Genomic DNA, 144,179 nt, shown 5'->3' with positions numbered 1-144,179 from the left:
TCATAATTCAGCTGCTATATTTAGAATTCAAGTTTCCCAAGACCCTCTGTTTCACCAATTCGACTTAAAAACCCCAGTTTCCTATCTGAATCCACAAAAAAGAATGGAAACACCCGTAACCCTCAATGTAGCACCTATCACTACCCCTCACTGTGATTTGGATTATTTTCCCTTAGCAGATAAAGATTTTCAAATAAAAGACCTTGATACCAACAAAGACCACTTGAAAGTATCTTGCCAATGAAGGAATCAAATCTCCCAATGTACTTTCTCCCCTCTGTGCACATTTTCCTTGAAATTATCTACCAGTGTCACGCCAATTATGATCCCAACCTCAGAGTAGTAATGTCCCCCAATCAAACTATTCTCTTCACAATTACTGCAGACTCAATCAATGAGATGCTTCAGTTTCAACCCATTCAAGACCTCACCCCCATTTTGCTAGGAGATTTGCTAGAAAAATCATCTAAATTGTGTCAGTCTGAACTCAATCACCTTTGCAAGACTTTTGTGGATAAGCAGCATCAACCAAAAAATCCCCCTCCTTATTTGTCAGTTTTCTTCACAGATACAGGTAAGAATATAATTGATATGATAGTTGAAGTCATGGGTTTCAATACTAGTGAGTATGTGGATGAATTTACCCTAGTTTTAATGTCCATTTTTACCCTTGGTCAGCCTCCTATTGTCAAGTATAACTATGCTGCATTCATTGCTGAGAAAATTCATGACCAGTTTATGAGGCTAGGAAATGAAAAAGTGTTCAAATACTCTACATTCATATGTCACCTTCTCCTTTACTATTAGTTTGACAAGTTCCCATTCTCTGTAAATAAACTTGATACAAAGGGTAATCCCAGATTAGTCATTTTTTGGACTTCTATCTTCCACCATTCATTTGCTTGTCCTTATTCATACAATGAATTCATTGACCAGTTTGTCCACCTAGTGACCACCATGCTGACAGGAAATCCTCCTCCTAGGATTAGTGATGAAATCAAAAGAATCCTTTAGCTATCCAAGCAGTACAAAATAGGTGACTGGTACTTGTACCAGAATCACACAGAGATCAGAATATATGGTTGTGAACTTCCTCCATTCAAACTACCAAAATATGTTCCTATGAGGTTGTTTGCATTGGAATATTATAGGCAAATGATAAACTCTGATCAGATTCACTTTACCAGGGCCAAGAAGAAAGCACAGTTGAGAATTAAAGATCATTTAGGCCTATTTGTTTGCAACAATAGAGAATCATGCAAAGAAGCAAAAGAAATCCTAGAAAAAATGAAATTAAATAAAAGTTTTGGTAGGAGATATGATCCACATAGTTTCATTTGTGATAGGAGAATGAAACATAAGTTATCACCATATTTTCATCACAAAATCCCTGAAATAGAGAAATATGCAAATATGGATGAATGGAGGGAAGGAACTCTAGTTGAGATGGATAGTGATCAGGTCAATGTAGAGAATGTGATGAAAGACCTAGAAAAGAGACTTGACCTGGACTCTTGTGAATAGGTACCAGTTGGAACTGCTCAGAAGCCAACACCAGGAACTAGTGCCTCTACAGCAGAGACCTCTCAAAGGCACTCCCAGGAAACTAGTGCACCCTTTGCAGAACCACCACAGGGAAAAGGACAGGGAACCAGTACTCCAGCATCAGGACAATCAGACATGTCAAAATAGCCTAAAATCTAAGAAGAATAGGCTCCACCACAGTCCCATCCAGCTCAGGTTAATATGGGAGACCCCCTAGTTTTGCAGACTCCTTTGAATGAGGAAAAAAGCTTAAAAAGAGACAGGGAAGTAGCTACCTCTACCGGTGGTCCTTCAGACCAGCCTGGTGCTAAGAGGCACATGCTAAATCCACATTCAGAAGAAGAATTTTTTGAAGAAATAACAGGGAGTTTGAGGAAAGAAGGTGGAGACAGTCTACACACATTCCCAGTAGGTGGGACACCTTCTAGTTCACAAAGGCAAGAGCTTGAATGACAACAGAGTGTCAAAGTTTCATCTTTCAGGTCTTCATTTGACAAGAACTTATACATCAAAGGAAAATTTAAGGATATAAAGGCCAAAAATGAATAGCTGAAGGCCCAAGCCTACACTCAATACTTGAAGATGGTCCCTACTATTCAAACCAAGTTGATGTCAGCTTATGACATCAAAGAAGGAAAAATGCAAATGAGCTTTCTAAAGCCTATAGTACAACAAACCAAATCAATTGCAGACTACTCAAAAATTATTTTGAGGTCTTGGCCAAAGATATCCACCCCATAGATCAAATAAAATTGCATAAACAAACAGGGGAAATGGTTTATTCCACATTGACAAGCAAGGCCATGATGGCACACAGATTGGAGAATTCACTGAACAACACCACTGCTCAATTATAGCTAGAAAGAGCCTCCTCACAGGCAAAGGATAATAGAATCAAATGATTGGAGGATTTGATTATTGGACTGGGTCATAACCCAAAGGATGTCAAAGCTACAAAGGCCCTAATAAAGAAAAAGAATGAAGATATAGTTGCCCTAATAAAGCAGTTGAAACTGCCACCACTTATGCATCCACAAATTGTTGAAGTAATTGAAAAGAAGAATGAAGAAGAGCTTATGGATTTAGTCCTCAAGCTAAATGAGCAATTAAAGGAGACAGAGTAGGAATTAGAGAAAACACTACAAAGTAGGTAGAGTGAGTCGACCTCTTAGCCTCAAAATGTAGTACCAGTGGTTTCTACAACAGTCCCCTCTACACTGGCAACTTCTCTAACACCAAATTTCCCTCCGGCAACAACTGAAACTATTGGAGTGACAGGTACAGGTACAAGTACAACACAGGTAGGAACCTCAAGTCAGAGCACTGAAGAATTGATCAAGTCCATGGAGGAAATGAAGCTCCAAGTTTCTGAATTGCAAAAGGTAAAGGAGAAATTCATAACTTTAGAGCAGAAGTATGAAAAGCCTTTAACTAACATTAGAAAAATATTATGGACCAACATCACTCAATCAATCAATGATGTTTGGTTATCAATTCAAATAATTTTTGAACAGATTGATTTGGTGAAAGTTGCTCTTCAAGAGATTGAGAAAACCAAGGAAGAGCTAGGAGGAAATCCTGAAGAAGCTATCAGGTTAATAAAATTTCTAAACAACAGAAACAATCATCAATTGGAACAGCTACATATTGAGGATAGGACTGGAACCGTCCTCAAAATCAAGAAAGTATTAACCAAAATGACTCTAATGCAAAACCTGGAACGAAAATGTCAAAATATGCAAGAAGACATAGATGAATTTATGGAAAAATTTGGCAACTTACAGAGTAAAGGACTTCCAAGTCCTTTAGTCATCAATGATAAGTTAATGAAGCAGGATGATTATGTCAAAAAATTACATTAGTATGCAAATAACCAAGCCAGTTCATCTACACCTAAAGCATTACCCACAGGCAGAGTTCTCTATGATAGTTTGGAGAACCTTTTTTATGTTGAGCATGAATTGAAACACTTGTTCCAAGTACAACCAAATTTTGTAAAATACACAGAAGCTGATGAAATCTTTAGAAATATAACAAGGACCAAGATACTAAGGGATTATTGGTGGACCGATATGACAAACATCTTATAATTTACCACGGTAAGAAGTAAATTGAAGTATTTACCATAGTCAATTTGGGTAAAAAGGGATAAATTATGGTAAAACAGGTAAAGAGTATCAGTCAAAGGTAAAAGAGTATCAGTGAAAAGATGAAAAGAATCAGCCAACATAAAATTACGAGCAAGATAGCAAGATGCACAATCATAGGGCCTGTCTCCAGCTCTTTCAACAAAAACAGGGACAACAACCCAGCGGTTCACATTCAGTTTCTACTTTCAAGACCATTTGTTTCTACATTCATGTAAAATATATTTAGTTTTCCTAGAATATATCTCTCTCAGTTAGGAGATATTTTGTTGTAAATTTTGTACAAGTACTCCCTCATTTGAAGTATTGAGGGTGGATTTTTAGACATTTCTGTAAACTCTTTATTTTGGAATAAAAGTGTTGTTGAACAACTTTTGTATGGCTGGCTGGACAAAGTAATAAAGCAAAGGAATTTTACAGGATTCCTGTGTCAAACGAGAAACAAATAAGTATTCTATATCTTATGTTTTTATAGTTTTCTTATTTAAATATTTCACATGTGTTTCATATCTGAATGATAAATGAAAAAGTATATTTCAGAAAGTGATTTACTGCATTCTGTCTTTAAAATCGTTTATATTCTTAATGTTTTCTTACAAGCTATCATAGGTAGGGAATTCTTAACTGCTCCCTACTTTTTAGTTTATCATTGTGGCCATTTAACAAAGAATTCTTAATTGCTTTTTGTTAGTGATCACCCACTTTCCCTCATCTTGAGGCTTTGTTGAAGGAATCTTAATTGCCCTTCTTCCCTTTCAAGACCATTTCATCCTTTGAAGTTATCATTTGTATCTTGTTTAACTATCTTGCCCTGTGAAGCCCTCCTTTGTTGAATCATTCTGATCGAGTTAAGCCATCTTCAGTTGACACCATAGCCCAATGGCCTAAAATACCTTGTTTTATCCATCTGCTCCTAAATTCCACCACCAAACAAAATCAAAACCCCTTAAGCTTTCATAAATAGCCTAATATCCCATAAAAAAAGCTAAATCATAAAGAGAGAGAACTCTTTGAGTACATATTGGCTAGATTTTGTACTTAAAAGTTGGTTTTTGGTTACCTCGGACCCCTTTCCTTCTTCTGACAACTTCAAGAAAAATCTGAGTGATAACACTATCAGTTGTATAATCATTTGAATTGTACAGTTGGTGCATGAAATCAGAGTAATGCCTATAAGGATTACACAATTAATAATTGAGGAATTTCCCAATTAAATATGGGATAATTCCCAAGGAAACTATGCAAGAAATAGGAGCTTGTCAAGCAGCATAATTGGATAAGTATTGGCTTGAACTTGTCTGGGAAACAGTGAGATAGGTAGTGCAGCGGTTGCTCGGGCTTGAGCAAAGCATTGTAATATTATCATATTTTATTATTAATGCAATATACAGATAGTAGGGGGTTTTAACCGTGGTTTTCCCCAGAAAATTATTTTGTTATGTGTAATTGAATTCTTTCTCTTTTATTCTTTGTGATTTCACCAATTGTTTATTGTTTCCGCTAATGATTAGACTATATTCAAGTCGCTTTTTTTAGCATATTACAATCTACAGTTTGAATCTAAAAGGAATATCTACATGGTATCAAAGCTTAAATCACTATAAAAGAGGAGAATATGAGTTTGCCTTTTGCAGGAGAAATCGAATTTGCAGTATCATACTTCACAGCTAGCAGGATGTCATTCTATGAATTGAGACTTGAATATGTGCAGGATCTAGCAAAGTGGAGAAAGTGTTTGGCAAAGAAGAGAAGGATTATCCTAGAAGGAGTTTGATATCATATTGTCTCGAACCTCCACTGTAAAGAAACTCCATTTGCAATGTGGAAGGCCTTGAAATACTTGTTTCAAAATGGAAGTGACCACAGGAAGTTAAAACTAAAAGAAAAGCTCAGAAAGATTAATATGGAGAAGGGTGACACAACACCGAATTACTTAACCAAGTTCACCCAGTGTCGGGTTGAATTTGGAAGTGTCGGTGTTATAGTTGCTAAAGATGATATGGTGATCCTAGCACTTCTAGGCCTTCCCAAGAGTTGGAACAACTACCAGGACTCAGGTAATGGGAGGGATAAGCTACCAGAGTGGGAGTGATTTGGGTCTGACTTGGTATAAGAAGAGATTCAACAAAACACGAGAGATGGGACCTAATCCAAAGAAGTGGAAGAGGACTTTGCATTAGTAAGCAAATAAAAGAAATCCAAGGGAAATAAGTCCTAAGGTAAGGAGGGTGGCAAGAAGAAGGACTTGTTGAACATGAGGTGTTTTCACTGTCATGAGTTCAGGCACTATGCCACGAAATTCCCATAGAAGAAAGCAAGCAATAAGGAGCCTGCAGTAGCATCAACGGATGAAGCTCTAACTTCACAATTACAACTTGATTTCACCCTCATTGCATGCATGGAAAGCTCTGTGATGGGAAGCATGTGGTATCTCGACAGTGGTGCCTCATTCCATATGACAGGCAATAGAGATCTCTTCAGTGACTTGGAGGAGAAAGACCTCAAGTAGAACATAGAGTTAGGAGATGATGGGAGGTATAACACGACCAACATCGTAATTGTTAATTTTTAGGGAGAGTCTGGCTCCCCTCTTAGATTCACAAATGTGATGTGTGTTCCAGGACTAAAGAAGAATCTTGTTTCCATCGCGGTATTAGAAGATTATGGCTATGATGTAATATTTAGCAAAGGAAAGATTTTCCTTAAACACATCACCACGAGACAAGTGAAATATATCGGTGTGCGAGTCAAGAACCTGTATGCACTTGAGGTAAAAGATGCATGAAAAACCTTAAGGAGTAATGAAAAGGTTAGGAACTTGTTGGTTAAGAGGGAGCATGAATTACCCCTCAACATGTAGCCTCAGATGCAACCTCAGAAGCAGCCTCAGAAAGTTTTGGGGTAGCCACAATTGGAGAAGCAGAGAGGAGATCGAGTGGAGACATCCACTCGAGTAGAGACCTCTAGTAGGGGGGGATTTTGATCCAAGTGGGTATAGGGAGCACATGTAGCCATACATGCTGGTGTGAGGTGGGGTGATGTGAAGCAATAGTCCCAAGAGTTGTGGAAATTTGGGCAGCATCCATTCAGGTGTGTTTATCTCATGGATCATTACCTTGCTACGGGGGCCCACAATATTTGGATTAGTTTCAGTCAGATACTAAGGAGTGTAGAGCAGTGTTGATAATAGAGCAGGATGCTCAGTATGAGAGTTAGTAACAACACAATCTTCTCCGTAGACATTTCAAGACACAATTGATTTAGTTTTGTTTGGATGTTTTTTGGTTTCAAATGTTGCAGTAACAACAACAGTGACATGAGTTGCATGTAGAACATTCCAAAGGTACGGATCAGGATAGAGTTGAATTCATTTCTTGTTGAGAGGGGGTGTTGAAAATGGAAACAAGAAATGTTAAAAATAACATCAACAAAAAAAATCCTAATTTAGTTTGTCCTTGAATTAAATTGTGAACTAAATTGTGGTTCCACATCTCATGACAACTTGTAATAGTTAACTAAGTTAATTTGAATTAGTTGGCTTAGTTAATTCGATTTGAGGGTATAACTAGAGTCATGTAGAGTGTATCCTACATTTTAAGAGCCTTGGTTGAGTTTATTTTGAGTTGTAATTATTTAATTCAATTTAACTGAGTTAAAGTCTTTTAAACTAGTTCCAACTAATGGAGGAATTAGTGGGAGATACAGTAGTGGGGTGTAAACATAAGTGATCAACTAGTAATATGAAGATTCACTCATAATTAACTCGTGCATGTCAGATCATAGAAATACCTAGTTCAGATTGGAGTTCAGGGATAATGTACTATCCATTTTATAATTATTTGAATTGTATAGGTGGTGCATGCAATTATAGGAAGGCCTATGAGGATTGCACAATTCATAATTTAGGACTTTCCTAATTAAATATGGGTTAATTCCTAAGGAAATTGCACAAGGAAATATGATCTTAGCACGCAACATAATTGGCTAACTATTGGCTTGAGCTTGTCTGGGAAGTAGTGAGATAGATAGAGATAGTGTTGAGGTTGCTCGGGCTTGAGAAAAGCATTGTAATATTCTCATATTTTATGATTAATGCAATATACAAATAGTAGGGGTTTTTAGCTGTGACTTTCCCCTAAAAATTATTGTGTTATGTGTGATTGAATTATTTCTCTTTTATGCTTTGTGATTTCATCGATCGTTTATTGTTTCCGTTGATGAGTAGAGTAGATTCAAGCCAATTGTTTTAGCATATTACAATCTGCAGTTTGAGTCTACAAGGAATTTCTATAAATATCAACCCCCATGTTTTCCTTAAGGCCAACCACTTGTTGTGTTCATTGATACTAGGCTTAGTGATAAATTGAAATAGTTCTAGTAAGGATGATTTATGTTCAAAATTCTAATAGTTCTGGTAAGGATCATTTATGTTCAAAATTCTAGCCAACATTTTTCTTATTACATATATTCTATATGCCTTGGATTAAATAACAAATATTTTCCTAATTATAATAAAATAGGGAAAGTAAGAAGTTTTCCTAGCCCCTAAAGCTAATACAAGGATGCTTAGAGATAGTGTTCGAACATGTTGGATTACATTTCACTACTTGTGCACACATCAATGGATCAATTTATGCCTTGAAGTTCACGTTAAGGCCAACCATTTCCCTTTTTCCATTGAGCTTTCTTCCAATGACAATTGAGCAATTTTTCTAGGGATAACCCAAGTTCAAATCCCAATGGGCTTGGGCCTTACAAATTATGGTTTAACATTTGGGATAAATAATTAAAAAATTTCCTAATATGGGGGAAAGTAACAAGTGTCTCATCAACTTAATGTACCAGGAGGGCACTGGAATGTAGTGTTTGAGCATGTGAAGTGTTGGGAACGGGTCCCCTAGGGTCAATTTTGGGGTTAAAATCCCAAGTTTTGGGGCTAAAGGCCCAAGTTTTGTATAAAGAATGTAAAGTATCCGCATTTTGTGGTCACGGAGCGTGAAGATGTAAACAGTCAAAAAGGGTTTCCGCCCTTAGTTTATATAGCTTGTGTCGGCTTCATGAGATCCGCCCTTGGTCTGCGGGCCATGGGAATGTATAAAAAGGGAGTCTTAGAAGAGTCTAAGGTAGAGTTTTTGGGAGAGTTCTAAGTAAGTTTTGGGAAATTGGGGGCTAAGAGAGAAGAGTGTTAGCGTAGGAAGAGGCTCTGCAGCTGAGTGCGCAGAGGCCTAGGGTAGAAGTCCGCAGCTGAGTGCATGAACCCCTACAGCTGTGTGCACAGGGAAGTTAGAGTCTGTACTAAAGATCTGAACCATCAATGAAGAGAATTATTTTGGAGATATCTATGTATGAGTTATTTTAATTTTGCTATGAATATTTGTGGTTATGTTATGTTGAATACTGGATTTATGATTTAATGTTATGTTAATGCACAATTATATGTATTTTACTTTGTCATATAAATGCACGTAAGAATATCTGTTTATGTGAAGATAATCATAGCATGTTGAACTTAACCAATACTTAAGCTAATTTAGATATACACAGAAGTAAGGGTAATTACAGAGGCACGTAAGTTTCTGAATTGACTATTTAGGGTCTGCGAAGGACGATCAAAAACTTTCATGAGGGTTTCAAAGACGAATAAGAGAAGTATATTGATAAGCCCTCAAGGGCTTATAGGTCTGTGCGAAGGAAGGGTTAGGATATAAAACAACATCACAACTATCTCAGGGTGCGGAAACTTGGTTCTTGCATCCCCCCATACTACTTCAGGTGAGACTTCCGTCTGTGCTTCGTGGATTGTTGTCGAAAGGTCCAGTAGTGTAGGGATTTTCTTAGCTAATTAATGCTAAACCTGGGTCAAGGCCCATCAAGCAGGGAAAATTTTAAGAACCCCCCTTATAAATATAATAAATGGGCGAATCTCCATGGTATATAGGAAAAATGGAAGGCGATTTTATCAATAATATAATATGTATATATAATTTTTTGGCGAATCTCTCACCAGGCATGGCGAATATTTTACTCAATTATAAAATCTTGTAAGATCTTGGCGAGTCTTTCACTAAATAATAAAACTTTGTAAAGTCCTAGTGAATCTTAGCATATGCTACATGCTGGTTTAATTCCCCCATTTAAATAGGCTACATTCCAAGTGAATACCATGGGTTAATACCATGTGCCATTTTGGTGAATACCATGGGTCAATACCATGTGCCATTTTTATTTTTATTAATTCTAATATTAGGGTTAATAATGGTTTTTTGCATGGTATTAATAACAATCTAGTCCATGGTATTTGTCCCATAGTATTTTGGCCATAGGTTTCACCTAAATATAACCCATTTTTTGAGTGTTCGTAAATATAAGGTGACTTATGGAGTAAATATAAAAAAATGTTTTATTTGTTTACCATACCTCTCGTTTATTTATATTTTTATTAATTTACCAGACCTCTTTTACAAATATGGTATTTGGTCCATAGGATTCACTTAAATAAAACCTCTTTCTTGAGCCTTCATAAATAGAACGAGGGTTATGGACTAAATATAAAAAGAGGTTTTATTTATTTACGATACGTCTAATTTATTATATTTTTATTTATTTACCATACCGTTTGAGTAAGTATAAAAAGACGTTTTATTTATTTACCATACCTCCACTTTACTTATATTTTTATTTGTTTACACCGTTACATGTATATAAGGTGACTTATGGAGTAAATATAAAAAATGTTTTATTTATTTACCATACCTCTCATTTATTTATATTTTTATTAATTTACCATACCTCTTTTATAAATATGGTATTTGGCCCATAGGATTCATTTAAATAAAATCTATTCTTGAAAATGGGCGAATGGATTCACTTCAATAAAACCTATTCTTGAAAATGGGCAAATGGAAGGTTGTAAGTCCTAATTTCAAGGGCTAAATTTACCTTTTTTACCCTCTCCCTTAAAATAAGGTGGGCTATTTGAGGTGATTTGTAAAAATGTACTATGATACAAAATATTCGCCCACTAAAAATTTAAAACCCCTTAATTTCGCCAAAGGGTGAACATTCGCCCCTAAAATTATCCTTGCCATCAAGCCAACAATGGTTTCGTTGCCAGGACCTGCATAACGAGATGTGTGATGTTGCATCATTGAAATTCAACTAAGAAAGAGATCGAACATTGGTTGGATAGAAAAATCCATGAATTCACAGCGCAAGAGAACAATAATCAGTGATTGACGAAAGAATAGTGGTTGGACAGATACATGTACACATAAATACACAAGATCTTCTTTTGTTCCTTCCCAGTTGAGTTGTACGAGTGGATCGCTAAATTGGTAGATGGTCAAGGAAGGTTGAGGCTTGATGGTCCAATAGTCTGGACCTTGGAATTAGTGCGGATATTAGAAGCCTCTAAAGATAAGATCGCACGCACTGTCGATCATTGGCTCAATATTATCATAGGAGGGTTCGTGACAGAGTTGGTGGTTGATACCTCGGTTAGTTATAGCGAAGCAGAGCACTACTTCTTCAAGGGGCCACGAGGTAAGTATTTAAAATCGTTAAATGCTTGGATTAAGATGCTCTTGTGTGAAAAGTGGGTTATGCAACTACCTTGATGTTTGGGGCTACACGAAGTGGAAGGACATTCAGAAACAAGGGAAGAACAGGCCCTGAATATAGTCCGCTAATTGAACCCCCTCTAAGTGATGACGAGGAAGTAGCATAGGTATCTCCGCAGGTGCTGTTCAGTTAATAAAGTAAGGGTTCCCACAAATACCCCATCCACCCACACCACCTCCATCTTCACCTCCCCCACATACACCTTCGCCTACACCACTGCCATCTCTGCCACCATTCAGTATGGAAAACTCCGTAAAGCTACCTGTGTTCAAGGGTGTGTGAAATGAAGATCCGTACCAGTTTTAGTTCATCGCAAAAGTTGTATGGGAAGCTCAGGGTATGTTGGATAGGTAAATCCCCTCTGTGGACAGAGGCGATCCCACTAGCCTAAAACAGAACTAGCCACAATCAAATCACGCTGCCACGCAAGTTCCTAGTTGTACATTAAAGGTGAATTAAGAAGACCAACCTGGAATCCAACGCTATAGTCGAAGCAGAGTTGGTATTCCCGCTTCCTCGCTCCGGCAGGTCACAATCCTTGCGATCCTTGCAAACGGACACCTGCACATGCAAAGGAAGAAACAAAGACAAGCATAAAATCCACCAAGGCACAACTATATTTCAGTCAGAAAGGAAATAAATCAAACATCACTATAATAGACAATGAGATTGGAACTATAACAACAGTCGTTCATTAATAAATAATAGACAGGAAAAGTTACAACCAAGGTTCTGACGTTGAACCTCTCCTCTGGCTGGGCGAGCAACTATATGTGTCTTGCAATGTACCTTCTCTCCGGCAGCATAACCTCTCTATGCTTCACTATCACTCACGACAAGCATAATCACAACTAGCATTCCTCCAAGAATTAAAAACTAGCTTGTCTAATGCATGAGGACAGATATTTATAGATGGAGAAGGGAGAAAGATTCGATGAACCAGGACACCCATTGTGGATTGGCATTATCTCTAAAAAGCCACTGTGGATAGATGTCGAGGATAGATGATGACTCTCGACCTCTATCAGATGGATTTTTCCCTCAAAAGACTTCGTGATACGAAAGGAAAAAAACAGACGGGCGTGCTTTTAGCAAAAATCATTACCAAACTGGGCTGGCGCGGGTATTGTTCTGTGACAGAGCACCAATGGTCGCGCCCTCTTTTGAGGATCTCAGTGATTGGCACGGGTAAGATACTTGTGGACCTGCGCCAATGGAAAAAGAGTACTTTTCAGGGAGAATTTGCAGAAGGTGTCTTCATGGAACATGAAGTACATACTCAGGGGAACATAATGCAAGTGTTTTTGGGTTATGTCACTGCTCACAGGTCTCGGAATTTGTCCTCCAATGTACGGGAATGGGGCGATAGGGACGGTGACCAATGGTGACAAATTACTGTGTAACAGATGCCCCCTAAAGCATGAAGTCCGAGAGGGAAAGAGGGGTGAAATGCTTTATAGGAACACACAAGAACACATATAGCTGCCGCCGAGGATCTGCATTGAGAGACACGACTGATAGTTCAATTACATGATGTACGTGGTATGGTCGCAGCCATCCATAAGAGAGTACATAAATAATCTAGATCCATAGTATGGACGCAACCATCTGGTTAGGATCAATGAATTGACTCAGGTATGGTCGCAGCCATCCAGTGAATGAGTCATGTATCAAGAATCACGCCTGGAATACAACAGACACAATCGAGGGTCTTGCGCTCCATCTCGACCCGAACACGAGTACAAGTTCAAGCATGCGAATATATGAGCTGAAGTCGAACATGCATGAACATCGTCTGATTACCAGTCAATAGTGGAAACTGTTAACAGACGCGAGAGGTACCACCAATAATGACAATGGCCCTCAAGGTACTATAGGTACAATCTACGGCGTGCGAATTAATGAGCTGGCGTCGAACACCTGTAGAATCATTCGATCGGAGGCCAATGATGAAAACCTCACGTCGAACACGAAGAACCTGCCATTGAGGCATGCAGGCTCCAAGGCACCGGAAGGGAGTCTCTAGATCAGCTTCCTGGATAATGAGCTGAAGTTGACAGGAAGTGACCTTGATCGAAGGTGGGCCATAATGTTTCCCACATCATCGACACGAGACAAAGATATAATATTGTGAATCAAGGTCATGTGAACTATCAGATGGAGGTTGTTTCTTTTCAGAGGTCAACTTCTCTTGAACATATCGGCGGCACGAAAGTGGAATTGGCAGTATTTGACATCGATGGATCAAAGGTCATGATGACGAGGCAATGAGTAGATGAGAGGTCAAATAGGGTACCCAAGTCCATGGAAGCAAGTGAAAAATATGAGATGAGATATCCCCACCCTGGACACGAAAGCAGAGAAATGCCATGTTCAAGAGCGACATACTACCGACACGATGGTAACTATGGTTCCTTTTTCCCCCGCCATTTCTGGCGAGTACCCCAATTATTTTTAACAAGCTTGATGGGGATAGCATATGCTTGTGGTACGTCATTTCGACAAAATCCGATGTCATCCGGTTTTAACGAGTCTGACAAAGGAAGAACTCGGCGTCTTTTCATGTTTAGAGAGTTTGAAAAGACAGCAGAAAAGGAAACTCCAGGGGTGTCCTTTTTCGTAAAGTTGTGTCTCTCGGGCCCGAAAAAGTATAAAATAATGCCCGAAAGAATCGCCCGACCATTACGATCGAGGAGTACTTTTCATAAATAGTGATTCCGACCTGAAAAAGTAAAAAAGCAGTTGAAATCACGTCGTTTCAGGACCATTAACGAGTTTGAAACGAAAAAACCCGGTAATCTTTTTATGTTTTAACGGTCGACAAAAAGAACTTAAAACGACCGCCCCTTATTAACGTTTAACGAGTCAAGAGGAGTAACTCGGCAATCTTTTCCTTTTTAAATGGTCAGAAAAAGAGCTGAAAGCAGACCTTAGAGTAACCCTTTCTTATGTTTTACTGAGCCTGAAAAAGTGGGAAAATGAGCTCATTACGTTGCTTGAGTTGCACCAAACCCTGTCATCATTCAAAAAACAGCGTAAAACCCACTTTGACATAAAAATACCCACAAAAACATCATTTTAATGTATTTTTAGGCCAAAAGAAGCTATAAATAGTGAAATGGTAAAAAAACAAAATTACTTTTCACTTTTTACCTTGTGAGTTCACCATTGGAGGGTTTTGGGTGCAAAGTTCGGCTGCTGATTGCGATCAATCCAGGAGACCATTCGAGCCGCCGTCTGAAACAGGTAAGAGGCCTCATCTTAAGCTTCATTTTTATTCCATTTCTTTATCTTTTCACCCACAGAATGATCCTCTGTAAGGGGGATTGTAAAAATTAGGGTTGCGCCCATTGGCGCGAGTTCCCCGCGTGGGTTCACGCCAATGGGCTATTTTCCTAAAAGGAGTCGCGCCATTTTCGCGATTGTTTTGAAAACAGTCGCGCCAATTGCGCGAACCCTATTTTCACAAGATTTTGACTGTTTAACCTGCAACTTTTGTTGATTTTTGGCTCCACCATTGATCTAATGATGACATTTTCAACTCTTTGGTTGCAGAGTTTGGTCAAAATGGCGATAGAATGGAGAGAAAGGGAACATGAGGCCATAGATGCCATGGCAATGGAAGATGATGCATGCATGGATGCTTTGTGAGATTGCGGCTTGAAAAAATTCTTTCTTACCTCATACTTACGTGCACAGCCTGAGTTATTAAGGTTCATTGTGGATGCTTGGGATATTGAGGATCAGGTATTCTGCCTGAAGGACCAGACATTGGAGCTAGATGTCTCTGATGTCTATTTTATTACTAGACTATCTTGGCGGGGTGCACGGCCCATCTTGACCGGTAGCAGGCCTTCCGGGGAAAAGATGGGTGAAGTAATGGAAAGGGTTTGTCCTGGGGCCCATTTTGGATCCAACAGCGCCAAGGTAGACATCGTCACTGTCCCAGATCTGGTGCTACGAGTGGTACTATTCACTATCACCCGGACGGCTGGGGTACAGGCACCCCACGAGGCCAGCAAGAATCACTTGTTGCTGGCGACTGAGTGTCTGCAGCCGACACTGTTTGATTGGGCAACGGCAGTGACAGTAAATATAAAGAGGCAGCTTACCAAGTGTAAGCGTGATGGCAATAAGCAGTTTGGATATGGATCCATCATAGTATCGTTTTTCCTGGAGCGGCTACCGATATTCCGGATCTCGGGAGGTATTGTGGCAGATCCAGTGCCACGGGAGCCGAGGTTGGCTCGATGGGCACCACTTATGCCCAGAGGAGGTGGGGGTCAGCAGATGGCCTGGAGGCCCGAGTTCTTCATTTGGCTCCAACACCAGATGATCGTCGTGGAGGACTGGCCCTATGCGGGCACTGATTTTACTGGAGATCCAGACCTCCCATTGCCTGAGGGAGAGGACTGGGACGAGGAGCTAGGTAAGAACTCTTTGTGTTTTTACTATCTTTACATATTCAAGTTTTTGCAATACATGTCTGTCTCTGACAACCTCTATACATATGTATGCAGATGTTGGTGCAGAGCGACCAGCTGACTTGCCTCATAACGTACGGAGGGCACAACCTGCAGCAGACCCTCAGGAAAGGATAAACAACCAAGTGAAAGCATATGGTCGGCCAAAGAGATGGTGGCGATGGAATGAAACAACCAAGGCTCATCTAGCAGAATTTAGCAGATAAAAGGCAATCACGGGATGTAAATCAGGTATGGGTTCATTTTTACACAAGCTTGAACCATGGAGAACTTTGCTTGGATTCGGTTTCATGTTTACACAAGCTTGAAACGAAAAAACTATGCTTGCTAAAATTTGCATGCCCCCAGCATGATAATGCCCCCCAAGCTTCATGGCATTCACGGAGTGGATGGAATGAAGGTTCATTTGGAAAGACTCAATTTTGAAAAGGAGGATGCATGCCCCCCAGGCTTCAGTCACGCGCCCGGGTCAGCTGCCGTCATCAGGAGGACGGACTGGATGTTGAGGCATTTCCTATGGAAATAAGACCATTTAGGAATGGTAGATGACTATATGTGAAGTGTGAACCGGGGAACGAAAGTTGGTCTACGACCTTGATCGTCCTTCCTTCGTGCGGAAAACACATCACTCTGAAGAGTGAGGACACAATTGCGCGTATGCGATAAATATAGTCTCGCCCAAGGAGTAAATTGTAATCTAACGGACCTTGGACTACCATGATGCCCATTTGAACGGTCTTCCCTTCTAATGTGATAGGTGCATTGGGAAGAATGCCTAAAGGTCGAATGGTTTCTCGATGAAAACCTGTAAGGTTTCTCATCTCAGGCAGAAGCAGTGGCGAACCAAGTGCTTCCCAAGTTGTTGAAGAAAGGATGCTCACAGGAGATCCCTCATCAATAATGGTACCGGCCATAACCATTCGGTAGACTTGAACTATAATTCGAAATGGTATGGAAGCTGGTAACTGGGGATTGCCTAGTTGATCCCAATTGAAGGAAACAACTAGGTTGCTTGGAGGTGGGACCGGATAAACGGCCGTATATGACTCTGATGAATTTCCTTCCTGCTGTGAAGGAATGAGAGGGATGCTCACTTGATCATAAGAGTCTGTGTTTATGAATAGAGTTTGGACGGTGTGGTCTTCATTCTTTACAGTGATAATATCATCTGAGGATGGAACTTCTGAAGGCAAAATTGGGTCACTTGTCATCTGGACCTCTTGAAAGACCGGGTCACTTGTCATCTGGACCTTTGGGCTTTCGTCTGGTTTGGATTCAGATTCTGAAGGCAAAACCGGGTCACTTGTCATCTGGACCTCTTGAAAGACCGGGTCACTTGTCATCTGGACCTTTGGAATTTCGTCTGGTTTGGATTCAGGTGGTTCATCCTTGATGAGAAACATTCCCGGAACAAAATGGTGCATGGACGATGAACGTAAATCAACACTCTTTCCGACCAGGGACTGGTCTGGGACCGGCTGAGCACAGCCAGGTTTGGGAAGAGAAGGCTGGACCAAAGAGGAATCATACTTGATCTCTTGGTTAGCGGAGAGATGATCTGCAGTAGCAAAAAGACGCTGATATCCAGCGGGTAGTTGAGGTAAGGGAGCTGACAGACTTTCCAAAAGACGGGAGGCTTCATCCATAAGTGGACAAAGGCGAAGGAGATGATTACCTTCACAAAGTCGACAAGGGAAACGAACCTTCCCTTTTCCCTTACCAGCTGATAAGGTATTGTCAATCTGCGACGATGAGGGGCGAGTCGGGTCACGGGACCATATATCTAGGATCCTGGGAATACCAGGACAATTAGTAAGAAAATGGTCCTCCTTGCATAATCGACAAGGAAACTTAGCCTTCCGCGGAGGAGCAGGAGGTGGCTTTACTTGAGGTATACTCGGGGTAGATGCGACCTTTCCCTTGGGAGACTTCTTCTTTTTGGTCTTCTTCTTCTTCTTCTTAGCCACCTGGTTACCTAAATCCAGAGTTTCACCAGGCGAAGTAGAAGATGAGGACGCAGCAATAGGTGAAGAAGGGAAGGGGTCCACCTTGGGATCAACATGATGTTGTTCGGGTGGAGGAGGTGGTGGTGGAATAGGAGTTATCACACTCGAGACCACCGAGTTTGAAAACAACCACACGGGCAAACCGATGGTTAACCCAGGGAAAGATAAAGTTGCGATATACTGCACACCGACATTTCCAACAGCAGGAAATGGACGAGGGTTTCCATCAGGGGGAACACCTTGGCCGGTGGGCTCAGGGAAGGATGCCATTGAACGAGAAATAATCCTACTCAAGCTAATCGCAAACAAAATCTAATTGGGTAAATGTTATCGTGGCCAATAAATTTTAAGACGCAAAGACACGACTTGACCTTTTCATGTTTTAAGAGTCGAGAAAAGGACAAAAGATGACTCTAGTCTCCTTCGAATATTTAATGAGCACGAAGCGACAAGACGCTCACAGGCACCTTTTCTTTTAGGGAGTCCGAAAAGGATCAAAAGTGACTGCTCTGGAAAACTAGGCAAGAGGTTTACCAAACAATTCGTAAAACTGCTTATACACCTCGGCAATTAGATGAAAACCAAGGACTTCCCGTACTGCAGTCAATCTTCCTGAATGCTGTGTTCAGTGCATTACGGCTTGTAAGGCGGTAGACTCGGCTTCCTATGGATAAAAGGTTTTAATCCTATAGAGGTCCCCCAATATATACGCGACGGTACGTGGGGGCACAGTCCGTATTGGCACCTATCATTTCACCGTGGAGGAATCACCCAACCACTCAACGGTAAGCTACCAGGTTTAAAGACGCCGGAACACGTCTCTAACCTAGACCTCTAGAATGTTTGCGTTAGGTTCCAATGCGTTGTTATGTTCATTGAGTTTATTTTAAAGTTTATCTTCAATTATGTTTCAGTTTTTTGGTCCTACCGCATGTGATATCTCAAAAGCTTCTTAGATGCAAACTACATGCCAAAACTATACCATTTCATTCGATGAATTCTATCTACAGGAGGGTTGAGATCTTTACACAAACAAAATGATCACTCAGCAAACAACAAAGATCCTGATGCAGCTAATAACAAGGAATGAATTTTTTTTTCTTTTTAATAGCAACGAATAACAATAAACGCTAACTAATATGATGCAAAAGATTTTTTGTTTTTCTTTCCTTTAAGATGGCATGATGCATGTAAACAAATCTTAAGATATATTCACAAGTATAAACAAACCAAGTTCACTCAGTGAAGTAGAACCAATCCTGAAACACCAAAATGAACTATCAAAGCAAGGAAAAACACAAAGACTTTCAATGAACCATGTAATCTAAGTTCAAATGAAGTCGAGAAAAATCCAGAGAAGCTAGAAGTGAATCACCCAAAGCATAGAAGACCAAGCTTTAACAATCACTAGATAGGTGCAGAACACAACCAACAAGTTGACTGGAAAATCAAAAGACCGAAACTTCCCACAGAAGGCTAGACATGCGAAGCCACTAGATGTTCTAGGGCTGAGACGAAAATCAATAGAAATAAGCAAACAACTGAAGGATAAAGGCTAAAACCAGTCAAACAGAGGTTCAACACACTTCCAGAGGCTGTAAGAGATATAAAAAGATAAAAATCTGGGCCGAAAGAGCTTCCAACCGACACACAGGCAAAATTCACAGGGCTGGCGCGATTGTCAGCCTGCAACTTGCGCTACCAAAAGATTGGCGCGAGTTGCTGTTGGGCAACATGCGCCAACTGGCGCGACTGTCAGAACAAAAACCGCACCAACTAAGCTTGCTGGCTAAAAAAAATAAACAACACGACCCCAGGTCAGGCCGACAGTGCTCAGATGGATCAAAGTAAATAACAATCTCAAAACTGACCCAGAAAGCTCATGCACTCAAGCAAGCAAGAGAAAATTAACATGCAAGACAAATTCGAAATAGCTTCTCCCCAGCGGAGTCGCCAAATTGTTGGATAGGTAAAACCCCTCTGCAGACAGAGGCGATCCCACTAGCCTAAAACAGAACTAGCCACAGTCAAATCACGCTGCCACGCAAGTTCCTAGTTGTACATTAAAGGTGAATTAAGAAGACCAACCTGGAATCCAACGCTATAGTCAAAGCAAAGTTGGTATTCCCGCTTCCTCGCTCCGGCAGGTCACAATCCTTGCGATCCTTGCAAATGGACACCTGCACATGCAAAGGGAGAAACAAAGACAAGCATAAAATCCACCAAGGCACAACTATATTTCAGTCAGAAAGGAAATAAATCAAACATCACTATAATAGACAATGAGATTGGAACTATAACAGCAGTCGTTCATTAATAAATAATAGACAGGAAAAGTTACAACCAAGGTTCTGACGTTGAACCTCTCCTCTGGCTGGGCGAGCAACTATATGTGTCTTGCAATGTACCTTCTCTCCGGCAGCATAACCTCTCTATGCTTCACTATCACTCACGACAAGCATAATCACAACTAGCATTCCTCCAAGAATTAAAAACTAGCTTGTCTAATGCATGGGGACAGATATTTATAGATGGAGAAGGGAGAAAGATTCGATGAACCAGGACACCCATTGTGGATTGACATTATCTCTAAAAAGCCACTGTGGATAGATGTCAAGGATAGATGATGACTCTCGACCTCTATCAGATGGATTTTTCCCTCAAAAGACTTCGTGATACGAAAGGAAAAAAACAGACGGGTGTGCTTTTAGCAAAAATCATTACCAAACTGGGCTGGCGCGGGTATTTTTCTGTGACAGAGCACCAATGGTCGCGCCCTCTTTTGAGGATCTCAGTGATTGCTGCAGGTAAGATACTTGTGGACCTGCGCCAATGGAAAAAGAGTACTTTTCAGGGAGAATTTGCAGAAGGTGTCTTCAGGGAACATGAAGTACATACTCAGGGGAACATAATGCAAGTGTTTTTGGGTTATGTCACTGCTCACAGGTCCCGGAATTCGTCCTCCAATGTACGGGAATGGGGCAATAGGGACGGTGACCAATGGTGACAAATTATTGTGTAACAGGGTATCACAGATGATCAAATGAAGAAAGCAACATTGGTTAGTCCTTTTCAGGATCGCGCGCTAACGTGGTACATTAAGTACTGCACTGATAATCCAATCTCCGCATTGGCAATCTCCGCATTGACAAATATCCAAACTGCACTGAATAAGGAAGTCAATAGACCTAAGTATGAAGCACAATCAATTGTGGGATTCAAAGAGATCATGATTAAGCTCGATGAGACACCCTGGGATCTAGATCAAAGATTGAAGTGTACGATCCGTGAGGCTAACATGAACCTGACTGATGGGCAGCAGCGCGAATGGTTTTTGGCTTCGCTCCTGCCTCATCTAAGGGTTGCACTATCACAACAGAAGATTAGGACCCAGGCGGAAGCTTTGCAAATTGCGATGAGATTGCATGAGACACCGATGCAAGATGCTAATTTATGGGTTCAGTAGATTCATGCTCAGTTGCAAAACCTTTGCCTAGAAATGTAGATTCTGAAGAAAGTTAGAACAGCTCGACCTGAGGTGCGTGAAGAAGTTTGGTGCCCAAAGTGCAAAATCCAGGGGCATGATAAAGATCACTGTCCAGTGTTCGCAAGTTATGTTGTAGCAAGGGGGCCAATACCTCTGTGGCTAGAAACTCTAGCAGGGCCAAGTACAGGGCCCACACTATGGTGTGCTATTTGTCAGCTAGCTGGAAAACATGCGACAGACAATTGCCATTTTCTACAGAAATTCGTACAGAAACCGCAACAACTCTTCTCTAACTTTTGTCAATCAGTAGGTCATGATGAGCACAATTGCCATAGTTACAAATTAATGATGGATAGAACACCTGCCTATAGGGTGCAGGTATAAACCCAGCCTCTAGACCGAGGCATTGGAGGAGCACGAGGCGAGTATCAGGGGCGCGGACGAGGCCGAGGTGGAGGACCTGGTAGAGGTCGAGGGCAGGTCATTTGTTACAACTTTTGGGGACCAGGAGACTATGCACAGGACTGCCTGAATCTGATTCATTTGTCATGCCACTATTGTACTCAGTTTGACCATGCGATGGAGGATTCCCCTATATTGTTAGCTAAGATACATGAAAAGGGGGCATAGCCTTAGCAACTGACTTAGAACCTACAGATGATGAGGGTTGAGCCTCGTGAGGAAGATACTAAGATAAATATTGTGCTGCGGAGCGAAGCGACGACTAGTGAAGATAAGGGGAAGTAGCCTGAAGAAGGTAAGTGGGTTTGCAAAGCACCAGAAAAGGAGATCAGATTTGATCTAAAACACACAAAAGAAACATTTATGGAAGTGAAGAAAAGCTTCGCTGAGGCCTCTACCTCAGGGAGTCAAGAGAAGTCGGCTGAAGAAATGGACCTGTACATGATTACCACGTTCTTGGAGACCTGCAAGAAAATGCTACGCGATAGTAAGGTTGTGAAGGGACTGTAGGAGCTGATCAATAGGTGTGTCAGGAAGGAAAATGTTATTGATAGACTACGTGTAGTTAGAAATATTGGCAGGAATAAGACGAGAACGAGGCGTGAGATGAGGCTTACTGCATAGATAGGAGAATATGAGATGGATCATGTTATTTTAGATTTGGGGTCAGACACGAATGTTTTTTCGAAACAGACATGGGAGAGAATGGGTAGACCTGTGCTATAGTGGTCTCCGATTCAGTTAAGGATGGAAAATTAGCAGAAAATCATCCCAATGGGGAGGTTGCAGGGGGTAACAGTTAATATTGAAGGTGCGAGCACACTAGGTGCCATTGGACCCTGTAGAAGGACCATGCTATACTGAACCGGTTCGCGATTATGAAAGTGATGACGATTTGGACCAAATTTACAAGATAATGGCATGAGATCAAGATTAGGTGAATCCGACAGTAGATGGATGTATTGCATGGGGCCGCGAAAGTTCCTGCACATCATATTCAAATGAAGAAGTGGAGAAATGGCAGAATCGACTGCATGAAGTATCTACACTGCACTATAATATGATGACCAATTCGTTGTGTTGTGTATCATTAGAGGTAAGAAATTTGCCTTACTATGATGGTTTAACTGATGTTGATCACATTTTGGATGCATTTGAGAGAGAATTTCTAGAGAAACATCACTTCCAAGCCCTTGACTAGGTGCTACGCGCTACGCCTGCGAGGTGGTGGGGCACACACAAGGACAATTTTGATGATTGGCGCGTATACAGAAAAATGATGAGAGTGCGGTTTGGTCACCCACAAGTGAGGCTAACAGAAAAGTATGATGGGAGGAATGATTTGTGTGACTAGTTGGCCAAATGGACCGAAGTATATGGAGTGAAGCCTCAAATGGAGTGGGTACATCTGTTTTGTCATACCTTGAATGTTATACCGATGAATTGACTTGGAGACAGAACTCCACCATGGCACTGAAGAGTGGGATGTTTTGCACCAAGGATTTTTGATGAAGTTCAAATTTGAGGATGGGTTTGAATGTATCGACGAAGTGTTGCACGAGGTTAAGGCAACGATCCTTAGGATACCGTAGGATCCTCTAGATTTGATTCAACTTGATTGGACTACCCAGCTAAACCACGCACTAGAGTTTGACAATGTAACAACAGAAGAAGAAGACGGAGACCCAAGGAAGATTAATATTCCAGAGACCAAAGGGCACCACGAAGTTGAAGGACTGCAACTAGAGAATCCAAACATCACCGAACCACTCAAAACTAGACAGGTGAACATTGGCACAGAGGCAGAGCCGAAGTCTGCAAAGATTGGGGACTACTGGAACGACGCGATAGTGGATAAGGTTGCCAAATTACTCCGCGAATATCAGGATCTGTTCCCCATGAATTTTTCAGATGTGAAAGGGATAATAGGGGACTTGGGTGTCATGAAGATCACTCTAAAACTGGACACAAAGCCAGCTAAGCAAAGACCTTACTGCCTCACTTCGAAGTATAAAGAAAGGGTCCGCTTGGAGTTGGATAAAATGCTTGCAGTAGGCATCATTGAACCAATTGAGGAGTCTGATTGGGTAAGCCCAATGGTAGTTTAGGACAAGAAACAAAAGGATGAGATACGGATATGTGTAGATCTCTAGAAGTTGAATGACGCTTGTGTGAAAGACCCCTTCCCAACTCCGTTCAACGATGAGGTGTTGGATAATGTTGGCGGCCATGAAGCCTATTCGTTTAATGATGGGTTCTCATAGTACCATCAGATCAAGATCGTGCCAGAGGATAGAAATAAGATTACCTTCACAACTGAATGGGGATGCTTTGAGTATAATGTGATGCCTTTTGGGCTGAAGAACGCATCGACGATCTTCTCGCATGTAGTCATCACAGTGTTCAAATATTTTATTCACAAATTTCTGGAAGTATACTTTGACGACTGGACAGTGTTTGGACTGGTTAAGCGCCACGTAGAAAGTTTGCGCTTGATGCTAGATACATGTCGGAGATAGCAGATCACCCTCAATCTGAAGAAATGTTTGTTCTGTGTCCCTTTTGAGATCATGCTAGGTCACGTAGTATGCAGACAAGGCTTGATGGTAGATCCTGCGAATATCACAATTATAATAAATTTGGAGGCACCAAGAAGTGTGAAATAGTTGCGCGCAACATTGGGGCATACAGGTTACTATAGAAATTTCATCAAAAGCTATGCCCAGATCATCGCACTGATGGAGAAATTGTTAAAAAAGGATGCTACCTTCTATTAGAATGAGGAATGTCAAAAGAGCTTGGATGTGCTCAAAGAGAAAATGGTCATCACGCCGATCCTAGTCTTCCTGGATTGGAAGAAGGAATTTCATGTGCATGTGGATGCGTCATGTCTTGCGTTGGGAGCAGTACTAACATAGGCATGTGAGGTAGAATTGGATCATCCCATAACATTCAAAAGTAGGAATTTATCTAAAACTGAGAAGAATGATTCAACGCAGAGCGCGAAGGTCTGGCCATGGTATACGTGCTCTAGAAGTTTAGGCACTATTTGCTACGCGTACACTTTAAGATGTATACAGACCATTCTGCATTGAAATACTTGGTGAAAAAGCTTGTGTTGGGGGTGGGAATATGCAGATGGTTGTTGTTGTTTCAAGAATATGATTTCAAAGTTATTGTGAAACCAGGGCAATTGAATGTTGGGCCGGATCATCTGTCGCGCATTGAAACAGGAGAGGAGCCTACTAATTTGGATGAAGGACTACCTGATGTGCAACTCTTTGCGGTGCGCGTCGTGGACAGTCACTTTGAAGATATTATACACTTCCTGACGACAAGAATGGCTCCAGAAGGATATACTAGCCAACAAAATAAGGAATTGGTGGTGTGCATGACAAACTTTTCTGTCATTGCAGGACACTTGTATAAAATGGGATCAGATGAAATACTGCGACGTTATGTGCCAGAATTTGAACGAAACAACATCCTCATTGAGGCTCATGGAGGAGTCGCGAGAGGACATTATGCGAGCAAAGCAACAGTGCAGAAGATTCTACGCACTGGGTTGTGGTGGCTGACACTGCATAAGGATTCAAAGGCATATTGTAGGGAATGTGATGCATGCCAAAGGACTAGCAGACCATTGTGGAGGGATGATTTGTCGTTGAATCCATAGATATCATTACAACCCTTCAAGAAGTGGGCGATTGACTTTGTGGGACCAATTCAGCCTCTAGGAAAGAAGACGGGTGTGCGGTACATCATCACCACAACTGAGTATTTAACCAAATGGGCAGAGGCGCAGCTTGTGATGGACTGCACAAGCGTGACAGTAGCAAAATTCATCTTTGAGTATGTGCTGACAATGTTTGGTTGTCCAAAACTTTTAATGAGAGATCATGGTACGCATTTTATTAATGAGACAATCAGCGCGATGGAAGAGGAATTTCAGGTTTACCATCAGAAGAGCATGCCATATCAACTGCATGCCAATGGAACAGTAGAAGCATTTAATAAGATTCTAGAGAGCACGCTGATGAAGGTTTTCAATACACAAATAAACGACTGGGATGTGCACGTGCACGTAGTGTTATGGGATTACAGAACAACTTGTAAGAAGTTGACTGGACAAACACCTTTCAGGCTGGTTTATGGTGTTGAAGCTGTGATGCCAATGGAATACATTGTACCTAGTTTGCGTATAACGGTGTTCACAGGAATGGAGGATCGTGGAGCCATGGAAGAAAGGCTCGTGTAGCTGGAAGAACTAGAAGAAGATAGGTTTCTGCCTGGATTCTATTAGCAAGTTCAAAAGGAACGCGAAAAGGCATGGCACGGTTGGCACATCAAACTGCGCACCTTCAAGGTAAATGATTTAGTGTTATTATATCATAGCTAGTTTGATAAATTCCCAAGAAAATTTCGGATGCATTGGCTAAGGCCCTATGTCATCAAGGAGATTACCGATGGTGGAGCAATTCAGTTGGTAAAGTTGAATGGAGAGCCATTCCCAGGAAGGGTGAATGGTAGCTGATTGAAGCCATACACCGAGGATCCCACCAGATGACTATCTAGTGGAAGCTTAGTCTTAGAGCTCCAGGTAGCTGAAAGGAGGAGTGGGACTATAAAATACACTGCCTGGGTTGTAGAGCTATGTGATTGGGGTACTGCGCGAAATGGAGGATTGTCACAGTGTCAACAAAAGCACGAGGGGAGCTGCGCTATTGAAGGAGAGACTGCGAAGGGCAGTTGGAAAGTGACCGTTATGGTCACTGTTCATGACTTGATCGTGGGAAAATGAATAAATGGAGTGGGGGGCTGACAATTAAGTCAGAATTTAAGAGAAATATCTTTGAAAATCTGCTTCCACTCTAGAATTTATGAACTGATTTTGGGGGGAACGATCAGATTCAAATTTGAAATTGCCTATAAATTACATATGGCTAACCAACGAAAAACACTTGACATTTTGAGAATTGAGGTGTTGAGCTATCACGGGTGCATGAAACTTGATTATTTCGTTGATTATTTCAAGGCTTTAGTAGTGAGTTCAGTGTTTGATAAATTGTTGAAGGAGACTCAGGAGCTTTTAATTGGCATTATGTCAGCACCCATGGAGACTGCAAGTGTTGGGGAAGCCATGGCAGCTAAAGGAACTACCCTGGAGGTAGCGAGTGCAAAGGTACCTGCAGAAGCACCCAAATCACCAAGGTCACCCAGGCTGAGGCCTATGCCACCATACAAAGGTCCTAAGATGAAGAAGGATAAGTAGAAAGCAACATAGTCAGTGTGTGAGTCGCCAAGGAAACACCAGAATAAAGAAAAGGCTACTACATAGGAGAAGGCCAAGGTAGTAGACTTGGAACCTGACGAGGAAATATAGGACGTCGGTGTGGGCATAGAAGATGTTGACATGGGGACAGAAGATGTTGACATTGATGGGGCAGACCCTATCTCCAAGCTACCACCATATATTTCTCCACGTCGAGGCAAGGTGAAGGTACCAAAGGACATCGACAAGAACAAAATCACACTTTTCACCCTGTTGCTACTAGACAAAATCACATTCAAAGGACCGCGCTTGGCACGTATCCCCGTTTTGAAGCTGGAGGACTGGGATTTAGTAGATACATAGCACTTTCCCCACTTGCCAACTGATACATTCTTGCACTACGTCTTCTATAAAGACTCTAGTGTCACCGAGTTGGAGCCAAGAAAGTTGATAAAAGGGGTGGAGAAGGTAGGATTGTTGAACCTGCTATAGGTGCTGCATTACAACCATGCGCCCATAACTTTGATAGTGATCAAGTAGCTATTATGCTTGGTGCATGATGGGTGCCTGTGGTTAGGAGATCTGATACCAATCACTGACATGTTGATCCACAGGATCACCTTACTCCCGCACTCAGGTTTGAATCCGGCCATGGAATTTGGCAGAAAGTTAGGTGAGCGTGACCTCTCTAAAAATATGAAGGACAAGTTCAAGCTTGCCAAGAAGCCGCGTGGCTACTCCATCTCCAACATAACTGATCCCTTGGTTAAAGTAGCCACTTAGATTTAAGTGTCACGTAGATGAAGTGTTGGCACCGGTGGTTTCCTTAGCAGCCCGGTGCGTGGAGGGCGTACAATTTAACTGGGCATGCTACCTCTGTAGTGGGTTCCTCATGAACTATAGAGAAGTGCAAGATCAAAGCAAGACTTTTCACTATGCCTGGTTACTGTTGTCAATTGCACTGGTTGTGTGGGACTTGTCAGATACAGTCAGTTTCTCCCGATTGCACCGGAGATGCCAGAAGTAGCGAAGTTCGCTTCGCTCTGGGAGACGAAGGACCCCCAAAGGATCGAGGACAACAAGATATTTTGGATTCTCATGGAATAAATCATCCGTGTCACCATCAACTGCAAGCCATAGCTCTCATCAACTGTTTTTGAGAAGTTGTCCGAGTATGTGGAGTTCAAGGCAAACTTTCACTGTGTGTCCATTAGAGCATGGAAGGACCCCGCACAGAAATGGTATGATATTCCATACCTGGTGACGGATGACGCAATCACTGTGGTTTTGGAGAGTTGGCCCACAGAGTGGTGCAAGGCCTTAGACTTGTCAGCTGGGACTAGTAAGTCTACCACGAAGCAGAAGAAGGAAGAGGCCAAGTTAAAAATGGAGCAGTTGGCCAAAAAACGCAAGAAGGAAGCTGAGGACAAAGTGAAAGTAGAGCGCGCGGCCAAAACACAGGGAGAAAGGGAGGAGGAAGAGGATGACCGTGACTCTAATAGGAGTTAGAAGTCACCTTCTCCACAAAAAAATAAGGAAGAGTATTGCTTAGAGCAGGGAGGAGTAGACTTGGAGACTACTCCATTTTTGGTTAAGCGTGCATGGGAGCAGGAGAAAGTAGGGCCGCGAAAGAATTCCAAGGCCAAAAAACCATCCCTGGACCCAATCACCTTGAAAGAGGGTGATTTGAATGATATTGGTGATATAGTGAGGGACGCGACCACAGAACTACTACAGTAGTTCGAGCAGCAGCAGAAACAGGTTTTGGTCACCATTCAAATGGGTTTGCGCGAGCAGCAGATCCAGGCTACTCAGGTACATACCATTGTAGGGTGGGGCAATGCGGCGTCAAGTAGTTTGGTATTGGGAACCTCAAAAGCAGCAGAGATGGTTTGTACAATGGATCCCTGGGCTGTTGTGCTGCCAGATGGAGCATTGATTGCAGAAGCAGAGGCTGATAGGCCCACTATCAATGCCATCAAGCAAGTCGGGTTAAACTTGGCCGCGCTTCCAAGTGAAACCCTTCACACCCTGCTGGATGGTGTGATCGCGAAAATACAGGCTCGGGAATAGCGTGCCTTGAACGTTATAAGCGAGTAGAAGGTGAACAATGGACAGATGTTTGCCAAAAAATCGTCCACAATTGATCTTCTTAATAAGATCACAGAAAAGAATGAGCACACACAGTTGTGGTGGTTGAGGCATGCTGTACTATTCTAGAGCTGAACATCCCCAAAGATGCGTCAATTGACTCAAGGATCCGGAAGCTTGTTGCAGGTGTGCACGAGGCACGAATAGAGTTGGCTAAGGTTCAGTTTGAACTAAACCTTAAGATCATGGAACTTGATTGAAGGCCCAACCTTCGACTCCACCAGAATTTAAAGAGCAATGCATGAGCATAGTAAAAGATTTCGTTGCATCTATTGACACCACTGTGAAGGATTTCACTGCGCTCTTCGAGCATGCGCTCGAAGTAGTGACCAATTTGCAAGAAGATCCCAACCTGCAAAGACTAGAAACTGAGGCACAAGAGCTACAGTAGAAGTATGATGAAGTCAAAGCGACGACGCGCACCGTTGTCGTCATGGAGAGGTTGGCAAAGCTGCAGGAACCAACATTAAAGGAATAGGTGGATGCAGCATAGCACAAGGAGGCGGTATTGAAGGCCAAATTATGGCCTTGGCTGGAGGAAGCCTATGTACTCACTGCCTCCATTGAAGGGAAATTAGCCAGTCTATAGGTGACACAACAGAAAATACAGGCATTCAATGCAGAACCAGCGACAGAGCAGCTGGTTTAGTAGGTTAAGCAGGTGGCGATGCATATACCGCTGAGATTGCAATGGTATAGGTGGAGCTGGGAGGCCTTCACGACAAGATCTTCGCACCAGCTGATTGACTCGAGGCAAGTCACCAGATTTGTGTTGGGGTCCTGTTGGGAATGGGTCCCCTAGGGTCAATTTGAGGGTTAAAAACCCAAGTTTTGGGCCTAAAGGCTCAAGTTTTGTATAAAGAATGTAAAGTCTCTGCATTTTGTGGTCATGGAGTGTGAATATGTAAACAATCAAAAAGGCTTTCCACTCTTAGTTTAGATAGCTTATGTCATCTTGATGAGATCCACCCTTGGTCCGCGGGCCATGGGAATGTATAAAAAGGGAGTCTTAGAAGAGTCAAAAGCAGAGTTTTTGGGAGATTTCTAAGTAAGTTTTGGGCAATTGGGAGCTAAGAGCAAAGAGTCTTAGCGTAGGAAGATGCTCTGTAGCTGAGTGCGCAGAGGCCTAGGGTAGAAGTCCTCAGCTGAGTGCGCGGACCCCTACAATTGTGTGCGTAGGGAAGGTAGAGGCTGTATTGAAGATCTGAACCATTAATAAAGAGAAATATTCTGGAGATATCTGTGTATGAGTTATTTTACTTCTGCTATGAATGTTTGTGGTTATGTTATGTTGAATACTGGATTTATGATTTAATTCTATGTTAATGCGCGATTATATGTATTTTACTTTGTCATATGAACGCAACTAAGAATATCTGTTTACGCGAAGATAATCATAATGCATGTTGAAGTTAACCAATACTTAAGCTAATCTACATAGACATAGAAGTAAGGGTAATTACAGAGGCACGTAAGTGTCTGAATCGACTATTTAGGGTCCACGAAGGACGATCGAAGACTTTCGCAAGGGTTTCAAAGATGAATAAGAGAAGTACATTGATAAGTGTTACACTAAAATTTGTCACCATGACTATTTGCAGTCAGTATGGCTCCATCAAGTGTCATACTGTCCTCCTTGGCAAGTCTTATACCCCTGCTCCTCATGTCAAACTCCAAGAAAGAGAGAAAGTCCTTAAAAATCAATATAACTCTGGTTACGCAGTTTCTCTTACCCTTACCTGCGTGTACGCACCTCAAGTTCATAATACCTGCGTACTTGTACGCTCTGTCTGTAATGGGGTGGGTGCGTACTCCTATAAAGGTCAAAAGGCGCAAATTTTACTTCAAAAAAGTTACTTGTGGTCGAATCTAGAGCATTCTAGAAGATGGTTTGACGTGGATTGAGCGCCTCCAGATGGTTCATGCATCCCAAAGAAAGAGGAACTTATCCTATCAAGAGGGGAGCTATCCCATTGAAAGAGGGGCTTATCCCATTGATGGTGGACCTGATTAACTTCCTCCAAAGCATTATAAATACAGGCATTGGGCCAGAGGGAGGGGAGGTTGAAAGCTGAACATTCCTAAGGGTAGACGCTGCTGAAATTAGGACTCCCTTATAGAGCTTGAGAGGAGAGATTCCCATCCTTTCTTAGCTTCATTTGGAAGTGGGTGAGCTGATCAAAGTAAAGGAGAACTCTTGCTGGACCCTGGGAGGGACCTGCACAACACCAAGGCACTGGTTGTAATGGTTTCTTTTGTTTCCAATTAATACAATTAAGTTCATTTTTCTCAACAAGTTGTTATATATAATTTGTTTCATATACTCCTTGGTCTTTATGATGAATATGTTTTATTATATGAGTTATTCAGGTGCTATGTAATCGTTTTCTTGTTAGTGAATGCAGGTTTCAAAGAGAAGGAGGAGCTCATCTGGATCAGAGAGGCTTGGCTGCTACAAACAGCGTTGGACTAAAGGTATGCTTTAAACACCTGGTTGCTTTTATTTTAAATGCATATTTAGGGAAAGATAGTGCTTGATTGTCTTGTTTGTCACTAGAAAGCCTTAGCTTCTAGGGAGGTCAGTTTTGTCCGCAAAATTGACTCTTTCCGCATGACAAAATGGCGACTCCACTGGGGAATCCATGGATTTGATTGATTTCTCTTTTGATTGATACCTTGATTTGAGAAAAGTTGATTTCTTTCTGGTTTTTGGCTGATTGATTGTGAATTTGGGTGCAATAGCTTAGGGTTGAGTTAGTTTTTATTTTTCTTGGTTTTGAGAGCAGTACGCACCCTCTGCGTTAAGCACAGTGCGTACCTGTACGCACTTCTGCTTTGTACACAGAGCGTGGCCGCACCTGTGCAAACAGGCTGCCTGCGTACCCTGTCAAAAGTTTATAAATTTTTCATTTTTTCCTTTTTACCTTTTAGATTTTGTTTATAGCTTGTTTCTTGCTGCCCAGATCCACTGGTTACCTGTCAAAAGTTTTCATCTAAGCTTGTTTCATTAGCATCAAGCGTTTTAGTGAAGTTCATAGAAGTTCTAGCCCTAGGTTTGATTTTTGTATTGGTCTTGTAGTGACTTTGGCTTTAGAAGTTGTAAAAACCTTGGATATCCCTGGTCTTTTCAGTCTTCTTAGGAGTCAGACCTTTCGTAAAATCCACCTTTGTGAGAAACCTACCTTTGTGTTGTCTCTTTGCAGAATTTCGAGAAGGCTTGTTGGTTAAAGCTGTGAATTTCATTCTTAAGAAAAAGAACAAAAGATTTTTATTTTTGTTTTTGACTAGTTTATGATTCTGCATGAATTAGTCCTTGGTTGAATTGTAACTGAGTAAAACATCCTGGAATTATATTTTGTAGGCTTTTACCTCATTAGATTTGCTTTTAGGTAAATTTCTCTTAGATTTGCTTTTAGGTAAATTTCTCTTAGATTTTCATAGATCTTAAAATTGTTTTTTGTTAAGTAGTTTTACATGCTTTGTTAAAATAGGAAAAATACAAAAAATCTCTTTTGAAAAAGTTTGTTTTAAGTAGCGTTTGAAGTCTTTGAAAAGAGAAAGGAAGTTTTCGTGCAAATAATTAGTGGTCATGTGTCGTGTGCTTTGGAAAAGATAAAGAGATTGTTTCTTTGATTTTCATTGCCAAGAAAGTTGTCTTTATGAATTTTGCATTCTCCAACTCTCTTAGCTAGGGAATTCATTGAAAAGGAAAGATAGTTTAAATCATCTTAGGTGCATCTTTTTAGTGGATTTGAGTCGAGTCTACACACCATCAGTTTCATCTCCACTACCTTTTGTCCTAAAGAAAAGCCATAAAAATTAACGCTTAAAGTAAAATTAACTTAGTAACTTTTTATTTACTAGGGCTCTGAAACACCATCATAGATCAGGGTAGTGTCTTGGAGTAGGAGAGTAATTAACTCTCCAAGACAGCAAAACCAAACAAGTAGCTCATCTTGTGGTAGGATAAATCCAATAGTTACATTTATGCTCTAGGAAAGCTCCTCTTAAAGGAGAAGCACGAGATCGTGTCCGAACCAGTGAGGGGATCAATCCTCCTTCATTGGGAACGACGCCAGATATGCACGTACTACAAACGGTAAACCTCGGATTGACCATTGTCGAGGAGCCTGGGGTCACTTGTCGGTAAACCTTGGATTATTATCAAGGAGCCGGCAAGGGGATTGAGCTTGTTACTCTGCCCTTGCGTGCTATCAGATCGTAGACTGTTCCCCCAGGTATATTTGTTGCTATTGGTAACCTTAATGACTATTATCTTTAGGATTCTACCCAAGGTGACGGTGGAGGGAAGATCCCACTGTACCTGGAGCAGACGTCGGCTAGACTCACTTGGATTTTCTGGGGGGTTCACTTCACTCGAGATGGTTAAAGTGGAGGAACTTGGTCCAATCTATTCATTAAGCAGGTTGCCGGGGTAACTGTTCCACCCGCCACTTCTGTACTGAATTCTATGATGTTGGATTTCATCACCAACTAGTGTTTTCGGTCCGGAAGGTTACTGTTTGTGTATGGTTTGACGCCCTAGATTCTTTAAGCGTGTGATTCGAATTTGTTTGGTTCTTTAGAGACTTTAGGCGATTTGCTTTGAGATTTTACTTTGTTTGCGTGTGCAGTAGTTAAAAGTTTTAACTGTGGCTAAATTACCGAAACAGTCCCATAGACTTCGGGGCCAGTCTCCTGAGGTTGTAACCGTGGCCGATTTGTTGAGGAAGTCCCGTAGACTTCGGGGCCAACCTCCTGAAGATGTCCCGGGTCATTACGAAGGTTTGAAAGTCCTCGTAACTCCTAGTGGCAGTAAAGTAGGTTCACCTGAAGAAGGAGAGTCTTCGTTGGTAGTTCATCTTGATTACCAAACTCTAGAAACAGGTTATAATCCTGAAGCTATTTCGGTTTCTGAACTTGCTGGTAGTTTTTCATCTACTAGTGATATAGGTAAAGAACCTGAGATATCTGAACCTGTTACTCCAACATCGGGGTTAGTCTCTCCAACTTCTAGTGCTCCTGATTCACCTAGGGTAGAAAGAGTCATCACCGAAAATCTTCCTTCTGGTTTGATAGCTATTGAAGAACTTGCTCCAGAAGAAGAAATAGGCATCCCTATCCCTGAAAATCAACCTACTATTGATCTAAGGGAGCGTGAATCCATTTTTTACAGTCCACCTAGAAGTACTACTTGGTATCTTTCTTTAACTAATTATTTGGACAACTCAGGGTTAAGTTTTTCTCCACCTCGTGCTCCTTATCCACCTGGAGGTCTTTATACTCCTGTAAATATGTCTGGTCAGTCGTCCATGTTTACTCAATCGCCCGAATCCTTTTTGTACGGTGGTCCTTCTGTTCCCTCTGGGTATCAGTCACTTTCTGGTACTTTTGCGGGAGCATCTCCTCAACCCATTGAACATGGGTTATTAACTGGAAACAATGGTAATAAACCGTTGAGCGTAGGAGACATTTACATGATGTCAGGTTCAATTCCCAGTTCTCAACCTCAAGGTGGCCAGTTACCGCCTGGGGGGCAGCCTCAATTAACGCCTAGGGGGCAACCTCAAGGTACACAAATTGTGTCTGGGGGGCAACCTCAAGGACAGTATGTACCCGTGGTGCAATACATTCCTAAAGGTCAACCCCAGCCTTAATATGTACCCCAAGGTCAACCCCAGTATCAATACCTACCTCAAGGGTATCTACCCCAAGGTCAGTACTCGAGTCAAGGTTACCAACCACCCCAAGGTCAATCTTATGTTCAAGGTATGGGAAATGTACCTTTCAATTATCAATCCTACTCTCAATCTGGTTATGGATCTCAGTATCCTCAACCTGTTATGGGTCAATACCCCAGAATGAACATAGTGTGGGATCCATCGCAAATTCAACAGGTATTGCAGCCAAGTGTACAGTTGTCATCTCAAGCTGGACAACCCTTAGTTTCTGGTTCACCCCGGCAACCAGTCCAGTTTAATATTCAAACTTCTGTACCTTCGGTAGTTTCTCAGTCTGGGCCTATTGCACCTAGTACTCCATCTCAAACGACTGCTGCAACTACCGCAACATCTGTTCAATCTACCCTACCTACTTCTGGAGTATCGACAGCTCTGGTTTCTACTGTCTCTGTAACTACTCCTCAGACATCTTTACCATCGTCTGGATCCACGATTCAAACTATGGTTTAGATGCCTGTAGGACAACCTGGTTTAAGTACGGTTGTCACAAGTCAACCACAATTCACTTATCAACCGTACCAGGGACAGTACCAATTCGGTCCTGTTGTCCAGCAGCCAGTTTACCAGTATCAACCATATCCTGGGAACACTTATCAACAATCAAAACAACCCCAGTACGGTCTGGTTAATCCTGGTTTTCTAGGAGGATACAATATCCCGAACGCGATTCCTATTCCAAGTTATCCTGGATATCCTCCTCCTGGGACTGGTCTCGTGACCCAGAGTTTTAGGGATCCTAATCAGCAGTTACTGTTTATCACAACTTTGGATTTACCAGACTTGTCGCGCCTAACGAACGATCCAATAAATTATCTGTCGTTTTGGCCGCCAATGCCAAATAAGTTGCCCAGTGACATTCCCAAGTTCGAAGGTAAGTCTGGAGAGGACCCGTCAAATCATGTGATGACTTACCACCTCTGGTGTGCCTCTAATTCCATCTCAGATGATTCGATCCGCTTACGTCTTTTCCAGCGTACTCTCATTGGTCTCGCGGCCAAGTGGTACATTGAGTTACCACGGGCCTCTTTTTATAATTTTAGCCAGTTAGCTACCTCGTTTTTAACTCATTTTCAGTTGTCGGTCAGATATGATAATGGCACGGAGTTACTAACTTCATTAAAAAAATCGACGTCCACATATATTTCCGATCATATTCATGAATGGAGACGTCGAAGGCGGTTAGTGAAAATTTTTATCCCGGACCAGATCTTAGCTGAATGGTTTGTTAAATCATTGTTACCGAAGATTACTGAAGACGTAGCTAAGGTCGGAGTAGTTACTGAGGAGCAAGTGATTGCTCAAGCGCAGTACCTTGACTTAGTTTATACTCAGTCAGGTACGTTACACGAAAAGATCCCAGATCTTCCTAAGTCAAATCAAATCGTTGCTGCTCCTTCGGGGTCTCATGCTGCTGATGGCATGATTGGTACGGTGAACACTAAAAGTAAGAAGAAGTCTTCCAAGAAGTCTTCTCCTATTATAACCCTGCCTGATTCCCCGACAGGAGATTCTTCTACTGAGGTTTCCGCCGATATTCACGCTGTAGAGTCATCTATGGCTAAATCAAAATCTGGTGGGAAAAAGAAAGGTAAGAAGAAGAATAAAGCAGACAAAACTCCAAAGGAGAAAACTGAAAAGTCGAAAACCAATGACGAAAAGCACAAACCTCGTTATCCTTGTCTTATTTGTGAAGAGGATCATTTTACAAGAGATTGCCCTCATCGGGCAGAGGTTGCGAAGATTGTTAAAAGTTCCCAAACTCCTGCTGTTTTGAAAGATCCATTTCCCAAGCAGGAGAGTAAGATGATAGGTTCTTCCTCGAGTGCCAGTGAAGAACCCATATTGATGATGTCTCATGTAAGGATTGCGACTCGATCGCAAGATTATGGTAGTAAAAGTCCTGTTGATGGCAAAGAAGCAGAATCTTCTCATTCTAATCCATCAACCTCAGCTCCCGGTTCCGATCCACTACAGATCGAGAAACCTAACCCGGACTTAGAATCAAACCGCCCGCCAAGGGTATACTTCGAAAGTCTGCTTTCAATCCACATGCGAGAGCGGCCCAGAATTATAACATTGTTGAGGACTTAGCTGTTTCACCCTCAGCAATGTCGGCTTTGGAAGTGCTGCAATCGTGTCCAGCACAACGCAAATTACTTTTGTCGGCTATAGGAGCTGTTGATGTTCAGGACCCGAACCTAATAATCTTTGATCTAGAAAATAGTATGCCATGTTTACCTCATCAAATGGCTTTCCAGATCCCAGTGATAGTAAAAAACAGGCCTATTCATCGGACTGTAATTTATGAGGGAGCTTACACGTGTATTATGTCGATACAGTGTTGGAGATCGCTTGGTTCTCCTTCACTAAATCAATCCCCGACAATTCTTAAGGCCTTTGATGGCCGTGGGTTCCATTCTTTTGGCATTCTACAGGATTTTCCTATAGGGGTTGAAGGAAAAACCGTTAGTCTAGATGTGGAGGTGGTTGATGCCCCTCTAGATTACAACCTTCTCTTGGGTCGAAGTTGGTCTTACGCTATGACAGCGGTCGTTTCATCGGTCTTTCGAGTAATAAAGTTTCCACATAATGGCAAGATCGTAACAATAGACCAGCTGGCTTATTTTTCATCCGACCCATCCTCTTCAGAGAGTATTCAGCATGTCGGTAAAACGACTATCCCATATAAGGATGTTGGAGTAGGATTAGTTAAAGATGCCGGTTTACTGGGAACTTTTCCTTTTCCTCCAATCAACGCATTGTCCTCGTTTGCATCCATTGATATGATTACATCAGACACCATTGTTTATGACGATCCTTGGATTGTTCCTTCTGAATCTGAGATAGACTCATTTGGTGATGCTATGCCGTTGAGTCCATATGAAATTGCCTATGAAGTTGTGCAGTCTTTGACCGACCCGCTTTCAACCAAAATCGACCAAATGAATGTGGTCCGTGAAGAATCAATTTTCACATCAACCTCGGAGTTAATAGCGTTTCCCGAAGTTGTGTCATCTGACGAGCAACTTCGTGAAGTCCTGTGTGTAGACGACTTACCATGGGAAGATATCCATCACAGATCTTCGTTTTTACCTGAGGACGATCCTTTTGAAAATGATTTCTCATCAATATTTACAGCTGAATATGTCAAAGAAGCTCAGAATCCAATGAAACATCCTGATTCAGAGCTGAATTTGGGAAACATTTCTCGAACTATTCCCATTGATATTTCAGTCAAGCCCGGAATTGATGAGAACATTCATATAGGTGCCTCGTGTACAGATGACGAAATTCAGACATACAAGGCCCTATTTCAAGAATTCTGTGACGTGTTTGCCTGGTCCTATGAGGAAATGCCAGGAATTGATCCCGCGATTGTTTTCCATGAGATCAAGACTTACTCGGACGCTAAACTCGTCCGCCAACGTTTGCGTCAGATTCACCCACGAAAAGCGGCTGCAATTAAAGCAGAAGTTGAGAAGCTGTTGAAAGCAGGTTTCATTTATCCGATTCCGTTAACGGATTGGGTATCGAATATTGTTCCGGTTAACAAAAAACAGGGAACAATAAGAATATGTATCGACTATAGGGACATTAATCGAGCTTGTCCAAAGGACAACTACCCAACACCCTATATCGATCAAATAATTTATGATTGTGCTGGCAGTGAAATATTTTCCTTTATGGACGGTTTTTCCGGTTACAATCAAATCAATATTCTACCTGCCGATCAACCAAAAACGGCTTTCATTTGTCCATGGGGGACATTTTCTCACTGCAAATTACCTTTTGGGCTTAAGAATGCCGGAGAAACTTTTCAAAGGGCGATGTCTTATGCATTTCATGACATCAAACACATTGTGCAACCATATCTCGATGATTTGCCCGCTCATTCATTACATCGAGCTGACCACCTTGTCCATTTACGAGCAATCTTCATGAGGTGTAGGCATTATCGTATTCGGTTGAACCCACACAAATGTGTCTTCTGTATAGAAGTGGGACGATTACTGGGGTTTGTAGTTTCGAAAGCCGGCATTCGCGTCGATCCCTCAAAGGTCGAAGCTATCATCAAATTGCCTCCTCCTTCGAGTCTTCACCAACTCCAAAGTTTGCAGGGGAAAGCAAACTTTTTACGACGATTCATTCCTAACTACGCCGAGGTTACAAAGGGTTTTACCCGGTTGTTGAAACAGAACGCTCAATTCACTTGGGATGAGATAGCTCAGAAATATTTTGATGCACTCAAGCACGCGTTGACCCATGCACTGTTGCTGCATCCTCCCAATTACAACCAGGATTACTTTTTGTATCTCGCCGCCTCCCATTCCACCATTGGGATGGTCTTAGTTCAGGAAGACGAATTCAGAACGAAACATGTGATATATTACCTTAGTCGGACGTTAAATCCAACTGAGCTCAAATACTCACATGTGGAGAAATTGGCATTGGCAGCCGTTCAAGCTGTCCATTGTTTTCGTCACTACATTCTACTCCGTAAAACTACAGTCATTTCAGATTGCAATCCTATGATCTACATTTTGACTAAACAATTGCTAGGGGGCAAGTACTCTAAATGGATCGTTATCCTGCAGGAGTTCGACTTGGAGTTTGAAAAATCTAAGTCTAAGAAATCTTTAGTTTTTGCAGAGTTAATGTGTGACTTCCTGCGTGCTGACACGGAAACAGTGGCAGAGGAACCCATTGCGGACGAATCTTTGCTTCTAATCAACACTTTAGATCCGTGGTATGGGGATATCATCGTCTATCTCCAGACCCAATCCTTTCGGCCCGAAGTTTCAAAGTCGGAACGTCGGAAAATTCGATTCCAGTCCCAACAGTACAAAATTATTGGAGATACTCTTTATTGCCGTGGGGCGGACTTGGTTTTTCGACGTTGCTTAACTCACGAAGAAGCTGAAAGGGTTCTGAATGACTGTCACTCTGGAGCGTGTGGCGGTCATATGTCTGGGTATGCCACAGCCTAAAAGATATTGCGCACTGGCTACTTCTCGCCGTCTTTATTTAAAGATTGTATTACTGAGGTCCGAAAATGCCACAACTGTCAAGTGTTTGATCGAAAGATGCGCGCTCCACCTGCTCCTCTCCACCCAATAATTTCCGTTGGTCCTTTTGCCAAATGGGGTATCGACTTTATTACATGTAACCCTCACTCGGCCGGGGGGCATGCGTATATCATCCTTGCGGTAGATTATTTTACTAAGTGGGCGAGGCGATGCCTACATTCGAGGCAGACGGCAAGACAGCTGCAATTTTTGTGTTCAATCACATAATTGCTAGGTTTGGTGTCCCACAAGCGATAATCACTGACCATGGATGCCATTTTCGAAACGTTATGATGACAGATCTTACAGGCCAGCTTGGTTTGCGTCACGATAGTTCAACTCCTTATTATCCACAAGCGAATGGTCTGGTTGAGTCCATCAACAAAGTTTTAGTTATCATGATCCGACGAATCATTGGTATTCATCGGTTGAATTGGCACAACATGTTATTTTCAGCGCTTTGGGCGTACCGAACCTCCGTGAAAACATCAACAGGGTTCACTCCTTTCCAACTAGTTTATGGTTTGGAAGCTGTGCTACCCATTGAATGCGAAATCCCGTCACTGCAAATGGCCATCGAGTTACTTCCAGCTACTTCCGAAGAGGAGAAGCGTTTATTATACTTAGCTCAATTAGATGAGACTCGACGTGATGCCGCATTGGCAATCGAGACTCACGCAAAACGTATGAAAGCTCAGTATGATCGAAATGTGACCCCTCGAAATTTTTCGGAAGGAGACCTAGTGTTATTATATGATCAAGCTAATGATAAATTAGGTGCTGGAAAATTCGTTCCTATGTGGCATGGGCCCTATATTGTCAAGCGAAAGCTAGCAAAAGGGGCCTATGAGCTGGTATACTTTGACGGGGACTCTTTGGGTAAACCCAGAAATGGACTTTACGTAAAGAGGTGTTATGCTTAAATGATAGGTATGGAGAATTTTTAGTTAGGTTAGTTTTTCTTTCTAGCTGGTGTGTTTGTTAGTTTAGACAGTGTGCTTAGCTTAGAGAGTGTGTTTTTCGTCGTTATTCTGGCTTATCTTGGTTTTACTCTTGATATTGCAGATGTCAATGCCTCTCCAAACATACATTGGATTTGCTGATGGTGCTTGTCGTAGTACACGGAATATCTCTTCCGCAGCTTGGGTTATCTATTCGCCCTCTGACGAGTTAGTTTCTATGCATGGGGTGAGCCTCGGTCAAACAACAAACAACATTTCCGAATATAGTGCAGTGATTGAGTTATTGTCTGAATCTATTTCATTTGGGATTCGGAGTTTGATAGTGAGGTTAGATTATGAACTCGTTGTATTACAGAGTGTATGCCATTAGAAATCCAGTGTTATTAAGGGTGCGTCTCTTGGAACGTGAATTTGATTACATTGAATATCAGCATATTCCAAGGTCTTTAAATACATTAGCAGATGCAATTGCTTCTCGAATGTTAAATAGAGATTTGCAATAAACATGCATGTAAATTTAAAAACATTTCATCACACATGTTGAACAAGATAAGCCGGTAATAATGATATATATATAGATAGGAGTGTGTCAAAAAATACATCGTCTTCGATCATAGGTTGAAAAACACCTTATGATCGGCAAAAATGATAAGTACAAAAAACCAAAATGTCACATGTGTCTACAAAATGACCATCCAATCACTGGTGATGATCTCTATATGACGCCACTGCACGGGCCACCCTACAAAAGAACCTCCTAAAAGGTCCTGGGACCCCAACTACATAGCGCTGAAGCCTGATAGGAATATCGTCTATAGTAGTCTCCGGTATATCTGCTGTAAGACGCTCTAGGTCATGTTCCAAGTCGGTCAAAGTCTCTGTGGCCTCGTCTTGTGGGGCCGGTGCCGCTGCAACTGGTAGTCTCCTCTCGAAAGGCCGGAGATTGGCTAGACGACGTGGGCCTACATCTGCATTTTGAAAATTATTACTATCAGTTTTGAGACGATATAAAAACAAACAAAAAAAAATAGATAGTCTAAAAAACTTGTGAAAATGAAGTTACCTGTATCATCCCATTGTTCTCCCGGTGGAAGAACCATGTCTGGATCTCCACGAAAATCAACTCCGGCATAAGGAAAATCCTGTATAGAAAAGACCTGGTCCTCTAACCAGTGAAAGTACTCTGGAGTAAATCGGACAACCTTCGTGCCCTCATCAGGATGACGGGCCATAACCGCAACCCATCACATCAATTTGGGCTCTCGAGGAAACCCAGCCTCAATAGTGAGCTGTTGTGGGATCAGCATCGGAACCCTCTCTAAGCCAAAACTCACAATTAAAGGGCCATAACCAAAAGTCTTTAGCTGTCCGTTTTTGGCTCTAGTCAGTTGGCCCTTTAAATTGGCCAACACAGCATCACACCAGTTGAAAATGGTACCTCGATAGCAATCAATCGCCATCTGCATCTGGGACCCAGTGGCAATGTGTAAAGCGGCAACCCCGCAAAGTCTGGTAACTGTAAAAACAATCACCATAAGTTTAGGGTGGGATATAGTTTTGATCTCTATCCCCTTCTCCTGAGTCTGAGTGTTACACCACTCTAGTCGGAGACTAGCAATGGACTGGCCACCCGGCCTAGTCCCGAACAGAGTCAAGTGTTCGCCTCTCTTGGGCAAACCAGTGAGAAAGTAGATATCTGAGGGCTCTATCTCGAGCTGGTGCCCTCCAATATAGAAAAACTGGTCCTGAATGTTCCATCTTTCTACCAGCCACTCTAGAAAGGGCACTTGGGCCCTCATGCCAGGTATGGCCCAGTATTTATAAAGGCCGCATGCCTTCAAAGCATCAATTGACGGTTGATGACTAATGGCGGCCAAATCAACATCTTCATGCTCTCTCTCGCGCCAATCAAGCATGGTGAACAATCTACACACCAGAAAACATCCATTAGAGTCCATGAAATCAAAAAATTTGGTCCAATTTAGAGAATTTGGGGTTTGAAAACTCTTTGCGCGGAGTACGCACCCCGCCTTTAGGAACAGAGCATGGGTACGCGGGTTCCCTTAAGGCAAGGTGCGTACGCCCGACATTTTCCCAACTGAGAAAATGTCGGGGTACGCGGGTCCCTAGTATGGCACCTGCGTACCCCGAAAGGCGGATCTTGAAACCCCAAAGCCTCCAAAAAATGAAATCTAGGGCCTAAAAACAAATTCTAAATGGATGAAAATGAAGAGGAGGATGTTGTAGAATACCTGAAAGAGACGGCGTTCGATTTCGACAGTCGGATTCTCCGCAATGTCCACAGGAAGTTTCTTGCCAAAAGCCCTTTTTCTCTCCTCAACAGTAAAATGGTAAAAATGAATTGGTAAAAGCCCTTTTTATAGGTTTTTTGGGTAAATAAATGATAAATTTGTTTATTTTTCACCATGAAAAGGTATTTTTCAAAGTATTTTTATCTATCTTTAAACAGGTATGAGTAATGTGTTGGTTTTTGTGCAGGATAAAAGATTTTCAGGGAAAATTGTCATTTTTTACAAACAAAAACATCAGAGTCATCTTTAAGCCCTTTTCTGACTCCTAAAACATGAAAAGATTGCCGAGCGTTTCTTTTACACTCGTTAAAACAGAATTAAAAGACGGTCCTCTTATAGCCCTTTTCTAACCGTAAAAACATGAAAATATTGCCGGATTTTTGTCGTTTCAAATTCGATATTGGAAATAAAACGACGTGTCCTTGATCGCTTTTTACTTTTCAGGTCAAAGACACTAATCATGAAAGTACTCCTTGGTCGTAAAGATCAAGCGGTTCTCTCAAGTATTATTTTATACTTTTTCGGGCTTGGGAGACACAAATTTACGAAAAAGGTCAACCCTGGAGTCTTCTTAAGTTTTTTTAGACTCTCTAAAATTGAAAAACACCGAGTTTCTCCTATACTGGACTCGTTAAAATTTCACAGTAAAGGACCTGTTCGATTACAAACAAGAACGGACCACTCCTTCTTAGGGTTTGAATCTAAACTAAGTTGGACTCATCCAAAGGATGAGCTTATAATCAAGCATATGTTATCCTCCTCAAGCTTGTAAAAAATAAAGAGGTACTTGCCAGAAATGGTGGGGGAAAAGAGAGAAAAATGAGCCTATTTGTTATCCTTTGTCTCAGAAAAACCTTATCACCACTCTTGAACACGACACTTTTCATTCACCTGGGTTGGGAAATCCTTTGCCTAACAGTTGATCAAACCACATTGAAAGTCTTCAGCCGGTTTCTGGGTATTAACTTTGGGTCAATTGTCACCAAGCCATCTGTCGTGTCGTTATGTGTTCAAGAGGTCACTGCAAATAAACCATTCATCTGCAAAATACCTATCATCCATCTTGACCATCCCTGAGTCAGTCCTTACAGCTAAATTTCTTCAACTTGATCTATGATTTCGTGTTGTGGGCTTGCCTACGACAGATCGCTTTCTATCGACATTAGCACATTATCTAGAAAGATGATCTAGAAATCGTCAGTACCTTGAAATCTGCATGCCTCAATGGCAGGTTTCTCGCCTTTGACGACAATTTACATCATTAACTTTTGATCGAAGGATTCCGTGACATGTTCGACATCAACACATCTATTCACATATCATGGATTGTATTGGGTACTTTGAGAACCATTGACATCACTGGTGGTCTCTCTCACACTTGTTAACAGTTTACATCATCGACTGGTAATCAATTGGTTTCTACCATGTTCGACATCAACTCATTTATTCGCATGGATAGAATCGTACTATTCCGGGAAGTAGAAATGAAGACCCTGGATCTAGTTTCCACCATCTAGGCTGCGAGGAATTTTGTATTCATTATACAGTAGACTAATCATAAACAGATGGCTGCATCCATACTGTGTCTACATGAGTCTATGATTATGATGTACTGCGAAATCATTCCTATATCAGAGCAGTAGTTAGTTTGTTAGTTAAAGTTTTCAATCTAAGTATGGGAATGCCTACCTCAGCGATGATATGATCTTATATATGTATTTTGTGTTGAATATTTGTAGGTTCCGACTGGGCTCTCCACAAGATAATCCTTGAAACGATAAAGTGCTTCACCCTTCCTAGATGATATGAAACCCTAATCTACTACAGCCTTCGCACTTTCGGGGGCAATCTGTTACACTAAAATTTGTCACCATGACTATTTGCAGTCAGTATGGCTCCATCAAGTGTCATATTGTCCTCCTTGGCAAGTCTTATACCTCTGCTCCTCATGTCAAACTCCAAGAAAGAGAGAAAGTCCTTAAAAATCAATATAACTCTGGCTACGCAGTTTCTCTTACCCTTACCTGCGTGTACGCACCTCAAGTTCATAATACCTGCGTACTTGTACGCTCTATCTGTAATGGGGTGGGTGCGTACTCCTGTAAAGGTCAAAAGGCGCAAGTTTTACTTCAAAAAAGTTACTTGTGGTCGAATCTAGAGCATTCTAGAAGATGGTTTGACGTGGATTGAGCGCCTCCAGATGGTTCATGCATCCCAAAGAAAGAGGAACTTATCCCATCAAGAGGGGAGCTATCCCATTGAAAGAAGGGCTTATCCCATTAATGGTGGACCTCATTAACTTCCTCCAAAGCATTATAAATACAGGCATTGGGCCAGAGGGAGGGGAGGTTGAAAGCTGAACATTCCTAAGGGTAGACGCTGTTGAAATTAGGACTCCCTTATAGAGCTTGAGAGGAGAGATTCCCATCCTTTCTTAGCTTCATTTGGAAGTGGGTGAGCTGATCAAAGTAAAGGAGAACTCTTGCTGGACCCTGGGAGGGACCTGCACAACACCAAGGCACTGGTTGTAATGGTTTCTTTTGTTTCCAATTAATACAATTAAGTTCATTTTTCTCAACAAGTTATTATATATAATTTGTTTCATATACTCCTTGGTCTTTATGATGAATATGTTTTATTATATGAGTTATTCAGGTGCTATGTAATCGTTTGCTTGTTAGTGAATGCAGGTTTCAAAGAGAAGGAGGAGCTCATCTGGATCAGAGAGGCTTGGCTGCTACAAACGGCGTTGGACTAAAGGTATGCTTTAAACACCTGGTTGCTTTTATTTTAAATGCATATTTAGGGAAAGATAGTGCTTGATTGTCTTGTTTGTCACTAGAAAGCATTAGCTTATAGGGAGGTCAGTTTTGTCCGCAAAATTGACTCTTTCCGCATGACAATAAGCCCTCAAGGGATTATAGGTCAACGTGAAGGAAGGATTATGATATAAAACGACAACACAACTATCTTAGGGTGCAAAAACTTGGTTCCTGCATCCCCCCCATACTGCTTCGAGTGAGACTTCAGTCCACGCTCAGCGGATTGATGCCGAAAGGGCCAGTAGTGTAGGGATTTGCTTAGCTAATTAACGTTGAACCTAGGTCAAGGCCTGTTACACAAAAATTTGTCACCATGACTATTTGCAGTTAGTATGGCTCCATCAACTGTCATACTATCCTCCTTGGCAAGCCTCATACCTCTGTTCTCCATGTCAAACTCCAAGAAAGAGAGAAAGTCATTAAAAATCTATATATCTCTGGGTACGCAGTTTCTCTTAGCCTTACCTGCGTGTACGCACCCCAAGTTCACAATACCTGCGTACTTGTACGCTCTGTCTGTAAAGGGGAGGGTGTGTACTCCTGTAAAGGTCAAAAGGCGCAAGTTTCACTCCAAAAAAGTTACTTGTGGTCATTTCTAGAGCATTCTAGAAGCTTGTTTGACGTGTATGGAGCGCCTCCAGATGGTTCATGTATCCCTATCAAAGAGGAACTTATCCCATCAAGAGGGGAGCTATCCCATCCAAAGAGGGGCTTATCCCATTGATGGTGGACCTGAATAACTTCCTCTAGAGCACTATAAATACAGGCATTGGGCCAGAGGGAGGGGAGGTTGAAAGCTGAACATTCCTAAGGGTAGATGTTGCTGGAATTAGGACTCCCTTGTAAAGCTTGAGAGGAGAGATTCCCATCCTTTCCTAGCCTTATTGGAGAGTGGGTGAGCTGATCAAAGTAAAGGAAAACTCTTGTTGGACCCTAGGAGGGACCTGCACAACACCAAGGTTCAAGTTGTAATGGTTTCTTTTGTTTCCACTTAATACAAATGAACTCATTTTTCTCAACAGATTGTTATTCATGATTTGTTTCATATACTCCTTGGTCTGTATGATGGATATGTATTGTTTTATGAGTTTATCATGTGCTATTTAATCTTTTGGCTTGTTAGTGAATGCAGGTTTCGAAGAGAAGGAGGAGCTCATCCGGATCGGTGAGGCTGGACTACTACAAAGCGTTGGACTAAAGGTATGTTAAAATCACCTGATTACTTGTATTCTCAATGCATGTTTAGAGAAAGGTAGTGTTTATTTGTCTTGTTTGTCACTAGAAAGCCTTTGCTTCTAGGGAGGTCGGTTTTGTCCACATTATCGACTCTTTCCACATGACAAAATGGCGACTCCGCTGGGGAATCCATTGATGTGAATGTTTTTTCCTTTGTATGAAATTTTGATCTGAGAAAAGTCGTTTGTTTTCTGGTTTTTGGCTGTCTGACTGTGTATTTGGGTGGGCTAGCTTAGAGTTAAATTAGATTTTAGTTTTTATTAGTTTTTCTAGAAGTACGCAGCCTCTGCGTTGAGCACAGTGCGTACCTGTACGCACTGCAGCTTTGTGCACAGAGCATACACGCACCTGTGCAAACAGGTCGCCTGCGTACCCTGTCAAAATTAAGAAAATTTCAATTTTCTTCTTTTTGCCTTTTAGATTTTGGTTTTAATTTGTTTTTTCTGCCCAGATCCACTGGTTTTCTGCCATCAATCTTCACCTAAGCTTGTTTCGTCAGTGTCGAGAGTTTTAGTGAAATTCATAGAGATTTTTCCCTAGGGTTTGATTTTTAACTGGTCCTGTAGTGACTTTGGCGTTAGAGGTTGTCAAACTTTGGATCTCCCTGGTTTTGTTCAGTCCTCTTAGGAGTCGGGCCTTTCATAGAATCCACCCTTGTGAGAAACCTACCTTTGTGTTCTCTCTTTGCCAAATCTCGAAAAAGTTTGTTGATTGAACTTTGAATTTTATCCTTGAGAAAAAGAACAAAAGATTTTGTTTTTTTGTTTTTGACTGGTTTTTGGTTCTGCATTAACTAGTCCTTAGTTACATTTTGACTAAGTAAAACATCCAGGAATCATCTTTAGTAGGCTTTTACCTCGTTAGATTTACTTTTAGGTGAATTTTCTCTTAGATTTGCTTTTGAGTGAAATTGAGTTGATTTGATTGCCATAGCTTTTTTAACTTTGATTTTTGTTAAAGTAAGTTTTACATGCTTTATTAATTAGGAAAAAACACAAAAAATATCTTTTGAAGGAAAGTTTGCTTTGGTAGCATTTGAGTTTTTGAAGGGAAAAGGAATTTTCGTGAAGTAATTAGTGGTCATGTGTTGTATGTTTTGGGAAAGATAAAGAGTTTGTTTCTTTGATTTTCATTGCCAAGAAAGTTGTCTTTTTATCAATTTTGCATTCTCCAACTCTCTTAGCTAGGGAATTCATTGAAAAAGAAAATTAGTATAAATCATCCTAAGTGCATCTTTTTAGTGGATTTCGGTCGAGTCTACACACCATCAGTTTCATCTCCACTAGCTTTTGTCTTAAAAGAAAAGCCATAAAATTAACGCTTAAAGTAAAATCGACTTAGTAACTTTTATTTACTAGGGCACTGAAACACCAATATAGATCAGGCTAGTGTCTTGGAGTAGGAGAGTAATTAACTCTCCAAGACAGTAAAACCAAACAAGTAGCTCATCTTGTGGTAGGATAAATCCAACTGTTTCATTTGTACTCTGGGAAGGCTCCTCTTAAAGGAGAAGCATGAGACCGTGTCCGAACCAGTGAGGGGATCAATCCTCCTTCATTGGGAAAGACGTCAGATACGCACGTACTACAAATGGTAAACCTCGGATTATTGTCGAGGAGCCTGGGGTCACTTGTCGGTAAACCTTGGATTATTGTCAAGGAGCCGGCAAGGGGATTGAGCTTGTTACTCTGCCCTTGCGTGCTATCGGGTCGTAGACTGTTCCCCCAGGTATATTTGTTGCTGTTGGGAACCTTAGTGACCATTATCTTTAGGTTCTACCGAGGTGACGGTGGAGGGAAGATCCCACTGTACCTGGAGTAGACTTCGGCTAGACTCACTTGGATTTTCCGGGGGGTTCACTTCACTCGAGACAGTTAAAGTGGAGGAACTTGTGCCGGTCTATTCATTAAGCAGGTTGTCGGGGTAACTGTTCTGCCCACCACTTCTGTACTGAATTCGGCGATGTTGGGTTTCATCTCCAACTAGTGTTTTCGGTCAGGAAGGCTACTGTTTGTGTATGGTTTGACGCCCTAGATTCTTTAGGTGTGTGATTCAAATTTGTTTGGTTCTTTAGAGACTTTAGGTGGTTTTCTTTGAGATTTTACTTTCTTTGCGTGTGCAGTAGTTAAAAGTTTTTAACTGTGGTTGAATTACCAAGACAGTCACGTAGACTTTGGGGCAAGTTTCCTGAGATTGTTACCGTGGCCGATTTGTTGAGGAAGTCCCGTAGACTTCAGGGCGAACCTCCTAAAGAGGTTCCGGGTCATTACGAAGGTTTGAAAGTCCTTGTAACTCCTAGTGGCAGTAAAGTAGGTTCACCTGAAGAAGGAGAATCGTCGTTGGTAGTCCATCCAGATTATCAAGGTCTAGAAACAGGTTATAATCCCGAAGCTGTTGCAGTTTCCGAACTTGCTGGTAGTTTTTCATCTACTAGTGATATAGGCGAAGAACCTGAAATATATGAACCTGTTACTCCAACTTCTAGTGCTCCTGATTCACCTAGGGTAGAAAGAGTCATCACCGAAAATCTTCCTGCTGGATTGATCGCTATTGAAGAACTTGCTCCAGAGGAAGAATTTGGCATTTCTATCCTTGAAGATCAACCTACTATTGATCTAAGGGAGCGTGAATCCATCTTTTACAGTCCTCCTAGAAGTACTACTTGGTACCTTTTGTTAACCAATTATTTAGACAACTCAGGGATAAGTTTTTCTCCACCTCGTACTCCTTTTCCACCTGGAGGTATTTATACTCCTGTAAATATGTCTGGTCAGTCGTCCGTGTTTACTCAAGCTCTTGAATCTTTTTTATACTGCGGTCCTTCTGTTCCCTCCGGGTATCAGTCACTTTCTGGTACTTTTGCGGGAGCATCTCCTCAACCCATTGAACATGGGTTATTAGCTGGAAACAATGGTAACAAACCGTTGGGTGTAGGGGACATTTACATGATGTCAGGTTCAGTTCCCGGTTCTCAACCTCAAGGTGGCCAATTACCGCCTAGGGGGCAGCCTCAATTAACGCCTGGGGGGCAACCTCAAGGTACACAAATTGCATCTGGGGGGCAACCTCAAGGACAGTATGTACCCATAGTACAATACGTTCCTCAAGGTCAACCCCAGCCTCAATATGTACCCCAAGGTCAACCTCAGTATCAATTCATAGCTCAAGGTCAACCCCAGTATCAGTATTTACCTCAAGGGTATCAACCTCAAGGTCAATACTCGAGTCAAGGTTATCAACCACCTCAAGGTCAATCTTATGTTCAAGGTATGGGAAATGTACCTTTCAATTATCAATCCTACCCTCAATCCGGTTATGGATCTCAATATCCTCAACCTGTCATGGGTCAATACCCCGGAATGAACATAGTGTGGGATCCATCGCAAGTTCAACAGGTATTGCAGCCAAGCGTACAGTTGTCATCTCAAGTTGGACAACCCTTAGTTGCTGGTCCATCCCAGCAACCAGTCCAGTCTAATGTTCAAACTTTTGTACCTTCGGTAGTTACTCAGTCGCCAATTGCACCTAGTACTCCATCTCAAACGACTGCTGCAACTACCGCAACATCTGCTCCTTCCACCACACTTACTTTTGGAGTATCGACAGCTCCGATTTCTACTGTCTCTACAACTACTCCTCAGACATCTTTACCATTGTCTGGATCTACGATTCAAACTACGGTTCAGATGCCTGTAGGACAACCTGGTTTAAGTACGGTTGTCACTAGTCAACCCCAATTCGCTTATCAACCGTACCAGGGACAGTACCAATACGGGCCTGCTGTCCAACAGCCGGTTTACTAGTATCAACCGTATCCTGGGTACACTTATCAACAACCTCAGCAACCCCAGTACGGTCCGGTTAATCCTAGTTTTCCAGGAGGATATAATATCCCGAATGCGATTCCTATTCCAAGTTATCCTGGATATCCTCCTCTTGGGACTGGTCTTGTGACCCAGAGTTTTAGGGATCCTAATCGGCAGTTACCGTTTATCGCAACTTTGAATTTACTAGACTTGTCGCGCCTAACGAACGATCCAATAAATTATCTTTCGTTCTGGCTGCCAATGCTAAATAAGTTGCCCAGTGATATACCCAAGTTCAAAGGTAAGTCTGGAGAGGATCCATCCAATCATTGATGACTTACCACCTCTAGTGTGCTTCAAATTCCATCTCGGATGATTCGATCCGCTTACGTCTTTTCTAGCGTACGCTCATTGGTCTTGCGGCAAGACAGCTGCGATTTCGTATTCAATCACATTATTGCTAGGTTTGGTGTCCCACAAGCGATAATAACTGACCATGGGCGCCATTTTTGAAACATTATGATGACAGAACTTACAGGCCAGCTTGGTTTGCGTCACGATAGATCAACTCCTTATTATCCACAAGCCAATGGCCTGGTTGAGTCTATTAACAAAGTTTTAGTTATCATGATCCGACGAATCATTGGTATTCATCGGTCGAATTGGCACAACATGTTATTTTCCACGCTTTGGGCGTACCGAACCTCAGTGAAAACATTAACAGGGTTCACTCCTTTCCAACTAGTTTATGGTTTGGAAGCAGTGTTGCCCATTGAATGCGAAATCCCGTCACTTCAAATGGCTGTCGAATTACTTCCAGCTACTTCCGAAGAGGAGAAGTGTCTATTATACTTAGCTCAATTAGATGAGACTCGACGTGATGCTACATTGGCAATCGAGACTCACACAAAACAGATGAAAGCTCAGTATGATCGCAACGTGACTCCTCGAAATTTTTCGGAAGGAGACCTAGTGCTATTATATGATCAAGCTAACGATAAATTAGGTGCTGGAAAATTCGTTCCTATGTGGCATGGGCCCTACATTGTCAAGAGAAAGCTAGCAAAAGGGGCCTATGAGCTGGTAGATTTTGATGGGGACTCTTTGGGTAAGCCCAGAAATGGACTTTACCTAAAGAGGTATTATGCTTAAATGATGGGTATGGAGATTTAGTTAGGTTAGTTTTTCTTTCTAGCTGGTGTGTTTGCTAGTATAGACAGTGTGCTTAGCTTAGAGAGTGTGTTTTTCGTCGTTATTCTGGCTTATCTTGGTTTTACTCTTGATATTGCAGATGTCGACGCCTCTCCAAACGTACATTGGATTCGCTGATGGTGCTTGTCGTAGTACACGGAATATCTCTTCCGCAGCTTGGGTTATCTATTCGCCCTCTGACAAGTTAGTTTCTATGCATGGGGTGAGCCTCGGTCAAACAACAAACAACATTGCAGAATACAGTGCAGTGATTGAGTTATTGTCTGAATCTATTTCGTTTGGGATTCGGAGTTTGATAGTGAGGTTAGATTCTGAACTCGTGGTATTACAGCTTAATAGAGTTTATGCCATTAGAAATCCAGTGTTATTAAGGTTATTTTTGAGAGTGCGCCTCTTGGAACGTGAATTTGATTACATTGAATATCAGCATATTCCAAGGTCATTAAATACATTAGCAGATGCAATTGCTTCTCGAATGTTAGACAGACATTTGCGATAATCATGCATGTAAATTTAAAAACATTTCATCACACATGTTTAACAGGATAAGCCGGTAATAATGATATATATAGATAGGAGTGTGTCAAAATATACATCGTCTTCGATCATAGGTTGAAAAACACCTTATGATCGGCAAAAATGATAAGTACAAAAACCAAAATGTCACTTGTGTCTACAAAAGTGACTAGCCAATAACTGGTGGTGCTCTCTATACGACACCACTGCACGCGCTACCCTACATAAGAACATCCTAAAGGGTCCTGGGACTGCGACCACATAGCGCTGAAGTCTGATAGGGATATCATCTATAGTCGTCTCTAGTATGTCCGCCGTAAGACGCTCTAGGTCCTGTTCCAACTCGGCTAAGGTCTCTGCGACCGCATCCTATGGGGCCGGTGCTGGTGCAACTGGTACTCTTCTCTCAAAAGGCCGGAGATTGGCTGGACGCTGTGGACCTACATCTGCATTTCGAAAATTGTCACTGTCAGTTTTGAGACGATATAAAAACAAAAAAAAAAGTAAATAATTTAAAAACTTGTGGAAAATGAAGTACCTGTGTCGTCCCACTGTTCTCCCGCTGGAAGAACCATGTCCGGATCTCCACGAAAATCAACTCCGGCATACGAAAAATCCTGAATTGAGAAGACCTGGTTCTCTAACCAGTGAAAATACTCCGGTCTAAATCGGACAACCTCCGTGCCCTCGTCAGGATGACGGGCCATCACCGCAACCCATCGCATCAACTTAGGCTCTCGGGGAGGCCCAACCTCAACAGTGAGATGCTGTGGGATCAGCATCGGAACCCTCTCTAGGGAAAAACTCACAACTAAAGGCCCATAACCAAAAGTCTTCAGCTGTCCATTTTTAGTCCTAGTCAGTTGGCCCTTTAAGTTGGCCAACACAGCATCGCACCAGTTGAAAATGGTGCCCCGATAGCAGTCAATCGCCATCCGCATTTGGGACCCGGTGGCAATGTGCAAAGCAGCAGCGCTGCAAAGTCTGGTAACTGTAAAGGCAATTACCATAAGTTCAGGCAGGGTTATGTTTTTGATTTCTATCCCCTTATCCTGGTTTTGGTTGTTACACCACTCTAGCCAGAGGCTAGCAATGGACTGGCCACCCGGCCTAGTCCCGGACAGAGTCAATTGTTCGCCCCTCTTGGGCAAACCAGTGAGGAAGTAAATATCAGAGGGCTCTATCTCGAGCTGGTGCCCTCCAATGTAAAAGCACTGATCCTGAACATTCCACCTTTCGACCAGCCACTCTAGAAAGCGCACCTGGGCCCTCATGCCAGGTATGGCCCAGTATTTGTAAAGACCGCATGCCTTCAAAGCATCAATGGAAGGTTGATGATTAATCGCAGCCAAATCAACATCTTCGTGCTCCCTCTCGCACCAATCAAGCATGGTGGGCAATCTACACACCATAAAACATCTGTTAGAGTCCATAAAAATGAAAATTTTTGATTCATTTTGGAGAATTTGGAGTTTCAAAATCCACTCCGCGGTGTACGCAGCCAGTCCTTTAGGGACAGGGCGTATGTACGCACCTTCTCTTATGGAAAGCTGCATACACCCGGCATTTTCCCAATGGAGAAAATGTCGGGGTACGCAGGTCACCCATGGGGCACCTGCGTACCCCGAAAAGCGGACCTTGAAACCCCCAAGGTCTCCAAAAAATAAATCTAAAGCCTAAAAATGAATTCTAAACGGATGGAAATGCAAGGGAGGATGTTGTAGAATACCTGATGAGACGGCGTTCGATTTCGACGGTCGGATTCTCCGCAACGACCACGGGAAGTTTCTTGCCAAAAGCCCTTTTTCTCTCCTCAACAGTGAAATGGTAAAATCCCTTTTTATAGGTTTTTTGAGTAAATGAATGTTAAATTTGTTTATTTTCCACCATGAAAAGGTATTTTCCAAAGTATTTTTATCTATATTAAACAGGTATGAGTAATGTGTTGGTTTTTGTGCAGGATAAAAGGATTTTCAGGGAAAATTGTCATTTTTCACATACAAAAACATCAGAGTCATCTTTTAAGCCCTTTTCTGACTCCTAAAACATGAAAAGATTGCCGAGCATTTCTTTTACACTCGTTAAAATGGAATTAAAAGACGGTCCCGTTATAGCCCTTTTTCTGACCGTAAAAACAGGAAAAGGTTGCCGGATTTTTGTCGTTTCAAATTCGATACTGGAAATAAAATGACTTGTCCTTGATCGCTTTTTACTTTTCAAGTCAAAGACACTAATCATGAAAGTACTCCTTGGTCGCAAGATCAAGCGGTTCTCTCAAGTATTATTTTATACTTTTTCGGGCTTGGGAGACACATCTTTACGAAAAAGTTCAACTTGGAGTCTTCTTAAGTTTTTTCAGACTCTCTAAAAATGAAAAACACCGAGTTTCTCCTATACTGGACTCATTAAAATTTCACAGTAAAGGACCTGTTCGATTACAAACAGGAACGGACCACTCCTTCTTAGGGTTCGAATCAAAACTAAGTTGGACTCATCTGAAGGATGAGCTTATAATCAAGCATATGTTATCCTCCTCAAGCTTGTAAAAAATAAAGAGGTACTTGCCAGAAATGGTGGGGGAAAAGAGAGAAAAATGAGCTTATTTGTTATCCTTTGTCTCAGAAGAAGCCTTATTACCACTCTTGAACACGACACTTTGCATTCACCTGGGTTGGGAAATCCTTTGCCTCACAGTTGATCAAACCACATTGAAAGTTTTCAGCCGGGTATTAACTTTGGGTCAAATGTCACCAAGCCATCTGTCGTGTCGTTATGTGTTCAAGAGGTCTCTGCATATAAACCATTCATCTTCAAAATACCCGTCATCCATCTCGACCATCCCTGAGTCAGTCCTTACAGTTACATTTCTTCAACTTGATCTATGATTTCGTGTTGTGGGCTTGCCTGCAACGGGTCACTTTCTATCGACGTCAGCACATTATCTAGAAAGATGACCTAGGAATCGTCAGTACCTTGAAGTCTGCATGCATCAATGGCAGGTTTCTCGCCTTTGACGACGATTTACATCATTGACTTTCGATCGAAGGATTCCGTGAAATGTTCGACATCAACTCATTCATTCACATCTCATGGATTGTACTGGGTACTTTGAGAACCATTGACATCACTGGTGGTCTCTCTCACACTTGTTAACAGTTTACATCACTGACTGGTAATCAAGTGGTTTCTACCATGTTCGACATCAACTCATTTATTCGCATGGATAGAATCGTACTATTTCGGGAAGTAGAAATGAAGACCCTGGATCTAGTTTCCACCATCCAGGTTGCGAGGAGTTTTGTATTCATTATATAGTAGACCAACTATAAATAGATGGCTGCGTCCATACTGTGTCTACAAAAAGTCTATGATTATGATGTACTGCAAAATCATTCCTGTATCAGAACAGTAGATAGTCAATTAGTTAAAGTTTTCAATCTGAGTATGGGAATGCCTACCTCAGCGATGATATGATATTATATATGTATTTTGTGTTGAATACTTGTAGGTTCCGACTGGGCTCTCCACAAGATAACCCTTGAAATGATAAAGTACTTCACCCTTCCTCGATGATATGAAACCCTTATCTACTACAGGCTTCGCACTTTAGGGGGCAATCTGTTACACAAAAAATTGTCACCATGACTATTTGCAGTTAGTATGGCTCCATCAACTGTCATACTATCCTCCTTGGCAAGCCTCATACCTCTGCTCTCCATGTCAAACTCCAAGAAAGAGAGAAAGTCATTAAAAATCTATATATCTCTGGGTACGCAGTTTCTCTTAGCCTTACCTGCGTGTACGCACCCCAAGTTCACAATACTTGCGTACTTGTATGCTCTGTCTGTAAAGGGGAGGGTGCGTACTCCTGTAAAGGCCAAAAGGCGCAAGTTTCACTCCAAAAAAGTTACTTGTGGTCATTTCTAGAGCATTCTAGAAGCTTGTTTGACGTGTATGGAGCGCCTCCAGATGGTTCATGTATCCCTATCAAAGAGGAACTTATCCCATCAAGAGGGGAGCTATCCCATCCAAAGAGGGGCTTATCCCATTGATGGTGGACCTGAATAACTTCCTCTAGAGCACTATAAATACAGGCATTGGGCCAGAGGGAGGGGAGGTTGAAAGCTGAACATTCCTAAGGGTAGATGCTGCTGGAATTAGGACTACCTTGTAAAGCTTGAGAGGAGAGATTCCCATCCTTTCCTAGCCTTATTGGAGAGTGGGTGAGCTGATCAAAGTAAAGGAAAACTCTTGCTGGACCCTAGGAGGGACCTGCATAACACCAAGGCTCAGGTTGTAATGGTTTCTTTTGTTTCCACTTAATACAAATGAACTCATTTTTCTCAACAGATTGTTATTCATGATTTGTTTCATATACTCCTTGGTCTGTATGATGGATATGTATTGTTTTATGAGTTTATCAGGTGCTATTTAATCTTTTGGCTTGTTAGTGAATGCAGGTTTCGAAGAGGGAGGAGCTCATCCGGATCGGCGAGGCTGGACTACTACAAAGCGTTGGACTAATGGTATGTTAAAATCATCTGATTACTTGTATTCTCAATGCATGTTTAGAGAAAGGTAGTGTTTATTTGTCTTGTTTGTCACTAGAAAGCCTTTGCTTCTAGGGAGGTCGGTTTTGTCCGCATTATCGACTCTTTCCGCATGACAAGGCCCATCAAGCCAACATGAAGCTTGCATTGAGCTCGTCATGTAGACATAAATGGATTAAATACCACAATCATGTCTACCTTAAGACCGAATATTTTTCTAATCTATTGAGATATGATCTAACAACAATTTGGAACAATTATTATGAAGATGGTCCATATTCAAATTCTAATAAACTTACTTTCTACATAGTAAATTTTCAAATATAACATACTTAATCAATATATTTTCCAAATAATACTTAACCTTTAAATCATAAATATTATTATAATTAACATATTCACTAAACCTTCATAAAAAATTAAACAAAAATTATAATTATATATATATATATAAAACTAACTTTGAATTAAAAAATAAGTTTATTAATATGAAATTTCTCTTCCTTTGTAAATGTAAATATCGAAGACCTATCCGCAATGTTTTATATTTCTCACTTAATAAGTATTAAGAAAATTATTTAAAACAATGGGAAATTGATATATTATAATCAATAATCATGAATATGAATTAAAAATTAAAAATTTTCTTTATTATAAATTTGAAAATAACATTTCACATTATATAACAATTAATGTGAAGTTTGAATATTACACTTAATCATTCTATAACTTTTATCCTATGGTGTATGAAGTCGATGTATAAGTACAAGTTAACCAAAAGGGAGGAAATAACATTACTTTTTTTGCTTTGTTTATGAAAAATTACATATTTAAAAAATAAATAATTTTTTTCCTAATTATTATTTTATTTATTAAAATCTATAACTTTTATCTTAAGAATTCAATGTATAAGTACGAGTTAACCAAAGGGAGAAACTAACCTTACTTTTTTAGTTTGTTTTAATTTAATTAAATTTATTTATAAAAAAACATATATTTAAAAAATAAATATTTTTTTCTTTAATTTATTTTATGATAAAAACTATATATTAAATAAAAATAAATTATTTTAATTTACAATAATAGGGAGTTCTTTGGATGGGGTGCCACATGTTATCCAAGAGGTTGGCTCGGCTCTCTCCTTCCTTGAGCACTTGGCTTAGCTTCGCCGGGCCGGGACTAAGGGACACTTTCTTGATTATTTCACTTGAGTGAGATAGGGGAGAGTGGAATTTCATGTGGAAGGATCAAATCCACCCCGTATGGGTTCATTCCTAGCATGTTGTCCCGTGTTTCAATTCTTAGTTTTCATCATTTTCCCACCCCGTTGCATGCACATATTCAAAAACTGCTTGTTCATCCTACATGGCTCACACTAGAGGCTTTAGCTCAATGCCATGGGGTTTTTAGGCCAATCCCCCACCTGGCGATTACATGGGAGACAGTGGCAACACGCCACCTTGCAACTGTTAATTTTTCCATGTGCAACTAATTACTTCATCACCCGAGAGATAAAAAATGGGACGACATTATGAATTGGGCGGGTAGCTTGAGAATTTCATATTCATCATTCTGGTGATGTTAATTTATTTTAGATTTGAAGGAGAGGTTGTTAGGGCAATCCTCCAGAAAGGTTTGTGTAGGAAGCTTGTAGACTGGTGTATCTAGAGCTTCAATTTCATAATCCTTGTAGTAAACCGATTTTGGGGGCAACAAGGATTGTTTCCATATTTATCTAGACTTCTAGTATGGTTTAATTTCCAATTTTATTGGATTGTTCATTTTTGCTCCCTCTAGATCCTTTTTTTAGCTGTTGTGATGTTTCCCTTTTGACTCCTCCATTGTTGGTGTTTTTTTTCCCTTGGATGGCTTCATGCGAGGTTTCTTTGGTGGAAAGATAGTTTGGTATATTTTCAACAGTGGGGGGTCATCTTTAGTCTTTTTATTGATGCAAATAGGCAAAGGTCTAAGGATGGGTATTGGGTGCCTTAATGGTGCACTAAAAGTTGGTGGATAACACGAGTCAACGTTGATTAATTTATGTTTCATTAGATTTTTCATGAGGGTCAAGGTTATTTGTTACCCTACACTCACATCTCTATTCTCTACATTTCTCATATTGGCTCGTTTCATGTTATGCTTCCTCCTTGTCAACGAAGTCAAATATAGAGGTAAAATCTTCTACCCTATTGTTTTTTCTTATAGCTTGGATTTTGGTTTGGTTGCTTGATTTCAAGACAAACATTTCAAATCCTAGTTGGTGAAAAACAAAAGGGGGGGTCTACAAGTCTGGAACTAGTCCAAACCTTCCTACACATTCTACGCATGGAGACTATTGCTTTTGTTTCCCTTCCATTGTGGTCCTATGCTCCTCCTATGGCTGAGAAAACATTAAAATATTGGATCGACAGATGGGCTCATGCACTTCAGACATCGGGCAATTGTGTCATTGCATTACTTTATTTTCTGACTACCTTCAGTAATTCCTACAACCATTATATTAGTGGACTATGGTTCTAGTTTGCAGTGCCCTATTTCTCTCCCTCTATGGAATTCAAACACATTTTTTACTACCGTTCAGCACAGCTCAAGCCAGACACCTTCCCTATGACATGATAGTGAGGCAGAGTTAGGCGAGGGGTTGCCGCATACCAGAAGCAAGTTTACAGGGGAAGGACTCTCATGCATTATAGAATTTAATCATCCTCTTCTCTCTTTAGGGAAATTACACCTCCACATGTTCATGATGAGCTCACCACCATGGAGGAGGAATCCTCCTCTCACAAATCCTCTATTTATGACTCAGAAGTCCTTGTTGAATGGGTTGACTAGGTTCTTGATACCGAACATATGCTGGGAAGAAACAACCTGTATATGTAGGCCATTGATCTATACTGGAAAATGAAATTCCTTTTGGACAAGACCATCCTCGATCAAGGTTAATCATGTTTGTATATCATACACTCCATTAAGGATATACATAATCATCTACATAAGCTAGACAAAATAATAAAGTGGCTCGAGCAACACCTAGGCCTTACCCCTACATCTAAGTAGATATCAACTAACATGTCAGCCCCAATCCTAGTACCAAGATCATATTCAAAACCTGCAATAGGATGGTTAATGTTTTCTATGTTTAATCATATAGTTATTTCCTTTTTGTGGTTGGGTAACCTGACTCGCATAGTAGCAATAACTGTTTTAGTTTCGTTGTTGTCAAGTTTCAATTAGCTCTCTCCTCCTTACAAAGAGTCCATTTTTGGATTTGTTCTAGCATCCCTAGTGAGAGACTGGCTTGAATTTTATAATCTGATATGTAATCCTCAGATTTTTTATAACGAAAATTTGCCCCACCAAAATAATAATAATAGTAATAGGGAGATTTTGGTTATCGTATCCACAGTTTTAATATTTTCCAAGGATTTATGATGTAATTGCACTCTCAATAAAGTATTGTGTACTCCAAAATTTAAAACCCTATTTACTTGGACAATATTTATTATTCAAAATTGATAAGATTTTGTGCCTTGGTTTATTAGTGTTTTAGAGGGAATTGTGGATGTTATATATAATTCTAATAATATTCAAAGGATTTACGATTTTAGTCATGACTCTAATAAGGGATGATAACATTTGTGTTTGACCAATTTTATAAACCAACCTAGATCCATCTTAACTCCATATCCATCAAGCATCGAGAGGGATCAAATCTCTCAAGGTGCTAATCTCTTTTTGAGTGCAAAACTTGAAGAAAGGTTTGCACCTCAAGAGATTTGATCACTCTTGAAAATTGATAGATTTGGATTTAATATGGACCTAGGTTGGTTTCATATATATGTATATATATAGGAATACCATTGACAAAACCATGGGTTATCAAAACCTAGAGCCCAAAAACCACCAACGAAAAATTGACTCTATGACCTCAAATTTACATGAACTATTGTAACAATATTTATAAGCATTAGTTTGTCATAATTTTTATTTTATTTTTAAATAATTTGATTTTTTTAATTTTATTTGATTGAGTAAAAAATTTTACATAACATAAAATTACAACATCTCTTTCGTAATAGGTTGGAGAGCAGCTCTTGACACAATTACAATTTTGCTTTTTTACATTACTTAATATCAAAAAAAAAAATTGTATATTTGATTGATTAATTCAAAAAAAATGATCTCCTTATTTAAGATTCTAAATTTATTTAAGAATTTATGATTTAACCACAACCTCTGTGGAAGATGACATCTCTTACATTGACTGATTTGATTAAACACGATCTAGTGTATGATATAAAGGAAGTTAAAAATAATACATGTTTTTTTTGTAAAACAAGCTTTGCATTACCTTTGAATTTACATCACTGAAAAACCATAGTTCAAGATGTTATTGACCTCAATCTACCATAAGGGAAACCAGATTTGTTGCTCAGTAAATTAAGAGAAAAAACATCAAAATAAAGAAATTGCTTCTGACCAAAATGGTGCCAAACCAAAATTGGGATACATATTAAAACCAAATCATTGCAAAGAAACGTGATTATGAGTCAGTTGATGTTACATGAGTAGGATTCCTTGCACTGGAGTTAAGCTCACATTGGAGATGGCTTTCTAGGTGAAACAAGCGAGCATCCAATCTCTCCAAATAAGACTATTGATAGCATTGTATCCTTTGGATCTTGTTGAAACAAGAAATAGTGTCGTTTCGATCCTCATGCTTCTCTTTCAGGAATCGATCCAACATATTCTTCATCTTCCAGCAGAGGGGAATGGAATGTAGGTATTGGTTTCATCTTCCCCTAGTATGGTTAGGTTTAGGTACCTAATTGGAGACCTCCTCTACAATTTCAGAATATGAGTATGGCCAACGATCATTAATCGCATAAGTTTCTAGTTGAATAATCTCCTCCTGCATGCGAGGCGAATTTGTTGAATTATAAATCGCATTCGCTTGTTGAGCCTAGTCCTGGGTATTCCATTGGCTTTGTTGATCATTCCCATTGACACCTCTACAACTTCACATCCTTTGACATGGCATTGAGGTCCAAGAACGTGGATACCATACACAAAACTAGAGCCTCGACTAATCCACCCAAAGAGAAATATAGCCAATCAAGTCACACCTGCTTAAGAACCAGAGATTATAGCTACAAAAAAAGCCATATAGCCACCCAAGAAAATATTCCAATACACCCTTGACTTAGATAGACACCATCCTATCATAACCCCAAATAACTAGGCAACCACATGGCGTAGGGTGCATGATAAGGTTAAACCAAAGAGAAGGGCACTAGTAGGACTAAGCCATATCAACATAGAAGGAAATGTGAAAATTACAGGCAATGAGGGAATCACAGGAGTCTGGTCATTTTCTGCCACAAGGGAAATCAATATTTTTTTATGATGGACAATAGGCTAGGTCTATAAAAATCCATGCAACTATAACTACTAAGTTCAAGACAACTAAAATTAACTGAACTAATAAAAGTTAAAAACATAAGTTGGGTGGCTAATGTAGAAATTTCATCGTAGATTAAACGGATTATGCAATGTACTAAAGAAAAATACTTAATCTACTTCTACAATCAAACTTGCGAAAGCTTAATCGGTTTTGAGCAACAAAGAAGAAGATTCAATTACACATGAAACACATAAGAATACTCTTGGGAAAGCCTCAGCTGAAAACATCGCTATCTGTATTATCATACAAGTGGAAATCTCTCAGGATTACACAAAGCTTTAGCTCTCAAGCTATCCAGCTCAATACAATCCTTCATTGCTGCTCATAGACAGAATAGACAACACATATGCCTTCCTTTAGTCCTCCAAGCCTCCTATTTCCTTGTGTAGTTTGTTCTGGGTCCTCAATCTGCCACTTGTGTGTAATAATCCCTCACACTGCTCTAACCTCTGAAATAATTGCGCAATCCTGAAGGAATTAAATTCCTTTTGCATGGATGAGTTTCCTTTATAGGAAAATTCCTCCAATTGATAGTGCAATGTCCCTGTCTTTAATCTCAACTGGGTCTTTCTCTGAACTGACATGCATGAGTTATTTATGAGATAATATTCAGTTATCTGGAGAACACTAGTTGCATGCATGCATGCATTAACTGACTGAACTCACAATTAGTTCCTCCAACTATTTGGAACTAATTTAACTAGACTTAACTCAGTTAACTGAGCTAACTAATTACAAATCAAATACAACTCATCCTTATCTCCTTAATTAAGGGATAACTTCCTCAATCAAAGGGATAATTATTGAATGTATTCACATACGTCATGTTTGATTTTCTCCAATTAATTAACTCAAGATGAATTAATTAATTATTTTCAAACAGCTGGTGAGACTAAATTCAAATTTTAATTCTCATTCTTAATTCAGGGACTAATTGGAATATATCCTGAAATGTTATTTATAAAATTTCTATTTTTTGCTATTTCCAACAAAGTTGGAGTATATCCTGAAATTCTATTTATAGCAATGCTATTTTTAGCATTTCTTGTTTCTATTTTCAACACTCCCTCTCAACAAGAAAGACATTCAACTCGAACCCGATCCTGAACCTTTGGAGTGTTCTGCATGCAATGCTTTTCTCAAGTGTTGTTTCTCCAACAACTCCAAAAACAAAAATATCCAACCTGAATTAGAACGATGCCTCTGTCATCAAAGTCTCTAACTGCTATTGCCTCTATCGATTGAAAACTCTGCACCTCTATGCCCTTCAGTATCCGACCGCTCTAGCCTCTATCACTTTGATCTCTAACTGCATCAATCACACTAATTCCTCCTGTTGCATCGGTGCTGATGCTGGTCCTATCTCCCAGCACTGCATCCACACTGCACCTCCTCTCATCATGTTGCATCGTGCTACCCACTACTGAACTGCAACTCAGTTACTGAGAAGTAAGTAACTGATCTCCCAACTGACCTCCCTATTGGGCTAGAAACACCCTTTAATGATGAAGCTCCCTTTGTCGCTGACAAATGCTCCCTCTCTGACCTCCGCACTGCTGCAACAACTCCCTGCATCTCACACCATTGCACACCTCTCTGTGTCATCCTGCACTGGTGCAACACTCTTGTGCCTCTCGCATTGTTACAGCCTGCTAGTTCTGTGCTACCTTGGGACTCCTGCACTGTAGCTCTCTTTATCGCTCCATCCGAATCCATCTCTACCCACTCAACCAGTCCTGCTACTCCTCGTCGAGGCTCTCGTAGCAAGGTCTAATCAAAGAGGCTAGGTACCTCAAGGATCCTACCCCTATTTCAGCCTTCTTGGGACTATCACTTCACATCGCCCCACCTCACACCTAGAGGTATCACTGCATGTAATCCCTCATCCCACTTGGCTCGAAATTCCCCCTATTGGAGGTCTCTGCATGAGTGGATGCCTCCACTTGGTCTCCTCTCGGCTTCTCCAGTTGTGGTTGCTCCACAACCTCCTGAAGCTGCTTCACCAATTGTGGCTCCTCCACAATTGTCTGAGACTCCTTTTGGCACTGCATGTTGAGTGGTAATGTACTCTCCCTCTCAACCACCGAGTCTCTAACAGTTGCCTTGCTCCTCAAGGCTTGGCATGCATCTTAAACCTCAAGAGCATACAGGTTCTTGACTCGTGAACCGATCTGCTTCACTTGTCTCGTGGTGATGTGTCTAAGGAAAACCTTTCCCATACTGAAGACAACATCATATCCTTTTTCCTCCAACATCACGATCGATACTAAGTTTTTCTTTAGTCCAGGCACATACTTCACATCTGTCAAGGTGATGCAAGCTCCATGCTCCCTCTGAAAAGCAACTGTGCCCACTCCTGAAACACTATACCTTTCATCATTACCTATCTCTATGCACATCTGGAGCTCTTTCTCCTACAAGGTACTGAACAAACTCTTATTGTCGATCATGTGGAATAAGGCTCCACTGTCAAGAAACCAATCACAACCCATCATCGATGAAACCATGCATGCGATGAGGGTAAAATCCAATTCGAACTGAGAGGCCAATGCCTCACCTTTAGATCCTTCTGAGGATCCCTTCTTGGATTTCTTCAATGGACAATTAGTTGCATAATGGCCCACCTCATGACAATTAAAGCATCACACTCTAGATTTGTCAATCTTCTTCCCACCATGAGAAGAACTCGATTTGGGATGAGAATCCTTCTCCTTCCCTTCCCTTGCCTTATTGGCTAAGGCTAGATTTTCTTCATCATCCTTGGATGAAGAACCATCTCTAGTGCTTCTCTTGATCTACTCTTGCATCAGATCCGACCATAATCATTCCCAATCTGGCAGTTCTCTCTTCCATTCACTTAGTCCTGGTAGTTATGCCAACTCTTAGGAAGACTGAGGAGAGCAAGACTCACCATATCATCATCAGTTGTCGCGATTCCTACACTTATAAGATCATCCCTGCAGGTGGCGAGCTTGTTCAAATATGTAGAGATCGTGTCACCCTTTTCACACTTGATTTTTCAAAGCTTGTCCTTCAGCGCCAGCCTCCTCTGATCGTTGTTCTTCTGATATAGATCCTTCAATGTCTTCCACATTGAAAGTGGTGTCTCCTTCCCATGGAGACGCAAGACAATATAGTCTCGAACTCCCTCCAGAAGAATCCTCCTCGCTCTAGCCACACATTTCTTCCATTCTGCCAATTCTTGGGCATTAGTTGCTGCTGGCTTGGGGACTTCTTGATCAATGAAGTCCTTCAAACCATTGTCCTCTAATACCTCTTCCATGCAATCCTTCCAGGCTATATAATTTGAGCTGCCATCCAGGGCATACTCGAGTCTCAAACCATTGAACGCCATTGGTGAACTTTGAGCTGTGATAAGAATTTGATTTCTATAATCAAGAACTTCAAACTTTGAACTTCTCCCTTCTTTGTATACTGTTCTCCGCTTTGATCACCTTTGCTCCGATACCATGTAGAAATTTCATTGTAGATTAAACTGATTAGGCAATGTACTAAAGAAAAATACTTAATCTACTTCTATAATCAAACTTGTGGAAGCTTAATCGATTTTGAGAAAGATCAAATAGAACACATATAACAGAGAAGAAGATTCAATTACGCATGAAACACAAAAGAATACTCTGGGGAAAGCCTCAGCTAAAAACCCCGCTATCTGTATTATCATACAAGTGGAAATATCTCAGGATTACACAAAGCTTTAACTCTCAAGCTATCCAACTCTCAGTACAATCCTTCACTGCTGCTTATAGATAGAATAGACAACGCATATGCCTTCCTTCAGTCCTCCAAGCCTCATATTTCCTTGCACAGTTTCTCCTAGGTCCTCAAGCTGCCACTTGTGTGTAATAATCCCTCACACACTGCTCTAACCTCTGAAATAATTGCGCAATCCTAAAGGAGTTGAATTCCTTTTGCATGGATGAGTTTCCTTTATAGGAAAATTCCTCCAACTGATAGTACAATGTCCCTGTCTTTAATCTCAACTGGGTCTTTCTTTGAACTGACATGCATGAGTTATTTATGAGAGAATATTCAGTTATCTAGAGAACACTAGTTGCATGCATGCATGCATTAATTGACTAAAATCACAATTAGTTACTCCAACTATTTGGAACTAATTTAACTAGACTTAACTCAGTTAACTGAGCTAACTAATTACAACTCATCATTATCTCCTTAATTAGGGGATAACTTCCTCAATCAAAGGAATAATTGATGCATGTCTTCACATAGATTTCATGTTTTATTTTCTCCAACTAATTAACTCAAGATGAATTAATTAATTATTTTTCAAACAGCTGGTGAGACTAAATTCAAATTTTAATTCTCATTTTTAGTTAAGGGACTAATTAAAATTGGAATATATCCTGAAATGCTATTTATAGAAATGCTATTTTTAGCATTTTTATTTTTTGCTATTTCCAACAAAGTTGGAGTATATTCTGAAATGCTATTTATAGCAATGCTATTTTTAGCATTTCTTGTTGCTATTTTCAACAACGAAATATGACATCAAGTATCTAATGAAGTGACTGAGCCCTAGGCACGGGTACATGTTGTTGCTAGAGGCTTCATGGCACATTGGAGATGGCCTTCTATGTGAGTTGGTTGAGAATCCAAACTAGCAGTACAAGTATGTTGATGGCATTGAACTCGTTGAATTTTGTTCAGGAAGGAGTTGATTTCATTGTGGTATTCATGTTTTTTCTTTACGACCTTGCCTAAGAGTGTCTTCATTTGCCAGTGGAGGGTAATGGAGTTCAAATATTGACCCCACCTTCCCCTGGTATATTCAGTATTGAGAGCCCAATTGGCTAATTCAAATTGAAATTCAAAGTTTGAGTATGCTTGGCAGTCATTAGTGGTCAATATTTCCAATTAACAAATTTCCTCTTGGATTTCTATAGGAGTAGAGGAGTGGAAAAAGGCTAATTCATTTTAGGCTTGGGATTGTGCTTGTAAGTGGCCTTGGGGGCCTATTCCACTAAACCACCATATAGAATGCATCCCTTTTCAAGGCATGCTATGTTGGGTTGCTATGAACAAAAATGAGGACAATCCCTAAAGAACAAAGAAACTAGGGAGACTGTGAAACAAAGAATAGAGTAAAAATAAAGCCCATGAAAACCTAGGTTTCCAGGGGAGTCTAAAGAAGTTTCTTTTGAGATTGAGTAGAAAATGGAAATAGAGGAAAGATATCCAGACAAGGTCCAACACCACCAAGAACCGAGAATACCAAAATCAATGCACATAACCATTGTACTATGGAAACTATATGCCAACAACCACAAAAAAAATCTAGACAATTGAAAGAGTTAACAAAATTGGAGAGATTGGACATAGTATGGATTACCTAGCATTGGTTAGCCCACTAAGCTTGAAGTTATGTCACAATTAGGATGAATTATTTCATTTCGCTACCCTCCCATGCTCAAATTGTCCCCATAGCTACCACTAGTGTCCCAAAGGTCACCTTCACTACTATCTTTTTCCTTCTTGCCTCACATATGCTCGACACCCAGTGCATTCATTGGAGGTCAATATCCCCATGGTCAAGACATACCTGAATTACCATTTGCATGAAGCCTTTTCCATGGGAATAATCCATTCTCTGAACCAAAGCTGAAACACAACTTGTCGCACAAGGTTGAGTTGTGATAGTAGGAGTCAAGCACCACAAAGCATGTGTCAAGGGTGAATTGTGCCACATGCGACAAAGGAATGTCACAAGAACACTTAATAGACATGGAACAAATATCACCCTGCCAAGAGTCCTCAAACAAATATTAGGTTGTCATATGATTGTGAAAGGAATGAATAGTTGTCTACATGTGTGAATGCATGGGATGGGATGGCCATGCCACCCCCCACTCTTAAATTTGATGGGAGGTGGTGTGATGGTGAGCTCCCCCCTCATCCATTGACGTGAATTCCATCAATTCGATCAAGGAATAAAGTAAAGTTTAATATTATATAATTATGTTGAAGGTATAATATAAAGTAATAGTGGTTATAATTGAGACTAATATTTTATTTTTATATATCTATAAACGTTGATTTAAGCACCCACTTTAAGAATAATATCCTCCTTGTGTTGACAATAGGGTTTAGGTTCATCGTTTTAGCTAGGGTTTTTTTTAGGAGTTAATTATTATTTTTACCATTTTTATTATAAAGGTTGTCCCATTTTTTTAAGGATTTCTTTAATGCTAGGTATTTATAAGAGATCCATATTACAACACTTTAAGGGGGGTTTGGATGTGTTAGTTTAACTTATGGATTTCAATTCATAATATTTTAAAGGGATATTTTAAGGTGAAATTATAATTTTTTATGGTAAATATGTCAAAGCAAATGCTAAGGATTTGGGAGATGTATTTTGATAGCTAGGTGGTTAACATATTAGGGAAGTTTATAGGTATTTCATTAACTCTTCCTTTAGACTCGAAAAGCTTCATTCCTTTCCATTATCCAAATGTGTGGATGGTAAGCCTAACATTATTGCTTAGAATCATAAATAATGTGGCATTCTTAGAATCCATTAACCATTTTTGTAAAGATTGTGAAGTTTTTGAGAACCAATATGTCTTCCCAATGAGTAAATTTGAATGAGGAATGGTTTTAAAAGGCATTTTATGGGAGGTTAATGAGATAATGGAGATGGGTTAGGGTTAAAATCACAAAGAGATGCCTTCTTCAAGTGATGGAAACTTGAGACAGAAGTGTGCCAAGAGAGACAAGTAGAAAGTCAATTATATTTTGTGGGGAGGATATAAAGCTCCACCATGTTATAAACATAACTAGTAGATATTTAATTAGGAATTTCATGGTAGGATAATTTTTTAAAACAAAATGGTGGATTGGAGGAGTAAATTTTTTAAACTCTTCCTTAGCTACATTCCATAATATTATATCTATGTGATGGGATGGGGTTCTTTTGATTTTTATTTCAAAACAAAATCTATGAAGGTGCTCCATAGGAGGTGGATGTTGGGGTACAACCCTTTATCTATAAAAGTATGGAGTTAGTGCTTTGACCCAAAAATGGAAAATCTACTTTGCATTAGCCTTGGATGATGTTCATTGTCATGTAATGGATATGTATGCCTTCTCACTAAGAGATGGGAAAGCCCCAATGGATATAGTAATTGTTGGGGAGGATCTAAGTGTGGGTGGTCCATCAAAAGTGACCATTGAGGTGAATTATGTCACTTCAGGTGCTCCTCCAAACCAAATGAAATTTGTTTGTCATCATTACTAACCTTTCTAAAGGATAAAGTCTTGATCAATAATAGGCTATAAGACTATTTTGGGGGAGCATGTGTTGCAAATTTGGGTAAGCGTTTGATCTCTGATTTGGGTTGTACAAGCAATGAAATTAAATACAGGAAATTTAAAGGAGAAAACACATATAAATATAGTTTATATTACATAATATGGTGAAATCTGAATTTCTATTAATAAATTAAATAGCATAATATTGTAGAACACGAACTTGCTAGAATTGTGGCCATTATATTTGAATAAAGAGAGATGGATGCTACATGCATTTGAAAAATATATTACAAGAGGATGAAATAATGGAATTTTAACATAAATAAATAACCTTATAAGTCAAAAATATAACCATAGAAGATGAAATGCCAAAAGTTTTGTAGGCCCTGTTAGCGCTTGGAATTCACCTAGGCTGAGATAGACAAACTCTCAAGGCTACATCAAACCATTTCACCTCGTAGCTAGCCCTATGAGGTATGAGAAGGCTCTCTCAGGTCAGATTTGATAGATCTTTCAATAGGATTAGACTGACCAATTAAGAATAAAGATTTTAGGCTAGTAAATTGATAAGGGGGTTGATTTAATGATTTTTGGGGTTTTTGGTGGCAATTGGTGGAAGTGCAATTCAAGGTGCGGGGATTGAGCACAGTTTTCACAGGGGGATCTAAGGGGCAAGGTAGGAATGAGTGCTGATGCCTTAATCTGAGATGGATGATCAGAGATGATAGAGGAGAAGCTAAAGAGGGCAAACACACATTTCGAATCCTCTCTAGACAGTAGAAAACATTAAAATTGAACAAACTAAAAAGCTGAGCATGTCAAAACATGAATTCAAACTTTACCACTTCATCTGTCCAATTTAGAAGCATAAGAGAGATGTGAAACACATAAACAAACTTACAAGAACATGTAGAGAACACACCATCAACAATCAGATCCACAAGAATCCTCAAAGATGTCTGTAAAACCCTGGCTTTCCTTGCCTTCAATTGCAGAAATAGATGCACAATATACAATAAAGCTTCCTTACACAAGAGTCCAACCATCAAAATGAGAAGGAGAGAGCATAATATAGACCATCTAGACCATCTAACTCCTTTCCCCACCTCTAGGGGTCGAGCTCAGCTTTCTAGGAGCAGTTTGAACAAATTCTAAACTAAGAACTAGAAAATAGGCAGCCAAACAACTTGCCTCTATTACTTAGCTAACTCATCCATGCATTAATTTTTCACTTTTTACATCATGGAAGCTTCTAGAAGGGTAAAGAAAGATAAAATCTACCAAAGTGCCATGAACATATTACATTTATCCATCATCTACAAGTAAAAATAGTCAACCATAGTCAAAACAGTGTTTTTTTGACCAAAAATGTGAATTCTGGCAAATCTAGAAGTTCTGGTCGCGCCCCTGGAAGTTCTGGTCGCGCCCCTTCACAGCTGTTTTTGAGTGGGTTCCACTGGTCCAAATCAGGTGCAAGATGGCTCATTAGAAAGCTTGGTCTGTCTACTTTCCATCCCAAGTGGAATTTCTGGATTTGGAGTTGATTTGACCCCTCAAAAGTCAATTCTCCCAAGGTCACTTTCTGCAACTCAAAAAGTGGGCAGAAAGTCATTTTTTTGATGTATTTTGAGCTTTTGGAGGCTCAAATCTCAAAATCAGGCTTCTCCCAAGTATTGGTAATTTTTCTCTTTGCATGCCCTTTCCAAAAATGCCAAGTTTTCAAAATTCCGAGCAGTTCTCCAAAATGGTCTCACCCGGGGTGAGACCATTCCAATGGCCTAAACCTGTAAATTGCACAAAAAATTCACAAATGACAAAATTTTCTCCAAATTTCTTGAAATTTGGGCTGGGAGTCCCCAATCAAGTACCATGCTCAGTCAAAGAGGCTTTGGCCAAAGTTTGGAGTGGATCGGGCGTTTTCCTTCGTTTTTGTGCTTTAGCCAACCGTCCTTGGAGCACCTTCGTTCTCGCCGGTATTTTTGACATTTCTCTCAAACCATGACACCTGTGTAAAAAGTGAAAGAGGTTTTTCTTCCTTGGCATGTTGTGGACAAAAACCTCTCTCAGTTTTGCAAAATTCATCTTTGATTGCTCAGAAACAGCTTTTGAGTGAAACTTGTCCCGATGTGTGAAACAAGGGATTTTGTCGAAATGGAGCGAAATGAAGGGGATAGAGGGCTTCTAAATTCTTGGGGAAATTTTTGGGAGTGGGGAGGGATGTTAGGAAGCAGGAGAAAGTGGAATCTCAGAGATTGAGTGAGGGGAAGGGGTCAAAAAGGGCAAAACACAGGCCAAACCTAGAAAATTGCCAGATTGTAGCTAGAAACTAGGGTTTGTGCAAAAATGAGCAATTTGGCGGATCTAAGGGATGGGAAGTGTTTGATAAGGTACTTTAAGGATAGGGGAAGGTGTATGAACATCAGGAAACAAGTTTTGCCGGTTATTTAGCCGCCCAAGAGAAATTGCCTTCAAAACCCTAGGAGAGGGAAATGAGCTTGCCTAGGCACAACTGAAGCATGAACAAGATGTAAAATGACTCATTAGACACTGACATGACAATGAAAACCCTCTGAATGATGATAGGCTCAGCTGAATGATGACATAGACTGACATTTGGGCAACTTTGAACAGAGTGAAAGCAAACCCTAGACCTAATGTTTAGTGACCAAATTTTGCTTGAAAACTCTTTGAAATGACAAAATTTGACCTTGACACTTCAAAATCACTTTGTAAGAGCATATTTGATCACTGTAGGAAGGCTGGAAAGACTGACACTAACATTGGCTCCAATGGGGATGGTAGCTCCTTGGAGGTGCCAAGAACCTTAGACATCTGGGAGAGCAGACCAGTGCTTGCAACCATTGGGCGATGGAGTCATTATTTACACATGTGACCCAACACTTTGACACATTTATTAGATGAAAACTTGACTGAACACTGACTACAACTTAACTTAAGCTTGACTCAAACCGACTCAATGACAAGCTGAAATAATTTGAAAAACTCACTCAATAGACCAACACAAATGACTCATGACTGACTTAACTAAAACAAGAACTTACAAAGCTTGTTGAAGGGCAGCAGTCCATCAAGATTTGAAATCATGATGACAACCACCTGTGTTTCTTACAAGACAATATACATCAAACTATATCATAATGCCAATGTAACCAATCAATCAAATGCCTTTTTGACTGATTCTCCCAATCAGATCTCATGAGCAACAATAGATACCGGTAACCGGGCATCCAAAAACATAGCTGACCATGATCTCCTTCATCACTGAACACTGCAATAAACACTATCACTGCTGGCTGCAACAAACTTGCTAGAGGATCATGAAAAACATGAAGAGTTGCCATTGCCACCTCCTGCTGAAAGAACAAGGTGTCTTTTGTTTCAAATTCTGATCTGCCTTCCTCATGTGCTACGGTGAAAGTATGCTCATGGGCTTCAAAAAACTCCGAACAAATGGATGAGCAGATCTCTTCTTGAAAAAACATTTCAGCACATGAAACATATGAAGAATCCGAATGGAAATCCTGAATGCTATGATCTTCTATGGTGTGAATGTGCTGTAGGTCATCTTCATATGATATCACAACCAAATTATCAAGTTCCTTATTACATTCTTCAATCATAAGGAAAGAAACTTCAGCTGATTCTTGAGGTGCAAAAATGACAGTTCTATCATCTACCATAAATTCATCCAAAGGAACTGTTTCACTTACTTGAATGAAGATCTCATCTTGATTTTCATGAACTGACTGAATTACCTCCTCATGCAGGCTTTGCATGCTGTCTTCTTCTGTGGGCAGATCTGAAATGAGCTCTTCTCTTTCACCATCTTCAGCCATATAACAAATTTCAACCTGCTGATCTATAATGCTGCTTACAAGACTGTCATCCTTTTCAGAAGAGGAAGAAGGTCCACCATCATCTTCTTGACCATGTGTGCACTGCAAATCTGCATTAACTTGAGCTGGAGCAAGACCTCTCAAGAGCTGATCTATCTCCTCTTCGGACAAAGGAGATAATGCCTTTTGTTTTCTTCTGCTCAAACAGTGATTGTCTTCATTGATTTCAAGTGAAGGAGTATACAGATTTTCCTCATACTGCTGATCCATTTCATGCAATTTCTGTTGATTGTCAAGAGGCGAAATTTTTTCATTTTCCACCATACTAAGATCTTGGTCCTGCTGCAAATTTTCATGATCGTCTCTATGGGAATCCTCTAGGTTCTCTTCATGTTGCTGAAATGGATTCTCATACAAAGCCTCCATGATCTCAACATTCATAAAATTATCATCTTCATAATACTTCTCAAGGCTTTCAATAAAATTATGTACATGGCTACAACAGTTCTGAACTAAAATCAAAGATGGATATGATTCTTTATACTTTTCAAAGAACACGGTATGAAAATCCCTTAAACAATAAATTGAAGCAGATGGCAAACTTTCATACCAGAATCGGGCTTCATCTTCCAGAGTAGCCATAAACATTTTCATCAAACAGTCCTCAGGAAAATTGATCTTTAACTTGCGAACATGCATATGAAATCTAATCAAATGTAAAGCAGCATCCTTCTTACCATCAGCGTTAAATGTGGGCAGATTCCTTGACCAATCTACCTTGGGCATCTTATTCGGAAAACCTGGAATGTGATCTCGGCTCAAGGGAGCATATCTTCTTGCAATCTGATCCATCTTGAGAAATCTCAAAGCTACTGATCTCTCTGCAGTGAAGTCACCATGAAGCACAGGTTGCTGGATTCTTCAGTGAAAGGAGTCGCCAGTGAATGATTTCAGCCTTTCAAGTGTCTGATCGTTGTCCACTATCAACAATCAGATCTGAACTTGATACATGTACTGGGGTGAAATGCAAATGAAGTGGTCGTATTCACAAGCTCACGGAGATTGACTGAAGCAGCGTTTATCTACTAACGCTGATGTAAAACAAGAGCGTTTTCGAAGGCTTCTGGCGTAACTTCAGGCTCCGTCTAAGACTTATGAAACAAACACATCAATCAACAAACAATTTTGTTCTCCCCAGTATGGTCGCCAATATGTTAGCGCTTGGAATTCACCTAGGCTGAGATAGACAAACTCTCAAGGCTACATCAAACCATTTCACCTCGTAGCTAGCCCTACGAGGTATGAGAAGGCTCTCTCGGGTCAGATTTGATAGATCTTTCAATAGGATTAGACTGACCAATTAAGAATAAAGATTTTAGGCTAGTAAATTGATAAGGGGGTTGATTTAATGATTTTTGGGGTTTTTGGTGGCAATTGGTGGAAGTGCAATTCAAGGTGCGGGGATTGAGCACAGTTTTCACAGGGGGATCTAAGGGGCAAGGTAGGAATGAGTGCTGATGCCTTAATCTGAGATGGATGATCAGAGATGATAGAGGAGAAGCTAAAGAGGGCAAACACACATTTCGAATCCTCTCTAGACAGTAGAAAACATTAAAATTGAACAAACTAAAAAGCTGAGCATGTCAAAACATGAATTCAAACTTTACCACTTCATCTGTCCAATTTAGAAGCATAAGAGAGATGTGAAACACATAAACAAACTTACAAGAACATGTAGAGAACACACCATCAACAATCAGATCCACAAGAATCCTCAAAGATGTCTGTAAAACCCTGGCTTTCCTTGCCTTCAATTGCAGAAATAGATGCACAATATACAATAAAGCTTCCTTACACAAGAGTCCAACCATCAAAATGAGAAGGAGAGAGCATAATATAGACCATCTAGACCATCTAACTCCTTTCCCCACCTCTAGGGGTCGAGCTCAGCTTTCTAGGAGCAGTTTGAACAAATTCTAAACTAAGAACTAGAAAATAGGCAGCCAAACAACTTGCCTCTATTACTTAGCTAACTCATCCATGCATTAATTTTTCACTTTTTACATCATGGAAGCTTCTAGAAGGGTAAAGAAAGATAAAATCTACCAAAGTGCCATGAACATATTACATTTATCCATCATCTACAAGTAAAAATAGTCAACCATAGTCAAAACAGTGTTTTTTTGACCAAAAATGTGAATTCTGGCAAATCTGGAAGTTCTGGTCGCGCCCCTGGAAGTTCTGGTCGCGCCCCTTCACAGCTGTTTTTGAGTGGGTTCCACTGGTCCAAATCAGGTGCAAGATGGCTCATTGGAAAGCTTGGTCTGTCTACTTTCCATCCCAAGTGGAATTTCTGGATTTGGAGTTGATTTGACCCCTCAAAAGTCAATCCTCCCAAGGTCACTTTCTGCAACTCAAAAAGTGGGCAGAAAGTCATTTTTTTGATGTATTTTGAGCTTTTGGAGGCTCAAATCTCAAAATCAGGCTTCTCCCAAGTATTGGTAATTTTTCTCTTTGCATGCCCTTTCCAAAAATGCCAAGTTTTCAAAATTCCGAGCAGTCCTCCAAAATGGTCTCACCCGGGGTGAGACCATTCCAATGGCCTAAACCTGTAAATTGCACAAAAAATTCACAAATGACAAAATTTTCTCCAAATTTCTTGAAATTTGGGCTGGGAGTCCCCAATCAAGTACCATGCTCAGTCAAAGAAGCTTTGGCCAAAGTTTGGAGTGGATCGGGCGTTTTCCTTCGTTTTTGTGCTTTAGCCAACCGTCCTTGGAGCACCTTCGTTCTCGCCGGTATTTTTGACATTTCTCTCAAACCATGACACCTGTGTAAAAAGTGAAAGAGGTTTTTCTTCCTTGGCATTTGTGGACAAAAACCTCTCTCAGTTTTGCAAAATTCATCTTTGATTGCTCAAAAACAGCTTTTGAGTGAAACTTGTCCCGATGTGTGAAACAAGGGATTTTGTCGAAATGGAGCGAAATGAAGGGGATAGAGGGCTTCTAAATTCTTGGGGAAATTTTTGGGAGTGGGGAGGGATGTTAGGAAGCAGGAGAAAGTGGAATCTCAGAGATTGAGTGAGGGGAAGGGGTCAAAAAGGCAAAACACAGGCCAAACCTAGAAAATTGCCAGATTGTAGCTAGAAACTAGGGTTTGTGCAAAAATGAGCAATTTGGCGGATCTAAGGGATGGGAAGTGTTTGATAAGGTACTTTAAGGATAGGGGAAGGTGTATGAACATCAGGAAACAAGTTTTGCCGGTTATTTAGCCGCCCAAGAGAAATTGCCTTCAAAACCCTAGGAGAGGGAAATGAGCTTGCCTAGGCACAACTGAAGCATGAACAAGATGTAAAATGACTCATTAGACACTGACATGACAATGAAAACCCTCTGAATGATGATAGGCTCAGCTGAATGATGACATAGACTGACATTTGGGCAACTTTGAACAGAGTGAAAGCAAACCCTAAACCTAATGTTTAGTGACCAAATTTTGCTTGAAAACTCTTTGAAATGACAAAATTTGACCTTGACACTTCAAAATCACTTTGTAAGAGCATATTTGATCACTGTAGGAAGGCTGGAAAGACTGACACTAACATTGGCTCCAATGGGGATGGTAGCTCCTTGGAGGTGCCAAGAACCTTAGACATCTGGGAGAGCAGACCAGTGCTTGCAACCATTGGGCGATGGAGTCATTATTTACACATGTGACCCAACACTTTGACACATTTATTAGATGAAAACTTGACTGAACACTGACTGCAACTTAACTTAAGCTTGACTCAAACCGACTCAATGACAAGCTGAAATAATTTGAAAAACTCACTCAATAGACCAACACAAATGACTCATGACTGACTTAACTAAAACAAGAACTTACAAAGCTTGTTGAAGGGCAGCAGTCCATCAAGATTTGAAATCATGATGACAACCACCTGTGTTTCTTACAAGACAATATACATCAAACTATATCATAATGCCAATGTAACCAATCAATCAAATGCCTTTTTGACTGATTCTCCCAATCAGATCTCATGAGCAACAATAGATACCGGTAACCGGGCATCCAAAAACATAGCTGACCATGATCTCCTTCATCACTGAACACTGCAATAAACACTATCACTGCTGGCTGCAACAAACTTGCTAGAGGATCATGAAAAACATGAAGAGTTGCCATTGCCACCTCCTGCTGAAAGAACAAGGTGTCTTTTGTTTCAAATTCTGATCTGCCTTCCTCATGTGCTACGGTGAAAGTATGCTCATGGGCTTCAAAAAACTCCGAACAAATGGATGAGCAGATCTCTTCTTGAAAAAACATTTCAGCACATGAAACATATGAAGAATCCGAATGGAAATCCTGAATGCTATGATCTTCTATGGTGTGAATGTGCTGTAGGTCATCTTCATATGATATCACAACCAAATTATCAAGTTCCTTATTACATTCTTCAATCATAAGGAAAGAAACTTCAGCTGATTCTTGAGGTGCAAAAATGACAGTTCTATCATCTACCATAAATTCATCCAAAGGAACTGTTTCACTTACTTGAATGAAGATCTCATCTTGATTTTCATGAACTGACTGAATTACCTCCTCATGCAGGCTTTGCATGCTGTCTTCTTCTGTGGGCAGATCTGAAATGAGCTCTTCTCTTTCACCATCTTCAGCCATATAACAAATTTCAACCTGCTGATCTATAATGCTGCTTACAAGACTGTCATCCTTTTCAGAAGAGGAAGAAGGTCCACCATCATCTTCTTGACCATGTGTGCACTGCAAATCTGCATTAACTTGAGCTGGAGCAAGACCTCTCAAGAGCTGATCTATCTCCTCTTCGGACAAAGGAGATAATGCCTTTTGTTTTCTTCTGCTCAAACAGTGATTGTCTTCATTGATTTCAAGTGAAGGAGTATACAGATTTTCCTCATACTGCTGATCCATTTCATGCAATTTCTGTTGATTGTCAAGAGGCGAAATTTTTTCATTTTCCACCATACTAAGATCTTGGTCCTGCTGCAAATTTTCATGATCATCTCTATGGGAATCCTCTAGGTTCTCTTCATGTTGCTGAAATGGATTCTCATACAAAGCCTCCATGATCTCAACATTCATAAAATTATCATCTTCATAATACTTCTCAAGGCTTTCAATAAAATTATGTACATGGCTACAACAGTTCTGAACTAAAATCAAAGATGGATATGATTCTTTATACTTTTCAAAGAACACGGTATGAAAATCCCTTAAACAATAAATTGAAGCAGATGGCAAACTTTCATACCAGAATCGGGCTTCATCTTCCAGAGTAGCCATAAACATTTTCATCAAACAGTCCTCAGGAAAATTGATCTTTAACTTGCGAACATGCATATGAAATCTAATCAAATGTAAAGCAGCATCCTTCTTACCATCAGCGTTAAATGTGGGCAGATTCCTTGACCAATCTACCTTGGGCATCTTATTCGGAAAACCTGGAATGTGATCTCGGCTCAAGGGAGCATATCTTCTTGCAATCTGATCCATCTTGAGAAATCTCAAAGCTACTGATCTCTCTGCAGTGAAGTCACCATGAAGCACAGGTTGCTGGATTCTTCAGTGAAAGGAGTCGCCAGTGAATGATTTCAGCCTTTCAAGTGTCTGATCGTTGTCCACTATCAACAATCAGATCTGAACTTGATACATGTACTGGGGTGAAATGCAAATGAAGTGGTCGTATTCACAAGCTCACGGAGATTGACTGAAGCAGCGTTTATCTACTAACGCTGATGTAAAACAAGAGCGTTTTCGAAGGCTTCTGGCGTAACTTCAGGCTCCGTCTAAGACTTATGAAACAAACACATCAATCAACAAACAATTTTGTTCTCCCCAGTATGGTCGCCAATATGTTAGCGCTTGGAATTCACCTAGGCTGAGATAGACAAACTCTCAAGGCTACATCAAACCATTTCACCTCGTAGCTAGCCCTACGAGGTATGAGAAGGCTCTCTCGGGTCAGATTTGATAGATCTTTCAATAGGATTAGACTGACCAATTAAGAATAAAGATTTTAGGCTAGTAAATTGATAAGGGGGTTGATTTAATGATTTTTGGGGTTTTTGGTGGCAATTGGTGGAAGTGCAATTCAAGGTGCGGGGATTGAGCACAGTTTTCACAGGGGGATCTAAGGGGCAAGGTAGGAATGAGTGCTGATGCCTTAATCTGAGATGGATGATCAGAGATGATAGAGGAGAAGCTAAAGAGGGCAAACACACATTTCGAATCCTCTCTAGACAGTAGAAAACATTAAAATTGAACAAACTAAAAAGCTGAGCATGTCAAAACATGAATTCAAACTTTACCACTTCATCTGTCCAATTTAGAAGCATAAGAGAGATGTGAAACACATAAACAAACTTACAAGAACATGTAGAGAACACACCATCAACAATCAGATCCACAAGAATCCTCAAAGATGTCTGTAAAACCCTGGCTTTCCTTGCCTTCAATTGCAGAAATAGATGCACAATATACAATAAAGCTTCCTTACACAAGAGTCCAACCATCAAAATGAGAAGGAGAGAGCATAATATAGACCATCTAGACCATCTAACTCCTTTCCCCACCTCTAGGGGTCGAGCTCAGCTTTCTAGGAGCAGTTTGAACAAATTCTAAACTAAGAACTAGAAAATAGGCAGCCAAACAACTTGCCTCTATTACTTAGCTAACTCATCCATGCATTAATTTTTCACTTTTTACATCATGGAAGCTTCTAGAAGGGTAAAGAAAGATAAAATCTACCAAAGTGCCATGAACATATTACATTTATCCATCATCTACAAGTAAAAATAGTCAACCATAGTCAAAACAGTGTTTTTTTGACCAAAAATGTGAATTCTGGCAAATCTGGAAGTTCTGGTCGCGCCCCTTCACAGCTGTTTTTGAGTGGGTTCCACTGGTCCAAATCAGGTGCAAGATGGCTCATTGGAAAGCTTGGTCTGTCTACTTTCCATCCCAAGTGGAATTTCTGGATTTGGAGTTGATTTGACCCCTCAAAAGTCAATCCTCCCAAGGTCACTTTCTGCAACTCAAAAAGTGGGCAGAAAGTCATTTTTTTGATGTATTTTGAGCTTTTGGAGGCTCAAATCTCAAAATCAGGCTTCTCCCAAGTATTGGTAATTTTTCTCTTTGCATGCCCTTTCCAAAAATGCCAAGTTTTCAAAATTCCGAGCAGTCCTCCAAAATGGTCTCACCCGGGGTGAGACCATTCCAATGGCCTAAACCTGTAAATTGCACAAAAAATTCACAAATGACAAAATTTTCTCCAAATTTCTTGAAATTTGGGCTGGGAGTCCCCAATCAAGTACCATGCTCAGTCAAAGAAGCTTTGGCCAAAGTTTGGAGTGGATCGGGCGTTTTCCTTCGTTTTTGTGCTTTAGCCAACCGTCCTTGGAGCACCTTCGTTCTCGCCGGTATTTTTGACATTTCTCTCAAACCATGACACCTGTGTAAAAAGTGAAAGAGGTTTTTCTTCCTTGGCATGTTGTGGACAAAAACCTCTCTCAGTTTTGCAAAATTCATCTTTGATTGCTCAGAAACAGCTTTTGAGTGAAACTTGTCCCGATGTGTGAAACAAGGGATTTTGTCGAAATGGAGCGAAATGAAGGGGATAGAGGGCTTCTAAATTCTTGGGGAAATTTTTGGGAGTGGGGAGGGATGTTAGGAAGCAGGAGAAAGTGGAATCTCAGAGATTGAGTGAGGGGAAGGGGTCAAAAAGGGCAAAACACAGGCCAAACCTAGAAAATTGCCAGATTGTAGCTAGAAACTAGGGTTTGTGCAAAAATGAGCAATTTGGCGGATCTAAGGGATGGGAAGTGTTTGATAAGGTACTTTAAGGATAGGGGAAGGTGTATGAACATCAGGAAACAAGTTTTGCCGGTTATTTAGCCGCCCAAGAGAAATTGCCTTCAAAACCCTAGGAGAGGGAAATGAGCTTGCCTAGGCACAACTGAAGCATGAACAAGATGTAAAATGACTCATTAGACACTGACATGACAATGAAAACCCTCTGAATGATGATAGGCTCAGCTGAATGATGACATAGACTGACATTTGGGCAACTTTGAACAGAGTGAAAGCAAACCCTAGACCTAATGTTTAGTGACCAAATTTTGCTTGAAAACTCTTTGAAATGACAAAATTTGACCTTGACACTTCAAAATCACTTTGTAAGAGCATATTTGATCACTGTAGGAAGGCTGGAAAGACTGACACTAACATTGGCTCCAATGGGGATGGTAGCTCCTTGGAGGTGCCAAGAACCTTAGACATCTGGGAGAGCAGACCAGTGCTTGCAACCATTGGGCGATGGAGTCATTATTTACACATGTGACCCAACACTTTGACACATTTATTAGATGAAAACTTGACTGAACACTGACTGCAACTTAACTTAAGCTTGACTCAAACCGACTCAATGACAAGCTGAAATAATTTGAAAAACTCACTCAATAGACCAACACAAATGACTCATGACTGACTTAACTAAAACAAGAACTTACAAAGCTTGTTGAAGGGCAGCAGTCCATCAAGATTTGAAATCATGATGACAACCACCTGTGTTTCTTACAAGACAATATACATCAAACTATATCATAATGCCAATGTAACCAATCAATCAAATGCCTTTTTGACTGATTCTCCCAATCAGATCTCATGAGCAACAATAGATACCGGTAACCGGGCATCCAAAAACATAGCTGACCATGATCTCCTTCATCACTGAACACTGCAATAAACACTATCACTGCTGGCTGCAACAAACTTGCTAGAGGATCATGAAAAACATGAAGAGTTGCCATTGCCACCTCCTGCTGAAAGAACAAGGTGTCTTTTGTTTCAAATTCTGATCTGCCTTCCTCATGTGCTACGGTGAAAGTATGCTCATGGGCTTCAAAAAACTCCGAACAAATGGATGAGCAGATCTCTTCTTGAAAAAACATTTCAGCACATGAAACATATGAAGAATCCAAATGGAAATCCTGAATGCTATGATCTTCTATGGTGTGAATGTGCTGTAGGTCATCTTCATATGATATCACAACCAAATTATCAAGTTCCTTATTACATTCTTCAATCATAAGGAAAGAAACTTCAGCTGATTCTTGAGGTGCAAAAATGACAGTTCTATCATCTACCATAAATTCATCCAAAGGAACTGTTTCACTTACTTGAATGAAGATCTCATCTTGATTTTCATGAACTGACTGAATTACCTCCTCATGCAGGCTTTGCATGCTGTCTTCTTCTGTGGGCAGATCTGAAATGAGCTCTTCTCTTTCACCATCTTCAGCCATATAACAAATTTCAACCTGCTGATCTATAATGCTGCTTACAAGACTGTCATCCTTTTCAGAAGAGGAAGAAGGTCCACCATCATCTTCTTGACCATGTGTGCACTGCAAATCTGCATTAACTTGAGCTGGAGCAAGACCTCTCAAGAGCTGATCTATCTCCTCTTCGGACAAAGGAGATAATGCCTTTTGTTTTCTTCTGCTCAAACAGTGATTGTCTTCATTGATTTCAAGTGAAGGAGTATACAGATTTTCCTCATACTGCTGATCCATTTCATGCAATTTCTGTTGATTGTCAAGAGGCGAAATTTTTTCATTTTCCACCATACTAAGATCTTGGTCCTGCTGCAAATTTTCATGATCATCTCTATGGGAATCCTCTAGGTTCTCTTCATGTTGCTGAAATGGATTCTCATACAAAGCCTCCATGATCTCAACATTCATAAAATTATCATCTTCATAATACTTCTCAAGGCTTTCAATAAAATTATGTACATGGCTACAACAGTTCTGAACTAAAATCAAAGATGGATATGATTCTTTATACTTTTCAAAGAACACGGTATGAAAATCCCTTAAACAATAAATTGAAGCAGATGGCAAACTTTCATACCAGAATCGGGCTTCATCTTCCAGAGTAGCCATAAACATTTTCATCAAACAGTCCTCAGGAAAATTGATCTTTAACTTGCGAACATGCATATGAAATCTAATCAAATGTAAAGCAGCATCCTTCTTACCATCAGCGTTAAATGTGGGCAGATTCCTTGACCAATCTACCTTGGGCATCTTATTCGGAAAACCTGGAATGTGATCTCGGCTCAAGGGAGCATATCTTCTTGCAATCTGATCCATCTTGAGAAATCTCAAAGCTACTGATCTCTCTGCAGTGAAGTCACCATGAAGCACAGGTTGCTGGATTCTTCAGTGAAAGGAGTCGCCAGTGAATGATTTCAGCCTTTCAAGTGTCTGATCGTTGTCCACTATCAACAATCAGATCTGAACTTGATACATGTACTGGGGTGAAATGCAAATGAAGTGGTCGTATTCACAAGCTCACGGAGATTGACTGAAGCAGCGTTTATCTACTAACGCTGATGTAAAACAAGAGCGTTTTCGAAGGCTTCTGGCGTAACTTCAGGCTCCGTCTAAGACTTATGAAACAAACACATCAATCAACAAACAATTTTGTTCTCCCCAGTATGGTCGCCAATATGTTAGCGCTTGGAATTCACCTAGGCTGAGATAGACAAACTCTCAAGGCTACATCAAACCATTTCACCTCGTAGCTAGCCCTACGAGGTATGAGAAGGCTCTCTCGGGTCAGATTTGATAGATCTTTCAATAGGATTAGACTGACCAATTAAGAATAAAGATTTTAGGCTAGTAAATTGATAAGGGGGTTGATTTAATGATTTTTGGGGTTTTTGGTGGCAATTGGTGGAAGTGCAATTCAAGGTGCGGGGATTGAGCACAGTTTTCACAGGGGGATCTAAGGGGCAAGGTAGGAATGAGTGCTGATGCCTTAATCTGAGATGGATGATCAGAGATGATAGAGGAGAAGCTAAAGAGGGCAAACACACATTTCGAATCCTCTCTAGACAGTAGAAAACATTAAAATTGAACAAACTAAAAAGCTGAGCATGTCAAAACATGAATTCAAACTTTACCACTTCATCTGTCCAATTTAGAAGCATAAGAGAGATGTGAAACACATAAACAAACTTACAAGAACATGTAGAGAACACACCATCAACAATCAGATCCACAAGAATCCTCAAAGATGTCTGTAAAACCCTGGCTTTCCTTGCCTTCAATTGCAGAAATAGATGCACAATATACAATAAAGCTTCCTTACACAAGAGTCCAACCATCAAAATGAGAAGGAGAGAGCATAATATAGACCATCTAGACCATCTAACTCCTTTCCCCACCTCTAGGGGTCGAGCTCAGCTTTCTAGGAGCAGTTTGAACAAATTCTAAACTAAGAACTAGAAAATAGGCAGCCAAACAACTTGCCTCTATTACTTAGCTAACTCATCCATGCATTAATTTTTCACTTTTTACATCATGGAAGCTTCTAGAAGGGTAAAGAAAGATAAAATCTACCAAAGTGCCATGAACATATTACATTTATCCATCATCTACAAGTAAAAATAGTCAACCATAGTCAAAACAGTGTTTTTTTGACCAAAAATGTGAATTCTGGCAAATCTGGAAGTTCTGGTCGCGCCCCTTCACAGCTGTTTTTGAGTGGGTTCCACTGGTCCAAATCAGGTGCAAGATGGCTCATTGGAAAGCTTGGTCTGTCTACTTTCCATCCCAAGTGGAATTTCTGGATTTGGAGTTGATTTGACCCCTCAAAAGTCAATCCTCCCAAGGTCACTTTCTGCAACTCAAAAAGTGGGCAGAAAGTCATTTTTTTGATGTATTTTGAGCTTTTGGAGGCTCAAATCTCAAAATCAGGCTTCTCCCAAGTATTGGTAATTTTTCTCTTTGCATGCCCTTTCCAAAAATGCCAAGTTTTCAAAATTCCGAGCAGTCCTCCAAAATGGTCTCACCCGGGGTGAGACCATTCCAATGGCCTAAACCTGTAAATTGCACAAAAAATTCACAAATGACAAAATTTTCTCCAAATTTCTTGAAATTTGGGCTGGGAGTCCCCAATCAAGTACCATGCTCAGTCAAAGAAGCTTTGGCCAAAGTTTGGAGTGGATCGGGCGTTTTCCTTCGTTTTTGTGCTTTAGCCAACCGTCCTTGGAGCACCTTCGTTCTCGCCGGTATTTTTGACATTTCTCTCAAACCATGACACCTGTGTAAAAAGTGAAAGAGGTTTTTCTTCCTTGGCATGTTGTGGACAAAAACCTCTCTCAGTTTTGCAAAATTCATCTTTGATTGCTCAGAAACAGCTTTTGAGTGAAACTTGTCCCGATGTGTGAAACAAGGGATTTTGTCGAAATGGAGCGAAATGAAGGGGATAGAGGGCTTCTAAATTCTTGGGGAAATTTTTGGGAGTGGGGAGGGATGTTAGGAAGCAGGGGAAAGTGGAATCTCAGAGATTGAGTGAGGGGAAGGGGTCAAAAAGGGCAAAACACAGGCCAAACCTAGAAAATTGCCAGATTGTAGCTAGAAACTAGGGTTTGTGCAAAAATGAGCAATTTGGCGGATCTAAGGGATGGGAAGTGTTTGATAAGGTACTTTAAGGATAGGGGAAGGTGTATGAACATCAGGAAACAAGTTTTGCCGGTTATTTAGCCGCCCAAGAGAAATTGCCTTCAAAACCCTAGGAGAGGGAAATGAGCTTGCCTAGGCACAACTGAAGCATGAACAAGATGTAAAATGACTCATTAGACACTGACATGACAATGAAAACCCTCTGAATGATGATAGGCTCAGCTGAATGATGACATAGACTGACATTTGGGCAACTTTGAACAGAGTGAAAGCAAACCCTAGACCTAATGTTTAGTGACCAAATTTTGCTTGAAAACTCTTTGAAATGACAAAATTTGACCTTGACACTTCAAAATCACTTTGTAAGAGCATATTTGATCACTGTAGGAAGGCTGGAAAGACTGACACTAACATTGGCTCCAATGGGGATGGTAGCTCCTTGGAGGTGCCAAGAACCTTAGACATCTGGGAGAGCAGACCAGTGCTTGCAACCATTGGGCGATGGAGTCATTATTTACACATGTGACCCAACACTTTGACACATTTATTAGATGAAAACTTGACTGAACACTGACTGCAACTTAACTTAAGCTTGACTCAAACCGACTCAATGACAAGCTGAAATAATTTGAAAAACTCACTCAATAGACCAACACAAATGACTCATGACTGACTTAACTAAAACAAGAACTTACAAAGCTTGTTGAAGGGCAGCAGTCCATCAAGATTTGAAATCATGATGACAACCACCTGTGTTTCTTACAAGACAATATACATCAAACTATATCATAATGCCAATGTAACCAATCAATCAAATGCCTTTTTGACTGATTCTCCCAATCAGATCTCATGAGCAACAATAGATACCGGTAACCGGGCATCCAAAAACATAGCTGACCATGATCTCCTTCATCACTGAACACTGCAATAAACACTATCACTGCTGGCTGCAACAAACTTGCTAGAGGATCATGAAAAACATGAAGAGTTGCCATTGCCACCTCCTGCTGAAAGAACAAGGTGTCTTTTGTTTCAAATTCTGATCTGCCTTCCTCATGTGCTACGGTGAAAGTATGCTCATGGGCTTCAAAAAACTCCGAACAAATGGATGAGCAGATCTCTTCTTGAAAAAACATTTCAGCACATGAAACATATGAAGAATCCGAATGGAAATCCTGAATGCTATGATCTTCTATGGTGTGAATGTGCTGTAGGTCATCTTCATATGATATCACAACCAAATTATCAAGTTCCTTATTACATTCTTCAATCATAAGGAAAGAAACTTCAGCTGATTCTTGAGGTGCAAAAATGACAGTTCTATCATCTACCATAAATTCATCCAAAGGAACTGTTTCACTTACTTGAATGAAGATCTCATCTTGATTTTCATGAACTGACTGAATTACCTCCTCATGCAGGCTTTGCATGCTGTCTTCTTCTGTGGGCAGATCTGAAATGAGCTCTTCTCTTTCACCATCTTCAGCCATATAACAAATTTCAACCTGCTGATCTATAATGCTGCTTACAAGACTGTCATCCTTTTCAGAAGAGGAAGAAGGTCCACCATCATCTTCTTGACCATGTGTGCACTGCAAATCTGCATTAACTTGAGCTGGAGCAAGACCTCTCAAGAGCTGATCTATCTCCTCTTCGGACAAAGGAGATAATGCCTTTTGTTTTCTTCTGCTCAAACAGTGATTGTCTTCATTGATTTCAAGTGAAGGAGTATACAGATTTTCCTCATACTGCTGATCCATTTCATGCAATTTCTGTTGATTGTCAAGAGGCGAAATTTTTTCATTTTCCACCATACTAAGATCTTGGTCCTGCTGCAAATTTTCATGATCATCTCTATGGGAATCCTCTAGGTTCTCTTCATGTTGCTGAAATGGATTCTCATACAAAGCCTCCATGATCTCAACATTCATAAAATTATCATCTTCATAATACTTCTCAAGGCTTTCAATAAAATTATGTACATGGCTACAACAGTTCTGAACTAAAATCAAAGATGGATATGATTCTTTATACTTTTCAAAGAACACGGTATGAAAATCCCTTAAACAATAAATTGAAGCAGATGGCAAACTTTCATACCAGAATCGGGCTTCATCTTCCAGAGTAGCCATAAACATTTTCATCAAACAGTCCTCAGGAAAATTGATCTTTAACTTGCGAACATGCATATGAAATCTAATCAAATGTAAAGCAGCATCCTTCTTACCATCAGCGTTAAATGTGGGCAGATTCCTTGACCAATCTACCTTGGGCATCTTATTCGGAAAACCTGGAATGTGATCTCGGCTCAAGGGAGCATATCTTCTTGCAATCTGATCCATCTTGAGAAATCTCAAAGCTACTGATCTCTCTGCAGTGAAGTCACCATGAAGCACAGGTTGCTGGATTCTTCAGTGAAAGGAGTCGCCAGTGAATGATTTCAGCCTTTCAAGTGTCTGATCGTTGTCCACTATCAACAATCAGATCTGAACTTGATACATGTACTGGGGTGAAATGCAAATGAAGTGGTCGTATTCACAAGCTCACGGAGATTGACTGAAGCAGCGTTTATCTACTAACGCTGATGTAAAACAAGAGCGTTTTCGAAGGCTTCTGGCGTAACTTCAGGCTCCGTCTAAGACTTATGAAACAAACACATCAATCAACAAACAATTTTGTTCTCCCCAGTATGGTCGCCAATATGTTAGCGCTTGGAATTCACCTAGGCTGAGATAGACAAACTCTCAAGGCTACATCAAACCATTTCACCTCGTAGCTAGCCCTACGAGGTATGAGAAGGCTCTCTCGGGTCAGATTTGATAGATCTTTCAATAGGATTAGACTGACCAATTAAGAATAAAGATTTTAGGCTAGTAAATTGATAAGGGGGTTGATTTAATGATTTTTGGGGTTTTTGGTGGCAATTGGTGGAAGTGCAATTCAAGGTGCGGGGATTGAGCACAGTTTTCACAGGGGGATCTAAGGGGCAAGGTAGGAATGAGTGCTGATGCCTTAATCTGAGATGGATGATCAGAGATGATAGAGGAGAAGCTAAAGAGGGCAAACACACATTTCGAATCCTCTCTAGACAGTAGAAAACATTAAAATTGAACAAACTAAAAAGCTGAGCATGTCAAAACATGAATTCAAACTTTACCACTTCATCTGTCCAATTTAGAAGCATAAGAGAGATGTGAAACACATAAACAAACTTACAAGAACATGTAGAGAACACACCATCAACAATCAGATCCACAAGAATCCTCAAAGATGTCTGTAAAACCCTGGCTTTCCTTGCCTTCAATTGCAGAAATAGATGCACAATATACAATAAAGCTTCCTTACACAAGAGTCCAACCATCAAAATGAGAAGGAGAGAGCATAATATAGACCATCTAGACCATCTAACTCCTTTCCCCACCTCTAGGGGTCGAGCTCAGCTTTCTAGGAGCAGTTTGAACAAATTCTAAACTAAGAACTAGAAAATAGGCAGCCAAACAACTTGCCTCTATTACTTAGCTAACTCATCCATGCATTAATTTTTCACTTTTTACATCATGGAAGCTTCTAGAAGGGTAAAGAAAGATAAAATCTACCAAAGTGCCATGAACATATTACATTTATCCATCATCTACAAGTAAAAATAGTCAACCATAGTCAAAACAGTGTTTTTTTGACCAAAAATGTGAATTCTGGCAAATCTGGAAGTTCTGGTCGCGCCCCTTCACAGCTGTTTTTGAGTGGGTTCCACTGGTCCAAATCAGGTGCAAGATGGCTCATTGGAAAGCTTGGTCTGTCTACTTTCCATCCCAAGTGGAATTTCTGGATTTGGAGTTGATTTGACCCCTCAAAAGTCAATTCTCCCAAGGTCACTTTCTGCAACTCAAAAAGTGGGCAGAAAGTCATTTTTTTGATGTATTTTGAGCTTTTGGAGGCTCAAATCTCAAAATCAGGCTTCTCCCAAGTATTGGTAATTTTTCTCTTTGCATGCCCTTTCCAAAAATGCCAAGTTTTCAAAATTCCGAGCAGTCCTCCAAAATGGTCTCACCCGGGGTGAGACCATTCCAATGGCCTAAACCTGTAAATTGCACAAAAAATTCACAAATGACAAAATTTTCTCCAAATTTCTTGAAATTTGGGCTGGGAGTCCCCAATCAAGTACCATGCTCAGTCAAAGAGGCTTTGGCCAAAGTTTGGAGTGGATCGGGCGTTTTCCTTCGTTTTTGTGCTTTAGCCAACCGTCCTTGGAGCACCTTCGTTCTCGCCGGTATTTTTGACATTTCTCTCAAACCATGACACCTGTGTAAAAAGTGAAAGAGGTTTTTCTTCCTTGGCATGTTGTGGACAAAAACCTCTCTCAGTTTTGCAAAATTCATCTTTGATTGCTCAAAAACAGCTTTTGAGTGAAACTTGTCCCGATGTGTGAAACAAGGGATTTTGTCGAAATGGAGCGAAATGAAGGGGATAGAGGGCTTCTAAATTCTTGGGGAAATTTTTGGGAGTGGGGAGGGATGTTAGGAAGCAGGAGAAAGTGGAATCTCAGAGATTGAGTGAGGGGAAGGGGTCAAAAAGGGCAAAACACAGGCCAAACCTAGAAAATTGCCAGATTGTAGCTAGAAACTAGGGTTTGTGCAAAAATGAGCAATTTGGCGGATCTAAGGGATGGGAAGTGTTTGATAAGGTACTTTAAGGATAGGGGAAGGTGTATGAACATCAGGAAACAAGTTTTGCCGGTTATTTAGCCGCCCAAGAGAAATTGCCTTCAAAACCCTAGGAGAGGGAAATGAGCTTGCCTAGGCACAACTGAAGCATGAACAAGATGTAAAATGACTCATTAGACACTGACATGACAATGAAAACCCTCTGAATGATGATAGGCTCAGCTGAATGATGACATAGACTGACATTTGGGCAACTTTGAACAGAGTGAAAGCAAACCCTAGACCTAATGTTTAGTGACCAAATTTTGCTTGAAAACTCTTTGAAATGACAAAATTTGACCTTGACACTTCAAAATCACTTTGTAAGAGCATATTTGATCACTGTAGGAAGGCTGGAAAGACTGACACTAACATTGGCTCCAATGGGGATGGTAGCTCCTTGGAGGTGCCAAGAACCTTAGACATCTGGGAGAGCAGACCAGTGCTTGCAACCATTGGGCGATGGAGTCATTATTTACACATGTGACCCAACACTTTGACACATTTATTAGATGAAAACTTGACTGAACACTGACTGCAACTTAACTTAAGCTTGACTCAAACCGACTCAATGACAAGCTGAAATAATTTGAAAAACTCACTCAATAGACCAACACAAATGACTCATGACTGACTTAACTAAAACAAGAACTTACAAAGCTTGTTGAAGGGCAGCAGTCCATCAAGATTTGAAATCATGATGACAACCACCTGTGTTTCTTACAAGACAATATACATCAAACTATATCATAATGCCAATGTAACCAATCAATCAAATGCCTTTTTGACTGATTCTCCCAATCAGATCTCATGAGCAACAATAGATACCGGTAACCGGGCATCCAAAAACATAGCTGACCATGATCTCCTTCATCACTGAACACTGCAATAAACACTATCACTGCTGGCTGCAACAAACTTGCTAGAGGATCATGAAAAACATGAAGAGTTGCCATTGCCACCTCCTGCTGAAAGAACAAGGTGTCTTTTGTTTCAAATTCTGATCTGCCTTCCTCATGTGCTACGGTGAAAGTATGCTCATGGGCTTCAAAAAACTCCGAACAAATGGATGAGCAGATCTCTTCTTGAAAAAACATTTCAGCACATGAAACATATGAAGAATCCGAATGGAAATCCTGAATGCTATGATCTTCTATGGTGTGAATGTGCTGTAGGTCATCTTCATATGATATCACAACCAAATTATCAAGTTCCTTATTACATTCTTCAATCATAAGGAAAGAAACTTCAGCTGATTCTTGAGGTGCAAAAATGACAGTTCTATCATCTACCATAAATTCATCCAAAGGAACTGTTTCACTTACTTGAATGAAGATCTCATCTTGATTTTCATGAACTGACTGAATTACCTCCTCATGCAGGCTTTGCATGCTGTCTTCTTCTGTGGGCAGATCTGAAATGAGCTCTTCTCTTTCACCATCTTCAGCCATATAACAAATTTCAACCTGCTGATCTATAATGCTGCTTACAAGACTGTCATCCTTTTCAGAAGAGGAAGAAGGTCCACCATCATCTTCTTGACCATGTGTGCACTGCAAATCTGCATTAACTTGAGCTGGAGCAAGACCTCTCAAGAGCTGATCTATCTCCTCTTCGGACAAAGGAGATAATGCCTTTTGTTTTCTTCTGCTCAAACAGTGATTGTCTTCATTGATTTCAAGTGAAGGAGTATACAGATTTTCCTCATACTGCTGATCCATTTCATGCAATTTCTGTTGATTGTCAAGAGGCGAAATTTTTTCATTTTCCACCATACTAAGATCTTGGTCCTGCTGCAAATTTTCATGATCGTCTCTATGGGAATCCTCTAGGTTCTCTTCATGTTGCTGAAATGGATTCTCATACAAAGCCTCCATGATCTCAACATTCATAAAATTATCATCTTCATAATACTTCTCAAGGCTTTCAATAAAATTATGTACATGGCTACAACAGTTCTGAACTAAAATCAAAGATGGATATGATTCTTTATACTTTTCAAAGAACACGGTATGAAAATCCCTTAAACAATAAATTGAAGCAGATGGCAAACTTTCATACCAGAATCGGGCTTCATCTTCCAGAGTAGCCATAAACATTTTCATCAAACAGTCCTCAGGAAAATTGATCTTTAACTTGCGAACATGCATATGAAATCTAATCAAATGTAAAGCAGCATCCTTCTTACCATCAGCGTTAAATGTGGGCAGATTCCTTGACCAATCTACCTTGGGCATCTTATTCGGAAAACCTGGAATGTGATCTCGGCTCAAGGGAGCATATCTTCTTGCAATCTGATCCATCTTGAGAAATCTCAAAGCTACTGATCTCTCTGCAGTGAAGTCACCATGAAGCACAGGTTGCTGGATTCTTCAGTGAAAGGAGTCGCCAGTGAATGATTTCAGCCTTTCAAGTGTCTGATCGTTGTCCACTATCAACAATCAGATCTGAACTTGATACATGTACTGGGGTGAAATGCAAATGAAGTGGTCGTATTCACAAGCTCACGGAGATTGACTGAAGCAGCGTTTATCTACTAACGCTGATGTAAAACAAGAGCGTTTTCGAAGGCTTCTGGCGTAACTTCAGGCTCCGTCTAAGACTTATGAAACAAACACATCAATCAACAAACAATTTTGTTCTCCCCAGTATGGTCGCCAATATGTTAGCGCTTGGAATTCACCTAGGCTGAGATAGACAAACTCTCAAGGCTACATCAAACCATTTCACCTCGTAGCTAGCCCTACGAGGTATGAGAAGGCTCTCTCGGGTCAGATTTGATAGATCTTTCAATAGGATTAGACTGACCAATTAAGAATAAAGATTTTAGGCTAGTAAATTGATAAGGGGGTTGATTTAATGATTTTTGGGGTTTTTGGTGGCAATTGGTGGAAGTGCAATTCAAGGTGCGGGGATTGAGCACAGTTTTCACAGGGGGATCTAAGGGGCAAGGTAGGAATGAGTGCTGATGCCTTAATCTGAGATGGATGATCAGAGATGATAGAGGAGAAGCTAAAGAGGGCAAACACACATTTCGAATCCTCTCTAGACAGTAGAAAACATTAAAATTGAACAAACTAAAAAGCTGAGCATGTCAAAACATGAATTCAAACTTTACCACTTCATCTGTCCAATTTAGAAGCATAAGAGAGATGTGAAACACATAAACAAACTTACAAGAACATGTAGAGAACACACCATCAACAATCAGATCCACAAGAATCCTCAAAGATGTCTGTAAAACCCTGGCTTTCCTTGCCTTCAATTGCAGAAATAGATGCACAATATACAATAAAGCTTCCTTACACAAGAGTCCAACCATCAAAATGAGAAGGAGAGAGCATAATATAGACCATCTAGACCATCTAACTCCTTTCCCCACCTCTAGGGGTCGAGCTCAGCTTTCTAGGAGCAGTTTGAACAAATTCTAAACTAAGAACTAGAAAATAGGCAGCCAAACAACTTGCCTCTATTACTTAGCTAACTCATCCATGCATTAATTTTTCACTTTTTACATCATGGAAGCTTCTAGAAGGGTAAAGAAAGATAAAATCTACCAAAGTGCCATGAACATATTACATTTATCCATCATCTACAAGTAAAAATAGTCAACCATAGTCAAAACAGTGTTTTTTTGACCAAAAATGTGAATTCTGGCAAATCTGGAAGTTCTGGTCGCGCCCCTGGAAGTTCTGGTCGCGCCCCTTCACAGCTGTTTTTGAGTGGGTTCCACTGGTCCAAATCAGGTGCAAGATGGCTCATTGGAAAGCTTGGTCTGTCTACTTTCCATCCCAAGTGGAATTTCTGGATTTGGAGTTGATTTGACCCCTCAAAAGTCAATCCTCCCAAGGTCACTTTCTGCAACTCAAAAAGTGGGCAGAAAGTCATTTTTTTGATGTATTTTGAGCTTTTGGAGGCTCAAATCTCAAAATCAGGCTTCTCCCAAGTATTGGTAATTTTTCTCTTTGCATGCCCTTTCCAAAAATGCCAAGTTTTCAAAATTCCGAGCAGTCCTCCAAAATGGTCTCACCCGGGGTGAGACCATTCCAATGGCCTAAACCTGTAAATTGCACAAAAAATTCACAAATGACAAAATTTTCTCCAAATTTCTTGAAATTTGGGCTGGGAGTCCCCAATCAAGTACCATGCTCAGTCAAAGAAGCTTTGGCCAAAGTTTGGAGTGGATCGGGCGTTTTCCTTCGTTTTTGTGCTTTAGCCAACCGTCCTTGGAGCACCTTCGTTCTCGCCGGTATTTTTGACATTTCTCTCAAACCATGACACCTGTGTAAAAAGTGAAAGAGGTTTTTCTTCCTTGGCATGTTGTGGACAAAAACCTCTCTCAGTTTTGCAAAATTCATCTTTGATTGCTCAGAAACAGCTTTTGAGTGAAACTTGTCCCGATGTGTGAAACAAGGGATTTTGTCGAAATGGAGCGAAATGAAGGGGATAGAGGGCTTCTAAATTCTTGGGGAAATTTTTGGGAGTGGGGAGGGATGTTAGGAAGCAGGAGAAAGTGGAATCTCAGAGATTGAGTGAGGGGAAGGGGTCAAAAAGGGCAAAACACAGGCCAAACCTAGAAAATTGCCAGATTGTAGCTAGAAACTAGGGTTTGTGCAAAAATGAGCAATTTGGCGGATCTAAGGGATGGGAAGTGTTTGATAAGGTACTTTAAGGATAGGGGAAGGTGTATGAACATCAGGAAACAAGTTTTGCCGGTTATTTAGCCGCCCAAGAGAAATTGCCTTCAAAACCCTAGGAGAGGGAAATGAGCTTGCCTAGGCACAACTGAAGCATGAACAAGATGTAAAATGACTCATTAGACACTGACATGACAATGAAAACCCTCTGAATGATGATAGGCTCAGCTGAATGATGACATAGACTGACATTTGGGCAACTTTGAACAGAGTGAAAGCAAACCCTAGACCTAATGTTTAGTGACCAAATTTTGCTTGAAAACTCTTTGAAATGACAAAATTTGACCTTGACACTTCAAAATCACTTTGTAAGAGCATATTTGATCACTGTAGGAAGGCTGGAAAGACTGACACTAACATTGGCTCCAATGGGGATGGTAGCTCCTTGGAGGTGCCAAGAACCTTAGACATCTGGGAGAGCAGACCAGTGCTTGCAACCATTGGGCGATGGAGTCATTATTTACACATGTGACCCAACACTTTGACACATTTATTAGATGAAAACTTGACTGAACACTGACTGCAACTTAACTTAAGCTTGACTCAAACCGACTCAATGACAAGCTGAAATAATTTGAAAAACTCACTCAATAGACCAACACAAATGACTCATGACTGACTTAACTAAAACAAGAACTTACAAAGCTTGTTGAAGGGCAGCAGTCCATCAAGATTTGAAATCATGATGACAACCACCTGTGTTTCTTACAAGACAATATACATCAAACTATATCATAATGCCAATGTAACCAATCAATCAAATGCCTTTTTGACTGATTCTCCCAATCAGATCTCATGAGCAACAATAGATACCGGTAACCGGGCATCCAAAAACATAGCTGACCATGATCTCCTTCATCACTGAACACTGCAATAAACACTATCACTGCTGGCTGCAACAAACTTGCTAGAGGATCATGAAAAACATGAAGAGTTGCCATTGCCACCTCCTGCTGAAAGAACAAGGTGTCTTTTGTTTCAAATTCTGATCTGCCTTCCTCATGTGCTACGGTGAAAGTATGCTCATGGGCTTCAAAAAACTCCGAACAAATGGATGAGCAGATCTCTTCTTGAAAAAACATTTCAGCACATGAAACATATGAAGAATCCGAATGGAAATCCTGAATGCTATGATCTTCTATGGTGTGAATGTGCTGTAGGTCATCTTCATATGATATCACAACCAAATTATCAAGTTCCTTATTACATTCTTCAATCATAAGGAAAGAAACTTCAGCTGATTCTTGAGGTGCAAAAATGACAGTTCTATCATCTACCATAAATTCATCCAAAGGAACTGTTTCACTTACTTGAATGAAGATCTCATCTTGATTTTCATGAACTGACTGAATTACCTCCTCATGCAGGCTTTGCATGCTGTCTTCTTCTGTGGGCAGATCTGAAATGAGCTCTTCTCTTTCACCATCTTCAGCCATATAACAAATTTCAACCTGCTGATCTATAATGCTGCTTACAAGACTGTCATCCTTTTCAGAAGAGGAAGAAGGTCCACCATCATCTTCTTGACCATGTGTGCACTGCAAATCTGCATTAACTTGAGCTGGAGCAAGACCTCTCAAGAGCTGATCTATCTCCTCTTCGGACAAAGGAGATAATGCCTTTTGTTTTCTTCTGCTCAAACAGTGATTGTCTTCATTGATTTCAAGTGAAGGAGTATACAGATTTTCCTCATACTGCTGATCCATTTCATGCAATTTCTGTTGATTGTCAAGAGGCGAAATTTTTTCATTTTCCACCATACTAAGATCTTGGTCCTGCTGCAAATTTTCATGATCGTCTCTATGGGAATCCTCTAGGTTCTCTTCATGTTGCTGAAATGGATTCTCATACAAAGCCTCCATGATCTCAACATTCATAAAATTATCATCTTCATAATACTTCTCAAGGCTTTCAATAAAATTATGTACATGGCTACAACAGTTCTGAACTAAAATCAAAGATGGATATGATTCTTTATACTTTTCAAAGAACACGGTATGAAAATCCCTTAAACAATAAATTGAAGCAGATGGCAAACTTTCATACCAGAATCGGGCTTCATCTTCCAGAGTAGCCATAAACATTTTCATCAAACAGTCCTCAGGAAAATTGATCTTTAACTTGCGAACATGCATATGAAATCTAATCAAATGTAAAGCAGCATCCTTCTTACCATCAGCGTTAAATGTGGGCAGATTCCTTGACCAATCTACCTTGGGCATCTTATTCGGAAAACCTGGAATGTGATCTCGGCTCAAGGGAGCATATCTTCTTGCAATCTGATCCATCTTGAGAAATCTCAAAGCTACTGATCTCTCTGCAGTGAAGTCACCATGAAGCACAGGTTGCTGGATTCTTCAGTGAAAGGAGTCGCCAGTGAATGATTTCAGCCTTTCAAGTGTCTGATCGTTGTCCACTATCAACAATCAGATCTGAACTTGATACATGTACTGGGGTGAAATGCAAATGAAGTGGTCGTATTCACAAGCTCACTGAGATTGACTGAAGCAGCGTTTATCTACTAACGCTGATGTAAAACAAGAGCGTTTTCGAAGGCTTCTGGCGTAACTTCAGGCTCCGTCTAAGACTTATGAAACAAACACATCAATCAACAAACAATTTTGTTCTCCCCAGTATGGTCGCCAATATGTTAGCGCTTGGAATTCACCTAGGCTGAGATAGACAAACTCTCAAGGCTACATCAAACCATTTCACCTCGTAGCTAGCCCTACGAGGTATGAGAAGGCTCTCTCGGGTCAGATTTGATAGATCTTTCAATAGGATTAGACTGACCAATTAAGAATAAAGATTTTAGGCTAGTAAATTGATAAGGGGGTTGATTTAATGATTTTTGGGGTTTTTGGTGGCAATTGGTGGAAGTGCAATTCAAGGTGCGGGGATTGAGCACAGTTTTCACAGGGGGATCTAAGGGGCAAGGTAGGAATGAGTGCTGATGCCTTAATCTGAGATGGATGATCAGAGATGATAGAGGAGAAGCTAAAGAGGGCAAACACACATTTCGAATCCTCTCTAGACAGTAGAAAACATTAAAATTGAACAAACTAAAAAGCTGAGCATGTCAAAACATGAATTCAAACTTTACCACTTCATCTGTCCAATTTAGAAGCATAAGAGAGATGTGAAACACATAAACAAACTTACAAGAACATGTAGAGAACACACCATCAACAATCAGATCCACAAGAATCCTCAAAGATGTCTGTAAAACCCTGGCTTTCCTTGCCTTCAATTGCAGAAATAGATGCACAATATACAATAAAGCTTCCTTACACAAGAGTCCAACCATCAAAATGAGAAGGAGAGAGCATAATATAGACCATCTAACTCCTTTCCCCACCTCTAGGGGTCGAGCTCAGCTTTCTAGGAGCAGTTTGAACAAATTCTAAACTAAGAACTAGAAAATAGGCAGCCAAACAACTTGCCTCTATTACTTAGCTAACTCATCCATGCATTAATTTTTCACTTTTTACATCATGGAAGCTTCTAGAAGGGTAAAGAAAGATAAAATCTACCAAAGTGCCATGAACATATTACATTTATCCATCATCTACAAGTAAAAATAGTCAACCATAGTCAAAACAGTGTTTTTTTGACCAAAAATGTGAATTCTGGCAAATCTAGAAGTTCTGGTCGCGCCCCTTCACAGCTGTTTTTGAGTGGGTTCCACTGGTCCAAATCAGGTGCAAGATGGCTCATTGGAAAGCTTGGTCTGTCTACTTTCCATCCCAAGTGGAATTTCTGGATTTGGAGTTGATTTGACCCCTCAAAAGTCAATCCTCCCAAGGTCACTTTCTGCAACTCAAAAAGTGGGCAGAAAGTCATTTTTTTGATGTATTTTGAGCTTTTGGAGGCTCAAATCTCAAAATCAGGCTTCTCCCAAGTATTGGTAATTTTTCTCTTTGCATGCCCTTTCCAAAAATGCCAAGTTTTCAAAATTCCGAGCAGTCCTCCAAAATGGTCTCACCCGGGGTGAGACCATTCCAATGGCCTAAACCTGTAAATTGCACAAAAAATTCACAAATGACAAAATTTTCTCCAAATTTCTTGAAATTTGGGCTGGGAGTCCCCAATCAAGTACCATGCTCAGTCAAAGAAGATTTGGCCAAAGTTTGGAGTGGATCGGGCGTTTTCCTTCGTTTTTGTGCTTTAGCCAACCGTCCTTGGAGCACCTTCGTTCTCGCCGGTATTTTTGACATTTCTCTCAAACCATGACACCTGTGTAAAAAGTGAAAGAGGTTTTTCTTCCTTGGCATGTTGTGGACAAAAACCTCTCTCAGTTTTGCAAAATTCATCTTTGATTGCTCAGAAACAGCTTTTGAGTGAAACTTGTCCCGATGTGTGAAACAAGGGATTTTGTCGAAATGGAGCGAAATGAAGGGGATAGAGGGCTTCTAAATTCTTGGGGAAATTTTTGGGAGTGGGGAGGGATGTTAGGAAGCAGGGGAAAGTGGAATCTCAGAGATTGAGTGAGGGGAAGGGGTCAAAAAGGGCAAAACACAGGCCAAACCTAGAAAATTGCCAGATTGTAGCTAGAAACTAGGGTTTGTGCAAAAATGAGCAATTTGGCGGATCTAAGGGATGGGAAGTGTTTGATAAGGTACTTTAAGGATAGGGGAAGGTGTATGAACATCAGGAAACAAGTTTTTCCGGTTATTTAGCCGCCCAAGAGAAATTGCCTTCAAAACCCTAGGAGAGGGAAATGAGCTTGCCTAGGCACAACTGAAGCATGAACAAGATGTAAAATGACTCATTAGACACTGACATGACAATGAAAACCCTCTGAATGATGATAGGCTCAGCTGAATGATGACATAGACTGACATTTGGGCAACTTTGAACAGAGTGAAAGCAAACCCTAGACCTAATGTTTAGTGACCAAATTTTGCTTGAAAACTCTTTGAAATGACAAAATTTGACCTTGACACTTCAAAATCACTTTGTAAGAGCATATTTGATCACTGTAGGAAGGCTGGAAAGACTGACACTAACAGGCCCCAAGGTGGTTAGTTAGTACATCAACTTCCCAAGGGTGCAACTTTTGTATACAATATCCATTTGGCATGCACAATATCTCATTGGAAAAAACTATATAAGGACAACAACTTTTTATTAGGGCCATAGAATTCCATGGCAACCCCTTGCCCTTCTAATTTCCAAAGAAAAATCGTTTAGGGCCTCAAAAAGACCTTAGAAGTGTTGGACCCAAAAATCATAGAAAAAGGCAAGATAGAGAGCCATTGAGAGAATGGTAGTGGTGGGGGGCCACTAATATCCACCTAGATTAGTCCTCCCTAGTGTCTGTTATATTACATGTGATAATTTCCCTTACAATTTAATGTCAACTCAGGGCTTTATGAGGCTTGAAATATGTATGCACAATATGTTCAAAACTAAATTTTATGAACTAACTATGAAATCCTACTTCAAAAGTGAATCTAGTACGTGATTCAAATTTAAATAAGAGAGTGCACTATAGATTTCATACACTTATAAATCATTAACATTTAGAATCTCTTACTACAATTCCATTAAATAATTTACCATTTGGTTTCGTAATAAAGCTAATTGGTCAATGATTCATGTGGATAGTATTACTGCACTTGAAATTCACACAAATCATAAATTGCAGAAGATAAAGAGTTGAAACTTTTTTACACAACTGAATTGAAATAAATGCATAATAGGTAATAAGAAGCAACACACTCCTCACTCAGGGGGGACCTATAACTTTCCTACATGATCAATTAGTGGCTACAGAAATAGCTCACCAAAAACATCATTAATAAGCCAACCATAAAACTAATTAATTCATCAAAAGTGAAGAGAATATATGACAATTAATCACTTCATCCTTATGAACTTGTCAAGGCTTATTTATTAAGAATTATGGTGAAAATGACAATGAATAGGTGAAAGGATGATTGGAAAGGAATGAATTTGGTAGCTGGAATGGTGTAAAATTGGAGACCCAATATCTCCCCCACATTGAGATATTTTCATGTCCTCATGCAAATGAAGTAGGGAATCAATATGTGTCAAACTGTTTGTTGTACTTTGAAATTTGCATACTTACATTGATGGTGCTTGAATATTATATACTCTATTTTTATTACTCTTGCACAACCTTATTTGTGACATATTTTTGAACAAACGACAATAATGAAATATTATGTTTTCAACCACTTGAAAGGGTACCTTGATGTTGGAATCTTCCCCAACTTTTGGCCTCTGATTTATTGTTACAACTCTACCTCACTTTTGGAAAATTTGATAGCCTGCCTTTTTGTCATCCTCAATAATTTGAAGAATAAGATTATTGTTGATGTCAATGGATAAGTCAAACATATTCTAAATTATATTCTAAATATTGTTCCCTTCTTCAAGGATGTGACTTGTTTCATACAAACCTGATTCCTCATCAACATAACTTCTACCATTATCCATGGATTTAACTAAATATGACCTTGAGGCTTATTCAATTTTATGCCATTCCACTGGGAGACACATTTTATTTTCCAAACAATCAACTATAAAGGACTATTTAATTTTTAATAAGTTCAAAATCGATGCTCCCACGAGGTAAAATTACGTGAAATAATATTAGATCTAGATGATTTTCTTGATACTTGAACACCATTATTCATACATATTGATGCAAACAGGTTCTATGTAGGTAAAAATAAACATACATGCCTATGCTACAAATTGAAAAAAATAAACTTAAAAAAAAGCACTAATGATGTTAGGTCTATAATGCTATGTAATTTTCAACTTCCATGCATCCATTACACCACTAGAGTAGAGCCATACCCAACTGATGACAATGGCAATGGTTGTGGATCAATTCTTCTAATTCTTCTAATTTGATATGGATCCTTGAAATTGTGAATGATGAATGATAAAACCCTACTAATAATGAAGCCATTGCCCTTAAAGAGATGAAATACACATATGGTTAAAATCTACATTGTTTTAAGCTTCCTCCTAATCGTTATTCAAATAATTATGGTGAAACCATTACATAAGAAAACCCAAATCATGACAGCCCATTCATGCCTCAATGTTTGTGTTGGTTGTAGTATTGACTATGTTAGTGACCCAAAATTTATTGTCAACCAGGGGCTTGTAATCTTAGATACATAGCAATGGAAATTCCTAGAAAAATCTTGGAACCATACAAAACCACTCTTTACTCTAGACAACTCATTAGAACTATTTTAAGTTCTTTAAATAAATAAATAAACTCTTAATTCAATTCTTGCACTGGAGTTGGCAACTTTATTAGAAACAAAAAAATCAATCATTGACTAAGATTATGTTCACTTCACCCATTAAACAACTGAAAAAAATAAATAAATAAATAAATAAATAAATAAAATAATAATAATAATAATAAATAAATAAATAAATAAATCTCCAGGCTATCTAGATAAATAGAAAAGGCTCAAACACGAAAACCCTAGACAATCTGGGTTAATGCCAAACATGACACTCCAAAACCAATCAAATGACTGGTGATTTTCTTGCACTATGTCCCAAACTCCACTTTGTGCATGTAATCAAAAAGTAAAAGTGTGGCTTTAATTCATCCCTAGTGCACTAATCGAATGTAATCAATTGTTGCAAACAATGACTATGTGCATGCAAGAAACAACCTCACTATGTTCCAAGATTCTTCCAAACTTTAGTATGCATTCAAGCAATAAATTCTGGAGAGTCTATGTTCAATGCAAGATACACACCGGAAAGAGGAAACTCTATTAACTCGGTAAATATGAAACAATACTCTACAAATAGAAATGTAAACAAAACCTAGTCAAATACAATCTCCTTTTCTCAACGAGTCTTCCTACACTCAACAATTATTAACATCACAAGTGCATGCCTTTCATATAAATCACTGTCCAAACATACAAACTTTATGAACCAAATCAAACAGTGATCAAGCAAATAACTTAGGTAGATCAATAACCATTCCACAAAATTTATACTTTCTGTAAGAAATACTTATGCAATTAAACGATGCTGCAAACCAAGGTTTTAAAGTGCGTTTCCAAACTGACAGAGCAAAGGGTTAATCTTATCAACACACTCCAAATTTGAAAGAAACATTAAAGCCTCAACACCTTGCAGATCATAGGGTTGCAAGCTACTCCAATACTCTTTGAAGTTGTCACTTATATAGTTCATAACCCAAGTTATTATTAAAGAAAATAGAGTTTCAATATCCACGACCTGTTGTGTTTATATGGAAATAGAGGATTTAAAAGGAATTTAGATATCTTCATCTCTTGAGTCTACAATGATTGAAGAACTTCATATTTTAAGTCTTGTTAAACAATGCCAATAAATCAATATATTGTTTTAAACACTTAAGATCTATGATTTACCAAAACCCTAAAAAGAATCTCACAACAAAACCCTATCACCTCCAAACATATGCAAAATATAATTATACTTAGAGATCTTATTTACACAATTGATTTTGTATGATAGATCAAATACGTTTCATGCACTTATGGTGATATTCTTCTAGATTTAGGTGTCATACGCCCCTAAGTTGAAGCACAGGATAGATCCTTTGAATAATCAGAGTATATAAACAAGTTTTACACACACAGGATTCAAAGTGATTATGAATAAATCATACAGTCATTATATTCACATCATATAATAATAAAAACTATTTTTGGAATGAACAAACCACACACACACACACACACACACACACACATATATATAGATATAATGAGAGGAGTTCGGAGCTGATTTTATCAGGTCCTAACCAACCAATTCACACCCTCTTAAGGTAAAACTAATTCAAAGAGTGTGAAAGATCATTAAAATAGAACAATAAATCTAGATAAAGAACCTAACATTCAAATTATATTATCAAATTTTAGTCTTTTAGTACATGATAGGATTGGTGATACAAATCCAGCTGATTAAGAGTGATACCCAATCTCAAACTAATAGCATAACGATATCATGGTATCACTAACCTAACTCTAATCCATGACTCAGTTTATATAGCTTATTTACATCACAAATCTGGCTAAAGTAGAGCCAATCATACATTGGACAAAATAGAAAGCAAATTGAAAAAAAAAATCCAGTGATAGAAATATGGTAAATCCATTGCATAATCAAATAAATATGGTCTAGTGCATGAGAAATATTATTTAACAGTTCCTTCTTCTTCGACTTAAAGTTGTCTGCAGGAGGTAGGTACGCTCTATCCATCAATTTTGCTCCAAAATGTCTATTAATAAGTGTTGTACCAACAGTTGGCCACTGGCCCTCATGGAAATCTTTGAAAACAAAGGGGCTACATATCCTTTACTTGTGGTGCAGGAACTCCATAACGAGTGCATGAACTGCACCAAACTTGGTTGATGACTAGTAATGATTACAAACCTTAGAAAAACACAATAAATGAAGATATTTTTACCAAATTAACAATTTACCTATCAAATTTTATGTATTAACCAACTTAAACTCAAATATTTCATGATCACATCAAAAAGAGTATGGGAGTGCTAAGTAAAGACTTCAAATTGGTAAAAATAGAGGAGTAAGTGAGTGTATTATGTAGGAAAAAATAAGACATTTCATGAACCTGACAGTTTGTTGGAACACACACCTATATTTGAAACTATGCCTTTACTTCAAGAATATCTTGAAATAAAATATTTGATTTGTCCACCACAATTTTCTTCCATTGTCATCGAAATCACAACCTCATTACTTCCTATGATATTTTTCAATGCAACCTTTAACATGATCATCCATAAAGAAAAAAATGTATTAAGATGCATGAAGCCAATTGAAAATACACTAAGATTATCCTCTTGGTGCTCTACATACATAGGTGACCAACCCAATTGCTTTGGTATATCTCTTGTTCTTCCAATTGAAGCACTTGGGGTTTCTTGGACCACATATATTAATATCAAGCAATCCAACTAAATCCTCTTTGTCTTTAAAGAAAAAAATGGTTATGTGATTCAAAACATCCATTTGTTCTACTACAATTAAATATGGATCATGTCATTTTGTCATGATTTATTGAGTTTCCAATAGAAAAAAACTTTCTAGGTTGCTTCTCAGAATTATCTATGTTTACCTAGCTTCCATTAATTTCCTAATTTTTGAATTCATGAATTGTAGCCGACTATGTTTTCATGAACAAGAGGTTTCAGATGGTGAAATTCTTGTATGCTAAGTTTTTACTACTACCACAAAAGACATATTTCTGGTGAATTTATCATGAAACCAAAGTACGATAAAAAATGGAAGGGGTGGTTTATAGTATGAAGTGTAAATAATGAAGAAGAATGTTTTGTATATAACAACCACACTGATGTAAAACAGATCTCTTTTGTGACATAGTTGATGGTAGATAGTAATGGCAATATCACAATCTACATTGATTTTACTTTGAGTCTCTTTGAAAACAAAACTTGCAATGTTGTCATAATCCTATTCCTTTGATCAAAATGAAAGAAAATGAAGAAATTATATAGTGAAAGGAATGACTATATAATAATGGAGTAGAATGTTGGAAAAGATGATAGAGTGAAAGTAATGAAGATGAAATGAATGATAGTGAAGGATAGATTACAAGCTTGGGTAGTCATTTTTCATACTTCCATAAACTTTTAACAAATTAAAACATTTTATAGATGGTTTTACCTCATGTTTCACCTTTGGAAGAGCTTGGAATGGTACTTCATGTTGAATTAGGAACCATGAAACATGATGCATGCAGGGATGAAGTTGGATTCAAGGGAACATTTGAATTTATGAGAAAGAGAAATTGTTGTTGACTATGAGAGCTTATCTAAAATTGTTGACTTGTTGGTAGAGAAAATGGATGAAGAGAAGCTGCCAAGAAACTAAATTATACAATGCTAATGTTTGAAACTAAATGGTAACCTTTATTGGAACAATAAATGAACATGATACTACAGGGAACTTTAGAACAAGAAAATGAATTGTTGCAATATATTGTTGATAAAATCATATAGTATTCACATATAACCCCAATAATATAGATGATAGGTAAGAATAAATTATATAGTATTCACATATAACCCTAATAATTGTGATAGGTAAGAATAAATGTGTTGAAGTCAAGTCACCTAGAGGATCTGAAAATCAAGAGACATTGAGGTATTCCCTTATTTTAATAAGGAATGTGTGATTGATGTATGCAAACTGTAAGGCACTCAAAATAATCTATGATCTTGGTCCGATATAAGGTATTGAAGTCGAAGGGACAAGATATATTGAAGGTGGGCCTTAAGGAATCCCACATCAACCAAATTGAGCATATAACCAAAAATATTTTAAAGAACCATAATAAAAGACTAGATGTATTATTGTGAACTTTGCTTGCTAGTTACCTAGTTTTCAAGCAAAGCTCGTGTCTAGTTGCACTAGTAAACTATTTTTCATAACATAATTTTTTTTTTTTTATGATTTTATTTACTTATTCTTTACAATATCCTACCCTACTTGAAAAAAAGTAAGCCTTTTCTCAAGCGTACGAGTATTTTTAGTGAAGCCATGTGTGTAACAAGATAATAAATATTCTCATATTCAAGTTTGAAAAATATTCTTTGGTAGATATTGGAATATGACGAACCAAATACTTTGAACGATGTGGTGTTAAGAGTTGTTGAAGAAGAGAGCGATGCTCCATCTTTGGAACCAAAGTTCAATATGGTTGTGATTCCCTTGGTTCACTTGTTCATTTGAACTACTCTATATGTCCTCTTTCCCCATGTCATTCAAATTTTCTATTATTGGATGATTGATCTCTTTGAATCATAAAGGATTTGATGATAGTTATGTTATGGAATCCTTGATCCCAGGTTCTATTGGTTGTTATCCAACAAATGAAATCCATGTTTCTTTGGTCTCCACTAGATCTTCTTCTTAATGTTATTCCTAAAAAATTTGCTCTTTAATCACTTCTTGGGGTGCAAGTATGTTGTTTTGGCTATCGGGATTTTCTCCTCGTGAGATACAAATATGTTTCTAATTGTTCTAATATTTGAGAGATTTCTCAAAGTAGAATTCTTGTTTACTCAATAAATTCTTAAACATACTTGAATTGTTGGTTGATAATCCCTATCTAACACATGGATTAGTATATTGGTGGGTTCTTTCAACTCCCAAAATTGATTGAAATATTAATTTTTAAAGAAAATGAATTAAAACTAATTGAAAAATTACAACACACCACACTTGCATGAAAAGAAAAATCAAGGCTTTGGAGAAACCCACAATAGTGGCCAAATTGGTTCTTTCTACCTTCCATATTACCTTTTCTCCTCCCCTAATTTGTTTAATTTAAATCCAATCTAACTACATAGGATTTGATCCCTTCATCATCTCCTTGAGAACAATGCCAAAAATGGTGGTCAAATTATATGTGATAGAGTTTGTTACATTTTAATGTCAACCTAGTGCCTCGTAAAACTTGCGAGATGCATGCACATTACTTATGAAATACCTATTCAATCCTTCCTCAAAAATGAATCTAGTAGAGTGAATTTAAATCTAAATAAGTGAGTGTATCAATTCTAAACACTTAAAAATCATCAACCTTTAGAATCTCCTAATGCAAGGCCATTTTAGAATTTACCATTTGGTTATGTAATCAAGCTAATTAGGCAATGATTGTTGTGGATAGTATTATTGCACTCGACCTTCACGCAAATAATAAATTATAGAAGATAAATAATTGAAAAGTAAATTTACATAGTTGAATTGAAGTAAGTGCATAACAAGGAATAAGAAGCAACACACTCCTCACTCAAGGGTCCCTCTTGGCTTGGAGAATGATGCTTAATTGAACTTTACAAGAATGAACTTATAAACTAAAAAATTAACATAGAACCAGAACGTCTCTTATATTAATTCATATCAACAAGAAGAGTTTTTACAACAATTTGATAACAAGTTTCCCACTCCTCCATGTTGATTACATATTTATGCATGAAGTTCAATGGGGAGGATAAGATCCAATCCCCAAAAACTAGAACTAATAAATAAGATGAAAACAATTTGAAAATCAGTTGAAACACGTATTCAAGGAAAATGTGTTTTAGAAAAATATCCATATCTACCATATTGTTCACTTTTTGGGGAATATTTCCTTGAGTCAACTAAATGGGCATGTTTTGGAAATAACTCATGTCTCTGATTTTTTAGATTTGTCTTCATTTGCTCGAAATTGACCCTGCAAAACTACCTCCACTCTTTTGGAGTGGTTTTTTACTAAGAGAAATTGACCACAATCCAAAACCTCCTATAATTTACCTAGACATAATCAGATGATCATAAAACCATCTTGAGACACTTAGCTTCAAAAGACTAAGCTCATATTACATCTAGATCCTAGTAAGTATGCCAAACATGGAGCTAGGGTATCTTGCTACTTGTATTAGATGTTGATCAAAACCTTTATTTCTCTCTTGTGCTAACTTGGATGGTTTTATGCCTGAGCTGATAGGTGGACGAGCTTCTAGAAAAAAGTTATAGTCATATCCAACTCTTGATTTTGAGTTGAAGCGTATGTAACAATTTTGTACCACAACTTTGTTATATAATCTATTAGTGGATATAGAAATTAAGCTCACAAAAACCATAATTAGTAAACCAACCATAATCCTAACTAATTCATCAAAAGAGGAGAAAATATATGACAATTAACCACTTTATTCTAATAAAATTGTTAGGGATTATGTATGAACAATTATGGTGAAAACGACAAGGAATAAGTGAAAGGATGATCACAAAGGAATGAATTTAGTGGTGAGAAGGATGTCAAATTAGCGACAAAACACCCCTTAAGAAGAAATGGTATCCATTATATTAGTTTCCCTCATAAAATGGGGATATGTATGCTAAATTTGGCTCTTGGTGAGCCACATACCTTGATGAAGAAGTTGTCCTGCTTCGACAACCTAGTACAATTGTATATGTTGCTAACAGGTATCACTTGTCTTGGTCTCCATGATCTTATCCATTGTAGCTTATTCAATGCAGTCAAGATTGAGTTATGTGGGGTCAAATTGCTTAGCTACCTTCAAAATGTCCAACAGACATGGAAATATGGTCGAAGTAACTCCACATTAAATATTGGGTGCAAGCCAAGTAAAGTGGGAGTGCTCAATTCAAAATCATTTTCATCCTCAAACTCTATGATTGTGTAAGACCCATATCACATTGGCTTAAGCTTCTTATTGGGGCCTATGAGACACTCTTTATGTAAATGTAACCACACCTTATCACCAAACTGAAACCTATGTGGAACCTTGTGTTGGTCATGTCATTGCTTGTACTTGGCATTGGATTTTGTGAGATATCATGGACCTATTGTTAGAGGTGTTGTATCCATTCAAAGAATTTTCCTTCCCAATCTACCTTGACCTAAGCATGGTAGGACTTTGCTGATGAAGATGCAATGGGCATAGCTACATTAGTTGGGGCCAATGGTTGGAATCCCAGGCACAACTAAAAAATATTGTGTCCAATAAATTTGTGGAGGGTTTTTTTATAGCTATTTTGAACATATGGGGGGATTTCATCCTATGTATGTGGATCTCTTTATTTGTACATGTGAAAAATATGCACAATTATCATGTTGGTTACTTCTAATTTTCCATTTGATTGGGGATGAAAGGTAGTCGATTGGGTCAACTTGGTATTCATGAGAGACTATAGGTTGTACCAAAAGATGCCAAGGAACTTGTTGTCCCTATCTGAAATAATGGTCTAAGGTATCCTAAATGGAACCCAAATGCACTCAAAGAATATTTTAATAGTGGCTTCAGTTGTGATACTCTTCTTGCATGGTGCCAAAATGGTCATCTTAGAGAATTGGTCAATGACCTTAAACACACAAGCATTACCATGCTTAGTGGATGTAAAACTTGACATGAAATCCATTTAGATTGACTTCCAAATCTTGTATGGGTAGGTAGAGGAGTTAATAATATGTACTTATTGATGGTTGGTTTAGCAATGGCAGTGCATGATCTAATATATCATTAGACATATTGTTGAAGCTTTAGCCAATAGAAATACTTTTGAAGTACTTCTATTGTCTTCTCTACACCAAAGTGCCCTGCCACATCACTACAATGTGCCTCCCAGACCAACTTGGTATACTTTCTTAAAGGAACACAAAAGTGGCCCAGGTAGCACAAGAGCACATCCTAGAGGTGGAAGTTTGGAACTTCCTTTCTTGTGATCAACATCTGGTATGTGGCAACAAATTCAAAATCACTCTTATATAATTATGGTCACCTAAAAGTCGCATTCCCACAAAATTTAAGGATTTTAATTAGTGCCAACACTGGGGGCCATCTGAGGCATTACATGACATGGTTGGTGCTACCCTTCTTGTATTTGATGTTTAAATGGAATTGTTGCAAGTATGTGAACCATTTTTTATGGTTGTCAATATGTAAATTTCCTTATGTCTACATAAATTATAGAGGACCATGATTAGTGTGGATGATCATTTCCTTCACCAGAATATAATGCTTCCATTGTCATCCAGCCTACATGAGGAAGTACATCTTCTTGTTATTGGTGAGGTATATTTGGACAATATCAAAGAGTGTTTGACTATGATAGACCACCAAATGTCTTTGTTGAGTGAGGATTAAACCAATAGCATATTCAGAAGGATCTATATCAATCTCAAATGGTTTTTGTATGTCTGGCAAGGTGAGTATTGTTGCATAGAAAAGGAGGTGTTTCATATCGTTGAATGCTTTTCTAATGCGATTCAGACTAGGCAAACTTTGTTTTTGCTCCACCCTTGGTTACTTGAGTTAATTGTTGGAAATACTAAGAGGGACGGGGGAGAATAAATATTTCTTATCAATTAGTAAATATTTTTAACTTCACATAATATTAATTGTTGTTAGCATTAGATAAATATAAACATTCATCAGCACCATTCAACAATGCACAATAATAAATATAATAGAGACATGATGATTTTAGGTGGAAACCTCTTCGGGACAAAAACCACTGAACGCTTCTTAATATTTGCCTTTAAAAGATTTACATCAAGTTTTTCAGCTCCCACATGTATTATGCTCCTACATCATGTTTATCGGTTGCAATAGGAAGGACACTCCAACGCCCTAGATTTCAGGATCCAACCTAACGGATGCTCCAACACCATGTTTACCAGTTTCTAAGGGACGGACACTCCAATTCCATGTGCATGCTACATCCTACCTTAGAACCACCCTAACACCCTGAAGTGCTCTCAGGCTCCACTCTCTTTCCTTGCACCACCCTGCCACGCTAATCAACTGGCAAACCACATTTTACAATTTTCAAGTTGGATCCACCCGTGCTCAACTATCAATACTTCAATTTAAGGAATTATCAATCAATTATACCTCTACTCAATCTTCTCATCAAACCCTAACTATCAATGCCAATACATTTCTTTAAATTCCTCAGTTGAAACCCTAGCTTCATAACTTTAGCCAACACTTCTCGTCATATAGATATATATGTCAATAACTCTAGTCGAACTATGTCCAATCCACTAACACAATGGCTTTGATCGTGTCTTCTTTGGATTCACAATCCTATAGTATTTCAATTTTTAACATTATTGACTTGTGCCCATGAAAACAACCCCAAATTCCACCAATATTTTCTATTCCCAACCTTGCACTGTCTTAATTATTGCAATAAAATCATGCAAACCCTCTTTGTTGTCTCAAATGCTAACTGCTCAGTTCTTAAATATGAAAGTGAATGACCAAACCACCATCAACTCTACAATGTCACTGTCACAATTAGAAAACATTGTCATCAACCACCTCAACAATATCTATCTATGAGCTTTGATCTCAATACTTTTTCTAGCTCTCAATTTAGATCAATAATGTTATATTAAGCAATATAGTAGACTAAACAAAATATCACTTTCTAGGCGTTGTTCAACAAATAGCTCATCTCAAGATGTGGTTCTACAAATTTTACATTTTATAGCAACCTTGTTACACTTTTGTGCGCCAACAATTTGTTATTCATTCAATAAAATTCCAATTCCACAACACATTCTACATTTTGATAGGAAATCAGTGCTAGCTCTACAAAAAGACCATTGGATTCCAGCCAAGTCACTAAAAGTACTAACAATGCAACAAAATGAGATTAATATCAATTAAGTGTATAATGCCTTGCCAAAGTGAGAAATTAAGTGCCCCTATAGCATTCAATGAACTGATTGACTTTTCAACTACGGTGGGGACCACTCGAATTGTGTTAGCACATGTTATTTGACCTTAATAATATGATGCCACGAATATTGAAACAATACAACTCTTATAATTATGATTTTTAAATACTTACTGTCTCTTCAATGAAACATAACCCATCCCACTTATTCTTCTATAAAAACCTTCTTTAGTAAGTCGACTACGTATCAAATTCTCAGATGCGTGCTTCAATTAATCTTCTTCTAAGTTTTTACATAGTTTGCAAGGATATGAATTCAACAAGGATGCAAAAATAGGTTAACACAAAAGTTTGTATTCGTGACTTCTTGGGGAGGACTGTAAGCTACAGATTGAATCCTCAAACCTGCAAAACAGATCAAGCAGAACCATTCCTCGTGATAATAAACTCTTTTGCTTAAAACTTGATTCCTTAGACAAGGATCAAACTTCATTTTTTATGTTCCTTCCTCACTAATTCTTGATAGGCTACAGAGACAGGACTTAAAACCCTTACATTTAGAATTTTATTATTTGAATAATCTTAAATGCTCAAAACTTGTGCTGCTAAGAATGGCGCGGAAGGCCACAGAGATAAAGCCTTTTGTGCTTTGATCTAAACGTGATTCTACCTCAAAGTACTTCATTGTTTTGAGGACTAAACTTGCAATTTTTATCTTAGTCGTTGTGTGTTTCACCTCTTTATTCTAATGCAAATGTGTCTTCAATTTAATACAAGTTTGTGATACTCTTTAAGACCAGACACATAGCCATACACCCAAAATAAAAATCGTTTTTCCTCAGAGCCACATAATTTCAGAGAGAAGAATTGCGTGATTTCAGAGTGAAGTAATTTTAGAGAAGTAATTTCAGAGTGAATTACTTGATACCTTTTTATGAGGATAGATCCACCTTTTATAATGAGAGATCTGCATTAATTTTTCATATCATGAGTGGGAGTGAAAGTGTCTTCTTATATATTTTTGGAGAGCATGAATTTGAAGAGCTATCCTCATGTTTTGGGGAGGAAATTTGAATTTAAAATTCAAATTTTGGAGCCAAAATTCTTAAAATCCTTAAGTCAACATTTTATGCCCAACAATTATTAAATAATATTTGACCTTATGACATAAGGAACCACATCATCAACCTTTAATGTTATACCACATCAACAACCCTTCAGAGCTTTTTCCCATACCAAGGGGCTTGGAAGTTTCACCAAGCGTATCTCCCCAACTGTGAGGCCTCTTAGGGCATGCAACATACCATGGGAATTGGCTTGATTAGTATCATACATAAAAGGTAATATTAGGAGAAATCTGACTAATCTTCATCCTCAAAAATCTCAACAAATGTGGGGGTACTAGGGTTTTCAGCCATACTTCTATTGGATATTCGAACTTGATGTAATCAAGAAAAATATTTAGATATTTCATTAACAAGAGTTAGCATCAATGACAACACCATTCAAAAATCTCCCCCTTTTTCATTGATGGAAACACATGTACTCCCTCTGTGATCATTTTTTCCTCTGACTTCATGCCTCAATCTCATTCTCTTGATTTCTCTCCCCCTTTGACATCAATGGAAAAGGGTCACTTCCCCTGAAAATCTACCTAATTATGTGGACTTGTAACATGCTTGAGATCTCCCTGAAGAAATTCCTTTTATTGCCTTCCTTTAACTTCATTTCTTCCTTAATTCTTACTACAATAAAAATATATCTTCCCCTATCATGTATCTCTCCAATCGTGAGGCCTCTTAGGGCATGCAACATACCATGGGAATTGGATTGATTAGTAGCATACATAAAAGGTAATATTAGGAGAAATCTGACTAATCTTCATCCTCAAAAACCTCAATAAATGTGTGGCTACTAGGGTTTTCAACCATACTTATATTGGAGATTCGAACTTGATGTAATCAAGAAAAATATTTAGATATTTCATTAACAAGTGTTGGCATCAATGACAACACCATTCAACAATCTCCCCCTTTGTCATTGATGGAAACACATGTACTCCCTTTGTGATCATTTCTTCCTTTGACTTTATGCTTCAATCTCATTCTCTTGATTTCTCTCCCCCTTTGAAATCAATGGAAAAGGGCGACTTCCCCTGACAATCTGCCTAATTATGTGGACTTGTAACATGATTGTGCTCTCCCATACGAAATTCATTTTATTACCTTCCTTTAACTTCATTTCTTCCTTAATTCTTACTACAATAAAAAATATATCTTCCACTATCATGTTATGCTTCATATGGATTGCGACTATTGATTCTTCCTATTAATATGGATCAACTTTACCTGCCAAAACTGCTACTGAAACTGCCCAGAATAACTCTTCATACTTGTCAACTGTCAACCTGTCAAAAGGTAGATCTTCAAAATGTACAACTGTTGCTATATGGACTACTCTTCAATGTTCACAAGATAGGGAGTTATCCTGTTGAATCTTCAGAATAATGTGTGAACCAACTCTTCAACTGAATCATGCCATTTTTCCTTTACAAAGACTAAATGCATGACTGTTAAGACTTCCTCATTTTCTTGGTCTTCTTGCATCTGTTTTCTTCTACAGACTTTCATGTACTTGATATTAGGGTTTTCCATCATGAAGGGTTCCATCTTGTACCTACAATTGCATGTTATATGTCCATAGTTATGGAATTTGTAACTTTCAATGTTGGACCTAAATGATTGAGCTAGTGACATGTACTTTCTACTAAGAAAGTTTGTTTTAAATTTATCTTATGTTCCTTCAGCCTTACTTCTAGGGTTTTGATAATGCCCTTGATAATTGTACATTTTTAAGCTTTATGGTCCCTAGCCATATGTGTAAAGTTAGTACATGAAAAACAATAACCATTAAACAAATTAGCATACGTGGATGAGTTAGCTTGTCTCGATGTTCTTTTATATTCATTCTTTCTTGGAGGAGGTACATTTCTTTGTTGATCCTTCTCTTTAATTACTTCAACATTATTTCTTGGAGCTACAACATTTTCAATCTTCTTTGGTTTTTAATTTTGATTTGATCCTTGAGGGATATTATTGTTAATCTAGATTGTACCTTCATCACATGGGGCTTTACCTGCTTCTTTTACCTTCATCTTCAACTAAGCCAATTCTTGATATTTCTTTTCAATAGCCCACAAGTGTTCTTCTTTCCATTCCTTAAGCTTGTGTATTTTAGTAAGGATTGCGTCAAGTTCTCTTTGCTTTTGACCAAGGTTTTCCTAAAATCTACTTTTCAAGACTTTCTTTCTTTATCTTGCTTCTTCTACTTGTAGCTTTAAAAGAGTGATATTTTCTACTTCTCTATTAAGAACTTGTATTTGTTCCTTCTACCTTTCATTTTCCTTTCTAAGTATACTAACTTCTACTAAAGATGCATCTAGTTCCTTTTTTTTACTGACTTTTGCATCACGCTTCTGAATAGATTCTTCTAATTTCCTTTCATCTTCCCACACCTAGAGTTGTAAGAGAACCACTTGTTCTTTGAGTGTCTTATTTTCCTTATCTATATTTTTCCATTCTTTGAAGGCACTGATTAATGATTTCTCCACGTCCTCTTATGGTTCTTCTTCATCATTATTTTCAGATTCTGGAATCTGAGATACTTACTAATTTGAAACGTGGTTATCATCATATGTATCACAATCTTGACCTGTATGAATGTTTTTAATTTTGTCCCAATTATGTTTGGCAGATAAGCAAGGACTTATGTTGGATCTCATAGAATCTGGAAAGACACTTAGAATGATAGTTATAGCCTTTAATTACACATTCTTAATTCATTAGTGGATGTATCTCCATCAACATTTGAAAATCATACATTACATCCAATAGCTTGCAAATAAGCTTCCATGATTGCTTTCCAAAATGCAACATTTGATTTAGTAAATAAAGTAATTGGACCAACATGTCTTTCTTCATCAGCGGTAATAGGATCTCAAATTATTTCAATACCTGGAACTTCCTTTGATTCTTTTTAATGTTTGACAGCCTACCTTTTTTATTTCCACATCTCTACACTCTGAGATCTACCTTCCAGTTGTTAAGTTTTTATTGAAGGAACCCACTATGATACGAATTGTTGGAAATACTAAGAGGGGGGTGAATTAGTATTTCTTATCAATTAGTATATTTTTAAATTCATAGATCATTAATTGTTATTAGCTTCAAATAAACATAAACATTGATCAATGTCATTCGATAATGCATAACAATATAGATAGTAGACATTGAGACTTTTAGATGGAAACCCCTCTGGGGAAAAAACCACCGAACACTTCTCAATATTTGTCTTTAAAATATTTACATCAAGTTTTTAGCTCCAACTAAAGGAGGCTCTAACCCCCAATTTACAGGCTCCAACCTGATAAATTCTCCAACACCATATTTACCAGGCTACTGCTAAACAGATGATCCAATGCCTTGTGCAGGCTATAACCTACCCTAACACTTCCATGTCACCCTGAATTGTTCTCAGGCTCCAACTTGAAGGAGACTCCACTGTCCTTCCATACACCACTATGCCACCCTGATCAACTAACATACCACATTTCACAATTTTCAGGTTGGATCCACCTGTGCTTAATATCAATAGGAAACTACAAAACAAGAATCTACAAAACAATCTTTGACAATCAAATATTCATCTTGTCAAATTACATATCAAACCCTAGTTTTCAACATCAACTGTCATAAACAATTTTTCCTCTTCTTAGTCTTCACATCAAACCCTAGCATCAGTTAAATCTTCTTTTGTGGCAAACATCAAACTCTATCAATTCACTGCTCAACATATCTACAATAATGTACTCTCTATCCCTAATCAATCTATACTGAAACATCTACTTCTACTGATGTTAGAAGTCTTGGTTTCATTGTTGTACCATTACGAAAATTTCAGAGGCCCTAACACTCCTCAATAGTTTCTATAAAACTCCAGCAGCAACATAAATAACATGCTCTCAAAAGAGTTAGTCTTTGAGCCCTGATTGTAGTAATATTTTCGATCTTCAATTTAAAACAAGTGCAATAACTTCAAAAACCCATTGAATTAATTTTCATACAAAATGGACTTTTTCCTTGCCTTTGTGACAAAAGGAACTCTACTTTATATTCAACTAATAGAATTTTCTTTAGCTCTACGACAAAATGAACTCAAAATTATTTTTCCTTGGCTCCTTGATTATTTGATAGAGTGACATTAGTGGAAAATAAAATGTAGTTCCTCATACCATATAAGGATTGAATGAATGAATGAATGAAATTTTAACATCCACGAGACTAGATATAGTCTATGAGACCACTAGCTTCCTTGTTTTTTCCTTTTGCAATTCAATCCTCTTATTATTCAACATTAAGAAGAGCTAACCCAACCTTCTAACAACTCCCTCATTGAAAAGACAATGCCAAGGAATTGATGTTAACATACTGTTGTAACTGTCTTTGATGTCTCTGAAAGCATCACATTCCAAAATGAAATGTTTTGTGAAAAACGTACACATCCACTATTCCCAAGCTTCTTTAGGTCTTTTCCATCGACATGTTTCACACCGTAGTTGATGCGAGATAGTTCTTAATTGAGCAATAAGAATATTTTCTCCCCATGGAATGCTAGATCCAATGCACTCTTTTTGATGGAGATCACACGTGGGTTTGAATTCTTGAACATAGTACTTCTTATTTCTACCAAACTCTTTTCCCCATATATGCATACAAAACGTCTCCATAATATAACTATTTAAATCCTTGCTATTTGTGGGACATGCATTGAGGTAAATATTCCATTTTTGCATCCATTTATTGTTTTGTCTCATCCATGATTTCTTTCTTTCACTCATTCCTTCATTGAAGATAAATTTAGGCCATATACCTTCTCCTATTTTCTCAATTCTCTGAAGATACCTTATGAGACGCACCATAGCAATTGCTTCAATGGAACTTGCTCCTCTTTCACTCAACATTATATCATAAGAGACTGAGCTTTTTATTTTAAACTTGCTCATGATCAAGCTGTTAGCCTCTCTCATAAAACAAAAATAAATCCAAAAATAAATAAATAAATTAAATATTACAAGTTAGGAATTTGTGCCTAACTCTTGGGTTGTTCCTCTAAGATAGGAGTTAGTTTAGGTAACTCCTATATTGGTGTGTGTCTGGTGAGAAATTATCTCAACCAAAGGAGAAATTATCTCAACCAAAAGTGTCTAAGATAGCACGCACTATCTTGAGAACATTGTATCTCATCTATTTATTTTTAACACTATATTCAATTATTTTATAATGAAAATATGAGACAGAATACCTGAGGCTGAAGCCTCTTTTTCCGCCAATATTTTGTGTCTGGTTTTTATGTGTGATTTATCTATTTGTCTGAGTTAATTTCATTTTCAATATGTGGTATCAGAGCTAATGGTTTTCTCTTTGGGAGTGAGAGAGCATTGATGATAACATTATACGAGATTAGATCAGGGACCATGAATGCATGAATTGAATTGGTTTGGTGGGAAATCAGGGTTGTGTACGAGACTGCATCTGGTCGGCATCCTCGCTTCGACATTTGTTGAAGAAGCTTGAGGGCAGCATCCATCCTGTTGTTCTTGCAGAGAGCTTTGAGAAGAATGTTGTAGGTATAGACATTGGGCTGAATGCCCTCCTTCGTCATGTTATTGTAGACCGATGTGATCATCTGAAAGCGATTATGGGCAAGAAGAGCATCCAATACATGGTTGTAAACTCTCACAGAGACCTTGCAGTCGAAATCCGGCATTATGTACATGGTTTTCAGGGCTTGCTCAGATATTCCTACTCTCTCGTATGCCTTTATTATGTCGATGAATAAATCTTCGCTGCAGCTCTGGCCTTCTGTCTTCATCCTGTGCAGGAGATGTTCTACTTTACCTACTTGTTTTTCACGAGCGAATTTATGAATAATCAACCCAACACTCTCGCGTTTTAACTTGCTCGGCAAATTGAAATTGCAATTGCCTCGTGTAACAACACCCATTAGCACACCCATTCTTCTCACTGCTAATTTCGCTGAAGATTGTGGAGGCATTAAGCTTGAAATGGAAGTTGGGGGTGGGCGTCGTCTTGGAGCAGGGGGCTCATGGTTTCTGAAAATGTGATGCATCAAGCTTTGAAGTTGAAACTTCCATTCAAACCCAGATCTCTAAGGGCCGCCATTGTATCAACTAGAGCACCCAAATGAGACAGAGACATCAGGTGGCCTGAACTTAGAACGAGGCGCATCAAAACGAATCAAACTCTGGATACTCCTCAACGAGCCAGGTGAAATTTGTACCTCTCCATTTGTGTTCTCCTGTAAAATCTCTTTAGCTTCTGCGCATGAAGTTCCATTATTCCTTGGATCATTTGTTGCACTGTAGTTTATGATGCCCATTGAATCTAATCTTCCATAAGCACAGTCCAATTTTGTTGACTCCGAATCACCAGAGATGTTAGTGCCCCCAAATTGAAATGTTTACCATGATCCACATTCCATAACGTGGCAAAGTATAACGTGATGCAAGGAAGCCAATTTCCAAAGCTCACTCTCGTCCTCGTCCTCATTGCGTGGCAATAACGTTTTTTGTTTGAACTTCATGCGTTAGAGAAAATATTGACTTGAACATAATATTGTTCTGACATATGCATACCTTCCAGGAAGTCAATCGGTCCAGTCAACCTATGAAGGGTCGTTGAAATTCTCGTGTTTTGTATTTGTCAAAACCAAAATAATGTGGAACTATGTCGGTAGGGCTGTGACTAAAAATATGTAGAAATACCATGTTGCAATGTTGAAATTCGGATTTTGAGTATTCGGCTGGAATTATGGGAATTATACCAGGAACGTAATTTGCAGGTGCTTTAGGGGCCACATAGTACGGACTTTCAACCACATCACTAAATGTTTCAAGAATATTTTGACTTGTAATAGTGGAGGTATAAGTGTGAATTTATTTGAAGTGATTTTGTGGAGTGATAAGGTGAAATTATTTTTTTTTTGTAATTTTGGAGAGATAAGGAATATTTGTAATGGAGTCATAAGTGATTTTGTGAAGTCATAAGAGGCACTTTTTGAAGACAAGTTGCTTCAAGCATTTGTGAGCTTGGCATTCTCATTGTTGGAGAAATTTCATTCATGATGTTGTGAAGGTGAAAATTGATGTACTTCAATATTTAATAAACACATTTTTTTTGTGGTGTTTGTGTCCTAGATCAACCCGAAATTGAATAAGGGGATCTTCGGTACACTAAGAGTGTGTTGATGATGGTACATGCTTCATGTTGTTGCTTTTTTATTTGTGTCTAGTTTTGACACATAAATGATCTCATTTAACACACATAATGTTCAATGCAAGCAAGCACAACACTTGTAACAAAATAGCTTCAAGGAAGGATAATTAAGCTCAACATATGCGTTGCGTCACTACAACAAATAATCAAAGTTTTCAACATCGGCATTCTACCTCAACAAACAAATTCACTCAGTACAATCAAGTTCATGAATCTGTAGACTCCAGCATTTCAAAGCAATGTCTACATCACTACAATCAAGTTAATGAATCTGTAAACTTCAACGTTTCAGAGCACAGTCTACATCAAAATTATTGAACTTGTAATCAAACTCAAATTACATTGAATTGTAAGGGTGCATTCTCGGTTGAAAGCGACACCAAAGTCTTGAATTGAGTCAAACTGAATTCGTTGTAGTGAGTCATTAAAATCATTGTAAGCTTTTTTGGGTGCATTTTCGATAGTGTTTGACACCCTTCCTTTAAGCAGAATCAAGTGAATGCACGATTTTTAACTCTAAATCAAACAAGCAACAAGTTCACATCTCCTACAAGCGAGCGTGAGTATTCATTCAAGTAATTTGCGTCAAAATAGTACAAAGTTCAAACCTTCAAGCGAGCCAAAGTGAAGTTCATTGCAACAACCATCAAAGCAACCAAACAAGTTCCACTCTAACACCAATCAAGCAAGTTGAGATCGACATCAAGTGAGCGTGGCTATTCATTCAAGTGAGCGTGAAGTCATCAAGTAAGGCAAGTGAGCATTCACACAAACGCGATCGTCATCAAGCGAGCGTGAATTCCAGAGTCTAAGTAAGAAAGTTCTACAACTCTAGCAAGTGTTCCCAGCAAGTGCAATAAGCAACAAATCAAGCAAGCGTGCCATTCAAGTCCCATAGCAAGCGAGCCTGTCATTCAAGTAACAAAATCAAGTGAAACATTTCAAAGCATGACATCTATGACAAGAGAGCCTGACTTCAAGTGAGCAAGTTTAGATGGCGCAACATATTCAGTGGTTAAACATTCTTCACAGTTTGATCATCTCCAGTGATGAAGACATGGTGCACATCAGCAAAGAAACTCTTGCTGATCTTTCATGGCATCTACAACAAACACATGAAACCATTGAGTTTCTTCAACTAGAGTCGCAACTACAAAGAGATGAGCTGCAACAAAAGAGTGCTTCTTCCAAGTCATTCAACCATACAGATGAAGATAAAGATGTTGATTCCAAATCACTCATCCTAAAAACTTCAAGTGTCGAAGTTGTTCATGATCAAATTCAAATTTCTTCCAAACCCATCATCAAGCCCTGGGAAGAGATTCAAAATAAAAAGAATCGACGAGGCTTAGGCTATGTCACTGATGACATCAACTTACATATCCCAGATTATTCCAAGCCAATTAAGTTTGTGAGTGCAGGATTTCTTGAACAACTCACCTCAGTAGGTTCTGAGAAAATTGCAGACAAATAGAATTGCACGCAACCTGAAGTTAATGTCCAACCGAAATGTTCTCATTGTCAAAGAACCGGTCATATGGAAGATCAGTGTTTTGATCTCCATCCTTGTTGCCATTGTGGCAAGCCCAATCATTCCTCAGAAAAATGTAGCAACCAACAAAAATCAGCCAGATTGAAGATACATTATGAATGGATCGATCCTTGGGAATGGTCATCCACAGTCAAACGGTTATCTCAGTTCTACAACTGACTACAATCACACATAGTGCAGCCAGCAGTGAACCGATGATGGTACTCTCATGCAGTTGAATGAGGGAGTACAACAATGAAACTCTCCTACACCTGAAGGGGGGGAGTTCAAATATATTTTGGAGAAGATTTTCTCTCCTTTCAATTGACAAAGGGGGGGAATGTCAATGAAATTGACAAGTGGTTGTCAGAGTGAAAGTCTCGACAACAACAGCGAAGTAGCCAGTGGGCATCTTCATCAGCCAGTGGGCATTTATCATCAGCAGTGAGCATCAGCAAATTCGCCAGTGGGCGATCGACAGCCAAAGCAGCAGTGAGCAAGCATTTTTGGATTTTCTCAATACAAGCATTTTTGGATTTTCTCAATTTGTTTCCATTTCGAGACAGGGATGCCGCTAGCCCACAATTCACACCAATATAATATCACTGGACAAACTAGGATCCCAAAAATCACTTCAATTTTTTTCCAATCCCATAACTCTGCCTCTCTACATTTATTTTGAAGAGCATATAATGCTTTCCATCCTCCTAAAATTCTCTTCTTTCTATAGTTCTCCCAATTGAGCTTGTTGTTGAAATCAATCGCGAGGTACTTGTAATCATTTACCTCTTCAAGAATGTTGCCTTCAAAGAAGAACGTATGTTGGCTCTGCTTCTTTTTATTTGAGAAAATGATTATTTTGGTCTTGCTGATATTGACTTGCATCCCCGCTGATTTACAAAAATTCTCAAGGGCATAGAGGTGCATCTGCAATCTCTGGGCTAATTTAGCAATCAATACAAGGTCATCAGCATATAAAAGAAGCTTTATCACAAACTCTCCCAACCGAACGCCATCCGCACCTCACAGCTTTAGCCACTCTTCCAATTTATCAATATATAATCCAAAAAGAATAGGGGATAAAGGGAAACCTTGCTTGACTTCAATGTCACTTCAAAAGCTTTCTGAAATTCTTATTGAAGTTCTAATTTTGACTTTCACCTCTTCATAAATCCTATGGATAGCAACTCTCTAATGCAAAGGAATTTCAAGTTCTTCCATTCTACTCCACAACTTATCACTAGGGACCATGTCAAATGCCTTCTTGAAGTCAAAAAAGTAGCAAAATACTTCTTCTTTTCCCTCCCAAACATTTTCAATAATGTGTCTCAACGTGATACCATGATCTACTGTAGAATGCTTCGGCCTAAAACATGCTTTCCCTTTTGCCCTCTTTTCTTTGACTTCTGCCCACTTACTAATTCTATTTTCCACCATGTCGTTGAAGAGATTGGCAAACAAAGGATAGATCATAATGGTTCTACAGTTAGAAGGATTATTAATGTCTCCACTTTTAAAAAGGGGTATTGCTAGACTAGTTGTCCAATCTCTTGGGAATCTTTCCGAATGACGTTGTTGAATATTTCCATGAGGTGCGGTGCAATAATGTTCAGTCCCCACTTTAGATATTCTGCTTGAAGTTCAACCAAGTATTTTTCCTTTCCTATTTTAAACTTCTTAATTCATGTCTCTACTTCTTGTAATGTGAAAATATTTGTAGTTGTGTTGATCTTGGGAGGAGGCTCCTCCTCTAATTCTTTCTCATAGAGTTGCCTTGCACAGTAAAACCATTTATTGACTGTAATATTATTTTCAATTTTCTTCTTCCTTGGTTGAAGTTCCTGCCAAAAACACTTTTGGTGATTCTTTCCTAAATATATTAACTCTTCTTGCCTTTTTTTCCCCTTGGAAAAATCGTAATTTCCATTAATATAAGAAAATTACATTATGTAGATGCGAGTGCATATGCATAAGGTGTGGCTATGTGCCAATTCAAAAAAAAAAAATTGGATCCCAAAAATGATCTCCAAAATAAGATCTCCACGCAGGGAGACAGTCTTTAAATAGTACTGCATAATTAAGTCAAAATTTAAACATACTCTACGCAGAGAGTATTGCTAAAAACATGAGTTGTTATGTATATACATAATTCAAAATAGACAAATTAAAAGAGACTTGTTTTTCATAAGTTCAGGCTCCTATTGAGCCTGGTCTGCATGGTCCATATACGGCCGGTGGTAGTACTGGAAGTGTTCCACTCCCCGCTGCTCCTGTATCAACTAGACATTGCGTGGCCTGATCACTGCCGTTTTGGAAAGTTGGTCAACGATGGTGTTTCATTCCTTGTAGATGTGATGACAAACAAAACTGTCAAAATGAGAGATGCATCTATGAATTTCTGCCAATAAATGTCCCAAGGTGTATGTGTGGTAGGTTGTGTTTTTGTTTATCCAGTCACAAACAATTTTGGAGTCAGCAAAGATTTGCAAATTATGGCAGTCTTTCTCTATAGCAAATTTGATTAGGTGGTGTGCTGTGGAGAGTTCAGCAAAGTTATTAGTGCCAATCCCAAGTCCCATTTGAATATGATAATAGTGGCTAGTTGTAATGTGTAGTATGGCCCCACCACCACATCCTGTATTTTGGGTGGAGCCATCAAAATATGCCCAGGGTTTTGTATGATCTATGGATTCAAGAACGATATTCCTTGGAGCTGTGGTGGACAAGTCCTCCGGGAGAGAGTTGTAGTTGGCTATAATTCTGGCTGAGATGGAAGTCCAATGGGGGGCGATGTCATAGAAGATGCAACGATTTCTGGCGATCCATATTTCCCAACAAAAGAGGAGGGGGAGGTTTCTGGTTTTGGCTAATGAAGAAGATGTCCACCAATTTTCCCAAGCTTCCTTGGTAGTCAGACCCCCCCAGATGGTTGGCAAGTGAAGGTGGGTGAGAGTGGAGGTTGATAGGCTAATAGTGGCTGCACAGGATAGAAAAAGATGATCCAGAGATTCAGAATTGTTTTTGCAGAAGCAACACCAAAATGGCCCATATTGACCTCTCTTATTCAAGTTTTCCCCAGTCGGCACCTTGTTTTTTAGGATTGACCATAGGAGTAGTCTTGTGCGGGGAGGTGCTTTCAATTTCCACATGTCTTTCCACCATGGTTCAATGAGTTGTGGCTTGTGATTGCTAGCCAGTAGAAGGTACCCCTCTTTAGGGGAGTACCGACCACTCTTTGCTATGGCCCATATAATTTCATCCTCCCCTTCTCTGAGTCTGATGTGGGATTCCTGTAGAGCAGAAGTGTAGGCATGCCATGCTTGATGCCATTGTTGGGGGAAGAGCAGGCCACGGGCTATCTTCCATGCTTGATGGAGAAAGGATGAATGCTCAGTATCTGTTGCATGATTAATATGCGTGATTCCTTTCTCAGTGAGGATCTATAGTAGGTCTAGGGGAAGCCGATGTGCATTACCACATCCTATCCAAGGGTCTCAACCAATTTGTACAAAATCCCCATCAGATATTCTCCAAGTAAGTCCATCCCATATAAGGGGAAGTGAATTCAAGACTGCTTTCCATATATTAGATATCCCTGTTTTGTTCCAGGTAGGCTATCTCAACCACTGCAATGGCCTGAGTGGGGAGATATATTTTGCAACATCTATGTTGGTCCATAGGCTGGTGGAGGTAAGAAGATGCCACCCAAGCTTGGCCGCCAGTGTAGTGGAAAAATCCTCCAATTTTTTTATGCCCCATCCACCCCACTTCTTGGGTATAGATAGGAGGTCCCATCTTGCATAGGAAAAACATTTCCCAGGTTGATTACCTTTCCAAAGGAATCTGCTACATAGGTTCTGTATTCTATTGAGGATTCCTCTAGGGATCCATGCAAGGGACATCCAGTAGACAGGGGTGGCCTCAAGAATTGCTTTAATGAGCACCAACCAACTGGCTCTAGAGAGATATTTGTGATACTAGATATGTAGTATTTTCTCTATCTTGGTAATTAGCCATATCTAGTCTGCGATCTTATATCCATGCGGTTTCAATCTGTATCCAAAATATATAAGGCCCTCATCTAAGTGATTTAGGGTAAAAGGAAACCTTCGTAATGAGAAGTTTATTTCATGGGGGGAGCATTCAGAGACAGTAATAGTGGATTTGGAATTATTGATGGCCATGCCTGTAGCTGTATTGAAAAGGTTGATGGTGTTTTGGATGGTAGTAAGATCCCCTATTCCCCCGTTTAGAAACATAAGAACATCATCTACAAAGAGAAGGTGGGTTATAGTACAATCCTTAGTTATCTTGATTCCAGAGAGTCTGCCCCTGTGATGCATGTCCTTGATCAATCTGCTTAGGCCTTCCATAACAAGAAGAAAGAGCAAAGGCAATAGGGGGCATCCTTGTCTAAGGCCTCTTTTAGAGCCGAAGAAGGGAATGGCTACCCCATTAACTAGTACACTGAAGGATACATTGGTGATGCAACACATAATCCATTTGATAAATCCAACAAGAAAGCCTAGATGGTTGAGGAGCATTCTAAGATATAACCAGCTTACTCTGTCGAAGGCTTTGGAGAGGTCAGCTTTGAGTATCATGCCTTTGATCTTTTTGGATTGTATTGAGTGCATCACCTCCTGAGCTGATCTGATAGCTTCATGAATTTGTCTATCTTTTAGGAAAGAAAATTTCTCAGGGGAAATTTGGGTGGATAGTATGGGGCAGATTCGATTGGCTATGATTTTGGAAATGATTTTATAAAGACAGTTACAAAGGGAGATAGGACAAAATTCATTATAAGATGAGGGGTTGTTAGTCTTGGGAATGAGGGATATAAAGGTGGTGTTAATGGCCCCATGCATACTCTTGAATATTCTGCATTCCTCTATGACCTTGAGCAGGTCACTCCCAAGAACCTCAAAGAAAGCTAGGTAGAGTTCGACTGTCCACCCATCTAGGCCTGGGCTTTTATCCCTTTTGAACCATTTAAGAGTGAACTCAAGCTCCCCCATGGTAACTTCTCTATTGAGATTCTTGGTTTCCTCCATATCAGTAAAACGAGGGAACAATTGCGCTACTCTGATGACCTCAACCATGGTAGCATTAGGAAGGTTCTGGTAGACTTGCTTGAAGTGTGAGCTGACCAATGAGGCCAGCTAGGGGAAAGTGTCAACCACATCTCCATGATCATTAGTTAGGTTCCAGATGGTGTTATAAGCCCTTCTTCTGTTTGCGAATTTATGGTAAAACTTAGTATTATCATCCCCTTCCCTCAGCAAAATGGTTCGACTTCTCAGTTGCCATGTTTCCTCTTTGTGATTGAGAATTTTCCCTCTTAGAGTTGTTCTCTCCACAAGCTTGTCCCTGAGCTCGGGCGAAGGGAAGGTGCCTTTGATATTTTCCTCAAGGATGGCTATCTCATTCTCAATTTCGATCACCCAGTTTTCATCTTCACATCTCTTATTGTGAGCCCAGATCTTGGAAATTTTCTTTAATTCCTTTAGATTTGCCACAAATCCTTCAATGATGTGTTTGTTCCTACCCAGAGGGTGGGTCTTCCAAAAGTCAGTCACAAGGCTAGTGTAAGAGATGTCATTCAACCATGAGGAGTTGAATTTGAAAGGAGCTCTAGGTTTGTTGATGGTGCCACAAATTTCTAGATGTATAGGCAAGTGGTCTGAGAGCCCCCCGAATCCCACCCATTGGTGATAAGTGTACCCTTGCCCCAATAGATGTTCCCTGATGAGGAAATGGTCAAGTCTCTTAGCAAGACTAGCCTCCCCAATTCGCTTGTTGCTCCATGTTGGGGATAGTTTTTCCACTGGAATATCAATGAGTTGATGTGTGTCGAGTAGCTGCTCAAAAAATCCCACTAGAGGATCGGCTTACGCCTGAGAGCCCCAGGATTTCGAGAAACCTAGGGAAAAATTTAGATCTCCCCCTATGATAATATTGTATGCTTGTATAATACTGGTTCCCATCAGCCTTTCCCTGAATATATCTCTATGGTGGAAGGGTCCATAGATGCTTAGCACTCTAATCTTCGATCCCAGCTCTGCTGAGTAGATGTCAGCCCCTATGAACTCTATGCCTCCCTAGGCTCCCAACATTTTAATAGAGTGAGGGTTGTAGCCTTGGGCTATGCCCCCTAATCGACCATTTACATCCAAGGCATAAAATGCCAATAAGGGAGCATGGACTCCAGAAGAGGTGTTATGATGGCTGTTGTACCCAAGGTTTCTTGCAAAAGAACTAAATCAAAAGGCTCCTTTTGAAGGAGTCTCCTCAGTGCTAGTTTTTTTTCAGGACTAGCTATCCCTCTACAATTAAAGGAGATGGACTTCATGGGGGTAACATTGGAGGAGGGCTCTGTGCTCTAAGGACCCTATATAGTGAAATTTATTTCCTAGATACCACATCTAAACCGGCCTTCTGTTTTGCTCTGGAAAGAGAGGACGGTCTACCCCGGGTGGGCTTCAGGACAAAGGGGAGTGGAGAGATGCAAAGGCCAATGACATCCATCATAGATGCTCGGGTGTGGGAGAAGAGATGGTATCGATGAGGTTCAGGGGTGGTCCCAGGGATGGGGATCTCTTGTGCCAGGGGGATGAATGGAGGCTCAACACCAGGGTGGGGGTCCAAATGGGAGATGATGGGATTGTTTTTGTGGATAGTGTAGGGGGTCGAATTAGAGATAGCCCCAGATTGTAGTGGACTAGATGGTAGAGTAGATGAAAAATTAATGGAATCAGAGAGTAAGGGGGGGGCAAGTCATACCCGAAGAGAGCGCTCTACTTGCAGCCACCTTGGACCTGGTCAGTGGTGGTGAAGGTGGTCAAAGGGGTGCAGTCCCTCACTTCTTCGTCATCTCTAGATTCAGCCTAGATTCGTCTGACTTAGTGTTAATCATGTCGGCTTCATTCGTTTGTTCCTTTCGTGTCTGTGCTCCCTCGACAGTTGTGGGCTTCCCTCTGGACCCAGATTTATTTTTTACGAGGAGGGGGCAATACTTATAGAGATGTCTAACTTTATGACACCTTCGACAGTGGAAGGGAACCCATTCATAGTCCAAGATCTACATCCGATCATAGTTGCTCTAGTGAAGGGTAACTTTTTCTTGCAAGCCTCCTCTGATATCAAGGTGCACTAACAGTCTCGCATAGGCCATGACACCAGTGGAAAGGTAGGATCTATAATAATCCAAGTAAGTTCCTAGGGTATTGCTAATTCTTCGGAATATTTCCTCGGTCCAGAAATGCAAGGGCATACTAGGTAGTCTAACCTATATTGGCCCTGCCCTGAACTGTTCTCTGTCAGGGTCGAAGAGCAGGCTCCATCTCCTTAGCATGACTGGAGCTTTTTCGATGTGCTAGTAGGATGATAGAACCCAATTTGTGTGGTTGGCTCGTGCAAATTTGAGGGCAAACCAACCTCGAATAAAAGTTTGTACAATGGGTAGATCTGCCAAATGATGGCCCCATATTTCAGCTACCCATTGCTTCAATCTGGATGTAGAGTAGGTTCTTCCTCTGACTCTACCTACCAAGATCGTTATTGCCATGTCCATAGTCTCCTGCCACTAGAAATCCTCTTCCCAGTCAATGAAAATGTCTTGTGGCTTTGGCTTTACACACCTTTGCTTCCTTCCGTGGGACTCCATAGTCTCCGCTTTCTCAAGGTGCTCTTAAGGGGGAGGATTAGGAGGATGAGAGGTAAGGTTAGTGTTAGGGTTAGGGTTAAGGTTTGGAGTTGATTCAGGCGAGTATGCATCTGGGAGGGAGGAAACGGTGGTATAGCACCCAGACGGCTGAGCTTGATCTAGCGGAGGGAGGGAGTGCGAAGGGAGGGCTTCACTGAGCGGGAAACGTGGAGGGTAGTGAATAGCCTTAGGGGGATGGAGGGAGATTAGACCAGAGGATTCAACCACTCATAAAGTTACGGAAGGGCAGGGATCCATGAGATGGGAGGACGACAACAAGGAAGGCGCAAAAAGAGACATCCAAGTCACAGGTAGCTCCGTAAGATCGATCATAGAGCTTGGCAGTCCCGAAAGCGACGGAAGAGGGGCAATTACATCCAAGAGTTCAATGCTAAACAGAAAGTGCACTTCTCTGTTAACTGGGCTACCGAAGATGTATATGCCTTCGAGGGGGTCCTCAGAGTAGTCTATTAGGTCTCCCTCCATGTTTCTATGGGGCTTACACTAGCTGCCATTGAAGACTGAAGTAACCGACACAGGCTGAACCGAAACCCTACTTCCGCATTACCACAAACTGCAATCACAAGTTCGTAAGGTGTAAGCATAAGGGGAGGGTAAACGGGTTTCCTAGGTAGGTTACGATCAAGACCACGACAGAATACAGACAGCGCCTGCACCTAGGCCCCAGGTGTATAGTCGGAAGGCCTACCCTGTGTCAGGTTGAGGGCACGCCAACTTTCCCTGCATCTGCTTCGCCCATTGTATTATTATTAACTCTTCTCGCCTTGTTTGCATGAACTCTTCTTTTTTCTTTTTTAAAATATGCTTATATAACTTTACCTTCATCTTCTCCTCGCCTGCCTTTTTCAAGGTTTTCCTTGCAATTTTGCATTCCTCATCAAACCAATAATTTGCATTCCTATTTGTTTCTCTTTTTCACTTCTCAAGTGCACTCTGAATTTTATTTGTTAAATCATGACTATTGAGGCTTTGGGAACCACTCTTCCCCTTCTGAATTGATCTCTCCAACATTGTTTTGAAGATAGTGCAATTTTCCTATGTTAGAAGAATTTTTCCCCTTGATATCGATTGTCGAGAACATTGGGTTTTCCTCTTATGTTTTCTTTCTTCTAACTAAGATAGATTTATATAAATTGGGTTATGGTCTAATTTTAAGTCCCACATATGCTCTCCAATATTAAGTTCATCTATCATTTCTATCAAGCTTTATGAACAAATAACGCAGTCAACATCACTTGTCCCGGTGTATGTGTTGCAAGTGAACTTCCCAGACCTTTTCCATTTATCTAGACCATTGCAGATAATTAAGTTGAAAGAACCACACAATGTCAACAACTCCTCTCCAAAATGATTTCTAACTTTGTCATCTTCTGAACATCTCAACCTTTGGGGATTCTCCACTTCAATGAGCCAGATAGGATTGTGATCTTCTTTGCAACAAAAGAAACTATCTTGTTGATTTGTTGTTCTAGCATTGAAATATCCCACTAAAATAACTTATCCCTACTAAGAATATATAGCAATATCTTGCATTAAAGCTACATATGGGCCTTTGCTATCTAACCCCTTATTTTTGTAAGTTTTTGATACTTGAGGTGAAAAATAGCATGCTGCAATTCTTATGTGGTTCTCATTCTCTGTTATTTTGAACCATAAATATTTTTTATTTGTATCTTCTTTCACAAACTTTATGTGACGACCTTCTTTTTCTTTCACTAAAACTAGTATTCCTCCGTACCCTTTGCCATTTTTTGCTGCCTCATTCCAAACTGCTAATTTCAAATAACTATCAAACATAATATTTTTACAACCTTCATGTTCATGAGTTTCTGTGAGACACATTATGTCCCTACCTTCTACAATATGTCCTATCCTAGGTCCCCTTGTCCAAGGGCAACCTCTACGGTTCCAACAAACTAGACTTAGGTAGACCTGGGTAGGATTTGATTGCTATGCAACTTGGAACACAAGACTCAAATTTGAGTCTTCACCCCTTTTCATCCATGTTGATCCTATTGTTTTCCTCCCTATTATAAAATTAACTAGTTTTTCTTTACTGCCAAATTGCTTCCTTACTTTTCCATGAGGCCCAAACATTGCAATAACCACTTTACCATTGTACAACCATGTTCTTTTCCCTTCGTTTCTTGCTGCTCTAATTTTCTCAACTTCTTCTCTTCTCTCCTCTTATTGTTTGCTAATTAGATCTTCATCTAAGAATAAGTGTGAGCCTTTCAAGAGTTTATTTTTTCTTAAGACATTGAACCGGTGACCTTTCTTACTCGCATTAAGTGCATATGAATTACTCTACACATCACTATTGATAAATGACCATATTAAGAGAGGGTGATCGATTTCCCAAGTACAATATAAATGTGTGTCCTTTATCATTATGAAACATATATATTACATGTCGGTTAAATTATTCCATTAGAGAAACAAAATAAGTGTTTATATGTTTTTCCAATCACATTTGGTCTTCGATGGGAGGCAATATCCAAAACCATCTCTTTCTGTGGAACAATGTTAAGTTGTTAAGATTCATCGGATATGATTAAGATTTGAAAAGCACATACATTGAATTTTTAGGTCCAATCTCTTCACAGAAACCAAGTTGCAGGCAATATAGGAGTTTTTCAATGATCGACTTCAGGGAAATATATAATGGTTTATACTAGAACCTTCCCAAATTTGGAAAACGGAAAATTCTCTTTTGTTCACCACATAATTGTTAGGGAAAACTAATTAGGTAGGCCATCCCAACGAAATTCATAGAACCACCTGCAAATATAACCTCAAGAAAAATTTAGACCCCAATACTCTTTCAATAATTCATCCTTCTTCAATGGCCGCAGATATTTGGTGCTCAAGGCCATGGAGATAGGGATTTTTATACCTTAATCATGATCCATGCCTCTAAATAATTCACGGTTATGTTCAGGATCTATTCTTTAAGACAATACTCCAATCTTCAAGGATTCAAACCTTCCACTACTTCATTTCTGAGGAGAAAAACCTAAACATTGCCCTTAAACCATAAACCAAAAAAAAAATTCAAGCCTCTCTTATGATCTAACACTTATGCACTAGGCCAAAAAATATTTTCAGAGATACAATAATGCGTTAAAAAATTCTTGCAAAAGTGATGACATGAGATGGGATTTTATAGTCTTCTCTTTCACTAAAAGAGTGCCTCCACATAGGATTCAACTTGGGTTTTTAGGAGGGAAGCCCTTTAAAATTCAAATCTAAATTTGAATGTGGAAAATTCAAATTCATTTTAATTTTGATTCTTAATGCCCTTAACAAATCTTAAAACATAATATATATAAATTAACTTTTAATCATTCATGCTTTATTTTCCTACGATAATTGAATGCGACATCAATAACCCTTGGGGTTTTGGACCACAAATTGGGTTTTCAACTTCAAACCATCATATCTCTCAAAGCGTGAAGGTTCATGAGATGATCCACATATTAACGGAATCAACATGACAAATATAATTTATTGGCAAGGATCTCCAAGATAAGATCAATGATCTGCATAATCAAATTCATGACAACCACCATACCATGGACATCAATGACGACATATTGCACCTACTATGACATCCTTCCTACACCTACTCTGCCATCCTTCCATTGGAGCTTCCAACTAATGAAATCTAGAAAAATATTAAGAGTGTTCATTAATGGATGTTTACATCAATGATAACACAATTCAACATTAAGAACCATGTGATCTAATAGAACCCCAACACAAACTTTTGATAGAAGTTAGCAAGGCCCAAGAAGTTATGTAGCTCTGATAGAGTCATCAGGGCTAGGAAATATTGAATGAATTGGATCTTGGTCGAGCCCACAAGCATCCCATTTTCATCCCCAAGTATCCCAAGTATTTAATTCTCTACATGCCGAATGACTATTTCTCCAAATTGGCATAAAACTTGTGTCTTTTTAGGGTGCTCAAGACCTATTGAATGTGTTGAAAATGTTCTGACCTAGGTTCTACTAAATATGAGGATGTGATCCAAATTAAAACCACATTTTTTTTTATGAATGGCCATTGGATATCATCCATCATCCTCGTGAACATTTCTAGAGAATTAGTCAAGCCAAAGGGCATGACCAACCACTCAAAAATGTCTTCTTTTGATTTGAATTTTGCCTTCCACACATCAAATTGCTCAATTGGAACATGGTGGCATCTTGACTTCAGATAAATCTTACCAAAGAACTAAGCACCCTTAAGCTGGTAAAGAATATTTTCAATTCAAGGGATCAAGAATCTATTTGTGATAGTGATTTTATTTAGGGGTCTATAGTCAATATAGATTCTCCATGCCCCATCCTTCTTTGCACCAACACAATTTGACTCTCACAAGGGGAGGATCTCAATCAAATGTGGCCCTTTTGAATAAGCTCATGAATATGTCATTTTATTTCCTCATTCTCCAAGAGAGAGAATCTAGATATTGGGCCATTAGGTAAATGACTACTAGGTACCAAGTCAATTGAGTGTTTGACATGGTAGTGCAAAGGTATCCCAACTGGTGGAGATAAGATATCTCTGCATGTCTCTATAATCTTTCCCACTTGATTTTTTGGTGTAGAAATGCCTCATGCAAACATTCTGGTGGTTGCAACGACCTTCCTTTGACATTTTGATTGAACCATGAAGAGAACAATTTTTTTGTTTGTGAGATCACCTTTAGGCACTATTTTGCTAAGATCATTGAAATTGTAGTAGTTGGGACTACTTATGGTATCCTATACACCTGACTTTTGATAGTAACATGACACTATGGGAATGAGACTCATAAAAACATGATGTTTCAACAAATAAGGTTTTCGTAAAAGAACAAAACAAATTCAAGTGTGGTAACATCACATAGTACCTCATCTTTGAAGGGATTGATGTTGTAGGATAGGTCTCAATGTTGGCTGACATTGATGTCTTATCCATGGTTCAACCAAATAGTGGTGTATGGTTAGGGGTGTGGTACTTTAAAATGCTTCAATCTCTTGATGACCTTGGTTGATATTAGGTTTTTTGGTTCTTGTTATTAATGATGAAATGGAGTGGGGTACCCTTCAAGACTAGGTGTTGATTGAAGTCTCTGATACCTAGCTTTGAGTATAAGGTATGGAAATTATTAGTGTACTCCAACATTGTCTGGTCCCTCTCCTACTACAAAGTTTTCCATCTCGTGTATTACTCATCATAATTACCTATAGGGTATAATTACTCCTCATTGGCACCAAAAAAAGGTTTCCCAAGTTGGTCCTACATTGACATCACATAAATGTCTTCATTGTGTCTCTCCCTTTAAACTTCCCACTAATTTTTGACATGAGAAATTCCTTTCAGTAGCGTGAAGTTGATCTTCTCATTATTGGAAAAAAATTGGATAGAGGAATATCCCTCTATTACATTTAATCTTTTCTCAAAAGAATATGCATTTATTTGGCCTTTGAATAAGGGGATATCAAAGTTAACCTATACCTTGAAGGGTGTCACAACTTCAAATTTGTTTCTTGTTAAAGATGCATTGGCTAGTGTAGGCAGTCATCAAAGGATCTAGGCAAAATTGTCCATCATCTCATTCCTCTATTGCAAGAGTGCTTACTCAAGAAATAAATTGATAGGATATCTTGCCCCTTCATCCCTCTTTTAGATTTTCATGGGAGGCCACTTGGGTCTATGAGAGAGATCATTACCAAGTGAAACTAGCTCAAGACTCAACTCTCTATACCCTAATCTTGTCAGGGACATGCACTAAGAAACAATGAGTAGATTTCTTTGATTCCACTGATCAAGGTTATACTTGGAATGAATTGAAATGTAGGAAAGTAAATGGAATGAACATAGAGATATATAATAGATATTAGAATAATATGGTGAAAACCACTTATGTTACTAAATGAAATAGAAGACTCCTATAGAACACAAACTGATTAGAATAATGGTAACTATCTTTGAAAGAGAGAGATGATAGTTATGTGCATTGGAAAAAGATATTACAAGAGGCAAAAATAATTCCTTTTAAAATAAATAAAGAAATATAGCCTAATCCAAAAACCTAACCCTCGAAAATGAAATAGTTGGTACATCAACTTCCCAAGGGGCACAAATTTCGCATGCAATATCTATTTGGGGTGCACAATGGCTCATTAGAAATAAAAATCCAAGGAATGAAGCTTTTGATTGGGGCTAATGTATGCCATGGAAACCCTTGGCCTCCCAAATTTCCAAAAAACATAGTTTAGGGCCTCAAAATGGCCCTACAAGTTTGAGACCCAAAAATCATAGAAAAACTATTAAGAATATAGATAACCATTGAGACGATAGAAGAGGTGGGTGGCCATTGATATCCACCTAGATCAAATTCATCATTGAAATCTATTCTTTTCAAAAATAATTATCAACCATTAGTAAATGGTACCTATACAAATATGGGAATCTATAAAACTTTGTCTTCCATTTCCAATAAGAAAGGTTTAAAGGGTAGTAGAGGGAGTCATTCCCTTTGTCAAACAATGGAGAATCTATATGAGTTAGAAGTGGTTGGGAGGATATTAGGAAAACCCGAATCTAGTATTGTAAATAAGGTGGAGGTTTTGTTCTTTGAACCTTCATTATTTGGAGAAAATCTAACAATGTGAACCAACACAAATATATTTTGAGTCTCAAACACGGTGTTGCTTTAAATTCATCTACAGGTTATATAGGAGCTTTGGGCATGGATGTGTTAAAATAGATAATGGGAGCTAGTATATGGAAGGAATATCATATCCCTTTAACTCATATTGAAGCAAGGAAGGAAATTTGTTGGGGCCAAATAAAAGACTTTGGATGAGGTTCTTAGGGAAAGCCATGTTTGACAGAAGTGTTTCAAATGAAAAATATGTCATTAGTAATATGGATTTTTGAAACCCCAATAAAAATATTTCCCTAAGTATTTTGTTAAATATCATGAAATAAAATATTATCTTATTACATAAAACAATAGGGAAGGGTCTAGAATCTTAGAAGACCTTTCCAAGTTTAAGAGAGGTTGGGATTTCTTAAGTGTAGATTTTGTGGTTAGATCAAGAGGGTTAGTGGAGGAAATATTCCTTTAGACTAATCAATTATGTTACCCTTGGTTCAAGTATTGAATTTTGTAGCAAAACTCCACTCTTTAGAGTTTGGGGAAGCTTTTATTATGGTAAATAAATATGAATCATGTGACAAAGGAATGGTGTTTTCGAAAGGGTTATTGGAAGATTATGTTTTTAGAAAATAAATCATATAATTGGTGAGTATTTAAACTTCACCATTGGTAGGCTAAGAATTAAGGATTGGTTGTGATAGAAGACCCATTGGAATTTTTTTCCCAAATCATCCATAAGAGAAAATTTTTCCAGACATGAAACCTATTAAACTTATCAATACTTCGAGAAGTATGAGATTAGTTGATGCTTGGGTGGAAAAGACTCTACAGGTTTCCAAATATCAACATATGTTGAATGATCAGAATATATGTAGATATTGGATTGAAGTTGTTGGAGATTCAACTTATTTCTTTGCTTTCCATCAAATTGCACTAGAGGAGAACAAACCATCAAGTCATTTCAAGTTTAATCTAGGTTGGCTAGGAGAAGAGGAATTTATTATACTAGTTCATTCATAATCAAAGCCTTATGAAGTTTCTTACAGGGAATATGTTATTATTTAGCTTGTTTCCAATATAGAGGCAATAAAAATGCAAAATCCTCTAGAGTTCATTATTCATAAAAGAGTAAAAAAGATGAGAAAATTCTAACCTTAATTGAACCTAAGATTTTGAATCTACACAGCATTCATATTGATTGAGATTTGGATGATATTTATAGGAAAAAAATAGGGCTTTGAACAAAGGGAAATGGATATTTTAGTATATAAAATAGCTCTCTAGTCATTAAAATCAAAGCACTTTGGTTGGTAAAAGGTAATTAAAATATTTTTTTTTTCATATTTTGGAAATCATGCGAGGTATATTAACATTGTATGGGAAATGAAGAGAGTTGATGGGTATTTAGCTAATTATTTTAAAATTTCATTGAGTTAAGTGTGGTACCAAGGGTGAAGGTAATTATTTATGAAGCCATCTTCTGTGAACAATTTGGGTTCCTCCATGGAAGGTAGATCTATGTTGCAATAGGGGTGGTGTAAGAAATAATCCATTAATTAAGACTATGAAATTGTTAGTTATGATCCTCAAGATGGACCTATCTAAGGCATATGGCCAAGCAAAGTGGCTATATATAAGACTAGTGTTGATTCATATAAGCTTCACTATTTCCATCATTAACTATATCATTAGATGTCTGAGGTTGGTCTTCTTTGTTGCATTAATGGATGGATATGCATTAATATTTTTAAGCCATCTAAATGGATCAAGTAGGGATGTCCCCTGGTCCTTTTTTCATTCAAGAATATAGTTTAAGCTCTTAGAAGGGCCTTACTAATAAATAAAAGATTAGGCTATTTGAAAGGAATATTGATTGTTAAATCCCTTCAATTATATCGTTTTTGTTTTTGTGGATGGTGTGGTATTAATTTTATATAATGGTTCTTAGAGGGATTCCTACAAAATTTGAAACAAGTTATTGATTTGTATTATGTTACTACTTGGATTAAAATGAACATGCAAAAGTCATCTAGATCTTTTTATGGAGTAGATGAAGATTAGATTAGGTTACTCTCTCAACTTTTTCCATATCAAAAATTTGATTTTTAAATTGGCTTTAAGTATCTAGGATTCTTTATTAAACTTGATGGCTATAGAATCCATGATTGGAAATGGCTCATATATAAGGTGGAAGAAAGGATCAACCTATGGTACAATAGATGGCTATCTAGAGGTGGCAAAATAATATTGCTAAAATTAATGCTAAAAGCAATCCCACTTTGTTGGCATTCATGGCATACATTTGCAAAGGGTTTCTTGAAAAAATCAAGAAGGTAAGTTTTATATTCACATGGTCTTACAGGAGAGAGAAATAAGCTATTTTACTAATCAAAGGACAAGTTATTGCACCCAAAGACATAGAAGGTTGGAAAGGCATTAGCAGTAAATAATTTATGGAGGCTCATATATAGGGATTGATTATCAAACCATCTCATAGTTCAAAAATATATTTCCTCTCTATCAATTGAGGATTGGATGAGGATCCAAACTAAAAGCTCCCATAATTTTTCTATAGTGTGGAAAGCTATAGTTTTGTTCTTTCCTTTGATAGGAAACTAGCTCGATTAGAAGATAGATAATGATGAAAAGGCTAGGGTTGGAATAGATCCTTAGGTGGCTCTTGTTAAAATAAATTCCACTCTATTGGAATTTGTGGCATAAATCCTCAAAGAGGTTCTTGAAAAAATCAAGAAGGTAAGTTTTATATTTGCATGGTCTAAGAGGAGAGAGAAATAAGGTATTTTACTAATCAAAGGACAAGTTAATGCACCCAAAGACATTAGTAATAAATATTTTATGGAAGGTCATCTATAGGGATGGGTTATGGAACCATCTCATAGTTCAAAAATAGATTTCCTCTCTATAAGTTGAGGATTGGATGAGGATCCAAACTAAAATCACCCAAAATGTTTCTATAGTGTGGAAAGTTATAGTTGTGTCCTTTCATTTGATGGGAAACTAGCTGGATTAGAAGGTAGATAATGATGAAAAATTTATGGTTGGAATAGATCCTTAGGTGGTTGTTGAATTTCTTAGAATTTATTACCCAGATTGATTATCTCTCTTCATGGGGAATTTGCATTCAATTTGAAAACAAGAATGGAAGAATGTTAAAATATTAGGTTTAGAAAGAATTGAAAAGGAGTATCGTGAGGCCTATATAACATTATTAAATTCTAATCATGTTCATATTAAAGAGACAAAGGATGTGTTAGTATGGTCAAAAGTCCTACTTTGGGTATCTACACTCTAAAATTAGTATACAAGGTTATGCTCTAGACATACCCAAGGATAGTAGATAGTGGTAGAAGTTATTATGAAATATCAATTCTCTTCTTTTAGATATTTATATGACTAACTATTAGAGATAAGGCACTCACATGTGATGAACTCAAGAGAAGGAATAGACATGGCTTGGGTATATTTTGTTTGTGTAAAGAAGAGCTTGAAACTATGACTCAACTTATTAACTCTTATTCATATCGCAATTCTATGTGGGTAGAAATGGAATTTCTATCTTGAATAAAGAACAAGTAGAAATGTGTTTAAGTTGATGATAATTCACAAAAAAGTCCTACTCTAATTTAAGTCCCTATTGAGGATTATAGCTTGGGGCATATGATTGGCTAGGAATGCTTCCATATTTAGGATAAATCCATAGCTACTTTTCAAATGTACAATGCAAATGAGATCTATCTTCTCAGACTACAAATTTGTCTCCAAAGGTATTTTATAAAGGATTTTATCTCATTATTTCATTGACAAATCTAGAATTAAGGTTCCTTTTACATGACTAGACAAGGTACCCTACCTCATTGTGGTGCAAGTGTGTTACATGGAAAAGTGTCTACTCAGAACTGCTTATCCCACTAAGGTGTGATAGCTGCCTTAGAAACAAACAAAGTAAAGCTACTTTCATTTTTCCTTTATGAAGTATAGATAGAGAAGAACAAAGAAGACCAACCTCTGTCTTGCTCTAATCTCCTAGTTCGATTCCTCTCTTTCTTGATAGTCTTTCGCTACTTGTTCCCTTGCACGCCCAGCTTCACAAAGTACCTGTAAGATTACAGTAGCATGGCACTATACAAGAACATGGATCTATAATCATAAACAATCTAGGATCAGATGTAAATTGACCATACAAATGCATCAAACATAAATTACACAAGAGTATGGACGAAAACTTGAATAGCTTTTATTGATAAACAAGAAAGAGCCAAGGGGAGTTACAACCAGTTGTTCTGACCCAACATCATCCTCTCAGCAAGGAAGCCCCTCTTCACGTCATACAAAGCTTAGATCACCCAACAATCTGATGTTTTATCTCAAGAAACCAACAACAATTCCTTATAATATGCAAAATTCCAGCCTCTGGATCTCTGGGATGAGGGATCCATATATAGATATCTATAAGGGAGATGAGTCAGCTTGTGATTTGATTAGTGTCTTCCCTCTGATAGTTCTTGCTTCCACTTGGAGATTGATGATCTCTTACTCATCCTTGGTCGAATTCAGAGAGGCAAGTGTCACAGGAGAAGTTTCTGGAAGCTTCCATTGCCTCTCCGCCTCGCGGAATGACACTGCCATTTGTCATTTCTCGCCCATCGCACCCCATAGAAGGGATTTTTGAAATGCAATGCACCCACACAGTGTATTTAGGTGAGATGCAACGCACTTGGCCTGTGGAGCAGCTGAAATGATCCTGTTTTGACCAATTATGAGCAGTTTTTCATGGAGAACTTCTGGGAGAAACTGTAATCAATTGGCCTTGTTCATTTAGGGGTTAGAACAACACTTTTAGGGACTTAGGAGCCCTTGGTTTATGGACATTTCATGCTTGGGGTTGCAGTGCCCAAAAATGTCTATAACAGTTGCCCCCTAAAGCATGAGGTCGTTAATCTTTTGATGTCGGGTGAAATGCTTTATTATGAGGATCCGAAGTTATTTCAAGCTGGGAGGAGACCTATAATAAGATACAATACAATACATTATCTTCATAATATTTTCATGATCTAGCTGAGGCGGGCATTCCCATGCTCAGCTTTATAAATTCATTTTCATGTACATAGGACAGACAATCGTCTGAGTGTAGACTGATGATTCTGGTAGAGCCATCATCCCTTTGATTGGATGATTATCTGTGCAGCAATGATGTACATTTGATGTCTTTATTTCCCTGAATATATATCGCAGCCCGAATGGATGAAACTAGATTCGGGGTCTTCAATCTCGTTCGATCTTCACTCGAAGTACAAGTCTATCCATGTGAGAGATGTTCTGGAGTCGAACATGGAAAGACATCGCTTGATTACCAGCCAATGATGTAAGTTGTTAACAAGCGCGAGAGGAATCACCGATAATGATAATGACCCTCAAGGTACTGCAGTACAATTCACGTGGTGTGAATAAAGGACTTGGCGTCGAACACCACGCAAAATCTTTCGGTCGAAGGTCATTGATGTAAACCTGTCGTCGGAAGTGAGAAACTTTCCATTGAGGCATGCAAGCTTCAAAGTACTGGATGGGGTGTTCCTAGATCAACTTCTTGGATAATGAGCTGATGTCGACAAGAAGCGATCCATCACAGGAGGGCCTTAATGAATCCCACATCAGTGACACAGAACGGAGCAAATGATTTTAATGGAGTTGAAAACGATTTGGTGATATAAGGTTCAGGGTGGCGGTCATGAAAGAATGGAGTATGAATGTATTGTATCGAGTGAGACACAGGTGAAATCTCTGAATGACTTCTCTTGAACATATCGGCGACACTGACATGATGGATTGGTAGCATTAACCCCAAATGTGGATGGTGTGATGGGACCATGGTGATGTGACCAGCGAATGAAACAACCCAACCCGACTTGGATGCGAAGTGAAAATGTCGTGTTCAAGAGCGACTTGCTACCAACAAAGTTTCTTCAAGTTTTCTTCCCAATTTTCCCCAGTCATTGCTGACCAGTACCTCTTTATTTTTGTCAAGCTTGAGGAGGGTAACATATGCTTGTTCTATAATTTGCCCTTCGGGCAAACCCATCGCTATGTTTTAACGAGCCTAGCGATAGTGAAACTCATTCTCGTCTATAGACAAGTTTGTCGCTATTAAATTTTAACGAGTTTAACGACAAAGATAACTCGGTCCTTTTCAATTTTAGAGAGTCTGAAAGGGAACGTAAAGGAAACTCCAAAATTCCTTTTTCGTCATCTAATCCCTTAAGTCCAAAAAAGTATAAAACAATACAGAAGGGATGAATTTTCGATACTTTTAACGAGCCGAACAAAACAAGCACTCGATATTTTTGTGTAATAATCCCTCAGGTCCAAAAAGATTAAAATTTAGAGGAGGGATAGCACTTCCGGTCCCTTTAATGAGCTGGAGAGGCCAATGGCTCGGCAATCTTTTCATATTTTACGAGTCAATTGAAAAGAGCTTAAAGGAGACTCGTCTTTTGAGGAATGAGTGATAAAATTGGGTAGCAGTTAATTCCAGGTAAGGTTTGGAATTTTCCAATCACGGCAGTGTTACAAGGATGGCTAGTGAGATCACTCTTCGCAGCTGTTCCTCAAAAAGGGGTAAACAATCAAATGGAGGTGAATGATCGGCCAATGTAAAAGTGGAGGTGACGGTGCAAACACGACCAAGGCTTTAAAGGCTGAAGTATTACATTCACGAT

This window comes from Pinus tabuliformis, chromosome 8 (assembly GCF_031772625.1).
Source record: "Pinus tabuliformis cultivar Carrire ecotype Pingquan chromosome 8, CPIR1, whole genome shotgun sequence".
Lineage (NCBI taxonomy): Eukaryota > Viridiplantae > Streptophyta > Pinopsida > Pinales > Pinaceae > Pinus > Pinus tabuliformis.
This window is presented reverse-complemented; position numbering follows the sequence as displayed.